The following is a 144,179-nucleotide window of genomic DNA, read 5'->3' on the forward strand; positions in this document are numbered from 1 at the left end:
TTTCCATCCTTCCCTCTCCCCTTTCTGCTAGCTATTAACTACACTAATTATTCCATCTTTCATTTTTCGTCCTCCTTGATCCACCTCTACTTCCCTCCCAGTCTTTTAAACATATATCTGGACTGAAACTTATCAACGTGTTATCCTATACAGTGTGTATATGCCACAGGACAACCTGGAAATCCAGGAAAAATACAGGAATTTTTTCACCAGGGTAAAATCTGGGAAAAACCAGGGAATTTTTTAGAATCCCAGGAATTTTTCGCTGTTTTAGTTTTCTGTTAAATTTTTGTAATTTTGACTCGTAAGAACTGATATTCTGACAAATAATTTTACTTCCGCCCGCTACTGCAGAATAATACTGTACCAATCAAACACAAACAAGATAATAACACCAAAATACAACTTTAGCTGCAAAGAAGCTGCATCATTTACAACAACAAAATACAGTACACAGCGTCTGTTGACAGCAAAATGTGTCAGAGGTTTTAGGTCAAAGACTATGCCATACTTCGTAACAATAAACTGCTTTCAATGACTGACATTACAACTGTTTACAGTTCTAACAGGTCGTGGGAAAATATTGCAAATGATGGTTTGAGAAGTGTTATTTTGAATGTAAATTTCCTTTTACACAAGATGAATTGTGTTATGTGTGAGAATGTGCAATGAATTTCTTACATTACAGAGTGTCTGACTCTCATTAAAAACTTATCACATTTTAAAGACCAGGCACTTAGAAAACTTTGGACCCAGAAGACCATCCATTTATGCCATTATTTAAAATTTTACTGGCACGTGTGTGTGTCTGATGTATCTAAATGGGTAACATGCGCTAAAAGAGACCAAACTTCAAGGTTAGTTTTACATATTTATTTTAGTTCTTTTGTAGATTACAATTTATGCGGTAATGAGAGCAAAAAGCACAATTATCCTTCAAAAAGAAAGTGCGAGGTGAGTTATTGAGCAATTTCACACGTAATTGGCTTTTCTATGGAAAACACATATTCAGCCCGATAACCCACAAAATGTTCACTGCACAGAAATTTATAATTGTGTTTGTCAGAAATATTCAGCTGCTGCAATTTAAGCTGCATTCTTAGGATTCTTCATAGCCACACGCCTCAGAAAAAACAGCAAAACATTTTTGACAACCAATGTTATATGTAAAGCTTAGCGTTTCTTGTAGCTATACTTTATCTACTTTAATTTAAACCAGTAACTTTTCCCACCTGTGTGTTTGCACTGCTTAATAGTGATGTTACTATTGACTGACTCCATCATGTGTCCTGTGCTCTGACTATCTGCTGTCACCGAACTGGCGAGATCACTTGATATGACCTGTGGCTGGCTGACAAAAACACATCGCAATCTCAATTTCTGTGCTTCAGAAGTTAATGTTGTGGAATTTGTATTTACACTTTTTTTTTTTTTACAAAATACGCATTGTATATGTTCCCACGCTTCAAAGATGCATGGCTTTTTTTGTCATGTGTTTCATTTCTTAAAAGTGCCAGAAGTTCTAAGCTGGTGTATAAAACCTTTACCATTCAAAGGACTGATAATTTTTACAGCTCCAAGGGGAAGTGCATTGTCTCTTAACATATGCTTTCACCACACAAAAAGTGTATTTTCACCCAGGAAAAAGTTTATTTTTAACCAGGAAACTTTTTTGTCCCCTTATACACCCTGTTGTACCTCCAACTCTCTCTGACCCCTTCCCCTTCATCTTTATCTCTCATTTTCTTCATGACAGGTGGATTCCTCTCAGCTTGTTATCTGTCATTTGTCTCCCCATCCCAGTATTCCACAACCTATCCTTCTTTCTTCCATGAGGAAGGAACATAGTCTTTATGAAATGTCTATCTTTACAACAACCCACTTACTTTAACATCCTTACATTGAACAAAAGACAACATCAAGTTCCATTCTACCAAAACTCTATCCCCGCACTTTACTTCATTCTTGGACACAAAAGCTATTATTAAATAAAGGAATTTTTTGGCAACAAAAGCATTATCTTTGGAGTATAAGGTCGAAACGTGTGCTGGCAGTTGAAGATTAAAGATTAACTTAGATATTTCATATTATAGATAATGTGTCCAAATTATATTAATTATGTTTAAAATGTTGTAAATCATCATACTACTAAATACACCATTTGTACTTGCTGAGCCACCAATACATTGATTAATGATTTAAATTTGTTTATAATGAAACAATAAAATTCTGATTCACTGGGGGCACTTGAAAGCCGCCCCGCTCCCACCTTCCGCCATCATCAGAATTTTAACTGACTAGTAAACTGCAGACACAGGACAGGTTTTAGTCATAAATTCCAATAATTTGGGTAAAGAATCTTTCTAGTAATACAATGTAACTGATTTCTTACAAAATGTCTATTAGCATCGCATAATTCATTTTTATTTTTTAGAGTATATGGAGGCTGATGGTACTACTATCCAAAATGAACTACTGCTTTTATAATAAAACTTTTTCTTTTTTGTCATATGATTGATTATTATCAAGTTTGTGGGCAAAAATTTCTTTCTGAGAATTTAGGTAACAACTCACAGACCAGTAGAGGTGCCAACAGGCACATAAATAAGACTGAAACTTTGCTAGCTTTCGGACGAATCAGTTCTAAAAAGGATTCGTCGAAAGCTAGCAAAGTTTTCAGTCATGTTTATGTGCCTGAAGATAACTCAACATCTCTAATATTTGGTGAGTGGTTATCTTTATTGCTAAATTATTTAAATTCTTCTATGATTTTCCACTGCCATTTCTGTGAATTTAGTTTGATAATGAGGAGCATAGCAGCATATAATAGTTGTGCTCTCTACTGGATTCTTGAAATTGACTTCCAAATTGGTTTTGTCTGTTCTGAAATTATGGTCTGTTGTATTCCTGAACAGATACAACTATCTGAGCCCCAGCCAGACACCTAGTGCTCATACTGCAACTTCATCACATCTGATAACCATAAGCTTCCAGATTCTGTGAGAAAACTACATTAAACAAATTTTGATATCTCTCTCTGAGTGAGATTTTCACAATGTTTTCTGTGAGAATTTAGATTTGGTTGCGTACCCTATTCAGAAATTGGCTTCTGACTGCCAATGCTGACTGAAATCTGTAATTGAAACAATAATCATCATAATTTTTCAACTGCAAGTGTTACTAAGAGCACACCAAATTAACAGTCATCTCCACTTTGATAGTAACTTTATTTTAGTGAACAAGTAAAAATTTTTCATCAAAGAAAAAAGTTCAAGTTTGCACATTTAATTCTTCCATCAGTCATTTAGTACACTGAACTGCACATTTGAGACCTAAAACAGGTCCATGGGGTTGCAAGACACATCCAGGAAGTCGTCGTCATCGTAGGTGACAGTACAGCGGTTGCTTTCACAACCTCTGTTCTCAAACGATATCTGTGCAGTCCTATCCTCTCCGTCACTGCTGTTATCCCGTCCATCTGTTGCTGGTGATGGGGGAGGAGGAGGATTAGTGGTGTCTTCCTTGTCTGTAGCCTCTGCTTCGCCCTCTTCCTTGTCTGTAGCCTCTGCTTCACCCTCTTCTCGTTCATCATCGTCGTCGTCATCATCATTTGCCTTCGCTGCAGCTAGTTCAGCTCTAGTTAGTAGTGTTGGCAGGTCCACATCTGACAATTTATCTGTAAATAAAGATGAAATCATGTTTTTAAATAGATAAATAATTTGAGGGGGAGGGGGAGGAGGAGGAAACTGGTGAGCGACACAACCACACAAGTTGGAGAAATATCCTTGTCAAGAAATTATCTCAGAGTTATGTGTGTCTAATTTCATTAACTCATGCCTCTTTCACTCCTCCATTCCCACTATTTTCATCTATACCACCATAGCTTACTCTACTGTTAAAATAATCTATTAGTGAGAACGCAATTCAGTTGCTAATGTCACTTTTCCATAGCAGTAATCAACCAATTTCATTAGATCTGTTTAAAAATACAACAATGGATACAACTTGTTGGTGTTACACATAAGGAAGTAAAATAATTTACAATCTATGAAATATTATCTAATGTACAGTAGGGCAAACTATTGCAAAGGCACTTCTTCATCAATGCATTTTTAGCCTCTAGATATGGATGTGTTTAGTATTCACAAAAAGAATACTTGCTGTTATCCTACATGAACAAACGTTTTAATTCACTGGATTAGTCGTAAACACAATGTTTAAAAACAGGAATCTGGAGAGAGAGAGAGAGAGAGAGAGAGAAAAAAAAAAAAAAAAAAAAACCCATATGGAGTTGGCCTTTTTTTCGCTAAGTTAAGGTTCCAGCAATATTTTTATTCAAGCATGAATGTTTCCGGCTATGATGGGATGCAAGTATAAAATCAATCCCATGGTCTTCTGCTTCCTTTTGTCCAACATCTGTGTTGAAAATTGCAATAGAATGAAACAGCATGTGATTTTGAGCACGCCAAAAATTTATTTAAATCCTAAAGTTCAGTTCATGAGCAATTTAGTCAACAAGGATATGTTCCCAAGAGTGTGACCTACTTTTTTTAAGCCGCTTATATGGTGATGTAGGCTGTTGGTTGGTTGGTTGGATTAAGAGAGGGGAAAGGGACCAAACTACGACGTCATCAATCCCTTGTTCTGAATAAAACAATGCCACAAGTGCGAGAATAAAACAAACGAGACTGACAACTCAAAATGGAATGAAAGGAAAAATCACAAGAACAATAAGGGGCAACAAACATGTAAATGGACAAAAGGGGACAAGAAAACCACAGAAACACAAGAAATGGGATGAAGAGATTAGAACAATAAAGCAGATTACCATGGCTGGCTGACCATGAGAACAAAAAAGGAGAAGCCAGTCACTCTGCAACACATTAAAACCTCCACCCCAGAAGCACTAGGGTGGAGGACACTGAGGGACAAAGGACATGCACTAAAACTTAGATCAAATGATAAGACCCTCCCTCACAAATAAAACATAGAACTAAATCAGCTGATGAGGCATTGTCAGATAAAATTAGCAGTGATGAGTCCAGTAACCCAATATTTCGTCGCTGGGCAGTCAAAGTGTGACAGTGCACCAGAATATGGGCCACTGTCAACTGGGTCAGGGTGTATACGTGGACAAAGAAACAAAATTCCTGGATTTCCCGGTTGAAAATACACTTTTTCTGTGTTAAATGACAGTATACTTTTCCTCGGCACTGTAAAACTTATCAATCCTTAATCCTTAGAATGTTTATGGTTTTCTACACAGACGTAGAATTTGCCGGCACTTTAGAAAACGAAACACGGGGGAGGGTTTTACGGAGGTATAAATTCAAATTCCACCAAACACTGCAGGCTACTTTCCGAAGCAATGAAATCGAGATTGCGACGCGCTTTTGTAAGCCAGTCATAGCTCATGTCACGTGATCTCGGCAGCTGATGACAGCACAGGACACGTAGTGTAGTCAACCAATAGCAAGACCACTCTTAAGTAGCGTGAACACACAAAATGAAAAGTTAATGGTTTAAATTAATATACATAGTTTTGCTAGAAGAAAAACAATGCTTTCACAAATAATATTGGTCTCTAAGATTAATAAGCTGCAAGAGAAGCTAAGCTTCCACATATAATGCTGATAATTTGCGCGTGTTACACTTTAAGATACATCACACAAATGTGCTAGTAAAATTTTTAATAACAATGTAAATGTCTGATTATCTGGGCTCGAAATTCTTCTAGAAGGTCGTCCTCATTTATTTTGATTTTTAAATGAGACTCAAACGCTCTGTGATTTAAGAAATTCATCGTGCATTCTCGCTCATAGTTCATCTTACGTAAAAGGAAATTTACTTTGAAAGTAACACTTTTCAAACCACCATTCGCAATATTTTCCTGTGACCTGTTAGAAATCGGTTCGTTTCAGCGGTTGCCAGAGAGCGCCAGGTAACAGGCGTCACTGCGCCTGCGTAGCTACGATGATGCAGGAAGCTCGTATGTTCGTACGTGTAAAATATTAAAAGATCTTGCATTATGTCATAAAAGAAACCAGACATCAAAGGATACTTCAGGAGCATCGGAATTTCATGAACTATACTAAAATGCATAATTCGGCTTAAAGTGCACAATTGTATGTCCAGATTCGGATGTAAATTTTCTTGAGTACAAGTACTGTATTATCTAAGGCCAGCCGGAATGGCCGAGCGGTTCTAAGCACTACAGTCTAGAACCGTGTGACCACTACGGTCGCAGGTTCGAATCCTGCCTCGGGCATTGATGTGTGTGATGTCCTTAGGTTAGTTAGGTTTAAGTAGTTCTAAGTTCTAGGGGACTGATGACATCAGAAGTTAAGTCCCATAGTGTTCAGAGCCATTTGAATTTGTATTATCTCATGTTTGGTTCTTTATTATGGCATAATGCCATACGAGCTAGAAGATGGAAAACATGCACTTGAAATACAGCGAACAGTTGAAACTAGCCATCAGTGTGAAATTAAACACTTCGTTTCAAATAAATTGACTGCCTCAGCACAAAATATTAATAAAAGCCAAATATCTTTAGCAAACCGACAAAAATAACTTCATTGTTCTGCAAGGTGATTAATGCTTGACTGTCAGAAAGGTGGAAATAAAACCTGAAACTAACGACATATTTTAGCCTTCCGTAATTATGCGAACATACACTCCTGGAAATGGAAAAAAGAACACATTGACACCGGTGTGTCAGACCCACCATACTTGCTCCGGACACTGCGAGAGGGCTGTACAAGCAATGATCACACGCACGGCACAGCGGACACACCAGGAACCGCGGTGTTGGTCGTCGAATGGCGCTAGCTGCGCAGCATTTGTGCACCGCCGCCGTCAGTGTCAGCCAGTTTGCCGTGGCATACGGAGGTCCATCGCAGTCTTTAACACTGGTAGCATGCCGCGACAGCGTGGACGTGAACCGTATGTGCAGTTGACGGACTTTGAGCGAGGGCGTATAGTGGGCATGCGGGAGGCCGGGTGGACGTACCGCCGAATTGCTCAACACGTGGGGCGTGAGGTCTCCACAGTACATCGATGTTGTCGCCAGTGGTCGGCGGAAGGTGCACGTGCCCGTCGACCTGGGACCGGACCACAGCGACGCACGGATGCATGCCAAGACCGTAGGATCCTACGCAGTGCCGTAGGGGACCGCACCGCCACTTCCCAGCAAATTAGGGACACTGTTGCTCCTGGGGTATCGGCGAGGACCATTCGCAACCGTCTCCATGAAGCTGGGCTACGGTCCCGCACACCGTTAGGCCGTCTTCCGCTCACGCCCCAACATCGTGCAGCCTGCCTCCAGTGGTGTCGCGACAGGCGTGAATGGAGGGACGAATGGAGACGTGTCGTCTTCAGCGATGAGAGTCGCTTCTGCCTTGGTGCCAATGATGGTCGTATGCGTGTTTGGCGCCGTGCAGGTGAGCGCCACAATCAGGACTGCATACGACCGAGGCACACAGGGCCAACACCCGGCATCATGGTGTGGGGAGCGATCTCCTACACTGGCCGTACACCACTGGTGATCGTCGAGGGGACACTGAATAGTGCACGGTACATCCAAACCGTCATCGAACCCATCGTTCTACCATTCCTAGACCGGCAAGGGAACTTGCTGTTCCAACACGACAATGCACGTCCGCATGTATCCCGTGCCACCCAACGTGCTCTAGAAGGTGTAAGTCAACTACCCTGGCCAGCAAGATCTCCGGATCTGTCCCCCATTGAGCATGTTTGGGACTGGATGAAGCGTCGTCTCACGCGGTCTGCACGTCCAGCACGAACGCTGGTCCAACTGAGGCGCCAGGTGGAAATGGCATGGCAAGCCATTCCACAGGACTACATCCAGCATCTCTACGATCGTCTCCATGGGAGAATAGCAGCCTGCATTGCTGCGAAAGGTGGATATACACTGTAGTAGTGCCGACATTGTGCATGCTCTGTTGCCTGTGTCTATGTGCCTGTGGTTCTGTCAGTGTGATCGTGTGATGTATCTGACCCCAGGAATGTGTCAATAAAGTTTCCCCTTCCTGGGACAATGAATTCACGGTGTTCTTATTTCAATTTCCAGGAGTGTATTTTAATTCATTTGGTAGTTCCCGGCCACAGAAATCCGTTTTGTTTTCATTTAATATGAGAGCAATAAAAGAAGAGGAAACAGCAAAATCACTAAACGTAAACACAGGTCATGTGGAGACTACCCACCTCCCCACAAACTCAGACTGTTCTGTGCATCAGCCCCGGATCTACGATATTTCCAAACCGGAGCAATTTAGGTAGTGGCGCCCAGCCACACATCTGTAGCCAGAAGCGGGAGAATGTACTACTCATAGGCGACTCAACTGCGCATGCACAAGAGCCTGCCCGCAATTGTTCAAACGAATCAAACGTAAACAGCTGTCATGTCACGCTCATCGGATGCAATTTGTTGTTAGGAAGCACTACATATTCTTCCTAAAGCCTTTGACACACTTTGGTTGGCAGACGCTTGTATGAGCACTGTGTTTTGTTGTTGTATATGGCGCATTTCCTTTGCGACGTAAGGTTTGTTTCCCCCCCCCCCCCCCCCTCTCGTTCATGTTTTTTTTGCTGCAGCATTATTCTGCAGAAGCGGGATACAGTAATATCCTTCGTTAGAGTATTGGTTCTTACCTGTCAAAATCACAAAAATTTAACTGGTAACGTTCCCGGAATTCTAAAAAACTTCTGGGTTTTTCCCAGCCGAAAAAATTCCCGGGTTTTTCCCAGATCTCCCGGGTCGTATGCTCCCTGTGGGTGCTCCACTGACACTCAGGCGGGTCTTCACAGTGCAGGAGGTAACCATGGGTCGCCCAAGTGTGGCCAATGCGGAGCTGGCAAGGGACAAATGATTCCCTGCGAGGCCCGCATGGAAGAATTCCACACATTCGTAGTCTCCTTAATGACACGCTGTTTGTTGTGTGTAATGTTATGCCATTCTGTCTCCCACAGCCGAAAAACCCTACGGCATAAGTCGGAATGAAGGTCAGGTTCAGGGATGCCCATCTCTAGAAGCGGTTTCCAAGTAGCCTGTTTGTCAACCTGTTGGCAAGCTCATTGCCTGGGATGCCGATATGTCGTGGGGTCCACACAAACACCACTGAATGATGGGACCAGTCCAGGGTATAGATGGACTCCTGGATGGACACTACCAAAGGATGGTGAGGGTAGCACTGGTCGATAGCTTGTAGGTTGCTCAATGAGTCAGTACATAGAAGAAACAATTCCCCAGGGGATGAACAGATATACTGAAGTGCACAAGAGATGGCCACCAGCTCTGCAGTGAATACACTGCAGCCATCGCGCAAAGAATGCTGTTCAAAGTGGTCTCTGTGGACGTAGGTGAAGCCGACATGACCATCAGCCATCGAGCTGTCGGTGTACACCACTTCAGAGCCCCGGAACACGTCAAGATTCGAGAGGAAGTGACAGCTGAGGCTCAGGTGATAAGTCCAGATGAATCTGCAGCTTAGGTGTACACCATGGAGGTGTATGCGGACGGACCTGGATGGGAAAGGGAAGGACTCCAGTTCAGACAAAAGGGATCGCACTCGAACCGCAATCGTTAGCCGTGACCCGGGCTGCTGATGCGGCGGATGAAGTGCCGCGGGTGGATAAAGGAGACAGTAATTCGGATGCTCAGGAGAACTACAAATGCGTGCAATGTACCTGGCAAGTAGTTGTGCACGTCGGATCTGCAATGGAGGGACTCCGGCCTACACCAGGACACTGATCACAGGACTCTTTCTAAAAGCTCTCGTCGCTAGGCGAACGCCACAGTGGTGCACTGAGTTGGGTAAAAGCAACACTGAGGGTGTCGCCAAACCATAAACCAGACTCCCATAGTCAAGGCGGGACTGAACAAGGGCTGTGTAGAGCTGCAGTAGAGTAGAGTGATCTGCACCCCAGTTGGTGTTGCTCAGGCAGCGGAGAGCATTGAGGTGCTGGCAGCACTTCCGCTTAAGCTGATGAAGGTGAGGTAGCCAAGTCAATTGGGAGTCAAAAACCAGTTCTAAGAATCGATATGTCTCCACTACAGTGAGTGGATTGTCATGGAAGTAAAATTCTGGTTCCAGATGAGCGGTACGACATCAACAGAACTGCTCGACACATGACTTAGCGGCCGAAAACAAACTGGAAGTTGTGGGTGAAAGCCCATGACTGCGTCTTGTGAATGGCTCCCTGTAGGCACCGCTCAGCAACACCACTACTGGTGGATCAGTATGAAATGCAGAAGTCGTCTGCATACAGAGAGGGTGAGACGGACGGGGTACAGCTGCTGCTAGACCGTTAATGGCCACTAAAAATAGTGATACACTAAATACAGAGCCCTGCGGGACCCCATTCTCCTGGATATGGGGGAACTATGGGAGGCAACAACTTGGACACGGAAAGTACGGAGTGACAGGAAATTCTGGATAAAAATCGGGAGTGAACATTCTGTTGGCACCCACCTACATAGGGAGAAATGATCATCACAATAAAATAAGAGAAATCACGGCTTGCTCAGAAAAATTTAAGTGCTCGTTTCTCCCGAGCGCTGTTCGAGAGTGGAACGGTAGAGAGATAACTTGAAGGTGGTTCACTGAACCCTTTGTCACCATTTAATTGTGAATAGCAGTGTAATCACGTAGAGGTAGACATAGCGGGCTTCGGAGACCCCACCTGTATAATGTGGCAAGGATATGAAGTCATCAGGTGGTGTCATACGCTTTGCATAGATCAAAAAAGATGGCAACAAGGTGTTGGCTGTTCAGATGGCAGACTCGAGGGACACAAGATTATCAGTGCCCATGGCAGAAGCCACCCTGACATGGAGCCAGTAGACCACGTGACTCCAGGATCCAATCCAACTGCCGACACACCATACGTTCCAGCAGCTTACAATGTTGGCAAGGCTGAAGGACCAATAGCTATCCACATCAAGCAAGTTTTTACCAGGTCTGAGCACTAGAACGATGGTGCTCTCCCACCAATGTGATGGGAAGACGCCATCGCACCAGATCCGGCTGAAGATGACTAGGAGATGGCGCTTGTAGTCATATGAGAGATGTTTAATCATCTGACTGTGGATCCGATCCGGCCCGGGAGCTGTGTCGGGGCAATGTGCAAGTGCGCTGAGGAGCTCCCACTGGAGCATTCTAGGGTTCACTGTAGCGTATAGTGAAAAAGAGGATTTTCCTTTCCATCCCCCCTTTGAAGGTGCAAAAGGCTGGGCGTGTAGTTCTCAAATGCAGAGGCTTGAGCATAGTGCTCAGCAAAGTACTCGGCAATCCCATTTGCTTCGGTACATAGTGTGCCATTGATGGTAATGCCTGGGACACCTGCTGGGGTCTGGTACCCAAAAAGATATCTGATCTTTATCCAGACTTGGGAAGGTGACGTATGGCACCCAATGGTCGACACGTACCTCTCCTAACACTCCTGTTTCCGTCATTTTATAAGCTGACATACATAGGCATGGAGCCGCTTAAAGGCTATCAGATGCTCTAGGGAAGGGTGTCGCTTATGTCGCTGTAGAGCTCGCTGACGCTCTGTAACTGCCTCAGCGACTTCCAGTGACCACTAAACGACTTATTTTTGCCGGGGTACCATAAAGAGCAAGGGATTGTGTTTTCTGCCGCAGAAACGATTGTGGTAGTCACCTGCTCAACTATCACATCAATGTTACTATGTGGGGGAGAGTCAATGGTGACAGTAGAGGTGAAAGTTTCCCAGTCCGCCTTGTTTAAAGCCCATCTGGGCAGGTGTCCATGGGTCTGACACTGGGGCAGTGACAGGAAGATGGGGGAAGTTGTCACTACCACCAGGTCGCCATGTGCTCTCTTGTGGATAGATGGGATAAGTCTTGGGCTGCAACTTGATAAACTAATGGATGAGTAACTACCTCGAGCCACACTGAAATGTGTGGCGGCCCCAGCATTTAAGAGGCAGAGGTCAAACTGAGACAGTTAAGTTTCGACATATCTGCCTCGGCCAGTAAGCACGGAGTCACCCCACAAGGGGTTATGGGCATTAAAATCTCCCAAAAGGAGTAAAGGTTTAGGGAGTTGATCAATCATTGCAGCTAATATATACATTGCAAACAGTTATTTCATGTGTCGTCTGTATTCTGAGAGCCACAGCTTCAAGAGGGTTTTGAAGGGGCACAGTTTCACTACACACTACAGACTGAGTTTAGGACATAAATGCAAACTCCACCTGATACTTGATTAGTCGCTACGGTTCCTGTAATATCCCTTATAGCTGAGGAGGGCAAGGTTCCACATTGTCAAGAGCCAAGTTTCCTGGAGGGCAATGCAGAAAGCAGGTGTACAGCTTAACAGTTGCCATAGCTCAGCCAGGCGGTGGAAAAAAAAAAAAGGCTACAATTCCACTGGAGGATGATGTCATCGTGAGACTGGGAAGGCATGGAACATTCAATGAGGCAGTTTACGCCTCAGGTTCACCTGCTGCCTCTGACTTTTTGCCTGAACAGTCTATATCCATTGTGTCTGAGGGGGTCCAGCGAATCCAGGTTCTCAGTGGATGCCAGAATCTCCACCCCATCCTCAGATGCAGAGCTTGCAGGTTGCGGTGGTGTGGGTGCCACGTCAAGTTCCTTGTTCTTGGGGGTCTTCTTTTCTGATTTATTGTGCTGTTCTTTGGGTCTCCCTGGCTGGGAGGACTTCACTGAGTCAGTCTCCGGGACTGAGGATGATTGTAAAGCCCTACACCCAGTTGCTTTTGGGTTCTTCACTGGCAGGTGTCATCTTTCCCACTAGCAGAAATCTGAGAAGGGAGCGAAGCAAGAGACCCCTTCCTAGCAAGAGGAGCCGAAGAAGCCTTACGCTTCTCTGGCTCAGAAGTGGGGACTGAAATCCCCGATTGGGGGGGGGGGGGGGGTCGCTCCCAAAGTAGGTGGTATAGGAGCAACAGGGAGGGAAGTGCCCCCCACCACCAAGTGGCCAGGTGCTGTCTCGCACTTCTGAGAGGCGACAGGAATTCGAGGAACTGATGGGGCGACAACTGTTCTCATAGCAACGGCATATGAGGAGGTCACAGCTACAGGATGTAGGCGCCCAAATTTCATCTTAGCCTCATTGTAGGTCAAGTCGATCCAGCGTCTTGTATTCCACGATTTACCTCTCTTTCTGTAAACTCCTGCAGTCTGGCGAGCAAGGTGAATGACGCTCTCCGCAGTTGACACTGGGGAGGCGGGGCACATGGAGTATTGGTAGGCGATGGACGTCCACAATCTTGACAGGTGGGGCTGGAAGTACAGCAGAAGACATATGGCTGAACTTCCAGCTCTTAAAGCACCGCATTGGGGGAGGGATATGTGGCTTGCCGTCACAACGGAAGACCACCACTAGAAACTCCGCTACCACCTCCTGTCCGGTTAGTGGCTGACGCTACAGATCTTTATTTATGGAAATATACTGTACAATCACCAACAAATTTTACATATTCACATACACCTTTACCTTTTATCGAAATAAATACAGATTCATTAGGATTAAGTTTTCTTTTGCTACACGTATACAAGTGGAGAAGTAGAGTCATAAGCTGATTTACCCAAGTCTTTATTAGCAATTTCAAACATATGATAAGTACGATCGGAAATTATATCTCTATCATTAAAACTTTCTAGTCCAGGTACACTTGGAACTCCGCTACCACCTCTTACTATGGCAACGGTGAACCATCTATTCCCATGAGAGAAAGTATCGTTTATGTCCAAACTAAAATTAAGAGAACATCCAAGAAATACACAGGGTCCATCGACGAGGGCGTGGGCTGCAACACTCTTCACTGGAATGCGAATTTTCTTGTCGGCTGCAGTACAAGGTGTGCGCGTCGCCGCTGGCTCGCTGCCAAGGCCAAGCGATAAGTGTGTTTACATAACAAAGCTGTTGCATCATTGAGCCTCCGGTTCTAGATGTACCCTTGTCCAGTTAGTGGCCGACACTACAGATCTTTATTTATGGAAATATACAGTACAATCACCAACAAATTGGTGCAAGCAAAGATACCGACCTCATCTTTGCACAACAGTTTACAAAAATATAGAAAACATCGAACGAACAACATCTGCAGGCGACAAGAAAAAGGTGTGATGGTAACAGAAATATCCCCCAACTTGCCACAAGCAAGTAATGCCCATGACTGGGCAGAGGATGCTGTTTTCATCAAAACTGACCCAGAGCGCATTTTGCACAGGCCCTCTGCCTCCCCAAACTTGTCCTCCAAATGCTCCACAAAAAACTGGGGCTTCATGGACATGAAAGATTCCCCATCAACTCTCATACATATGAGGTACTGGGGCGAATAAGCTTCACTGCCATCCTTAGCCTGGCATTCCTCCCATGGTGTGGCCAGGGAGGGGAATGACTCGGGGTCATATTTCGTAGCATTAAAGTTAGACTTTGCCCACTTAGAGACTGCTGGCAGCGGACCACCAACAAGAGATGACATACTACACGCCCTGATGCCACCAACTCCGACCAGGGGCCCTCCCCACAGGCGCCACCCAGCCACAGCAAAGGCCACTTGGCAGGATGGCCATTGCCGGGAGTCCCAATGCCCCAGGGTGACGGGCATCTACTCCCTGGCATACGTGGGAAGTTAACGGCACAGGCATCAGCAGAACGACCTCTATCTTGTCAGGGGGCTACAAACAACAGGGTACATGGCGGCCCCACCACAACGGACTGGCTACTGTGGTGGATCTCAGGTGCAAAGATGTCCATGGCCATCATTGACACATAAAGCGACACTGCATAGTGCATGGTAGAAAATGCATCCATAAAGGTGTCCTCGACCAAGAGATGCACGATGGACACAATGCACCATGTAAGGCGCCCTGACTCAATTGGCTCGCTCTTTGGGAAAATTTTGAAAAATGGAGGTCAAACCCGACAGGGGACCATACACATAAAGGCTGAAACGTGTGAGACTCCTTTTAGTTGCCTCTTACAACAGGTAGGAATACCTCGGGCCTATTCTAACCCCTGGACCCGCAGGCGGGATGTAGGTTGAGGCTCCAAGTATCACATCCTGTAGACGTTCACCCTAGTGTAGGATGACCAGATTTTCCATGTGATCAAATGGGACAATTGCAAAAAATTGGGATTAAAAAATGGGACAAAACTGGACACTTGAACAAAATGAAAGTATACTGTAGGTATGACTGTGTCGTCTGACTAAAAAAATAAAAATTAACATTTACAAACATAAAAAGGCATATATTTTAACAAGACACTTCACAACATGCTTGTAATGGCACTGCATCATATGAAAATTCATTGTTTTTCTAACAACTGATTATAATTCAAAATACTGAGAAATTGATAGAATGATTTCTAACAAATGAACACTAATGTAGATATCAAAAAGCCCAGAGACCATTTAGCTACTGGTCAGGAACACTGCTAGTAGCTTTGCAACTATTACAAGACCTAGTATCTTTCAAAAGCTTTGAAATGGTTAATAGCAGGTTGTAGAATGTCTTGCAAGTAAGGCCTTGATAATATGTCATAACTATTACAACTGCTTCAATAGTTTCAGTGGTAAAACAGTTTTTCTTATCAAACTAAAGGGAATTCACAACTGAAAATACTCTTTCCACAACTGCATTTGTGTCTGGTACAGCAAGAGCAAAATCCACAAGCATCTCTATATTTTTACATGAAGTACCTGTACTTTTTAAGTGTATGGAACACATCAAATCACCTCTTATCTGTTTCCAAAGTCACTTTTTCTCATTCCTCAAGTTTCTTGGATACCATATTGTGCACACATTCTATCTCATCAAACAATACATCTTTATCTAGCTGAAGAAGGGGAAGAGCAATTTGGATTCTGGAGAAACATAGGAAAACGCAAGGCAATACTGACCCTACAACTTCTCATAGAAGCTAGGTTAAGGAAAGGAAAAACCTACATTTCTAGCATTTGTAGACTTAGAGAAAGCTTATTTCAATGTTAACTGGAATATTCTCTTTCAAATTCTGAAGGTGACAGGGGTAAAATACAGGGAGCAAAAGGCTGTTTACTGTTTGTACAGATACCCGATGACAGTTGAGGGGCATGAAAGGGAAGCGGTAGTTGAGAATGGAGTGAGAGAGCATTATAGCATATCCCTATGTTATTTTTCCTTTTCCAAGTTTGAAGAAATAACTTAAGTTTGAAATTTACTAAATTTCTTTTAACCAGTTTCTTCTTTAAGCAGCTCTAACTCCTAAGCTGATTCTGTAACTGAAATCATGGTTCTTTCCAACTTTTGGATTGAAACTGAAAACATTTTCAACTGGCTTTGAGTGAAATTAAGCCAAAGATGTGACTTTGAGTGCTCAAAAAACAGTCTCAGCAATGTAGGACACCTATCCTGCAAAGGTTTTTTTTATTTACATCTTTATCTAAATATCTCCATTATTTTTATCACATTAGTTGGTTTTAATATGACCTTTTTTCTTAATCTTTGTCATATCTTTTAATAATGCTGTAACTTTTTAAAAAATTCCTCTCAATTTTACTTCATTTTACTCTCTTTTCATTTGGGATCTTCACCCATGTGATTTTTATTTACCTGTCCGGTTATTTAAATATTTGGATATACTGATCTATCAGTTTTTTAAAAAACAAACAATTAGATAATCCTATTCATACTGGCTGTGAAATGGTGTAAAAAAAATTAGTTTTCATTACAAGACAAACACTTTTTGGACAGTCAATGTTGGATAGACAGGTAAATCTCATTATATGTGATAACAGTTACATTCCATGGAATTGCCGCACATACTGAATTTGCGTGAATTGACAGTACTTTTGTACATAAAATACTCACATCAAATAGCAGAGTTTCTTAGTATTTTTACCAAAAATAACCATTATCACATCTCTAGAACACAAATTCAATACAAAATTTATACACTTCAAAATCCATCTATGTCCTAAATAGGCTTTGGATCACTGATAATGGAAGAATCTGATAGTGCTATAGTCAATTTCTGTGACTGATTTCCTTACACACAAAATGCTACAGCTGGAATGTGCTCACTAAGCACCTGACATTCATTAAGTGCCACAACTTTTAGCAAAGAAATGTTTAATTGTCTTCTTTGCCAGTTGATTATACAACCTTTGTAACATTTAAGATAATGTTCCAACTCCTCTTTTCACTACTGCACTCCTCACTTCTTTAGGTGTCATTGCAGTGCCAATTATTTTGAAGGCCTGAGTCGTTTTACTCATTGTCAGATTTCTAACAAGCTGAACTTATTTGACTTCTGTTTCCTCTTTATTACCTGCTCTATCTGAAAACTTTCATATCTTCATTGCTCAGATCCTGAGAATGGGGATTTAGGTCACACACATTCTCTTCATCGACATCAGTGAATCCAGTCTGCCATGCCATTTACAAAATTTCTCTTGTTGCAATGGTGGTTACATTGATCACTTCTATCTTCTAACAATGACACAGCATTTGGCCACAGTTCCCTCCATAAACCATTCAAACATTTTTGGAGTGATGTCATTCCATGCATCTCTAATAACATCAATGGCCATCTTAATAATAAACTGTGGCCAGAAAATTTTGACGGTAAGTTTGTCATTCAAATCACACTTTTCTATGAGACTTGAGAAAGTTTTGTGCAGATTAGAACGCCTATTAGTGTAGAAATAATTCCCTCGTCCATGGATTGCAGGACAGATGTAGAATCCCATGGCAGAAACATGAATTCATTGTTTTTATTTGAATTAATAATGGAAAGTGGGTGGCTGGGAAAGTTCTCGAGCAGGAGAATTCTGGATCAGATTCTTTCTTTTTCACAGTAGGCCTTCAATTTTCTATTCAGTTCATTAGCAAAATAGTCACTGAAAATGGCAGAAGTCAGCAACCCCGCCCCCCCCTTTTTTCTCTTTCTTTCCATCCCAAATGTCCTTCCAAGTGTGCTCTTATCACAACCTTCTAATGTTGTAGGATTTTGAGAGTGTTACATCACAAATGGTCTTACTTTGCAATCCCCTGCAGCACGACCTCTGAAAAAGTTTCATCAGTCCTTGGCAGCCTTAAAGTAAGGTGGCATTTTTTCTCCAATAGAAGTAAATGTGCAGCTAGGCATTTGTTTCCAAAATAATCCGTTTTGTCAAACTTGAAAACCTGCTTCACACTATAGCCTTGTTCAGTCACATTTCTTTAAAACTCTTTTTAAATTCTTCACCTTTAACTGCCTCTCCTGTCGTTTTAATGTTATGTAAGCTGGAATGATGCTCGAAGCGATCAACCCAGTGGGAGCTGGCCTAGAAAGGAGCTAGATTGTCCTATTCTTCCATTAAATCTGCATACTATCTCTTGGCTTTAGCTTGAATAGCAGCTCCAGAGAGAGGCATAGGCTGCTGGTTGTTGTGTTCAGTCCAACGGCTTAGTATTTTTCCATTCTTTCCATGGCCTTCGATCCAGATTTGGTCACTCTAGTCACACTTAACATTAGCTGAATATTCGGCAGTTTTTCAAACTGATTCCACATTGCCTCGCATAGTTCTCACAGTTCCAAAGCACACTAAATGTCAACAATATGATCATCTTTCTCATACCGATCCAAAAATTCTAACTTCGTTTCTAATGAATACAATCTTCGTACATGCTTCTTTCCCTTAACAGGGCACACTTTCTTTCCTCGCACCTGAAGTGCAACTTCACAGCTCTACTGACTTGAACTGACAAGTTATGTCAAAACATGACTGAAGATGCACATTAAGATGCACTAATGCATTACTGCTCCCATGCAACATTAACAGACGGCAGGATTGGACTTAAAACTGAAATTGCACACAAGCGAAAATGCGGATAACGAATCCAAGTACATTTAAAACATAACTTTTGTAAAAACATAGACAAAATAATGCAGTTGAAGATTTGAACAAAAAGTTTTAAAAACAAGATAAAATTCAAGCAAAATGAATAATAGACATAATGACTGTGATGTTGTTGTTGTTGTTGTTGTTGTTGTTGTGGTCTTCAAGTCCTGAGATTGGTTTGATGCAGTTATCTGGATTTCTACTAGCCCTCATCTTTTTACCTACTTGATCCTCTGCTGCCTTCACTACTTCATCCCTCAAAGCTATCCATTCTTCTTCTACTGTATTTCTTTCCCCCATTCTTGTCAATTGTTCCCTTATGCTCTCCCTGAAACACTGTACAACCTCTGGGTTAGTCAGTTTATCCAGGTCCCATCTCCCTAAATTTGCCACCTTTTTGCAGTTTCTTCACTTTTAATCTACAGTTCATAACCAATAGATTGTGGTCAGAGTCCACATCTGCCCCTGGAAATGTCTTACAATTTAAAAGCTGGTTCCTAAATCTCTGTCTTACTATTATATAATCTATCTGAAACCTATAGTATCTCCAGGCTTCTTCCATGTATACGACCTTCTTGTATGGTTCTTGAACCAAGTGATAGCTATGATTAAGTTATGCTCTGTGCAAAATTCTACCAGGCAACTTCCTCTTTCATTTATTACACACAATCCGTATTCACCTACTACGTCTCCTTCTCTTCCTTTTCCTACTATCGAATTCCAGTCACCCATGACTATTAAATTTTCATCTCCCTTCACTATATGAATAATTTATTTTATCTCATCATACATTTCTTCAATTTCTTCGTCATCTGCAGAGCTAGTTGGCATATAAACTTGTACTACTGTAGTAGGCATGGGATTCGTGTCTATCTTGGCCACAATAAGACATTCACTATGCTGTTTGTAGTAGCTTATCCGCACTCCTATTTTTTATTCATTATTAAACCTACTCCTGCATTACCCCTATTTGATTTTATATTTATAACCCTGTATTCACCTGACCAAAAGTCTTGTTCCTCCTGCCACTGAACTTCGTTAATTCCCACTATACCTAACTTTAACCTATCCATTTCGCTTTTTAAATTTTCTAACCTACCTGCCCGATTAAGGGATCTGACATTCCACGCTCCGATCCGTAGAACACCATTTTTCTTTCTCCTGATAATGACGTCCTCTTGAGTAGTCCCCACCCGGAGATCCGAATGGGGGACTATTTTACCTCCAGAATATTTTACCCAAGAGGACGCCATCATCGTTTAACCATGCAGTAAACCTGCATTGTGATAACATGGATGAATATTTGAAATGAAGAAAGGAAGAAATTAAACCAAAGGAAAAGACATAAAAATTATTAAAATCACATTGGAAAGATTTACAGAGAGAGAGAGAGTAGAAGGAAGTAAAAATGGGCAAATAAAGTTAATACAATGATTAAAATGATGCAGCAACAGACAAAATATGAAATATTATACACATCAACTCACCGATCACCAGGGTAAATATCTGCAATGTAAGATACTTGGGACTGTAACTTACATCACCATATAGGTGGTAGCAAAAATATGATCTCACCCCTGGGGATCTCACCTTGTAAACTTGCATGGTTTGCCCTTGTTTGTTAACATCACAGCATGTGGTGGGATCCCTCTAACATCAAGGATTTTCCAGGGCTTGGATGCACCTCAACCACTATTGGTGCACCAAAATTTCAATAGTTTTATTTAATCAGAAGTGGCCCTACTTACCTCTGCACCTTTTAACACAGAATTGTTATGGCGCCATTCCGATTCGGTATTGTAGCTTGCATTACAGATATTCCTAAATTAAAGTCATGAGATTCCCAAATATTACATATCAGCCTATATAAAAATAAAGTGATATCAACGGAGATTAATAGATGTGTTATTACCTTCAAAAGTTCTTGCTTTTAAAGCAAATCCTTTAAAATTGTATTTATCAAATCACAATTTGTCTGGCTGTAAAATGCTTTGTTTTACATAGTTGTTCGGAGATGTCAGAGCTATCGAGTTAAAAAAAATAAAAATAAAAGGAGGAGGAGGAGGAGGAGGAGGAGGAGGAGGAGGAGAAGAAGAAGAAGAAAGAAGTAGTAGTTCCTCTCTAGGCCAATAAAATTAATCATCACTGTGTTATCCACTGTGGCAGGTGTTACCCTGAAGATGCGCTCCTCATACTACCTAGATGCTGTTGACTGAAAAATGTTGAGTTCGAAACTATTTCTAAAAATGAGATACCCCACATCTCTCAATTAAACAATAATTCCTCATTTCAAATAATTGTGCAACTATAACTAGCACAAAAAAAAAAAATAAAAAAAAAAGAAAATTGCACTTTAAAGCCTAACAAAAGAATTTTAAACACAGCTGACAGCAGCAACTGTAAATAAATGTTCGTACACACGGCAAGTCAAGAGTCACAGTATGCCCTGCTACGTCAAAAACCCTGAAGAAATGGAGTAATCTGATATTACAGTAAGCTATGGGTGAGGTGATCTACCTTTTATGGTATGTACCGGACATGGACACCATCTCGAAACAGGTCATCTAGAATCTAAGTCAATTTTTTAAATGGAAAGGGGCTCTTTTGCACGGTGTATACGTGGACGAGGAAAAAAAATTCCTGGATTTTTCCCGGAATTCCCGGTTAAAAGTACACTTCCTCCTGGGTGCAAATACACTTTTTCCGTGTTAAGTGAGGGTATACTTTTCCTCGTAACTGTAAAAGTTATCAGTCTTTTGAATGATTATGGTTTTATACACCGGCGTTGAATTTCCCAGCACTTTACCAAAAGAAACTCAGGTAACAAAACTCGTTTTGGGAAGATGTCTGACATGCAGCAACATGTACAGTGTATTTTCGTATTACGAAAGTATAAATTCGAATTCCACCAAACACCGCATGTTACTTTCCGAAGCATTGAAATCGAGATTGCGATGTGCTTTTGTAAGCTAGTCATAGCTCGTGTCACGTGATCTCACCAGCCGATAACAGTGGATATTCAGATCATAGGACACGTGCTGTAGTCAGCCAATAGCAACATCACTGTTAAGTAGTGTGAACACACAAATAGGAAAAGTTAATGGTTTAAATTAATATACGTAGTGTTGCAGCAAGAAAAGAGAAGCTTTCACATGTACTGTTGCCCCTTTTTGCTCGTGTTACACTTTAAGACACACCACACAAAAGTGCCAGTAAAAATTTTAAGAACAACATAAATGTCAGATCTTCTGGGCTCCAAATTATTATAAATCATCGTACTCAAAGAGCCGATTTTTAAACGAGTGTCAAACGCTCTGTAATTTAAGAAATTCATCATACATTCTCACACATAGTTCATCTTGCGTAAAAGGAAATTTACTTTGAAAGTAAGGGTTTTCAAACCACCATTTGCAATATTTTCCCGCGACCTGTTAGAAATAGGTTCCTTTCAGCAGTTGCCAGAGAGCAACAGATAACAAGCGTCATCGCGCTTGTGCAGCTAGGCAGGAAGCCCGTATGTTTGTACGTGTAAAACATTAAAAGATCTTACATAATGCCATAAAAGAAGAGCACAGGAATTTCGTGAGCCATACTAAAATGCATAATTCGGCTGAAAGAGCACATTCGTATGTCCAGATTCGGATGTAAATTTTCTTGAAGCACCAGTACTGTATTATCTCATGTTTGGTTCTTTATTATGGCATAATGCCATATGTGCTAGAAGATGAAAACGTGCACTTGAAATGCAGCCAACAGTTGAAACTGGCCAATAGTGTGGAACTGAACGCTCCGTTTCAAATAAATTGGCTGGCTCAACGGAAAAGATTAATTAAAACCAAATTTCTTTAGCAAATTGACAAAAATAACTTCATTGTTCTGCAAGGCAATTAATGCTTGACTGTCAGAAAGGGAACATAAAATAAAATCTGAAACTAATAACATATTTTAGCCTTCCGTAATTACGTAAATGTATTTTAATTGACTTGATAGCTCCCGACAACAGAAATTTGTTTTGTTTTCATTTGAGCAATAAACGAAAAGGAAACAGCAAATTCACTAAACGTAAACACGGGTCACGTGAGACTACCCACCTCCCCATTACAACTTAATACTGCTCTCTGGATCAGCGACGGATCTACAGTATTTCCGAACCAGGGCAATATTAGATAGTGGTGCCCCTCCTCCCTAGAGCGTTTGAGGCAGGACGCCAAAAATTTTAAAAATCTACTTTTCAAAAATATGTCCATTTTGTAGCACACATCTTTCTGAAGAGTCTGATACGTAAAACGTATGCGTTTGAGGAAATGTATGGTCTTAAATGTGCCAAAGTGCAGTGCCACGCCTCTTCACACAGCATTCTTCTATCGCACGTCACTGTATTTCACTCTGTGGAACTCAAATGTGTAACATTTTCTAATGGGTGCCATCAAACTGTATTCAGGACAGTGGAAATTAAAATGTCCTGTGGTGCCTCTCCTGCTCCCAGTTGGCCAGTTTGACAATCTGCCCCTGTTTAAAAAAAACTCGCAATAAATACTGGATGGGATTATTTGTAACCGGGAGAGCAGGAACTCTTCAGAAAATTTGCAGTCTTAATTGCCTGTTAGCTAATAACTTGATGTTTTGTGTGAAATAGAATTAAATATAGGATACATAAAACCAGTAAAGACAATAGACAAGCAAGACAGTACATATTTCTTCAATCTTATATCCTAGCATTGCTTTTCTCACTAACCTTAGTACAGCTTTACATGGAGTGCTTTCCTTTTGGGAAAGAATCCATTAGCTCATCAAAGTTTGTTAAAGTTTTTGCTACGTGAAAAAACCAAATGTCGTCGGCTAATACTGAAAAAGCTATTAATACCTTTGAATAGTACCCAAGACTGATGTGCTTTCTCGAGCTGATTACGTGTATTTTGTCACTGTCTGCTAGATAACACGCTGGTGAAGATCAGTGCAGCAGCAGTGCAATAGCGAGTCGCATATTTAGCTTTCATATTTGTTTTGTAGTTTGAGTCTTAATTTCTTTCTGAGTGTTTGTGTGCTTGCATATTTAATTACATAAAATCCTTGCTTATTCCCGTATTTGAGAGGAATAATACTGCTTATTGATAGCCGTAGAGTATAAATTCACGGAGTCGTTAGATATTAGCAGTAGGATGGATAGGGCGTGTGCGTGCTGCGTGGGGGCGCAGGAGGAACTAGCCGCGGTTCGCGAGCAGCTGAGCGTGCTGTTGGCCACGGTCAGCCGCCTTCAGGCTGCTGTCTCGAGGTGCAGCAACGGCGGAGGGTCTGGCGCGTCACTTGAGACACCCCAGGTGTCGCTTGCTGCGTCCGCTGACTCAGCCGCCGAGGCACCTCCTAGTGTACCCGGCGCGTTGGGGCCGCCCTCACCTCAGGATGAGTGGCAGACTGCAACGCGTTCGCGTCGCTCGAGGCAGAGAGCCAATGTGGAGGCTGGCCGGCTGGCATCGCCCGTTCATCCTGTCAGTGGGCAGGTGGCCGCTCCTTCAGCAGGGGCCGAGCAGGCACATGGGGGCAAAGGCTTGCTGGTTATTGGGAGCTCTAACGTTAGGTGGGTGATGGAGTCCCTTAGGGAAATAGCGTACAGGGCTGGAAAGAAATCCAACGTGCACTCGGTTTGTCTGCTGGGGGGCCTCATCCAAGATGTGGAGGCGGCCTTGCCTGCGGCTATCGAGTGTATGGAGTGCAGTCGTCATCAAGTAGTTGCTCACGTCGGCACCAATGATGCCTGTCGCTTGGGTTCTGAGGCGATCCTCAGTTCGTACAGGTGGCTGGCGGATTTGGTGAAGACCGCTGGCCTCGCACGCAGGGTGCAAGCAGAGCTCTCTATTTGCAGCATCGTTCCCAGAGTGGATCGGGGTCCTTTGGTTTGGAGCCGAGTGGAGGGTCTCAACCAGAGGCTTCGTCGACTCTGTGACGGTCCTGGCTGCAGATTTCTAGACTTGCGCTATTGGGTGGGGAATTGTAGGACGCCCCTAGATAGGTCAGGGTTGCACTACACAAAGGAAGTGGCTACTCGGGTAGCTGAGTACTTGTGGCGTGCAGATGTGGTTTTTTTAGGCTAGGCAGTAGTGCGAGGTGTACTGATGAACACTCACCAATCGACGTGCAAGCAGGGAAATCAGGACGCGCTCAGTGTAAAGACACTTCAGCTATCAAGATATTAGCAGTAAATTTTCAGAGTGTTCGGAATAAAGTTCCTGAATTTACTGCCCTCCAGGAAGCGTGTGGCGCACAAATTATTCTCGGGACTGAGACCTGGCTGAACCCTGAGATAGGAAGTTCTGAAATATTTAGTGAGGGTTGGAACGTGTATCGGAAAGACAGATTAGACACCGTAGGAGGTGGTGTCTTCATTGCAGTTGACAAAAATATTGTGTCTACTGAGGTCAAAGTAGAGTGTGATTGTCAAGTTATCTGGACATGTTTAACAGGGCTAGGGGAAATAAAGTTAATTGATGAGTGTTATTACAGGCCACCAGGTTCCACCGTGACAGTTCTAGAATCATTCAACTGGAGTCTGCATTCTGTATCGCAGAAGTACCCGGATCATACTATATTAGTCGGAGGCGACTACAACCTACCTAGTATAGACTGGGATGTCTATGGATTCATTACAGGTGGTACAGACAAGCCGCCGTGTGAATTACTTTTGAACACATTATCCGGAAACTGTCTTGAGCAGCTAAATCGACAGCCAACGTGTAATGGAAATATTTTAGATCTGGTAGCCACGAACAGATCAGACCTCATCGACGGTGTCAGTGTTAAGACAGAGATTAGTGACCATGATGTTGTCATTACGACTATGGTTACGAAAGTTAAAAAGTCGGTCAAGAAGGCTAGGAGAGTATTCTTACTAGAAAGAGCAGATAAGCAGTTGTTAGCATCCCACTTAGTAAATGAATCAACTTCATTTACTTCCGGCACAATGGACGTGGAAGAATTATGGGCAAATTTTAAACACATTGTAAATCACACATTGGACAAGTATGTGCCGAAAAAGTGGGTTACGGACGGAAAAGACCCACCATGGTTTAACAGCGCAATTCGGAGAATGCTCAGGAAGCAAAGACAGTAGCACTCGCGGTACAAGAAAGATAGGGAGAATGAGGACAGGCAAAAGTTATTAGAGATTCGTGCTGCTGTAAAAAGAGTGATGCGCGAAGCATTCAACCACTACCACCGTCATACCTTAGCAACAGATCTTGCTGAAAACCCAAGGAAATTCTGGTCTTCGTAAAATCGGTAAGCGGGTCAAAGGCTTCCATCCAGTCACTCACTGATCAGTCTGGCCTGGCAACGGAAGACAGCAAAACGAAAGCTGAAATTTTAAATTTAGCATTTGAGAAATCTTTCACGCAGGAGGATCGTACAAACATACCACCATTTGAGTCTCGTACAGATTCCCGTATGGAGTACATAGTGATAGACATCCCTGGGATTGTGAAGCAGCTGAATGGGTTGAAAATAAATAAATCGCCAGGTCCTGATGGGATTCCAATTCGGTTTTACAGAGAGTACTTTACTGCATTGGCTACTTACTTAGCTTGCATTTATCGCGAATCTCTTGCCCAACGTAAAGTCCCGAGCGACTGGAAAAAAGCACAGGTGACGCCTGTAAATAAAAGGGTAGAAGGTCGGGATCCTCAAAATTACAGACCAATATCCTTAACATCAGTTTGTTGCAGGATTCTCGAACATAGTCTCAGTTTGAATATAATGAATTTCCTTGAGACAGAGAAGATGCTGTCCATGCACCAGCACGGCTTTAGAAATCATCGCTCCTGCGAAACGCAATTCGCCCTTTTTTCACATGATATCTTGCGAACCATGGATGAAGGGTATCAGACGGACGCCATATTCCTTGACTTCCGGAAAGCGTTTGACTCGGTGCCCCACTGCAGACTCCTAACTAAGGTACAAGCATATGGAATTGGTTCCCAAGTATGTGAGTGGCTCGAAGACTTCTTAAGTAATAGAACCCAGTACGTTGTCCTCGATGGTGAGTGTTCATCGGAGGTGAGGATATTATCTGGAGTGCCCCAGGGAAGTGTGGTAGGTCCGCTGTTGTTTTCTATCTACATAAATGATCTTTTGGATAGGGTGGATAGCAATGTGCGGCTGTTTTCTGATGATGCTGTGGTGTACGGGAACGTGTCGTCGTTGAGTGACTGTAGGAGGATACAAGATAACTTGGACAGGATTTGTGATTGGTGTAAAGAATGGCAGCTAACTCTAAATATAGATAAATGTAAATTAATGCAGATGAATAGGAAAAAGAATCCTGTAATGTTTGATACTCCATTAGTAGTGTAGCACTTGACACAGTCACGTCGATTAAATATTTGGCCGTAACATTGCACAGCGATATGGCCGTAACATTGCAGAGCGATATGAAGTGGGACAAGCATGTAATGGCATTTGTGGGGAAGGCGGATATTTGTCTTCGGTTCATTGGTACAATTTTGGGAAGATGTGGTTCATCTGTAAAGGAGACCGCTTATAAAACACTAATACGACCTATTCTTGAGTACTGCTCGAGCGTTTGGGATCCCTATCAGGTCGGATTGAGGGAGGACATAGAAGCAATTCAGAGGCGGGCTGCTAGATTTGTTAGTGGTAGGTTTGATCATCACTCGAGTGTTACGGAAATGCTTCAGGAACTCGGGTGGGAGTCTCTAGAGGAAAGGAGGCGTTCTTTTCGTGAATCGCTACTGAAGAAATTTAGAGAACCAGCATTTGAGGCTGACTGCAGTACAATTATATACTGCCGCCAACTTACATTTCGCGGAAAGACCACAAAGATAAGATAAGAGAGATTAGGGCTCGTACAGAGGCATATAAGCAGTCATTTTTCCCTCGTTCTGTTTGGAAGTGGAACAGGGAGAGAAGATGCTAGTTGTGGTACGAGGTACCCACCGCGACGCATCGTGTGGTGGATTGCGGAGTATGTATGTGGATGTAGATGTAGATATAGGTCTGTCTAATATTGCAGCAATTGTAACACTCACCGCCACTGTTTTGGCACAAATGCTCATTTTTATAACACGACAGAATATAATCACGAAGTACCAATATCAAATGCCTATTAGGCCTACTACAAGCAAAAAGTTTCATGTTAGGAAATAGTTTCACATTTCATTCATACGCTCTGACTTCTGAAGCATGAGATCGAAAAGTAGTAGTACAAATTTTTTATAGAAATTTGGAATCGTCATATTTTTCCATAATTTGTGTGATGTCCCAGCTTCTTCTCCTTTCTCGTGCTAACAAACAATCTTGTCATCACTAATTCTCTAACTGTTCCTGCCAGGGCTAAAACTTATTCTCCGGTTAACTTGACTAACCCTGCCACAATCACTGGTTTAGTTCCCCCACGTTTATTCTCCGGTTGGGCGTTATTACCGTGTTGGTACAACGTGTTTTGCATGCTACTCCCAGAATAGAACTTTAGCGGCTTCTAGCCGGAGACTGCACAACTGGCCATTACCAGTGTAGCATTCTGGCAAAAAATTTTCTGCCAAAATTTCATTTTCTTGGTTACACTGAGAAGATAGTACGTAATCTTTCTTACCTGTTATTCAACAGCAGGGTGTCTACGTGGACAAGAAAAAAAAAAAAAATTACCGGATTTTTCCCGGATTTCAGGGTTAAAAACACAATTTCTCCCGGATGAAATTACCTATAAAGCGGGTGAAATTCATCTGTGTTAAGTAACAGTATACTTTCCCTCGGAGCTGTAAAACCTATCAGTCCTTTGAATCGTAAACGTCTTATACCGGCGGAGGACGTCCCAGCACTTTAGGAAACGAAATCAAGGAAAAACAATGCGTTTGGAAAGTTGTTTGATGCGAGACAATATGCACAGAGTTTATTTTCGTATTGCGAAAGTATATACACAAATTACAGCACGGTAGCTTCCGAAACTCTAAAATAGAGATTGTGTTGAGCGATGCACTTTTGTCAGCCAGTCACAGCTCATGTCACGTGATCTCGCTAGCGAATGACGGGAATTATTCAGAGCACGAGGCCTACGAGAAAGACAGGCCGCGGCGCGTACGTTTAAAAGATAGGCCGAGCTCGCTCAACTCAGCAAAGTGCATTTCTACACCGGTTAACTAGTCAGTAGAACTGTATGTACAAACAAGAATTGCATCGTCTATTGGCATCCACTGTTATTAGTCCTACAGTGATAGGAAGTCCGTAGGCCTACTAACAGGCTCTAATTTGGCAATTAAAATCGTGCCAAAATGATTATCAGTTGCATAGAAAAGTCAAAGTGTTCTGGCATGAAGAGATTTGTGACATTGCTCAGTAACACATTATGCACATTCTTTTGAAGGTCAATTACACTTTTTGCCATCTATTGCATAATTTTTTATCCATGAAAGAACAACATTAAATATGAAAACTAACTTGAAGCTCGGTCTTTTTTTTAGCGTGTGTTACACATTAAGTCATATCAAATACAAATGTGCCGGTAACATTTTAAATAGTGGCATAAATGACTTATCTTCTGGGCCCGACATTTTAAAATGGCTGATCCTCAAAGTGTTACGTTTTGAATGAGAGTTATAATGCCCTGTGATTTAAGAAATTCACTGCACATTCTCACACGTAACATAAATCATCTTGCGTGGAAATTTACTTTGAAAGTAACGCATCTCAAGCCACTATTCGTAATATTTTCTGGTGATCTGTTAGAAATGTAAACAATTGTGACGTCATGCACATCGAATGCACGTTAGTTGTTACGGACGTACTGCATAATCTTCGACCTAAAGCCTTTGACACTTTTTGGTGTCGGTACTCTGGTCTGTGCATTGTGTAAATTACCCATTTTCTATGCAACTAAACTTTTATTTTGGTGTTATTCTCTGATTTATGTTTCATTGCTGCAGTATTATTCAGCAGTAGTGGACTAAAGTTGTCAGCGTATCAGATCTTACACGTGAAACCTACAAAACTTTAACTAAAATCAAACACAATGAAAAATCCCGGAATTCTAAAAAATTCCTGGGTTTTTCCCGGATGAAAAAATTCCCGGGTTTTTCCCGGATCTCCCGGGCCGTATACACCCTGAACAGGGATGTGTTTCAAAATCATATGAATAATCGATAGACCGACGTGTGCTGGATGCTAGGCGCTTTGTGAAACAAGGTCTTCCCCCCCCCCCACACACACACACACAACTGAAATTGCTGCCCGGGGCAGATATCCTGGTTTGTCCCTCGACCCCTATATCCAGGCCTGTTGCATATGCGTGAATCTGACAGCTTAGGCGCGCCAGTAAAATTTTTTTTCCGGTTAGCATCTGGGTGCTTGCCCCTATTGCTTATACAGCTAACTGCCACACTTCTTTAGCTAGAAGCGGGAGAAGGTACTACTCAAACACGACTCAACTGCGCATGCGCTCGCTCGCAACTGCTCAAACATATCTAATGTATTAAGTTGTGACGTCACGCTCATCGGAGGCAATTTGTTGTTATGAAGCATTGCATAGTCTTCCTACAGCCGCTGACACGTTTTGCTGTTGGCAGACGCATGTGTGAGCACTTTGTTTTGTTGCTGTATATGATGCATTTCCTTGGCAACTTAGTTTTATTTTCATGTTTTCTCTCTTTCATGTTTTATTGCTGCACTAGCTAAATACAGTAATATCCTTTGTTAGAGTATTGGTTCTTACCAGTCAATGTTACAAACTGCAAACTAAAACAAGGAAAAATGCCCGGAATTCTAAAAAATTCCCGGGTTTTTCCCGGTTTTCTCCCGGATGAAAAAATTCCTTTGGTTTTCCCAGATCTCCCGGCTTGTATACACCCTGGTGTGATACATAAAATTACAGAAGCATTTTCTGACAATTTCATTCCTGTAAACAGATTCAAAGTAGCAGTTATGGTTCCAAAGTTACAACATTTGTTTTGTTGCAGGTAACTGAAGATGGCTTTGACCAAGGAGCAGAGAACTGAGCTCATTTTGATGACTGGAGAACAGAGGTTCCTTGTCACAGCAGCAGATTTAACCAATCAGCACCCAGAAAGACCTGCAGTTCCACACAGCACTGTCAGGTACTCAATTTCCAAATTCTGAGAAACTGGGACTGTGGCTGGCAAGGCACAGATTGGCTATCCAAAAAGTGCTACTGACAAGACAACCTCAACAATGGTTTTGGAACCATCACGAAGAGGCCAGACCGCAACCACCGCATATGAAGTTTGTCAGCAGAATATGGAATCAGCCAGTCACTGAGCGTATGAATCATTCATGCTTATCAATGGCATACATTCAAGATTCAGCAACTCTATCACCTACTGGAGGATGACCCACACAGACGTACACAGTTTTCACATAGGCCCTAAAGCAAGTTCAACAAGATCCCTGTTTTGTGCAAAGCATCTTGTTCAGTGATGAGGCAAACTTTTTTGACGGTGGAGAAGTCCATTGTCACAACCACAGATACAGGAGTGACAAGAATCCACCCTGGATGGAAATCTTCCATGGTAGATGGCAATGTAAAGTTTATGGTGTGGAATGTGGGGTACTTGGGTAATTGGACGCATTTTCATTCACAAGAACCTAAATGCTCAACACTACCTGGAAATGTTGCAACAAGAGGTGGTTCCCTTACTTCTAATGAAGATGGCAGCTTTCCCTCTCACTTCAAACAGGATGGGGCTCCACCACACTAGGGAGCAGTTGTTCGTCAGCGGTCAGATGGTCAATTTCCTGGTCATTGGATTGGCCGATGTGGTTCTGTGGAATGGTCTCCCAGACACCTGATCTCATACTATTTGACTTTTATCTGTGAGGTCATTTAAAGTAACTCTGCAGAGAAACTAAGACACAGACATCATCTCGAGCAAACACTGAAGAAGTGTGCGCCAGCATTTTTGCGGAAATCCTTCTCCTTGCGCTTGATGATTAGATTCAGCACTTTCAAATGCGCGTTGACCGACACAATGCTGAACACACAAAAGGACCGTCGTTTAATTGAGAACAGTCCAGCCTGTAATTCCAACCAAAATGTGTTGTAACTTTTGAACCATAACTGCTACTTTGAATTTGTTTACGGGAATGAACTCGTCAGGAAATGCTGATGTTATCTGGTATATCACACGACCCCATTTCCACTCAAAAAATAAATTAATTAATTAAAAAATATAAAAAACACTGAAGATGGCTAATTTCAAGATGGTGGCCATAGCTGGTATGTACCATAAAAGACCGATCACCTCACCCATACCTCACAGGAATATTCAGGTTTCCCCAATTCCTGCAAGGTTTTTGACATAACCTGGTGTACTGTGACTTTTGACTCACCCTGTACAAAGTGTACAGCCAACTGGTTGCAAAAGTTTAATGTAAAAACCTTGACCAGGTTTCAATATCACTAAGGGTATCTGCTTCAGAAGGAAGTTACACAACATTAAAATTGATGATGAGATCATCATATATGTTTATAATTTTAATGTCATGTAATTTATGTGACTTCCTTCTGAAGAAGATACCCTTGGTGATATTGAAGGAAGTCACATAAATTACACCACATTAAAATTGATGATGAGCTCATCATGTATGTTTAAAATTTTGATGTTACGGTGACTTCCTTATGAAGAAGCTACCCTTTGTAGTGTCGAAATCTGGCCAAAGCTTTTATGTTGAACTTATGCAACCAGTTATATACTTTATATATTTTTATCTAACTGAAGAAATAGACAATACACTAGCCATTTTGGTTTCATTTGAATATTTTCATACTGCTATCTCATGATTTTCACCACATGAAACCAGAAAATACCTGATATTATCTATCTGAATATAATTATTTACAACATACCTGATGACAAGGTCTTCTTAATAAACTTCCGTTTCTTCCGAATCTTCTTAAGCTTCTTCCAAGGATCTTTACCATTATCCATGAGAATTTTTTGTTTCTTCTCCTGTGTTACGCCATTGTCCATTTTCAGTAAGAACAAGTAACTTCCACCAGGTGTTCTCCTCCTCTGACCATTCTGAAATTGTTTTTATGATACCATTAATAATAATAATAATAATAATATTCACCATTTAAATTGCTGAATGCCAATTTGCATAAGTGTTTGTTTTGTCAATGACATGCTGGTCTCTGAATCCATGTAGTTAGGGAAGCAGAAAACATTGTGTAGTTAGATTTAGATTTGAAAATTAAATATTCAGGAACGGGTGACAGTGACTCAAAATTGGCCTGCTGTGTGGTTTAATATTTCTGTCAACTTTCAAGAACTCAGTACCATGACATTTTGTAACAGTACAAACGACTGTTAAGTTTTCTGTGACACTTCAAAAATACCCGAGGAAAACATGAGTGTTTCAGGCACAACTAACACCCTGACAAGGACAAAACATTTTCAGAAGTGTCTACTTACTAGGAACAGGAAAATTTCTTGCCTAATCTTCCTTAAATGCTGAAGCAGCCCCAATAATTTGGGAAAATCTGCCAACAGACCTACAGCAGCTATGGAGTTCTTGAAAATGACAAGTGTTGTCACAGGTACAGAACTGTTATTTGTCAAACTGTTACATCACTTGGCAGAGTAGCAGTACCATAGGCATCCTCTTTGCCTGTATGTTTGTAACTGTCTTGAAAAGACTGGAATGTTTGCACCAACCATTTTTAAAAGGCTGCTGGTTTTCTTGATTGGTAAAAGTACCACTTAATTACCAGGAAAGAAAACATCACTAATGTTAAACAGCTATGTTTACTGTATCATTAAGTAATCATCATGTCGTCATGAAGCCCAGTCAATCTGCAGCCCTGCATAAGGAACTCTCAAGAGAAACTCGGGGTCCAAAAGTTCAGACACATTTATGTATGCCTAACACTCAAGTATGGCCAAAGGTTATCTTCACTACTTCAATTGTTTTCTACTCCATCGAATATTATCATTTCACTTGTAACTCCACTATGTGTAGCAACTGAATATCAGAACAATCGAGAAGAGTCACTATGTTTATCTCTGGCTAGTATGCTACCAGCAAGTGAACCACAGAAACTCTAGCTGACAGATCACATGAGACCAGACAGCCAATCAATTTCAGCCTGAGAGGACATGAGCTTCCTCTCACTCTCTGCAAGACAACTGATCCAGTGTTCTGATCGTAACAAATGCTTCCACAGACGATAAAGTTATCTTTATGGACATTTCCAGATAAACAATTGGACAGCTCTTGCTGTTGCGCAAGTCAGCTACACTTCTCTGTGAGATTGCTAGAGTGAATTCACACTTGGGCACCACTACACTGGTATACTCAGGGCATTTTTTTTTTTTATTATTTCTTAATTTTCAAATTCACAGTCATTTCCAGATTAAAATAACGATTTTCCAGGTTGCCAGGTCACATGTTTTTACATAAATGAGGTTAGCAAACATACTGTGCTAGAAATAGCAAGTAACTTATTTTTAAAATATATGTCATAGAAACTGAACCATATCACATTATGATGTACAACACCGAGTTTGAACAGTTGGAGGATACTGCTCATTATAATGTGACACGATCGTATTCGAAGTGCATTCATTTAGACAACTCTGTTCGTTTAAGCTACACTTCTGATGATCATCTGATGGTTTAAACAATCAGTTTGCGACAGAAGCAATAAATGCTGGACACACTACAAAACAGAGTCATTTCTCATGAACTAATGGCTTTAGAATGTTGCATTTAATCATGAAACAATACTTTAAGTTTCATCCAGAACTTTCTCCTTTGAGTTTTTTGAGGCAACAGTAACTTAAATTTGTTTTTGTTAGCAAAAATTATGTCGTCGTATGATTCCAAAACCAATATTTTGCAGCAAATCGTATGTTGCGCATACAGTTTTTCTCAATTTGTCTACATGCCTAGACTATGAAGTGACAGATCAGTGCAGGGGTTATTTTTGAGGAAATGCTGTGGTGAGCCATCAATTATTGTGTGACATATAGCAGTTTGCATATTCATCAAAAAAGCAGAATCCTCACCCCTACAACACACACAAAGAGAGAGAGAGAGAGAGAGAGAGAGAGAGAGAGAGAGAGATGATTGACAATTTATTTCCGAAATTTGAAAACATACTGCATTTCATATGAGACACTGTACTTTCATGAAAAGGGCAGCTACTTTTCCTGTTTCAAATTTTTCCGGTTTTAAAACATCTGTGTAGTTAAAAAAGTTTTGTTCAGCTAAACTCTAGCACCACATCAATGAATTTTAATGCCTCAAGTGTGTGTAAATAATACACAGGCCTAATGGAGAATGTTGGAAGTTATGAGTTCTGGAATTCATATAGAAGATGAAATTGAAAATGGAAAACAACATTTCAGGAACGACGGACATGTAGGATTCAGCCTCCCAGAGTGCCCACCCGTAACAAATGCATTACCAGTACATCCTCAAAAGTGCATTTTAAACGAAAACATTATTTTGTTCTAATTAAGACACTTAATTTTTTTGATCTTACAGTTCCAAAAAGACACCAAAATAAACAGAGATGATCTACAAACCACATAACTGTGAGTTTGCCACACTTGTATGACTTTCTTTTTATCAGTTTTAATACAAGTTGTACAACTTTGCTTCCGCCGTTTGCCGATAAGTGGCGACAACTGTAAGCAGCGGTCGAAAGAAACAGATCACAGACGTCAGGTAGTTAGCTTGGACCTTGGTCAACATAACCTCATTCAAATATTAGTTGATTTGTTTCTGCACCATACAGTTGTTCTTGATTGAAAATGTGTTTGTTTCAGCATGAAGAAAATAGCAGCTGAGTGTCATCAAATGCTCTCAAGTACATATGGTAAGGACACTATCAGTGAAAGAACGTGTTGTGAGGGGTTTCAACGCTTCAAGAACGGTGATTTTAGCATCGTTGACTAGCATAGTGATGCAAGACAGAATGTTTTCGAAGATGCAGAATTGGAGACATTGCTGAGTGAAGACTAACATCAAGCTCAAGAAGAATTGGCATGATTAGTGGGAGTGACACAGAAAGCCATTTCAAAATGTCTCAAGGCTATGGACATGATTCAGCAACAAGAAACTTGGGTCCTGTGTAAGCTGAAACCAAGAGATGTTGAACGGCGTTTGTGTGTTTGTGAACAGTTGCTTCAGAGGCAAAAACAGAAGGGATTTCTGCATCGCACTGTGACCGGGGACGAGAAATGTGTTCATTACGAAAACCATAAACAAAAAACTCATGGTAATATACTGGCCATGCTTCCATGTCGAAGACCAAACCGAATATTCACAGCTCCAAGATCATGTTCTGGATTTGGTGGGACCAGCTTGGCGTTGTGTACTAAGAGGTGTTAAAACCAAGTGAAACAATCACAGGTGCTCGTTATCGAATGCAATTAATGCGTTTGAGCAGAGCATTAAAAGACAAACAGCTGCAATACAGCGAGAGGCACTATAAAGTGATTTTGCAGCATGACAACACTCGACCACACGTTGTAAAAGAGGTCAAAACGTACTTGGAAACGTTAATGGGAAGTCCTACCCCACCCACCGTATTCTCCAGACATTGCTCCTTCTGACTATCACCTGTTGATCAATGGCGCATGGCCTGGCTGACCAATACTTCTGAACTCATGAAGAAGTCACAAATTGGATTGATTCGTGGATCGCTTCAAAAGATGAACAAGTTTTTCGACGCGGGAATCATACACTGCCCGAAAGATGGGAGAAAGTGGTGGCCAGCAATGGAAAATAGTTTGAATGATACCTGTGTAACCAATTTGTTTCATTGAAGCCTCAAATCTTGGGGAAAAAATGGCGGAAGCAAAGTTGTACACTTTGAAACCACTTGAACATGAACATAAGCAAATACTGCTTTTGGCTCTATAAATAACAAGTTTTACAGACAAATAACTTGGAACATCTATAAAGTCTTATAATTTATATTGTATTATGAACAATAGGATCAAAGACCAACAAAAATATTTAGATGAGAACTACTTTTTCAAATGTTCAAATTTAGCCGTAATTTTGGCTGCTTCCGCCAACTTTCTTCTTCTTCTTATTCTTCTTACATTCTAACATCTTAATTTCTGGCAAAATCTTGTACTTGTTGTTTTTTGGTTTCACTTAGTTGTTTCTTTTTATCATCTTTATACAATGAACTTGCATTACGCATAGACAGAATTAAACTTTTGTAATTTTGAAATTATCAACACCACAATCATCATGGATCACAGCATAAATAGGTCTTTGAGCAATAAGACTTTTTTCCATTTGATTCTCAACAATATGCCAAGAATTTATTGAAAAACCTCGGCCCACAACAGCATTTCTACGCGAAAATATTAAAATGATTTTGAGAAAATCTTCAAAGTTATAACATTCTTTTTGTGACAGTTTAATTGCGTTCATCCAAAATTCATCCAAACAAGTTTCCCTTCTTTCGAACATTCTTATTTTGTTTTGAATACAAGACCCGTTACAAATATTGAAAAATTCTTAATTAACACCATCTGCTTTTACGCCAGATAACCTTTCACTATAGGCGAGAATTTCAAGGCACAATGTCAACCTTTTTACAGCCATTTCTTGATTTAATGCTATTCAAGGGTCCAAACATGAAACGGCATGTGGAAGGTTTTATTTCAGTGGTGATCTTTCAAGTAGCTTTTGTATCATGACAACAGCACAAAAACGCATTTCTTCTTTTAAGCCTCAAGATGTCAGTCAGGTCCTTAACTTTCTTTAGGGCATCCTGTGTAGTAAAATCCCACGCAAAGAACTGAGCAATGATCACATTCTTCTTATCCTTCATGTCGATCTGTGTGAGGGATTTTCTGTTTACCAAAATGTCTGGTCTGACAACTTGCTGCATCAAAGAGGTGGTAAGAGTGAACAATTCTTTGTACAAAAAAATAGCCCTTGGAAATCACGTAAATAACCTCTGAATGCACGTGCAGTCACAGAAAAAAAATAATTGGACCTAAGAATTCGTCTTCAACAGCTTCCGATATGGTCTTAAAACTCACAGAATTAGAGAGGTTCTTGGTGTTGCATAAATATATTCATCGCAAAGATTTCTGTTTGTTTGTGGAAAGTTTATGTTTTTGGCTGTTTGCGTGGCTGTCTAAAGCACTTTTCCCCATTGTCGAAATATTTATTGTTGTGTTGAACCAAGAACATAATGCATTCGTTAGTAATTTGGTGTCACGCCTAGCCTATGTACTCTGGTATCAAGTTATACTCTATTTAGGCATGGAGAAAAAACACTGCACTCTGAAAATGTCATAAACTTTTTCAACTGCGCGGACGATTCACACAATCTGTCTCCATTATTTCTGGTTTCTGTTGTGACCTTCCATCTCGGAAAGATGTAGCTAGCACTAGTCTCGGAAGAGTTGTAACAATGGGTTCGTTTAAGCAACTGCCAGACAGCAACTTTCAATCACTAAAAAACCAGTGTTAGTGCGATGACATAAAAACCCATGTTTGGCCTTTGCACTGCTTGAACATTTCTCGTCTCATTTCAAGTTAAGATTATCGCACATAGTGGTGGATAAACAACTGATAGATGGTGATGGAAACCACCAGAATAGCAGTTAATTTGCTTGACTAAATAAGTATACAGGGTGTAAACATGAAATAGCCAAATGCGGGAACTGCAATAGCTTCAAAACGACTGAAAAGTGTACCCCCACTCTTAACTCACACAGTTATGCGCACGTGCGAATCTGGCAGCTTGGGAGTGTCACAAAATTTTTTTCTGGGCAGATTCTGGCTGGTTAGCTGTCACTGTTTATACATCAAACAGCCATACTCCAGGTACCCAGAAGCAGGAGAAGGCACTACATATACGCGATTTCAGCTCTGTGCATGCACAACATGGTGTCTGACAGCATGTCCTGTTTAAAAAATTGCTGCTACATGAATAATTCAGAACTGAAGAAAACCCACCTCCCCACTGAATTCTTATGTTTTCGACGTTATAATCACATCATTTTTGGCTGACAATCAGCATGTTAAATAATTGCTACCAAGACAACACGAAATTGTGTTTACAATCGACATTGCCAATGTAATGTCATCTACAGGAACTATCATTCATTATTACTTACAAAACATCAGTACCAACTCGTAAGAAGTTTTAAGTTTGAATTATCAAAATGCTTGCACCACGTGTTTCCTGGAAGAGATTTTCCGACACAGAATCAGCCAAAAGAAAACTTACTTGTGAGGAACAGATCTCATACTGGGGTGGTGTCTAACATTAGTTTGTGTGGGTTATTTTATTGAAATGCGAGAATTTTAATGTAGATAAATAAAGCCTGTCATTCGAGCTGCGATTTCGCACAAACAGACGCTCCAATAACATCATGTCTCTTGAACAGAGAGCCACGTTGGGAAAGAAATTACATCAAATCATATGAATGCAGAAATGATATAAATTAATAGAGGGAAACATTCCACGTGGGAAAAATATATCCAAAAACAAAGATGATGTGACTTACCAAACGAAAGCGCTGGCACATCGATAGACACACAAACAAATACAAACATACACACAAAATTCAAGCTTTCGCAACAAACTGTTGCCTCATCAGGAAAGAGGGAAGGAGAGGGAAAGACGAAAGGATGTGGGTTTTAAGGGAGAGGGTAAGGAGTCATTCCAATCCCGGGAGCGGAAAGACTTACCTTAGGGGGAAAAAAGGACGGGTATACACTCGCACACACACACATATCCATCCACACATATACAGACACAAGCAGACATATTCAAAGACCAATATGAATATGTCTGCTTGTGTCTGTATATGTGTGGATGGATATGTGTGTGTGTGTGCGCGAGTGTATACCCGTCCTTTTTTCCCCCTAAGGTAAGTCTTTCCGCTCCCGGGATTGGAATGACTCCTTACCCTCTCCCTTAAAACCCACATCCTTTCATCTTTCCCTCTCCTTCCCTCTTTCCTGATGAGGCAACAGTTTGTTGCGAAAGCTTGACTTTTGTGTGTATGTTTGTATTTGTTTGTGTGTCTATCGACGTGCCAGCGCTTTCGTTTGGTAAGTCACATCATCTTTGTTTTTAGATATACATATGAATGAAGACATTGAGATAAAGACAGAAATACTCAGATAATGTCGGACTATGTAGCACAGTATTTGAATACTACTTAAAACAACCATAAATTGATTTAAAAATATTTTTATACACAAAAATGAAATGATGAATATTATTAAAAAGTTGAGGCTTCTTGCGGAAATTCAAGATTTTTTTTTTTTTTCCAAATTCAAGGCTTTCCCCAGTTTTCAAGGTTGCAAGGTTTGGTGGCCACCCTGTATACTTATTCAGTCATGCAAATTAACTACTATTCTGGTGGTTTCCATCACCATCTATCATTACTGTCACATCTTTGTTCCTCTATAGCACTTCAACTGTATCCGGTTTAACCTGCATGCACAATGAGGTAATTGTGTGAATTGCTTTCTTGTGGATCATGTCATTTCTTTTAATGTGAACTTTTGTAGCAAGCTGTAGTGTATTTATGCAAATGTAAAAAGTAACTGCTGCCATAGAAAAGTGAGGCACAAAATCACTAAAATGTCATGCCACAGATGTAAAATAAATGCTATTATAATGATAATGAAGATGACAGGTTGCTACTCATCACATAGAGGTGTTGAGTGGCAGGCAGGCACACAGGAGGATGGAGGGGGGGGGGGGTGTAGAATACTGCTAGATATTTGTATTAAGCCCTTCATCACACGTACACAAAATAAAACACACACACCTTCACACATGCTTAACTCTCACACACGTGACCACTGTTGTCTCCAGGCACAAAGAGCAGACTGCAACTGACAAGGAGAGGTCCCCAGCGGAGTGACATAGGTTGTGATCCCATGTATCACATACTGCAGTCATTCACCCTGGTGGGCCCTTATTTGCGAGTAATGAAAAAAAAAAAAAAAATTTGGAATTTTGTGTGACACTCAATAGTGTTGCGTTACATAGTTTGGTTGCATGGTGTAATCAATAGGATAACAGTTTCACATGCAGGAAGTTGTGGGTTTGAATCTTGTCAGGGGCACTAAATTTTATTTTTAAATCTTTTCTAAATGACGTTGATTATCATTTTTATTCAATTAATTGATATGCATGTAAGTTTTTAATTCCTTTCTTTGTCACACAATTTTAATCATAATATCAACTTCTTTATTTGCTGTCATTTTTCTCCCTATCATTCTTTCTCCACTTGAAATCTTTATTCATGTGCTTTTAATTAATTTTATGTATTATTTTTTATTTTATTTCTATTGTTTCATCACTCTATTCTTTTGCCCACACTATTGTGCTCATTATATCTGTTTCTCATTTTGCTTGAATTTTGTTTTACTTATAAACCTACCTGTCATTTAAATTTCCGTCTGTATTATTTTGTCCACAGTGCAATAGATGTTAAGGTCACGTTTTAAACGTTTGTATGACAATAACCATGCAAAAAAATTGCACAACTCATAACAAAAATATATTTTCACACCATTGCACAAATGTAAATAGATTATTTCATCTTTTGTTGAATGACTGCAGGGCAAATGGCTGCAGTGTATGATACCTGGGATCTTCAAACAATGGAAAATCCAGGATGGAAGGTAACAATATTAGGAAAAGTATACTTGCTATTCACCATATAGCGGAGATGAGTCGCAATTAGGCACATCAAAAAGACTGTCACAATAAGCTTTTGGCCAACAAGCTCTATGTCATTTTTTTTTTTTTTTAATATACAAAGGTCTTGTTGGCTGAAAGCTTACTGTGTGACAGTCTTTTTGACGTGCCTATTCTGTGAGTCAGCATCTCTGTTATATGGTGAGTAGCAACTATCTTTTTCATATCGTTACGTACCTTGGATCTTAACGTACCTCACCACATAGGAAGTGAGGTTACAGAAGAAGTGGATTGGGAGGGGGGGGGGGGAGTGTAGAGGGGGGTAAGAGGGAGGAAGATGCCAGTTGCCTGTGGGAGAATGCAGGAGTGTGGTGGGGCCAGGAGAGTGGGCATATAGGACGAGCATAAGGAGGCTGTGCTGAGAGAGAGTGAGGATGGTAAGAACAAAGTGAAGAGGATAGAAGTAGAAAAGGGTGAAGGACTCCACAGTATGCTAGTAGGATAGAGGGCAAGTGTAGGGGCAGGGGTGGGAGCAGACAAGGGGATAGGTAGGTGGAAGACAGGGACTAGTAAAGGCTGAGGTCAATGGGGTTACAGGAAGGAATTATATGTTGCAGGGCGAGTTCCCACTTATGAAATTAAGAAAAGCTGGAAGAATCCAGATGGCACTGGCTTTGAAGCACTCACTAAAATGATTGACAGATTAGACAAAATAACCACAGAAAGCTTATAATTTCAGGCTACATTTTTAGGTTAGGCTTTACCGTGACTGTTACTGACATTAAATGAAACAATAAGTTCACTGTTACCAGTCCGCAAGAAGCCTCAACTTTTTAATAATATTCATCATTTCATTTTTGTGTATAAAACGGTGACTGGTAACAGTGAACTTATTGTTTCATTTAATTTCAGGCTACTGTTGAGCCTTAAAAAAATGAAAGCTAGATATGCCAGGCATAAATAAACAGTAGGCCAACATTTTATTTGCTTGAAAGACAACAACAAAAAAAATTAAATGATTTATTTTCTTAAATATTGGTAAATGGCACAGGAGTTTTAGAAACAATGTAAGTAACACCTACTCACCATTATCATCAGCCCACCAACTTCTTCTACTTTTCTTGTTTTCTCAAATAGGTCTATGGCTTTCTGTTTTCCTAGGACTTGAACAACTTTCACTGTAAAAAAGGCATAATAATTATTCAGAATTCCACTAACCCTAAGGGAATAACATTCAGACAAATCTTTTTAACAATATTTATGTGCCAGCAGTCCTCTGTCATATCATTAACCAGCATTCTTGTGGCAATTATCACCCCTTCCCCCAACTATCCACACTCATGCTCCTGCAAGCATGTATGTAAAATGAAACAGCTGTTTTACTGTCAAGGTAGAAGAAATGTGTAGATATACTGGATTGTTTTAGTACATCAGATATTTGCCCATGAGTAGTTTCTCGACAGTAAATGCATTATCTCCTGACAATATAATGTAATTAGAGAATCTTAATAAAAATTTCAGCATTCTGAATATATTTACTGCTGAAACTTCCTGGCAGATTAAAACTGTGTGCTGGACAGAGACACAAATTCAGGACCTTTGCCTTTCGCAGGCAAGTGCTCTACCATCTGAGTTACCCAAACATGACTCACGACCCGTCCTCACAGCTTTTAATTCCGCCAGTACCTCATCTCCTACCTTCCAAACTTCACAGAAGCTCTCCTACAGACCTTGAAGAACTAGTGCTCCTGGAAGAAAGAATACTGCAGAGACATGGCTTAGCCACAGCCTGGGGGATGTTTCCAGAATGAAAATTTCACTCTGCACTGTAGTTCCTTCACTAGATTGTCGCACAGATGACACAATGGTAGGTATCGAAATAGATGACAGAGGAATAGAAAAACAATTAAAATCACTCAAAAGAGGAAAGGCCGCTGGACCTGATGGGATACCAGTTTGATTTTACACAGAGTATGCGAAGGAACTTTCCCCCCTTCTTGCAGCGGTGTATTGTAGGTCTCTAAAAGAGCGTAGCGTTCCAAAAGATTGGAAAAGGGCACATGTCATCCCCATTTTCAAGAAGGGACGTCGAACAGATGTGCAGAACTATAGACCTATATCTCTAACGTTGTTCAGTTGTAGAATTTTGGAACATGTATTATGTTCGAGTATAATGACTTTTCTGGAGACTAGGAATCTACTCTGTAGGAATCAGCATGGGTCTCGAAAAAGACGATCATGTGAAGCACAGCTCGCACTATTCGTCCACAAGACTCAGAGGGCCATAGCTACGGGTTCCTATGTAGATGCCGTGTTTCTTGACTTCCGCAAGGCGTTTGATACAGTTCCCCCCCAGTCATTTAATGAACAAAGTAAGAGCATATGGACTATCAGACCAATTGCGTGATTGGATTGAAGAGTTCCTAGATAACAGAACACAGCATGTCATCTCAATGGAGAGGAGTCTTCCGAAGTAAGAGCGATTTCAGGTGTGCCGCAGGGGAGTGTCGTAGGACCATTGCTATTCACAATATATATAAATGACCTTGTGGATAACATCGGAAGTTCACTGAGGTTTTTGCGGATGCTGCTGTAGTGTATCGAGAGGTTGTAACAATGGAAAATTGTACTGAAATGCACAAGGATCTGCAACGAATTGACGCATGGCGCAGGGAATGGCAATTGAATCTCAATATCTGGGAGTAGGCATTAGGAGCGATTTAAAATGGAATGACCATATAAAATTAATCATCGGTAAAGCAGATGTCAGACAGATTCATTGGAAGAATTTTAAGGAAATGCAGTCCGAAAACAAAGGAAGTAGGTTACAGTACACTTGTTCATCCACTGCTTGAATACTGCTCACCGGTGTGGGATCCGTACCAGATAGAGTTGATAGAAGAGGTAGAGAAGATCCAACGGATAGCAGCGCACTTCGTTACAGGATCATTTAGTAATCGTGAAAGCCTTATGGAGATGATAGATAAACTCCAGTGGAAGACTCTGCAAGAGAGATGCTCAGTAGCTCGGTATGGGCTTTTGTTGAAGTTTCGAGAACATACCTTCACCGAGGAGACAAGCAGTACATTGCTCCCTCCTATGTATATTTCGCGAAGAGACCATGAGGATAAAATCAGAGAGATTAGAGCCCACACAGAGGCATACTGACAATCTTTCTTTCCATGAACAATACGAGACTGGAATAGAAGGGAGAACCAATAGAGGTACTCAAGGTTCCCTCCGCCACACACCATCAGGTGGCTTGCGGAGTATGGATGTAGGTGTAGATGTAGATGCAGATGTAGATGTAGTGTGCCTTGATATGAAACTTCCTGGCAGGTTAAAACTGTGTGAAAGACCGAAACATGAATTGGGGACCTCTGCCTTTCACGGGCAAGTGCTTTACCATCTGAGCTACACAAGCATGACTCAGGACCCGTCCAGCCTTGGTCCAACATCCAGTGTTAATCTGCCAGGAAGTTTCACATCAGTGTGCACTCCACTGCAGAGTCAAAATTTCATTCTGGAAACATCCCCCAGGCTGTGACTAAGCCATGTCTCTGCAATATTCTTTCTTCCAGGAACACTAGTTCTTCAAGGTCTGCAGGAGAGCTTCTGTGAAGTTTGGAAGGTAGGAGACACGATACCAGTGGAATTAAAATGGTGAGGACGGGTCGTGAGTCATGCTTGGGTAGCTCAGATGGTGGAGCACTTACCCGCGAAAGGCAAAGGTCCTGAATTTGTGTCTCGGTCCGGCACACAATTTTAATCTACCCGGAAGTTTCATATTGCACAAACTCCGCTGAAGAGTGAAAATTACATTCTGGATATTAACTGCTTTATGAAAACTACCCATCTTGTGCATAATGCAGGTAGGTGGAGTATGGAAGCACTAAAAACAGCAAAAAATTGATTGGCTCAGTGGAACTGGAGTTAGTTTTGAGAAGAATTAAGTTTTAATAAATTGTATGTTTTACAGGAATTCTCACAGGACATATTAACAAAACTCAATAAGCCTCTCACTTGCCTAAAAAGGACTGTGAGAGTTACTTTGGTCACCAATAACGTGACTCATTTCACATCCCTGAAGGCTCTCCTTCAAGATGGGCTAGATGAAACCTGATGTATGAATTAATGAATTTCAAATCTCCCATTCGTAAATGGATAAGTGCCATGTCAAGTGAGATCATAAGAATTCTTCTTATGACTGCTTTAAATTTCCTGGACAAAAACCTCATGAAATAACGGAAATTCGAAAAGTGAAACTCAGGCCCTTGAATAGCATACTGCAATTGTGCGAGATGTTCCACGGTAGTTCAAGATCTTAGAATCTTGCATTGGAAACTGGAAAGAAGATTTCTAGATTCCAAATATCGCTGAATTTGTGCATTAATCATTCTTTCTAATAATTGTCTCAGTTACTTGTTAAGTTGTTTGGTCTGTAGATATTTCTAATTTTTTGGTATTGTCTGGTTTCGGTATAGGTATTGTGATTCTCTCTTCCCACTGAAAGGAAAATTCACTGTCTTGACGTACCTTGTTAAAAATTTATAGGAAAGTTTTACTATTTTCACCAAGATGTTGAAGCATTTTAATATGGACATTGTCTGGTCTTAGAGATGTATCTCTATAATGTTTTAAAGTGTTATTTAGTTTCCAGGATGTAACGTGTACATTGTAGATTGCATATGTCTGACAAGATGAGTAAAATTAGGATAGTAATTCTTAGATGCCAACATTTCTACATAATACACTGCTAAAAGTTCAGCAATATCACAAAAACTGGTGTTACTTTCCCCTTTGTCAAAATTCCTTGGATTCTGTTGGCATCATGAAATCCACAAATCTGCCGTAATTTCGACTCTATCTGCACAGCTGAGGTATGTGCTTTCATACATGAAACATTATCATTCCCAACAATTTTGTTCTTTAGTTTCACTAAGTAATGTGCTTTTGCCCTTAATATTCTGAACACAATTAAGTTTTCAGAAGAGGTGTGTCACCTGTGTTGTCGTAGAGCCCTTCATCATTCTCTGATAACATCTGTGGTCTTTTTGCATTTTGTCTAGGACGACCTGAAGGGAATGGTATTATTGTGTCCACAGCTTGGTTGATTGTGTCTGTTATGTCCTGTACTACTTCATCAATCTTTTTCTATGCATTGTTAGATGCTTACTTCATTATTCATATCAATCATGGCCAAGTTTCTTTCTAAAACCAGCATTGTTGATATAACCATGGCAATCAGACTAATGATAATGCTGCATAGCTTAGTGTGGGCACCTTAATCTCAAGGAACACGCACCTGAAGGGTAAAACGCGGACTTTGTGCCAACCAGTACATGCCCTATCAAAATCACCACACTTGCCATTAAAAATATTCACACCTGGTTCTAATAGATATGAAAAGGATTTCAAAGGAGACAATGACTCCACAGAAGTGATAGGTTTATTGTCTCTAGTACAAGGCACAAACATGTTCCTAATGTTTCTGGGCACATGTACTGACATTCACTCTTATTTCGGCCTGTTAATACTTTTCTGAGGTTATCACTGTTTCTACCAATCTTTGCTGACTGGCTTGACAAGTTCTCCATCTCATCCACAAACACTGCAACATTTAACAGATTTACTGAACTCTCACGGCACACGGTCTTTTATCATCTGACCACACCTGACATTCAGCCGCGACTCCCCACTATTCCTTGCCTCTTGCTTCAGCAGTAATGGCTGGTGCCCAACTGACCATCTCAATCACTGGAGGTTCTCCTGGCAGCAGTGTTGCTGCGCTGGGCCGCCATGTGCCAGTATCAATACTCAAATAGTAACTATATCTGTGACCTTACAGTATTTAGTGCACTCCCCACTTTAGCAGTAGTGGAAATCCAACTGACTCTTCGCAGTGACCCAAATGGTAAATTACTGTCCTGTAAATTTGGGATCAATACAATAATTTGGTAACGATCATTCTCACAAAGGTGGTTGTGAAAGTTCTGGATCGTAAGTGTGAAGTTACGACTGAAAATTGTCATATGTATTGCAGAAAAGCAGTCATAAGAGGTGGTGAAGTGTGATGAGGCTCCAAAATTTATTAGGCAGAGATCAAGGTCTAAGAATAGTCTCCTGCTAGTCGCCCTGTACTAGTTGTTATCCCTTTGCCTAAAATGTGATTGTGGGCATTAAAATCTTCCATAAAAAAGAAATTGGGTCTTCCATTTCTATGTAGGAATTTTCTCGGTCATCAGGAATGTAGATATCACAGATTTTCATTACGCTCAACTGCATTCTAATGGCTATTGCTTTGAGTGCAGTGTACATGGGTATTTTTTTATGGAAGGTGTTTCGAGTTGACTAGTGTGCCAACATCTCTGGCTGTCTGTTTTTTTTTTTTTTTTTATTCCATTTTGAGTACAAACATTATAATCTCCAGAAGCTGGATGATGGTCTTCTAAAATCTGGATTCTTGTATTGCAATACATACTGTGGGACAATTTGTGACTAACTGTCAAATTTATTCCAGGTGGCAATAGCAGCCATTGCAATTTTGCTGTAAAATCATACAAAACATTTATCTTCAGTGTGTTCTTATTCCTCCCATGTGGTTGGAACAGCATCCATTGATGCTTCCAGTGTCAAGGACGGTTCTCCCTCAGTCAGAAATGAGGAATAAGTTCTTTGTATTCTTATTCTCTTATCTTTTTCCCTCCTTTTCTCTTTTTGTTGCTTTCCATCTCGGAATTTTTCAGGCTGTAGGTCTGGGTATGAAGATGACTGTATGTTACTTCGGCCTATGTTTCAGACTCTTTTCACTACTGACTAATAATTAACTGTATGCCAGTTACATTTTGGGAGGAAGATACTGTGGCGTAGGTCTTCCTCTCTTGTGTTGTTGGAGGGATACACAATTTCTCTTGCTGTATCTGCTGGTAGGCTCATGCTGGCTCTGTAAGATAGGAAGCCAAAAGGAATGAAGTTTTCTCTTGCATAAAACTTTTCGTTCTGCCTGCAAGTTCTCGGTTTATAGCAGGTGGCAAATTAGGTGTTGAAAGGGATGAGGTAGGTAGCATAACAGCAACAACTTTTGCACAAATTGTGCATCTTTTAATGTCGACTTAATTAATGCATTAATATTTTTTCCGTGCCTCTGGATATGAAATGCAGACCATTGCTTTATACTCTCGGATTTTATTTTCTGCTTTAAATACTGGGCAAACTGATGATTGTCGCAGGAGGGTGGGGGATATGGTATTCAGTACAGTTTACACGCGAAGGTGTTGTTTGCAAGAACGATCTTCTAAAAGAGATCTTTCACTGTTTCCGAATTTTGGGTCTGCCGTGCAATAAGATAATGTGCCCAAAATGAAAGCATTGAAAACATCTCACATGTGGTGGGATGTAAGGTTGCAAGTCACATGTAGAACGTAAGGTCTCTGTGAAAGAGAACTCTTTGTACCATGTTCAAAGTTTTTACTAACAAGTCATCTGGTTTTTCACATGTCTTAAATGCTGGATACTGTGCAGCAGGGGAGGCTTTAATCAGTAGTGACCAATTTCACATTCTTTCAAATGTGTCTACTTTCATAAATTTATCTTCTATTTGGTCATGAAAAATAACGGCTTGGTGCTGTAAAAGTATCTCCATGTTTTCTAGCAGACACTAGATATTGAATGAATTGTCTCCATTCATCTGGCTTATCCCTTTTCCTACGGGGTAGCCAAGGTAGGAAAAGCAGTTGTCCACACTGAACTTGGATACCTAACAGTTGAGTCCACCAGATCAGTCTAGCTATTATGTTGAAAAAGTCTGATACATTTCATGTGTGAAACGTCCACCTTGATGCCACCTACTCCATTCAAGGGCTCTCCCCATGAGCACCTCCCAGCTGCAGCTAAGGTCATCTGACAAGATAGCCATTGTGGGAAGTCCTGATGCATTAACAACATAGCCACCTACTCTTAGGTATGCAGAGTTTGTTAATTTCCACTGAGTGGCCACAATCACATTGGAAACCTTGTCACACGAATCACCTGAGTACCAAAGACAGCTCTGCCACTGCACGGCCTTTTTATACCTTGTGTACGCAATACTACTGCCATCTGTATACGTGCATATAGGTATCTCATATCTTTTGTCACCTCAGTGTACTAATATGGAACATAAAGCTGCACAAGCTTACCTTTATAAATTTCTTAATTCTTATTCTGGTTATTCATCTTACAATGTTGTACAGTAACACTTAGCTTCCAGACTGGAAAATGTGTACATTTCTGATATTGCACAAAATGTTATTCTTCAATTTATTCCATTCATAAACATTCTTTTGCCTCTATTTTTTCCACTATCATCATTACTAGTTGCTACAATTACCTGACACAGTCAGAGTGGAAATGGCGATCTGTAAATTTGACTGGTGCAGATTCTGTAAAAAACCTTTATTTTGCCAGATTGGAATATAGAGAACACTGATTATTACCTTCAATGGCTTAAACACTCATTTTCAGTTTTGCAAATTGTTAGATGGTTACAAGTCAGAAATATTTCAGAATGCAATAGCACTCACCAGAAATAATTATGCAAAAGCTGTTAAGAGTACATATCGGAATACAAATACGGTGTTTAAATTGAGAGTATAAATAAGACACTGTGTCGCTATCCAAAGCCAATGGCATGGAACTACATGCAACAAATTTACAGCGAGAAACATTCCTCACAGTCTTGTTAACAGTATGTGAATGTGAAACATAGCACAAACACCACTGCTGTATATGACACGAGACACAGTCATCACGCCAAGTCACAATGTCAGTCACTGTTAACTAGATCAATGTAGCAAACGGACTGACTGATACTGTGTACCTGGGTATACAGGTCAATGAAAATGACACTAGATGACAGAACAGTATAATGACGTGGATTAAAATAATTGAAAAGAGAGATATCAAAATTGTAATTTTTTTAAATAGTCAGAGTTTAAAATTTTTCATCTGTATAACAAAAATAAATATAAAACATGATAAAATAAATCTGCATAGAAGCTGTCTTAGATATGGTGTAATATTTTGGCAAAACTAACCTCAGAGAGAGGAAATTAACATTAATAACATTTTATTCTTTACATTTTCGTTATAAAAGTACTATCTATTATATACCCAGAGCTAAATGAAATGAAATAGGACCACACAGCACAATACAAAACCAGAACACACACCAAACCATAAGACTTAGTCTCAGATTATAGTGGAGCAGTGCAACAGGGTACAGCAGAGCTGCGTGTCAGGCAGCTGTTACAGTGCTGTTTTGCACTCAGGTATAGTGGAGCAGGGAGTTGAGCATAGTCGGCAGGCTCGCTTTACTGTGTGGACTGCAAATGTGCAAACTGGCCGATCAGCAATCTTTCTCAAACGATTTTAGAGAAACTACTCTCATAGCTTTACTTGTTAGCTTTATGAAGAACAGTCTATCATTTGGTTAATGGTCATAGTTATTGTGATATTTCAAAATTAACTAACCTACTACACGAATTTCAAAAAGTGCGCATTGAAAAAGAAAGGTCACAGCGAATCTGCATTTGGTGCATGTTAGGTCATATGTTTCTGCATAAGAAATGTAGCTAACATACTGAATTATTCTTCAAACTACAAAGGACATCACTATCTATCACCTATCTCGAGAAAATTGATTGTATCTAAAGTGCTTCATTCCAAACACGAGTGCCAACAAAAAGTCAGAATGAAATATTTGTAACATTCCTTGTATCTCATAAACTGTTTGAGGTATCAACACATGATATGGAAAATGATTAATGGGTGAAACTTCCGTTATCTAATAGAAACCAGAAGGAGTTTTAAAGACATGGCTCTGACATTCACAACTGTTACAAGTACTGTTGAGTAAACTATGAATGTGCTGTGGGATTGCCTCCAGCCCCTCAATATGCGAGCGCTTTTATCTAAATACTGTAAATGATTTATATAACATATAGAACTTTTCAATTGCAGTTGGTGATGTTGACGCAAAACACCGTTATCTAAAATGCCCAGAATATTCTGGAACAATGTTTTATGGTTAAAAAAAGTTTTCACTCAATTGTAATCCTCAGGGGAAATTCATTATAATCAATGTTGGGGGCTACAGAAGGGAAGGGAAGGGAAGGGAGTGTGGTAGATTTTATTCTTCTAGTGTATTTCACTTGATTCAAGAAGGGAGCTTAATATATCGCCAGACTCTCCACTACTGAATATACAAACTGGATAGTCTTTTATATTCATTGGAATCCATTGTTGAAGCATTTTATCAAACATTGCAATCAAAGTGTTTTAGATCCATGGAATGAATACTTTTTCAGACCACAATGATTAACAGAATGTGCTTTTGGAATAATGAGTGTTAAGTGAAGCATATTTTGGGAAAAAAAAAAAAAAAAAAAAAAAAAAAAAAAAAAACTTTCACCACAATTTGCTGACGATATTGTGATATTGTGAAATGTACATGCTCTCCACAACACTGTCACTGATCTACAAGGCCCCCCTCCCCCGAGTGTCAATGAGCTACAGGCACTAGAAACGGAGTGGTCTATGAAAGGCATTTATCAGACAAGATGAAACTTTGACAGAACTTCAAACAAAGCTGTCCAAATGAGATGGTTTTGAAAACTTTTCTCACATAATAAAATACAATTTTCATGTTATTCTCAGTTATGATACTTCAACTTTATTATTGCCTCATTTTAAGATGATGAAAGAAGTATGAGAGTAATGGAATACTTTCTGTACTTATAGTCTGTAATTCGGTTGCCACCTCACCACATAACTTGTCCAAAGTGAATCAGTTGTGATGATAGTTGTTTCAGTGGTCCCATAAACGACACAAAGTAAAAACACCTGCTATCAGAGCTTCCACTAATACCAATTTCTCAACAGTACAACAAAAGAAACACAAGCACCAGCAACAGTACTGATCTGCAACCGCAGCAACAGCTGAACGCTGCCAGCACTGCCCAACCACAGCTGCAGTCACTCAAACGCTCTGGTCGCCGCTCTCAGAAACAAACACTTTTAATTTGCTCAGTGTCTGTATGTGCTGTTCTGCTCCACACCATTCCCCTTGCAGTGCCACTATAATCACACACACTGAACAACAGTGGTTTGTTTTGCCATCACTGCTCCACTCAACATGCTGCACTGGCCATGCTGTGCTGCTCCACAATAACTACAGCCTCAGGCTATGCATAACAAAGGACTTAAGTCGATGGTCAATGCGTGGGACACTTGCCCATCTCGTGCGACTTGTCATGTCTTTGCGCGGGAGCTAAAGTGCGGATCAATTGCAACAGCAGCAATGAGATATAAAAAGTCAACTACAATAAAGTTTGTGTAACGTTCAATTACGTCTTGTAGTATGAAATAAAATTGTCTGAATAAATAGCTGGTAGTGGAAATTATACATGGTCCCGTATATGTGAAACTTTTGCTGAATTCAGGATACATACAGGTTGTTTTCTTACTATCAGTTATATGTGGAGCACATCTATGGTATGGTACATAAAATAGTTTAACAGCCAAAGGAGGAGAAGAAATAACATGAATGTCCCTCTAGTGTTATTGTCCTAGATTGCCTCTGACAGACTAATTACAAAGCATATATAAATATTACCATTAAAATTACATAAGAGGTATCATAACGTATGTGCTCAAAAACACCCTTTGCCAAACTCCATATACAGTTTGAAAAGCAGCAGCAGCAGCAGCAGCAGACACTAGTTGTACATAGTAGTTTCATAAATATAATACTTTGTGAACTAATGTTGCAGTGAAACAATAATGTAATGTAATATGTGCAACATTTTCCAATTTGAAGTGAGAATATAACAGATTATAAGTAGAAATATTAGTTAATATAACCCCATGGTTTCTGGAATGCATTTTACATAGCCCAATGTCTACATTGTGTATGTGCCTCAACTATGCTTAATACAAAGTCAGTGCTATTACACATGTCACCCAAAGGCAGGGACATGACATAATGATATGTGAAATTGTGTAGTACATAAAAGATTTATACAGTTTGTAGTGAGGATATCTAAGATTATAAGCAGGAACAATAATTAATACAGACCGTCTTCATTGCAAACTGACTAAATGTTAAAGTACTGCAAGTCAGCTGCCATAAAACACAGAAAACCATAAAACGGGGAAAGATAAACAACATGGTCACATAGGCTCAAGCAGTCTACTCAGTCACCTACAAATTTAATGAAAATAGCATAAAGCTTATACTGAAGCTAAATGCTTACGTTCAGACAAATTGTTTATTGGTTAACAGATTATATGATACATAGACTTCTGTCTGTGGCACAGACTTGAATAAATCATGATACAATGTCAACTTTATGTAGCAGTTTGTCTACTTTTATTTCTTCATTTGTTGTCCTCAGTGTCGACGTACTGGCTGCTACAATGGCTGAAAACTGGGTTGTGGAAGTACAATTACTGTCTACTGTAAATGATGTAGCTGACAGCTGCATTCCACAGTCTTTTACTTTCACTTTTCACAACCCCCCCCCCCCCCCCCCCCAATATACACATTTATATACTTTCAATAAGCCTCATTTACAGGTTGCAGGCAAACATCCACATACTGCTACAATAGTTTACTGTTGAACATCTACGAGCAATTAAAACCTAACCACAATGTTCACAGTTCTTGAAGAATAAACAGGTACATAGGGAAACAGACAATGTCATTGTAATTCTTCAAGCTTTCCCAGTGAGGTGTTGTCATGTTGCACGATATTTCAACTGCACGACTCGCAGTCACCTTCAGGTGCTGTCTGATACTGATTCCAGTGTGGAACGAGTCTGGTATTTATGCCTATGTTGTGCTAGGCGTTCCCTCAGCGGTCCGCGCCGCATCTGGCGCTCTGTCCGTGGTGTGCGCCAACCAATATCAACAGCTGTAGTATTTTCTTCTAGCCGCAACTGTTCCGAATGCTGTGTGCGTACTTTGTGGTTATTATCCGTTGTCAATATATCTGAATTAAGTTCTGAATGGCGTCCAAGCTGTGCCAGACATTTTATATTCCGATTGTTGTCAATCAGACAGCACCTAAAGAAGACCATGAGTCACGCAGTTGAAATATCGTGTAGGAAAGACGCAAATAACCGGCAGAGACCCGATTAATCAACAAGACAATGTCATTGTTTTTCCACATGGCCTATCGGTGTAACACTTACTTCACTGTTAATTCGATGCATTGTTGTTGTTCTAACCAACACAGGTTCCTCGTCTGAAACTCAGCTGTGGACTGACTATCTTGTGACCAAAAATTTGGCCCTTATATTTCCTCACAATAATAGGTGCTGAAACTACACACTGTTCAAAGTTAAATTTACAGAAATTACAATTAAAGCTTAACTCATTAAATTAACTGAATACATCAAAAAACTGGTTCTTTTTTTAACAATTTCTTGAATTACGAGGGTTAGCCCGAATTATTTGTTTAAATCATGGAATTAACATATATTGTTACACAAACAACACTTTTGACAAAACTTAATTAGTTTGGAATTAATTAAGGGTTGGTTTTGCTAAAGTTTCCGACTAGAACCAAATAGATACTTTAAGAATACTAGCATTTTGTCTTCCAAATGTTTACAATTATTACAGAATTTATATTTGTTTATATATCAACAATATAATTTAAGGAATGAAGCAATTACTGATTTTGCCCTATAACAAAAGTTACTAACTACGCATAACTGAAATAAAATAGAAAATCAATTACATACATAAAACTAAGCACAAAGTTAGATCTGGTGTTATATTCTTTAAAACTAAGGGCCAATCTTTCTCTTTTATGATAATGCAGATTATATTCATGTATGTTAATGGTAATTAGTTAAAAAACGAATGTAAGGAGGCAAATGGCAAAACAAAAGGGTAAGTAAAATCGTCCCAGCTTGCTTCGTCACAATTAATATGATGGATTAGACTTGTTTGTGCAATGTTTCATATACATAAGTTGTAAATATGACTGTAAGGTATGTTTTTCACTGTAAATTTGTTGCACATAGTATCATGACACTGACTTTGGATCTTATCCAGGTACATTTACATTGTTGTAATGGTTAAAACTCCTTAAGGATAGTAACTCCAAACTCTATAAAGACACAATACCTTATTTATTTCATTGATTGAAACACTGCAAGTTTATATTCTGGCATGTACTCTTAACAAGTTTTGTGTAATTATTTCTGGTCAATACTATTCTATTCCGAAACATTTCTACTTTGCAAACTTATAATAAATTTCAAATCTGAAGATGACCATTTCATTGGTTGCAAGTAGTAATCAGTATTCTCTATATTGCGATCTTAGCCAAATTAAGATTTTTAACAGACTGCAACAATCACTAGTTATGAACATTTGGCAAATCAGCCATTCTGCAGCTTCTAGTGTACAATGTGCAAACATGCATCAGGACAGGGTGGGCCCTTCTTCCACTCATATGGAAGGGGGATATTAACACTGCACCCATGGGTGGGGTGGGGGGGGGGGGGTGGGGGGGGAAGAGTTCAACTGCAATCTAGTGCAGATAGATGTAGGAATAAGATTCTGTAAACTGATCAAAGATACAGCCAGGAAACATGCTGTATGCCTAACATACTTTTAATTGTTGGCTGGGATCAGCTCTCCTTCCACTTTTGCACTCAATTGTAGATCCTCTCACTGGCGACAATCTGATCTATCCGTAGCCATCTACAGGTATCTTCTGTCTCAGAGTGCTTGGAAGCAAACTCACACCATTACATAACAGTCAGTATGACGAGCTCAATTTTTTTAATTTTGTGCACCAAACTCCAGATTTATCAGTGCTTGTGAATGGACACAGAATGGCTTCTCCACTGGTAGATGAAAAGTGGTCTCAAATGCAGTTTACTGACATACTGACAAAATGTCATACATATATCTCACTATGAAAAGCTGTTAGTGGTCAGCTTATGGAAGCACAAATTCGATGACACTGTATAATTGTTCCTGGTGACCAGTGATCAACCAGAAATCACACCTGCAGTAATGATGATACATTGCCTGCAGTATCATTCTCACTGCTATGTAAAATACAATGTGTTCTCTTCTGGAATGTCTTGGTATCAAGCACCTCCTCCTTTCACACACTTCCAAAGGTGTAACTTGCATCACTATGGAAGATGTTAATGCACAATGTATCTTTCATGGTTTCCTTGACGCTCGTGTCCCATTAATTTGAAGTGTGTATTAGAATCCATGCCTGCTCACAAAAGATCTCATGATTTAATTCCTTTCTGCCCTGGTGCCTAGCAGAATAATAAAACAGTTTCTCATATTTATAGGAAAGAGAAGGAGTGATTCTTGGGTGGTCTAGACTGGTTTCTCTACTGAATGAGTGCCCTGGATGACTGTGTGTGTTTTAAGTTGGAGAACATAATGAGTTTAATAACTTTAATGTATCTTTTCTGGTCCATTGCCTTCAAAGTAACACGTACCACTAACATCATATATGCTGAGTTCATCCAAAGGAAACTGGAGAGCAGTCAACGTTTGTAATGTTTCAACCTACTAATAATGTATGCCCACCAAAGTTTAACTGTTGCAGGAAGTTCATTGCTTCACTAAATGCTTTTCACAAACAGTAATTTAAAATTTTTTTTTTTCACTTGCAATTATTCAACAATGAAAAAAGTTGGTGGAAGACAGCCTGAAACCCAATATACTAAAACAATTCATACAAAAATATTAATTTGTTGCCAAATGGTTCTTCTACAGGATTGTGGCCTGAGATATTACGAAAGCTTTTCCTTTGACTCAAAAAACTGTGCAAAATAAGATGTCCTAAACATTATTAATAATTATTAACATAAATGTGTAATAACTCTTGTTTCATCAAATTCCATGGTTTTATATTACATACAGTCCAAGTTGGAGTGAATTTGTACAGATATTTCAAAAATTATTTAAATAATCTTCCAGTAAACGCATCAGGAGCAGCAGCAGCAGCAGTTCCTGTTTATACACAGGATTTTGTTTACTTTTTGTCCTCAAGTGCTTCAGTGAAGAGATGAACTGTATATGTATATTTAACTGTGTTGGCTGGTTATACTAACTTATTCTAAATTCCTGTGTACATTTTAGTGCATTTGGATAGTGCGAGCTGCGTTTGTATGTAGTAAAAACCAGAAGTAGTAAGCAGTGCTCAGACTGCATCCAGTGATTGCCTGGGTTACTGTTATATTCCTTGTGACATAAACAAACACCGATTAAAGATGGATAGGGACTATGCCTGTTGTGTACAGGTAGTTGGGGAATTGGCCACTGTCATAACAGTTGGAAACTGTGTTGGCCACGGTCGACAGGCTTCAGGCAGCTGCCAAGGGCTGCAGTTACAGTGGGGCACCAGAGACAAATGCTTTAACACCTCTAGTGTCTGCAGCATTACCTGAATCCCTGATGTCACAGCACTTTCTGATCCACCCATTGTGACTGGTCGACACTTACGTCATATTGAATGGCGTACAGTGGTGAGATTGCGAATTGCGGCGTGGAAAGTGAAAATGGCTACTGGCCACACAGCTGTCACCTTATGCCTTAAAAACAGGTTTGACATATTACCCACATCTGAGTCAGCACAGGACATCTTGTCTTCCTGAAAGGTGTAGATAAGCACAGTGTTGGACTGCTTGTCACTGGAAGCTTCAACACTGGACAGTTGATTCGAGCCCCTTAGGGAAATAGGTATGGAAGGATGGCTGTATCCAAAATGTGGAGAAGCCTGCCAGCAGTGATTAGGCACACTGGTGTAACCAGCTGTAAATTGTGGCTCATAAACTATGCTTACCACCAGGATTCAGACGCCAGCCTCAGTTCCCACAGGCAGCTGGCCGCATTGGTGAAGACAACTGGACATGCACACAAGGTGGAAGCAGAGTTAGCGGTTTGTAGCATTTTTCCTACAACCTATTGCAGTCCTATGGTTTGGAGCCAACTGTACAGCTTAACAGAGGCTCAGATGATTCTGTGACAACCTGGGACCCAGATTTCTTGACCTCTAATATCTGTGAAACTGTGGTCTAGGGACAGTGTCTTTGTATAATAACCAAAACATCCGGGATCCTGGATTCGAACCCAGCCACTGCTTAAATTTTGAATAAAAATAATTAGCAAGTTCAGCAGAAGACTTCACCTTCACTCTGCCAACGGCCTTGTCATGGCAGGCCAAGGAGCCTCTTACCCTTGAGGTGGGAAACTACCCAAAGGGCAAAAGAATCAGCAATGATCAATGGCATGAGGATACAAAAGACAATGGACACAACTGCACTGAAGATACATAAAGCATATCCACAGGACATGTGACCTGTAACTGAAGAAATGACATGATGATCCTTCCATTGGCATTGATTCTGGGTTAGTTCGCCATTCAGATCTACAGGTAGGGACAGCCAAGGAGGAGGCAACCACGAGAAAAAAATGGAATAACCAACAAAAGGATAACAGTCTCCAAGACTGAGCATGAAATGTCAGAGGAAGTTAGAACATAGTAGGAAAGCTAGGAAATCTGGAAATGGAAAAGCAAAGGCTCAACTTAAATATAGTGGTGGTCAGTGAAGTGAAATGGAAAGAAGATACAGATTTCTGGTCAGACACATATAACATAAAATCAAAGGCAGCAGAAAATGGTATACCGGAAGTACAATTTGTTATTAGTAGGAAAGCAAGGCAGTGAGTGAGATACTGGGAACAGTTCAGTGATAGGGTTGTTCTTATCAAATTTGACAGCAAACCAATGCCAGCAATGATAGTTCAGGTGAACATGCTGACATCAAAAGCAGAAGATGAAGAGACAGAGAAAACATATGGGGATACTGGCCAGGTAATTCAGTGTGTAAAGAGAGATGAAAATCTAATAACCATGGGGGATTGGAATGCAGTTGTAGGGGAAGGAAAAGAAGAAGGGGTTATGGGAGAATATGGGCTAGACAGTAGAAATGAGGGAAGAGAAAGGCTAACTGAGTCTTATAATAAATTTCAGATGGTAATAGTGATAATCTGTTAAAAATCGCAAGAGTAGGAGGTATACTTGGAGACAACCTGGAGACACGGGATGATTCCAACTACATTACATCATTATGCTCAAACAGCGATTCTGAAATCAGATATTGGACTGTAAGATACATCCAGGTGCAGATGTACACACAATTAGTATTGATGAGGGGTACACTAAGTTTAAGAGAATCAGAATTGTCTGGAAGAATCAATGTGGACGAAGTGGGATACTGAAGTGTGGAAAGAAGTTGATACTGAAGCATTAAGGAATGACAAGACACATTTGAAGTTCGCTACAGATATGGATACTGCGATAAGGGATATCGCAAGAGAGGAGTGGACCCCTCTAAAAGGGTCAGTCACCAATATTGAACAGAGAGACATAAGGTACAAGGACGGTAACTACGAAGAAACCTTGGATAACAGAAGAAATACTTCAATTGATCAATAAAAGAAGGAAGTACAGAAATGTTCAGGGGAAGACAGGAATACAGCAATATAAATCACTTAGGCATGAAATCAACAGGAAGTTCAGGCAGTCAAGGCGAAATGCCTGTATGAAAAATGTGAAGAAATCAAAAAAGAAATGATCATGGAAAGGACTGACTCAGCATACAGAAAAGTCAAAACAAGTATCAGTGAAATAAAAAGCAAGAGTTGTAACATTATGAGCGCAATAGGAATTAGATTGTTAGCTGCGGAAGAAAGAGCAGGTAGGTGGAAAGAGTACACTGAAGAACTCTACGAGTGGGATGACTTGTCTGATGACTTGAAAGAAGAAACTGGAACTGATAAGGAAGATATAGGGGACCCAATATTAGAGTCAGAATTTGAAAGAGCTCTAGAACATTAATGATCAAATGAAGTAGAACAGATAGATAACATTCATTTGGAATTTATACCATCATTGGTACTAATGGCAACCTTATGACTATCAAGTTGGTGTGTAAATCTTTGAGACTGCCAATGTACCATCAGAGTTTAGAAAAAACGTCATCCACCCAATTCTGTAGGTAGCAGGGGGAAACTACAGCAGGCTGACAAGAATAACATACAGAAGAATAGAAAAGAAAACTGCAACTGTGTTAGATGATGATCAGCTGGGCTTTAGGAAAGGTAAAGGCACCAAGGGCAGTTTTAACTGTGTGCTTCACAACAGACTGACTGGAGAAAAATCAAGATAAGTTCATAGAATTTGTCGATCCAGAGAAAGCATAGAACAATGTGAAATAGTGTGAGATGCTGGAAATTCTGAGGGGGAGACAGGGGGACAAGTAAGCTACAGGGAGAGATGTGTGACATACAGTAAGTAAGAGAACCAAGAGGGGACACAATACGATTGGAAGACCAAGAACGAAGTGCTCAGGTTAAAAATGGTGTATGACACACAAGAAGTCTTTTGCCCCCTACTGTTCTATCTATACACCAAAGAAGCAACGAAAGAAAGGAAAGAAAGGTTCAGCAGTGGGATTAAAATTCAAGGTGATATGATAACATTGCTATACATCCTCAGTGAAAAGTAGCAATAATTACGAGATCTGCTGAATGGAATGAATAGTCTAATGATTGTAGAATACAGATTGTGAATAAACTGATAAAAGACAAAAGTAATGAGAATTAGCAAAAATGAGGATAACAACAAACTCAACATAGAAGTAGCAAAAATGAAGATAACAACAAACTTAACATCAAAACCAGTGGTTACAAAACAGTTGAAGTTAAGGAATTTTGATACATTGGAAGCAAAATAACCCACGATGAACAAATCAAGGATAACATCAAAAACTGACTAACACAGGCAAAGAGGATATTTCTGGCCAAGGGAGTGTAGTGAACAGTGGGAAAACCAAAACAGATAAGAATTGAAGCATTTGAGAATTGGTGCTATAGAAGAATGTTGAAAATCAGGTGGACTAATAAGGGATGAGTAGGTTCTCCACAGAAATGGTGAAGTCTTTGCAATATCACAGTGTTGCATCATTGGTCCAATTTTTTTTTTTTTTTTTTTTTGAGTCTGCTGTGACAAGTGCAGTTTACATTGAAACATTTTGGGAATTTCAGAACCAGTTGGACAATGAACTTTCCTACATAACATTCACCAGGCGCGCAGGCGGAAAAGGAAAGTAATTTCCGTAGTTTTCCCGATTTTCCCAATTAAAAATACTCTCTTTCCTGAGTGAAAATACACTTTTCTTCCATGTTAAGTAACTGTATACTTCCCTCATAACTGTAAACTTATCAATCCTTGGAATGATCAAGGTTTTATACACCAGTGTAGAACTACCTGGCACTTAAAAAGAAAAAGGCATTTTGGAAAGATCTTTGAGGTGCAGCAACATGTACACTGAATATTTTCATGTTACGAAAGTAAAAATTCGGATTCCACCAAAAGACAGCATGTTACTTTCTGAAGCACTGAAATCGAGATTACGATACACTTTTGTAAGCCAATCATAATTTATGTCGTGTGATCTTGCCAGCCAATGACAACAGATATTCAGTGCAGAGGACACATGATGTAGTCAGTCAACAGCAACTTCAGTGTTAAGTAGCGTGAACACACGTATAGGAAAAGTTAATGATTTAAATTAAAATGCATAGTGTAGCTACAAGAAAAACTAAGCTTTCGCATATAATACTGGTCATTTTTAGCAAGAAGCAATGTGTCAGTACAATTTTAAATAAAATGTCTGGTCTTCTGGGCTCGAAATCCTTCTAAGTGACTGGTCCTCAAAGTGTTAAGTTTTAAATGAGAGTCAAAGACTGTGATTTAAGGAATTCATCGTACATTCTCACACATAACCCATCTTGTGTAAAAGGAAATTTGCTTTGAAAGTAATGGTTTTCAAACCACCAATTGCAATATTTTCCCATGACCTGTTAGGAATAGGTCATTTCACCAGTTGCCAGACAGCACCAGGGAACCGGCGTTGCTGCGAATGCAGCTACAATGGCTAGGAAGCCCGTACGTTCATACATATATAAACATTAAGATATCTTCCATTGGCTCGATGAAAAAGGATACTTGGAATTCAGCGAACAGTTGAAACCAGCCAATTGTGTGGAATGAAACACTTCATTTCAAGTAAATTGCTGGCCTCTGCATAAAAGATAAATGAAAACCAAATTTATTTAGCAAACCGACAAAAATAACTTCTTTGTTCTGCAAGACAATTAATGCGACAGCCAAAAATGTGGAAATAAAATGAAATCAGTAAACTGAAACTAGTAACATATTTTAGCCTTCCGTAATTCTGTATTTTATTTCACTTCATGACTCTACTTTGTTTTCATCTGACGTGGAGAGCTGTAAATGAAGCGGCTAGCAAAACCACTAAATGTAAACAAGGTTCACGTGGCGACTACTCCCTCCCACTACAACTCAGACTGCTCTGCGCATACACGAATCCGACAGCTTGGGTGTGCCAGGAAAATTTTTCTGGGTAGCATCAGGCTACTTGTTGCTACTGCTGATACAGCTAACAGCAACACTTCAAATAGCCAGAAGCAGGAGATGGTAATGCTCATACGCGACTCAACTGCGGATGTGCATGAGCCCGCTGGCAACTATCCAAAGGAACCTAACGTGAACAGTTGTGACATCACACTCATCGGAAGCAGTTTGTTGTTATGAAGTATTCCATGTCTTCGCCCTAAAGCCTTTGACAAATTTTTCTATTGGCTGACGCTTGTGTGTGCACTGTGTTTTGTTGTTGTTAATGGTGCATTTCCTTTGGAACTTAAGTTTTATTTGGCGTTTTCCTCTCATTTATGTTTTGTTGTTGCAGTATTATTCTGCAGTGGTGGGATACAGTAAAATTCTTTGTTAGAATATCAGTTCTTACGAGTCTAAATCACAAAAATTTAACTGTAAACTAAAACAATGAAAACTTCCCAGAATTCTAAAAAAAATCCTAGGTTTTTCCCAGATGAAAGAATTCCTGGGTTTTCCCAGATTTCCTGGGGCACTCCTGACGATATCCTTGCCACTGATGAACACTCGTCATCGTGGACAACATACCGGGTTCTCTTATTTAAGAAGTCTTTGAGCCACTCACATCTCTGTGAACTTATTCCATTATGTTCATACCTATGTTAATAGCCTGCAATGGGGCACTGTGTCAAATGCTTTCTGGAAATCTATAAATAGGGAATCTGCCTGTTGCCCTTCATTCATAGTTCTCGGTATATCATCTGAGGAAAGAGCAAACTGAGTTTCACAGGAGCGATGCTTTCTAAAACCATGATGATTCGTGCACATACGCTTCTCAGTCTCAAGAAAGTTTGAATATAATAAACTGAGAATAAGTTCAAGGATTCTGCAGCAAATAGAAGTTAGGGGTACTGGTCAGTAATTTTCCAGGTCCATTCTTTTACCTTTCTTATATACTGGAGTCACCTGTGCTTGGGACTTTGTTTGGGGTAAAAGATTTGTGATAAATGCAAGCTAGGTAAAGAGCCACTGCCATAGAGCATTCTTTTTAAAATCAAACTGGGATTCCATTTGGACCTAGTGATTTATTTGCTTTCAAATCTTCCAGTTTTTTTTCTACACCAGATACGCTTATTACTACGTTGTCCATATGGGTGTCTGTCCAATGATCAAATGATGGTATGTTTGTACGATTCTCCTGTGTGAACGATTTCTTGAACATGAAATTTAAAACTTCAGCTTTCATTTTGCTATCTTCAACTGCCACACCAGACTGGTCAAGGGGCTCAACGAAGTAGACCCTCTTAGCAATTTTACATACAACCATAATTTTCACAAGTCCTCTGCCAGATGTTTTACTAAGGTGTGATGGAGGCAGTTGTATGCTTCACGGATATATCTTTCCACAAACGCACGAATCCTTACTAACCTTCGTTTGTTGTCATTTATGCTTTCCCTTTTGAACCAAGCGTGCGACAGCCTCTGCTTCCTCAGCATCTGCCAAATTTAGTTATTAAACCATGGTGGAACTTTTCGATCCTTTATCTGCTTACCAGACACATAACTCTCCAGACCACATTTTCAATCTGCTTAAACTTTGCCCATAATTCCTCTACACCCATCTTACTGGAAATAAGTGATGCCAATTCACTGTCTAACTGAGGTGTTAATACCTGTTTATATGCTCTATCTAGCAGAAACACTCACCTAGCCCTCTTGACTGATTTTACTGACTTTCATAATCATAGTTGCTTCCCCGTTTTATACTGACACTGTAGATAAGGTCCAGCCTATTTGTAGCTACAACGTCTAAGATATTTCCATTGGATGTGGGCTCCTGAGATACTCAAGAGAATTTTCAGAAAACATGTTCAAAAGCATTTTGCATGATTGTCTGTACCCTCCCCCCCTCCCTGCAATGAATCCACAGACATCCCAGTCTATATTTGGCAGATTAAAGACGCCTCCGACGAGTACTGCATGATCTGGGTATTTACATGCTACTGACCATTGACTTTCTTTGAATGACTCTAGAACTGTCACAGCAGAAACGGGTGACTGGTAAAAACATCCAATAATTAATTTGGTTTCACCTATACCTGTTATATACGACCAGATGACTTCACTGTCACACTCACGCTCAACTTCTACCTCAATAGAGACAATATTTTTGTCAACTGCAATGAACAATCCCCTTTTATGGCCTCTAATCTATCTCCATAACTCACTAAATATTTGAGAGCGTTCCACTTCATGTTTCGGCCAGCTGTCAGTCCCAAAAATAATTTGAGTGCAAGAACTCTCCTAGAGGGGAGTAGTTTTGGGAACTTTATCATGAGTACTTTGGACAGTTCACTAATAAAACTGTGACAGTTGAAGTGTCTTTATTCTGAAGGCTGTTTGATTTCCCTTGCTGTGAATCAAATGGCGAGAGTTCATCAGAGCCCCTCAAACTACTGCCTAGCCTAAAAAACCCTCACGTGCACTTCACAGGTACTCTGCTACCCATATAGCTGTTTCCTTTGTGTAGTGCACCCCTGACCTATCAAGAGGAGTCCTACAAATCCCTACATGATAACGCAGATCCAGAAATCTGCAGCCGAGACTGGCACAGAGAAGACGAAGCCTTTGGTTGAAACCCTCCATTTGGCTCCAAACTAAAGGACCCTGATCAACTTTGGGAATGACACTGCAAACTGCGAGCTCTGCTTGCATCCTGTGTGCGAGGCCAGCAGTCTTCACCACCTCCGCCAGCTGCCTGTACAAACCAAGGATTACCCGGTGTTGACGTGAGCCACAACATGCAGATGACTGTTCGAGATACCTCATTATGTTTGGGATCAGAACATGTTCTAAGGTTCTACAACAAATCACTGTCAAGTTTATTACAATATTTTTATTCAAATTGTTAGTGATGGCTTGGTGGCTCAATGGTCAACTGCCAGTCTACAAATCCAAAGGTCTCAGGTTTGACCTGTGGTCAATCCTAGGATTTTTACCTATGACTTATTGCTTTTTTCATCTCTGGCAATATCTGTTGATGCGAAAAATGTGAGCTGCACTGAGATTCAGAATCCACAAACTGAACTGTAGGTTCCCCCATAACTAGTTCAAAGGTCAGAGAAAGGCAACAACGTACCACCTCCAACAGGACCATGACTAGTAAAGCACACTGTGGTGTTCAAAATCATCTTCAGTTTGATGACTGCTTCACTCTTTACTATTTCTACTCCTCATTTTGCTTGAATTTCATTTTATTTATATCTTCATTTACATCATTTTCTCCTGGGTTTGAGAAGAACTTGTATTGTAAATGTATGTACAATTACCATACGAAAAATGTACCTCTTGTTGTAGCCGCAGAAAAAAGCCAAGTCTAATTACAGTTGTTCTCACGCAGTACGCCAGAAATAGTATGTAGTAAGTGAACTAAAAATGTAGCGCTGGACGCAAGGTGTGGCAGAGGGGTCATACGAGGTGCATTCAAGTTCTAAGGCCTCCGATTTTTTTTCTAATTAACTACTCACCCGAAATCGATGAAACTGGCGTTACTTCTCGACGTAATCGCCCTGCAGACGTACACATTTTTCACAACGCTGACGCCATGATTCCATGGCGGCGGCGAAGGCTTCTTTAGGAGTCTGTTTTGACCACTGGAAAATCGCTGAGGCAATAGCAGCACAGCTGGTGAATGTGCGGCCACAGAGTGTGTCTTTCATTGTTGGAAAAAGCCAAAAGTCACTAGGAGCCAGGTCAGGTGAGTAGGGAGCATGAGGAATCACTTCAAAGTTGTTATCACGAAGAAACTGTTGCGTAACATTAGCTCGATGTGCAGGTGCGTTGTCTTGGTGAAACAGCACACGCGCAGCCCTTCCTGGACGTTTTTGTTGCAGTGCAGGAAGGAATTTGTTCTTCAAAACATTTTTGTAGGATGCACCTGTTACCGTAGTGCCCTTTGGAACGCAATGGGTAAGGATTACGCCCTCGCTGTCCCAGAACATGGACACCATCATTTTTTTACCACTGGCGGTTATCCGAAATTTTTTTGGTCGCGGTGAATCTGTGTGCTTCCATTGAGCTGACTGGCGCTTTGTTTCTGGATTGAAAAATGGCATCCACGTCTCATCCATTGTCACAACCGACGAAAATAAGGTCCCATTCATGCTGTCGTTGCGCGTCAACATTGCTTGGCAACATGCCACACGGGCAGCCATGTGGTCGTCCGTCAGCATTCGTGGCACCCACCTGGATGACACTTTTCACATTTTCAGGTTGTCATGCAGGATTGTGTGCACTGAACCCACAGAAATGCCAACTCTGGAGGCGATCTGTTCAACAGTCATTCGGCGATCCCCCAAAACAATTCTCTCCACTTTCTCAATCATGTCGTCAGACCGGCTTGTGCGAGCCCGAGGTTGTTTCGGTTTGTTGTCACACGATGTTCTGCCTTCATTAAACTGTCACACCCACGAACGCACTTTCGACACATCCATAACTCCGTCACCACATGTCTCCTTCAACTGTCGATGAATTTCAATTGGTTTCACACCACGCAAATTCAGAAAACGAATGATTGCACGCTGTTCAAGTAAGGAAAACGTCGCCATTTTAAGTATTTAAAACAGTTCTCATTCTCGCCGCTGGCGGTAAAATTCCATCTGCCGTACGGTGCTGCCATCTCTGGGACGTATTGACAATGAACGCGGCCTCATTTTAAAACAATGCACATGTTTCTATCTCTTTCCAGTCCGGAGAAAAAGAATCGGAGGCCTTAGAACTTGAATGCACCTCGTAAAAGAAACACAACGCAGCTGGAGAGCTGGGGCAGCAGTCCGAACTGCCTGCCGGGCAGCTGTGCATGATAAGAAAGCAGCTGTGCGTGATAAGAAAGCAAACAGCCACCAAGTTATAAAGATACAAAGAAGCTCCGTGCAGGGACCTGTAATAAGCACTCACTTAGAGTATCAACAGAAAGCACTTCTGGTAGCACTTCTGGTTAGAGAGAGAAGTTTGGGAGTGGAGAGAGAAAGAAGGAGGGCCCCTGGTGGGGACTGCACTACTCATGAGGAGTCAATGAAGAGCTCAGGACACAGTGCATGACCATATAGGAAGAGGCCTCTCTATCCCTCCACCCAGCTTCTGAAGAAAAGTAATGAAATTAATACTTAAAGAATACCCAATAAGGACAAGTTGCACTTGACGCTATGTCATGCCAAGCGCTGGCGGGATCGAAGGGGAAAAGTTAACAAAACTCGGGAGCACGCTGCTCTGGGTCTCTCTCTCTCGAGGTTAGGCTCCCGGAACGACAACAGTCAGTGTGGATAGCAGCAGCCGACTTGGGCTGAGGAACGGGCTGTAGGCAGGCAGCTGGAGATAGACGCCGATGAACGTTTACGCAGTGGTCGCGGGACTCTGATGTAGGGTGCTAGTGTGGGCAGAAGGTACTGAAGAGCTTCTATCAGGCAGTCGGAATGGTGGAAGTTAGTCACAGTCTCTGTAACAGACTCGGTCATCCTGTAGGTACAATCACTATGCAGTTAGGGCAATCTGTATTATTTCTGAACAAACTAGAACTTGTGTACCATTTGGGAGAGTTTACTTCTACCCACTTCCTAGCCTTGTACCTTCACACCGGGGTTTCAACATCTTAACCAGATCAAAAGTCTCCCTCTCACTAAGGTCAACCGGCTAAATCCCTTTCACAAACTGTGTCGCTTAATCCCTTGCAAAACCCACGCTTGGGACGCGACAACCTTATAACAAAGAACAAATTTTCGATAAGCTTGCACAGACAGAACAAATAACTCATTTTATCTTTTATTGGTATTTTCAAATATTTAAATTATTATTACAATACATAAACAAAAATATTTAAAAGCGCATGGACAAAATTTGAATGCAAAAAGAATAAAAGGACGTAAGAAAATGAACAGAAATTTTTAAAAAAATGTACGATGATTAAAATGATGTGGCAAAGAATTAGAAATGAAACAAATGATATTGTAACCAATAAAAATAACATTCGAAGTTTTTCCAATATATATAAGTTTATTCAAACCCCACAACAGCGTGTGAACCCACGAACTTCTGCATACCAGCCAAGTGATTTCACTGCCAGGCCACAGCACCATTTTGAAGTCTACTTTATTTGTAATATTCTAGCAAATCACAAGGAATTCTGAATTCATTTATTTTGCCGAGTTCTTGTAAAGGCGGGTCCACCAAGGTGACTGGCAGCAGGATGTGATACCTATGAGCCTAATCTACACTATTATATAGGTTGCTTTAAAAGGCCGATCTCACCCTTGGGGACATCTCCTTATCAATCAGCAGCATATTCAGTACCCAACATGAGCACAAACTTCTGGTAGTTTAAAACTACAAATGCAGAATTGACCCAATTGACACTTCTGAAATTTTGTTACTCATGCACTAACTGCATTCACAAATTACTTAACTGTATTATACTCATTGCTTTTATTTCTCACTGTACACCTAGAATTTTCTTTATGCAACTGCACATGAATGATGTGATGCTAAAATATATGCTGAATCCTCTGAGGTGATTACTTCAACTCAGTATACATGAAGTGCTTTGTTGTGTGTTAGTTATTAGACACATATTGAAAACGGCTGATAAGTTGTCAGACAATGAAGTAATGGAATATTTAGAACATCTGCAGTGAGTTTCAGAGCAAGAGTCCAAAGGAAGTGAAATTGAAAGTCAAGCAGAAACTGTTACTGATGATTATAATCCAGGCACCACTAGAGTAAGTGAAATTAGTTGTTATGTGCCCTGAAAAATTACACCGATGGCTGTTACAGCGATAAGACAAACTCCTCCATCAAAACAAATGTATCGGTCAGGATGGGATGACACTTGGTACAACACAGAAAGACAGGGAGGAAGATGAAGGTGTCAGTTACCTTCACCATTTTTTGGGGGAGCATTCAGAAATTGCAAAGGATGGAACATGATGGGATATTCTTGATTGTATCTTGAATGCAGCTGGTGGACTACACAAGCAAAATGTTTCCTATTAGACAGCAGAACCAATGCTACTGGTGAAGAAACAGGAAAATTCATAGTACTGCTAGTTTTTGGCAGCTGTTCATAGATGACACAATTCTAAAACATACAAAACTGTGTTTGGAGACAGAAGGCCACAGGCAACTTCAACAGTTGGTATTGTTCTCTTATGAGCTAAGTGCATTCATTGTAGTTTTGTATGGCAGTGGGTTTTATTGCATCACAGGTATCAAAATTGATAGCTTGTAGTCAGAAAATCTGAGATCACAGTTCTTTCAAAATACAATGTTAAGAGGTAGAGTTAAGAGATCTTATGAAAATTCTTACGTTTTGATATCAGGGGACAAAGATCAGCAACACTCAAAATAGACAACTGCTGTGCTATTAGAAGCTTGGAATCATTAACAGAAAATTGTTCCATGCTTTACAGTCCAAGACAAAACATCACACAGCTCTTTCCCATCAGGCCAGACATTGATTTAAACAATCCATGTCCAGTAAGCCAGATAAATTTGGCATCAAATTTTGGTTATCAGTGGATGTAGGTACCAAATGCCTCTAAACGGATTTCCGTACCTGGGAAAATATGGATATCGATCAAAGAAGAGAGAGAGGAAAAAAGTTCTCAGTGTTTGGAAGTTGAGAATCATTGTATGTGGAAGCTGAGAATGATTCAAACACAAATATGGATAAATGCTCCCGTTATGGCTCCTGTGAATAGCCAACAGCTGCATGCACATATCATTTATCACAGCACTGCAACAGCTTTATTAAAAATGATACTTGCTTAAAAAGCATCCCATAGTATACTGCCGTGAGGTGCAGACAATGCTGTGAGGTGCAGACAATGCTGAATCCGGTTACAGTAGTTCACTGTTGTTAAAATATTTAGGTTCTCCTCTCAGTACTGGGTGTGCAGATATGGAGGGCTGGACCACAATGGGTGAATGACTTATCTCCAGCAAATGTAACATCCCTATCTGAGCTACATGTGTAGGTCTAGTCTCAAATTATCGACTTCAAATTACAGCTGTGGATGACTTCATAAAGCCAGGCTATTTATTGTATGGTGAAGCTCCCAGGACATGTATCTCTGATGGAACTGTCATTGTAGTAACATCTCTAAATGTTCACTTACTACAATTTTATACAGGTTTGTTAATATTTTTTGTGTTACTTTTCTGTTTTATGTTGGTCTCACTTTTTCTTTAGTTTTGCAATATGCTAAATAAAATAACAACAGTCACTGGGAAAAGTTTCCAGCCACTGGATTGGTCTGTTTTGCACATAGGTCTTGCCACTTTCCTCTATCATCATTGCTGCTTAGCCACCATCCTATTCCAGTCCTCTCATTTTCTCCCAATACTCTACACCACTCCTCTCGGCCAAACAAAACTAGGCATATAAAATGCAAAGCATGCCTCTATAAACAGGAAATTGTACCAAGCCTAGAACATTATCATCACAAAATATATAAAAATGCCAAAATCGAGGATCTTCGTTTTTCTTTATCTCACTACTGCAAGAAATTGCAATTACTTTAAAAAATTTGGTGGCTCCCTCAAATAGAATGAGTCGTCATTTGATTAAGACCATTGTAACTAAATGGGACAGCTTTCACTTTATACTTTCACACAATATTGCTCTCTATTAATTGCACAGCTTCTGAAGACAGGGTTGAAATTATATCATGAATTGTGCCCTATTCTTGTCTTTGTCTGCCTACTTGAAGATGCACAGATTTGTGTCATTTTTATCTTTTGCTACGTATCTTTGAAATATGTATGTATTTGGTGATGAAGTACTTTAAGGTATCTGTAAATTTCCAGTACTTGTAAGTGTTTTGAATTCTGATATAGTCCGACTAGGAAGGTTCACAACTGATGCAAATGACTAAAATTTTGGGGATTTTTTGGGCATCATTCTCTCTTTGGCTTAGAGGTTGGTGTATGGCATATGAAACTTGACCTTTTAATTATTTTTCTCCTGAATGAAGACTCTATTCTACTCTGAAATGGATGGCTTCCTACTATTGTCATTCTATAAACACTATTTGTCCCTTAGATTGCATCTGGTATTACAACACTAAAGTTGTAGGTGTACTGTTCCTTCTGTAGATAATTTGAGATGACAATGAGGTCAAAGCTGATTATAGCTTGATGAATGTGTGGTGTCACCGCTAGACACCACACTTGCTAGGTGGTAACTTAAATCGGCCGCGGTCCTGTAGTACATGTCGGACCCGCGTGTCGCCACTGTGTATTCGCAAACGTAGCGCCACCACAGGGCAGGTCACAAGACACGGACATGACCTCGCCCCAGTTGTACGGACGACATAGCTTGCGACAAGACGTATCACGTCTTCCTCTCATTTGCCGAGAGACAGATTAAATAGCCTTCAGCTAGTCCATCGCTACTACCTAGCAAGGCGCCATGTGTATCATTGCTAATTGCTTACTACTATGCAAGAGATGTATTTCAACAAGAAGAACATCATTAAAAGTTAAGTAGATGACAATCTCTCTTCTTTTCTTTATAGTTTTTCATCCAGTCTCCTGTTTCAGAATTTACGCCCGTCTGCGTTAGTTTCGCGTGCACCTAGCCACTCATTGTGTCGAGACCTTAGGGAATCGACACAACAGAATGTCATTAGATTGTGACGGTGAAATTCACTTTGCAATAACTGACAATTATTGTTTCTACCCATCCTAAAGCAAATGTACATACATAATGATCAATAGTAACTAAAGAAGTGCGAGACAAAAATGATGAAAACTGGCTGAGCAATTACATAATGTCGCATGTATTTGCAGACTAAAAATTATTTTAAATGCTTTCTGTTTGGTGGTAAGAAAATCACTTACATGTAGTGTGTTTTCTGCTGAAGAAAAACAGGATCCACAATAATAATAGCAAACTACTTGAGTAACATAACTTACATATAAGCTCCTCCTTCTGCTCCCACAACTTGTCAGCAATGTCTTTCGCAAGCTCCTCTTCAGAATCATCTGGGCTGCAATTCAATGCAAGTAAATGCCTTGGTGCACAATGTTCATTATCATTATTGCTCCCACTCTCTCGTCGTCCTAACCGTTGTTTGATACTGCCTCTCTCATCAAATCTACGCTTGTTGCTGTACGTTGGTTCCAAGTGACCAGTGAGAACAGCTGAATCTTCAGTTGTATCTACAGTGGTATCACTGTGGTGTCTGAATGCCAGCCTGTAGTCGTATGACTCTACATTCCTAAAAAAATAATATACACAATATAAAAAGGACAAAAATATCTGAAGGACACAATCTTCAACGTGTTACATACTTAAAACAAAAGTCAATATAGTGTAAAACAGAAGAAGGGTGCCTATTTATCAATTTAACAACCAAGAAAATCTGCAACAGAATGACAGACACTCACATGAAAAACATTTTTCAAATCTCTAGCATTCTCAACATTTAAGCAGGCCATTTGTTGGGAAAGAAAGAAAGGCCAAGTTAACGGAAAATATAAAATGACACAGATCATGAATATTATAGAATAAGAAAGAAATTTAAAATGGTCAATTAGAAGGTAGTTCATAATAAATAAATACATAAGTAAATTGAGAGTGAATGCACACTTAAGAGAACACAAATATGCTTGCAAAAAATCACAGCAACAGTCCTGTACAACTCTGATCAGAATGAAACGGAACATAGAGTTTTCGATTTACATACGGAACAGCTGCAAGAAAACAATAGCAAATGATGTTACACACAGCAGTTTAAACCAGCAATAAAGAACATCACTTCTCACAAAGACAAACAGATCCACAATGAATCCTAACAAGGTTCAATACTAGGATAAATTCTTTTTCTTCTTTTATGTAAATGACTCATCTGTCAATGTAATTCACATTCAATACTAGTGAAAGTCCTAACTGAAACAAACAGCATTGAGCAAATTCCACTCAATGTTGAAGTCTTTAAAAAAGATTATATACTTGGTTCCACCTAAATGACTTAAAATTAAACATCAACAAATGGCTAATTATACTGTTTAATGCTGCTAAGCATTCAAGAGCACATGAACTCAGGGAACAGTACATAGAAAATTCTAACGGAAGTGACTTGAGAAAAATCTATCATGGGCCACACAAACAATTTAATACAGAATGTAATAGTTTAACACCTGCACTTTCTGTACATTGCACCTCAACAAACATGTCTTCAAGAATTAGGTTATCTATATCTTTATATGGTTGCAATATGCATTGTGTGTGTGTGTGTGTTTTTTAGAAACATGAATAATGAAAAAGCAAGACACTCATGTTGTCCATTATTAAAAGATGAGAAGATACAAAGCATTCTCCATTTTATGTTTTTGAGCTAATTTGTTTCATGCATAAAATGTGCAATTGTTGTTGTTGTTGTGGTCTTCAGTCCTCAGACTGGTTTGATGCAGCTCTCCATGCTACTCTATCCTGTGCGAGCTTCTTCACCTCCCAGTACCTCCTGCAACCTACACTCCTGGAAATGGAAAAAAGAACACATTGACACTGGTGTGTCAGACCCACCATACTTGCTCCGGACACTGCGAGAGGGCTGTACAAGCAATGATCACACGCACGGCACAGTGGACACACCAGGAACCGCGGTGTTGGCCGTCGAATGGTGCTAGCTGCGCAGCATTTGTGCACTGCCGCCGTCAGTGTCAGCCAGTTTGCCGTGGCATACGGAGCTCCATCGCAGTCTTTAACACTGGTAGCATGCCGCGACAGCGTGGACGTGAACCGTATGTGCAATTGACGGACTTTGAGCGAGGGCGTATAGTGGGCATGCGGGAGGCCGGGTGGACGTACTGCCGAATTGCTCAACACGTGGGGCGTGAGGTCTCCACAGTACATCGATGTTGTCGCCAGTGGTCGGCGGAAGGTGCACGTGCCCGTCGACCTGGGACCGGACCGCAGCGACGCACGGATGCACGCCAAGACCGTAGGATCCTACGCAGTGCCGTAGGGGACCGCACCGCCACTTCCCAGCAAATTAGGGACACTGTTGCTCCTGGGGTATCGGCGAGGACCATTCGCAACCGTCTCCATGAAGCTGGGCTACGGTCCTGCACACCGTTAGGCCGCCTTCCGCTCACGCCCCAACATCGGGCAGCCCGCCTCCAGTGGTGTCGCGACAGGCGTGAATGGAGGGACGAATGGAGACGTGTCGTCTTCAGCGATGAGAGTCGCTTCTGCCTTGGTGCCAATGATGGTCGTATGCGTGTTTGGCGCCGTGCAGGTGAGCGCCACAATCAGGACTGCATACGACCGAGGCACACAGGGCCAACACCCGGCATCATGGTGTGGGGAGCGATCTCCTACACTGGCCGTACACCACTGGTGATCGTCGAGGGGACACTGAATAGTGCACGGTACATCCAAACCGTCATCGAACCCATCGTTCTACCATTCCTAGACCGGCAAGGGAACTTGCTGTTCCAACAGGACAATGCACGTCCGCATGTATCCCGTGCCACCCAACGTGCTCTAGAAGGTGTAAGTCAACTACCCTGGCCAGCAAGATCTCCGGATCTGTCCCCCATTGAGCATGTTTGGGACTGGATGAAGCGTCGTCTCACGCGGTCTGCACGTCCAGCACGAACGCTGGTCCAACTGAGGCGCCAGGTGGAAATGGCATGGCACGCCGTTCCACAGGACTACATCCAGCATCTCTACGATCGTCTCCATGGGAGAATAGCAGCCTGCATTGCTGCGAAAGGTGGATATACACTGTACTAGTGCCGACATTGTGCATGCTCTGTTGCCTGTGTCGATGTGCCTGTGGTTCTGTCAGTGTGATCATGTGATGTATCTGACCCCAGGAATGTGTCAATAAAGTTTCCCCTTCCTGGGACAATGAATTCACGGTGTTCTTATTTCAATTTCCAGGAGTGTACATCCTTCTGAATCTGTTTAGTGTATTCATCTCTTGGTCTCCCTCTACGATTTTTACCCTCCACGCTGCCCTCCAATACTAAATTGGTGATCCCTTGACGCCTCAGAACATGTCCTACCAACCTATCCATTCTTCTAGTTAAGTTGTGCCACAAACTTCTCTTCTCCGCAATCCTATTCAATACCTCCTCATTAGTTATATGATCTACCCATCTAATCTTCAGCATTCTTCTGTAGCACCACATTTTGAAAGCTTCTATTCTCTTCTTATCGAAACTGTTAGCGTCCATGTTTCACTTCCATACATGGCTACGCTCCATACAAATACTTTCAGAAACGACTTCCTGACACTTAAATCAATACATCTACATCTACATGACTACTCTGCAATTCACATTTAAGTGCTTGGCAGAGGGTTCGTCGAACCACAATCATACTATCTCTCTACCATTCCACTCCCGAACAGTGCGCGCGGGAAATACGAACACCTAAACCTTTCTGTTCAAGCTCTGATTTCTCTTATTTTATTTTGATGATCATTCCTACCTATGTAGGTTGGGCTCAACAAAATATTTTCGCATTCGGAAGAGAAAGTTGGTGACTGAAATTTCGTAAATAGATCTCGCCGCGACGAAAAACGTCTTTGCTGTAATGACTTCCATCGCAATTCGCGTATCATATCTGCCACACTCTCTCCCCTACTACGTGATAATACAAAACGAGCTGCCCTTTTTTGCACCCTTTCGATGTCCTCCGTCAATCCCACCTGGTAAGGATCCCACACCGCGCAGCAGTATTCTAACAGAGGACGAATGAGTGTAGTGTAAGCTGTCTCTTTAGTGGACTTGTTGCATCTTCTAAGTGTCCTGCCAATGAAACGCAACCTTTGGCTCGCCTTCCCCACAATATTATCTATGTGGTCTTTCCAACTGAAGTTGTTCGTAATTTTAACACCCAGGTACTTAGTTGAATTGACAGCCTTGAGAATTGTACTATTTATTGAGTAATCGAATTCCAACGGATTTCTTTTGGGACTCATGTGGATCAACTCACACTTTTCGTTATTTAGCGTCAACTGCCACCTGCCACACCATACATCAATCTTTTCTAAATCGCTTTGCAACTGATACTGGTCTTCGGATGACCTTACTAGACGGTAAGTTACAGCATCATCTGTGAACAACCTAAGAGAACTGCTCAGATTGTCACCCACGTCATTTATATAGATCAGGAACAGCGGAGGTCCCAGGGCGCTTCCCTGCGGAACACCTGATATCACTTCAGTTTTACTCGATGATTGCCGTCTATTACTACGAACTGCGACCTTCCTGACAGGAAATCACAAATCCAGTCGCACAACTGAGACGATACCCCATAGGCCCACAGCTTGATTAGAAGTCGCTTGTGAGGAACGGTGTCAAAAGCTTTCCGGAAATCTAGAAATACGGAATCAACTTGAGACCTCCTGTCGATAGCGGCTATTACTTCGTGCGAATAAAGAGCTAGCTGTGTTGCACAAGAACGATGTTTTCTGAAACCATGCTGATTACGTATCAATAGATCATTCCCTTTGAGGTGATTCATAATGTTTGAATACAGTATATGCTCCAAAACCCTACTGCAAACCGACGTCAATGATATAGGTCTGTAGTTAGATGGATTACTTCTACTACCCTTCTTAAACACTCGATGTTAACAAATTTCTCTTCTTCAGAAATGCTTTCCTTGCGATTGCCAGTCTAAATTTGATATCCTCTCTACTTCGACCATCATCAGTTATTTTGCTCCCCAAATAGAAAACTCCTTTACTACTTTAAGTGTCTCATTTCCTAATCTAATTCCCTCAGCATCACCTGACTTAATTCGACTACATTCCATTATCCTTGTTTTGCTTTTGTTGATGTTCATATTATACCCTCCTTTCAAGACACTGTCCATTCCGTTCAACTGCTCTTCCAAGTCCTTTGTTGTCTCTGACAGAATTACAACGTCATCGGTGAACCTCTAAAGTTTTTATTTCTTCTCCATGGATTTTAATACCTACTCCGAATTTTTCTTTTGTTTCCTTCACTGCTTGCTCAATATACAGATTGAACAACATAGGGGAAAGGCTACAACCCTGTCTCACTCCCTTCCCAACCATTGCTTCCCTCTCTCTCCCCTCGACTCTTATAATTGCCATCTGGTTTCTGTACAAATTGTAAATAGCCTTTCGCTCCCTGTATTTTACCTCTGCCACCTTCAGAATTTGAAAGAGAGTATTCCAGTCAACATTGTCAAAAGCTTTCTCTAAGTCTACAAATGCTAGAAACGTAGGTTTGCCTTTCCTTAATCTAGCTTCTAAGGTAAGTCGTAGGGTCAATATTGCCTCACGTGTTCCAATATTTCTACGGAATCCAAACTGCTCTCCCTGAAACTCTGTACAACCTCTGGTTCTTTCAGTTTATCCAGGTCCCATCTCCTTAAATTCCTACCTTTTTGCAGTTTCTTCAGTTTTAATCTACAGTTCATAACCAATAGATTGTGGTCAGAGTCCACATCTGCCCCTGGAATTGTCTTACAATTTAAAACTTGGTTCCTAAATCTCTGTCTTACCATTACGTAATCTATCTGAAACCTGTCAGTATCTCCAGGCTTCTTCCACATATACAACCTTCTTTTATGATTCTTGAACCAAGTGTTAGCTATGATTAAGTTGTGCTCTGTGCAAAATTCTATCAGGCGGCTTCCTCTTGCATTTCTTAGCCCCAATCCATATTCACCTACTACGTTTCCTTCTCTTCCTTTTCCTACTACCGAATTCCAGTCACCCATGACTATTAAATTTTCGTCTCCCTTCAGTATCTGATTAATTTCTTTTATTTCATCATACATTTCTTCAATTTCTTCGTCATCTGCAGAGCTAGTTGGCATATAAACTTGTACTACTGTAGTAGGCGTGGGTTTCGTGTCTATCTTGGCCACAATAATGCGTTCACTATGCTGTTTGTAGTAGCTAACCCGCACTCCTATTTTTTTATTCATTATTAAACCGACTCCTGCATTACCCCTATTTGATTTAGTATTTAAACCCTGTATTCACCTGACCAGAAGTCTTGTTCCTCCTGCCACCGAACTTCACTAATTCCCACTATATTTAACTTTAACCTATCCACTTCCCTTTTTAAATTTTCTAACCTACCTGCCCGATTAATGGATCTGACATTCCACGCTCCGATCTGTAGAACGCCAGTTTTCTTTCTCCTGATAACGACGTCCTCAAGAGTAGTCCCCGCCCGGAGATCCAAATGGGGTGACTATTTTACCTCCGGAATATTTTACCCAAGAGGACGCCATCATCATTTAATCATACAGTAAAGCTGCATGCCCTTGGGAAAAATTACGGCTGTAGTTTCCCCTTGCTTTCAGCCGTTCGCAGTACCACAACAGCAAGGCTGTTTTGGTTAGTGTTACAAGGCCAGATCAGTCAATCATCCAGACTGTTGCCCCTGCAACTACTGAAAAGGCTGCTGCCCCTCTTCAGGAACCACACGTTTGTCTGGACTCTCAACAGATACCCCTCTGTTGTGATTGCACTTACGGTACGGCTATCTGTATCGCTGAGGCACGCAAGCCTCCCCACCAACGGCAAGGTCCATGGTTCTTGGGGGAACTTGTAATTACTTCAAGAAAAAATATTTCTACGATTCACATGCAACCTCGAATAACAATAGTTTCATGTTCTTTGGTTGGTCGGTTGATTTGGGGGTGGGGACCAAATAGCGAGGTCATCGGTCCCATCGGATTAGGAAGCATAGGAAGGGAAGTTGGCTGTGATCTTTCAAGGAAACCACCCTGGCATTTGCCTGAAGTGATTTAGGGAAATCATGGAAAACCTAAATCAGGATGGCCGGACAAGGGTTTGAACTGTCGTCCTCTTGAATGAGAGTCCAGTGTGCTAATAGATATCAGAGTTCCATGCTTAGACTCCAGAATTTTAAACACACATTCTAGGTGCGTGCGTGTGTGTGTACTTTACACTCACCCCCCCCCCCCCCCCAAAAAAAAAAAATCAAATTTTGTTGAATTTTATTACCAACATACTTTTTGAAGAGGTACTAATATGTAAGAAGCGTCCAGAACCTGAAATTACCTTTTAGCACTCTCTTAGCAATAACAATGCACTTTCAAAAACGTGTACTACTGACTTTATGACCACCACACACCACAAACAATTTAAGAAATGTAAATTTTGTTCATTGTTGTTGTTACTCTCAACATACTTTTTAAATAGATATTGATGTGTAAGTAAGGAAGTATAAATATAATAGAGGGAAACATTCCACGTGGGAAAAATTAATCTAAAAACAAAGATGATGTGACTTACTGAACGAAAGTGCTGACAGGTCGATAGACACACAAACAAACACAAACATACACACGAAATTCAAACTTTCGCAACAAACTGTTGCTTCATCAGGAAAGAGGGAAGGAGAGGGAAAGACGAAAGGATGTGGGTTTTAAGGGAGAGGGTAAGGAGTCATTCCAATCCCAGGAGCGGAAAGACTTACATTTGGGGGAAAAAAGGACAGGTATACACTCGCACACACACACATATCCATCCGCACATACACAGACACAAGCAGACATTTGTAAAGGCAAAGAGTTTGGGCAGAGATGCCTCTACTTCCACCTCGACTGACATCTCTGCCCAAACTCTTTGCCTTTACAAATGTCTGATTGTGTCTGTGTATGTGCGGATGGATATGTGTGTGTGTGTGTGTGCGCGCGAATGTATACCTGTCCTTTTTTCCCCCAAGGTAAGTCTTTCCGCTCCCGGGATTGGAATGACTCCTTACCCTCTCCCTTAAAACCCACATCCTTTCGTCTTTCCCTCTCCTTCCCTCTTTCCTGATGAAGCAACAGTTTGTTGCGAAAGCTTGAATTTCGTGTGCATGTTTGTGTGTCTATCGACCTGCCAGCACTTTCGTTCGGTAAGTCACATTGTTTTTAAGGAAGTATAAAGCATGACATTTATTGGGGAAAGTGACATCTACTATTGAGAATTGAATTTTTGTGTTAACTGTAACTGAAAAATTTAAGACAGTAAAAACAACAAATACTTTTCAAAATTTAAAAATATAATTTAAATGACTATATTATAATATTTTTAAAAGATTGGCAATGAGTACCCCCCCCTCCCCCCCCCCCCCCCCCCAGTACTGCGAGGATTAATACAAAAATGCTGCTGGAACTTGTAGCAATTTCTGGATAATAATATAACATTAAACAGCAAGTAATATATTCATATCATACGCTGCAAATCGCCACTTTCATATAAACTGCAACAAGTGTTTCCAACAGATGGAATAGTTCCATAACATGATTACAAATTCTTGAAGCCCCGTGTATTGTTATCAACAATTTCATCTGTATGTGATGGGATTCTGAAGTAATATAACTTTCAATACTCTGCAAAAACATCTATTTTAAGATTCTAGACTGTTTAATCACTTTAGACATGAAGTCTCTTTCTAGACTATTCTAAGACGAGAAAGAAACTATTCTGTAAATAAAATTTGGAGTCATTGTCTGTAGAAGCATTACACAGTAAACAAATGCTTGAAAATGGACAAGCAAGGCAATTTTTCTGATGAGTTTCTATAAGGGTAATCGCAAAAGTAAGGTCTCCAAATTGCTGGGGCACAGGGAAACTGTTTGTGTGGCTGTTGGCCACACTGTTTTCTTCCTTGCTCCCTCCACTGCCTTCAGAAACCACAGCACATCCACTGGAGCTTTCAATCTTGGCTCAGCAGCCAGTTGTAATGGAGCTCCCATTAGTCACTACTGCCAGCTGTGAAGTTTGCTCAGTTATTCGGTTCGGGTTTTGAGTGCAAAAGGTGTTAAACCAATTTACATCCATCAACAGTTGATGGACGTGTATGGGTGTCAAAAATGCCTACAATTCCAGAACAATCACAAACGTTGAACAAACTGTGCTTCAAAATCAGTGGACCACTGTCAATGACCTCTGCAATGTTGTTCCTGAGGTTTCTCAAAGCATCATCCACCAGACTCTGACTGAAGTGTTGAAATTTCAGAAGATGTGTGCAGGATGCGCCTCAAGAATGCCGACAGAAGGCCACAAAAGGGCAACCAATGCGTTGAAACTTCCCACCAATTTCTTCAACACTATGCAGATGAAAATAACAACTTTTTGGATTCAATGGTCATGAGTGATGAAACCAGTGCTTCCTACTTCACCCCTGAGACGAAACAACAATCACATGAGTGGTGAAATTCTAATTCAACCAAACTGCGAAAATTCGTTGTTAGACATTAAAAAAACTCTGAAGGACGATTCATAACTGAAGAAGGGGAATGTTGAGCAAGGGCATAAGCCTTCTCCATGACAGTTCTCACCCCCACATCGTCCATCGAACTGTGGATCTTTTGCACCGGTTTGGATGGGACTTCTTCACCCACCTACAGTCCGCATTTAGCACCCAGTGACTACCACTTGCTTTCCATGTTGAAAGAACATTGGCAGGAAGGCGTTCAATGATGATAACAAGGTGAAAGATGAGGTCAGGTGCTTTTACAATAGAATGGTAACGGGCCAGTATCGTATGGATGCACAAAAACTGCAACAGCATTTTCAAAAATGCATCCATCGAAATGGTGATATTATGCAAAAATAGAAAAATGTTAAAGCTTTAAAACTATGTGCAAGTGATTGTATCTTTATTTATTTTTTTAAATTGGAGACATTACCTTTGGGAGCACGCTTTTAAATAACCAAATGTGCAATGTTAAAGATTTTCCCTCTATGCTCCCTTTTAGATGTGTACACTTTACAACATGAAACAAACTTCTCAATTATGATGATGCATAAATAATTTCCCACAGTAGATGTTTCAGTCAGAAACAAACCACAACCACTTCAAAGTGGCAGATACAGCAAAACTGAAGGTAGCCCAAAAATTCTTCCCCGTAGTTTCTATGTCACTGTTTAACAGTATAAATATTCATAATGAAATAGCACATGAAACTTTTCCATTTGATACCAATATTATGAAATTATTCATTGCGTTATTACACTATGTTTCCCCTTAACAAAAATGTTCTATAATCACATGAATTGCATAATAGCAAATACATTCCACTCCACTGCCACATCCAAGGATCTATGCACTGCTGTGTCACCTTCTGAATGGACAGAGAGAGAGAGAGAGAGAGAGAGAGAGAGAGAGAGAGACAGAGAGAGATTTTGGATTGGCATATTCTGTTCCAGGTTAATAATTGCTGCTTTGCAAACTGGAGCCATTAATTCTTCTTCAATGAGCTCCCCATGAGCAGCACAGTTAATGAGCAATGAGAAGTTTTCTCTCTCTCTCTCTCTCTCTCTCTCTGGAGATGCAGATGTAATATTTTTATATTACAGAAATATAAATACGAATTCCACAAATACAGCCCCCCCCCCCCCAAGAACCATGGACCTTGCTGTTGGTGGGGAGGCTTGTGTGCCTCTCAACGATACAGATAGCCGTACTGTAGGTGCAACCACAACAGAGGGGTATCTGTTGAGAGGCCAGACAAACGTATGGTTCCTGAAGAGGGGCAGCAGCCTTTTCAGTAGTTGCAGGGGCAACAGTCTGGATGACTGACTGATCTGGCCTTGTGACACTAACCCAAAACGACCTTGCTGTTGTCGTACTGCGAACGGCTGAAAGCAAGGGGAAACTACAGCCGTAATTTTTCCCGATGGCATGCACCTTTACTGTATGATTAAATGATGATGGTATCCTCTTGGGTAAAATATTCCGGAGGTAAAATAGTCCCCCATTCGGATCTCCGGGCGGGGACTACTCAAGAGGACGTCGTTATCAGGAGAAAGAAAACTGGCGTTCTACGGATCGGAGCGTGCAGGTAGGTTAAAAAATTTAAAAAGGGAAATGGATAGGTTAAAGTTAGATATAGTGGGAATTAGTGAAGTTCGGTGGCAGGAGGAACAAGACTTTTGGTCAGGTGAATACAGGGTTATAAATACAAATTCAAATAGGGGTAATGCAGGAGTAGCTTTAATAATCAATAGGAAAATAGGAGTGTGGGTAAGCTACTACAAACAGCATAGTGAATGCATTATTGTGGTCAAGATAGACACGAAGCCCACACCTTCTACAGTAGTACAAGTTTATATGCCAACTAGCTCTGCAGATGATGAAGAAATTGATGAAATGTATGATGAGATAAAAGAAATTATTCAGGTAGTGAAGGGAGACGAAAATTTAATAGTCATGGATGACTGGAATTCGACAGTAGGAAAAGGAAGAGAAGGAAACATAGTAGGTGAATATGGATTGCGGGGAAGAAATGAAAGTGGAAGCCGCCTTGTAGAATTTTGCACAGAGCACAACTTAATCATAGCTAACACTTGGTTCAAGAATCATAAAAGAAGGTTGTATATGTGGAAGAACCCTGGAGATACTAGAAGGTTTCAGATAGATTATATAATGGTAACACAGAGATTTAGGAACCAAGTTTTAAATTGTAAGACATTTCCAGGGGCAGATGTGCACTCTGACCACAATCTATTGGTTATGAACTGTAGATTAAAACTGAAGAAACTGCAAAAAGGTGGGAATTTAAGAAGATGTGACCTGGATAAACTGAAAGAACCAGAGGTTGTAGAGAGTTTCAGGGAGAGCAAAAGGGAACAATTGACAAGAATGGGGGAAAGAAATACAGTAGAAGAAGAATGGGTAGCTTTGAGAGATGAAGTAGTGAAGGCAGCAGAGGACCTAGTAGGTAAAAAGACGAGGGCTAGTAGAAATCCATGGGTAACATAAGAGATACTGAAATTAATTGATGAAAGGAGAAAATACAAAAATGCAGTAAATGAAGCAGGCAAAAAGGAATACAAACGTCTCAAAAACGAGATCGACAGGAAGTGCAAAATGGCTAAGCAGGGATGGCTAGAGGACAAATGTAAGGATGTAGAGGCTTATCTCACGAGGGGTAAGATGGATACTGCCTACAGGAAAATTATAGAGACCTTTGGAGAAAAGAGAAACACTTGTATGAATATCAAGAGCTCAGATGGAAACCCAGTTCTAAGCAAAGAAGGGAAAGCAGAAAGGTGGAAGGAATATATAGAGGGTCTATACAGGGGCGATGTTCTTGAGGACAATATTATGGAAATGGAAGAGGATGTAGATGAAGATGAAATGGGAGATACGATACTGCGTGAGGAGTTCGACAGAGCACTGAAAGACCTGAGTCGAAACAAGGCCCCGGGAGTAGACAACATTCCATTAGAACTACTGATAGCTTTGGGAGAGCCAGTCCTGACAAAACTCTACCATCTGGTGAGCAAGATGTATGAGACAGGCGATATTCCCTCAAATTTCAAGAAGAATATAATAATTCCAATCCCAAAGAAAGCCAATGCTGACAGATGTGAAAATTACCGAACTATCACTTTAATAAGTCACGGATGCAAAATACGAACACGGATTCTTTACAGACGAATGGAAAAACTGGTAGAAGCCGACCTCGGGGAAGATAAGTTTGGATTACGTAGAAATGTTGGAACACGTGAGGCAATACTGACCCTAGGACTTATCTTAGAAGCTAGATTAAGGAAAGGCAAACCTACGTTTCTAGCATTTGTAGACTTAGAGAAAGCTTTTGACAATGTTGACTGGAATACTCTCTTTCAAATTCTGAAGGTGGCAGGGGTAAAGTACAGGGAGCGAAAGGCTATTTACAATTTGTACAGAAACCAGATGGCAGTTATAAGAGTCAAGGGACATGAAAGTGAAGCAGTGGTTGGGAAGGGAGTGAGACAGGGCTGTAGCCTCTCCCCGATGCTATTCAATCTGTATATTGATCTCCCCGATGCTATTCAATCTGTATATTGAGCAAGCAGTAAAGGAAACAAAAGAAAAGTTTGGAGTAGGTATTAAAATCCATGGAGAAGAAATAAAAACTTTGAGGTTCGCTGATGACATTGTAATTCTGTCAGAGACAGAAAAGGACTTGGAAGAGCAGTTGAACGGAATGGACAGTGTCTTGAAAGGAGGGTATAAGATGAACATCAACAAAAGCAAAATGAGGATAATGGAATGTAGTCGAATTACGGTAAATCGGGTGATGCTAAGGGAATTAGATTAGGAAATGAGACACTTAAAGTAGTAAAGGAGTTTTGCTATTTGGGGAGCAAAATAACTGATGATGGTCGAAGTAGAGAGGATATAAAATGCAGACTGGCAATGGCAAGGAAAGCGTTTCTGAAGAAGAGAAATTTGTTAACATCGAGTATTGATTTAAGTGTCAGGAAGACATTTCTGAAAGTATTTGTATGGAGTGTAGCCATGTATGGAAGTGAAACATGGACGATAAATTGTTTGGACAAGAAGAGAATAGAAGCTTTCGAAATGTGGTGCTACAGAAGAATGCTGAAGATTAGATGGGTAGATCACATAACTAATGAGGAGGTATTGAATAGAATTGGGGAAAGGAGGAGTTTGTGGCACAACTTGACTAGAAGAAGGGATCGGTTGGTAGGACATGTTCTGAGGCATCAAGGGATCACCAATTTAGTACTGGAGGGCAGCGTAGAGGGAGACCAAGAGATGAATACACTAAGCAGATTCAGAAGGATGTAGGCTGCAGTTGGTACTGGGAGATGAAGCTTGCACAGGATAGAGTAGCATGGAGAGCTGCATCAAACCAGTCTCAGGACTGAAGACCACAACAACAACAGCTACTGAAGCATTTAAATCAAGACTGCAATACACTTCTGTTTGCTATCATGTCACGTGCTCTCGTCAGCCAATGACAGTAGATATTCAGAGCACAGGATATGATGTAATCAGCCAATCACTGTTAAGTAGCGCAAACACACAAATTTCAGACACGAAGTGGCCAGTGAAATAGAAAGGAAAAAGCACCAAACTGACCCATGGCACTTAATGTATAACCACAGTTGCAACTCGTCTCTAGTCAAGGAAAAGTTTTGTCCAATGGATAGTACCACTAGAAGGCCGACGTGAGACGCGCTGGCTATCTATATGGTTGGACACACTGCAAAATACAAACCCGCACCCCAAAGAGGAAATTACAAAAGGGTAGCAAATACTGGATAGTACATGGAGAGCACTGAATAGATTAGGAACAGGTGTCGCAAAATGCAAAGTAAATATGGTTAAACGAGGCCACTCTGAAGATGACGTGTGTGTGTGTGTGTGTGTGTGTGTGTAGAAACACAGACAATGGGATATTTGCTCATGAGCCCACAGACGGAGTTCGTTTGCACAGCAGAAGATGTATTTTTGTGCAGTGACAAGGTCATTAAAGCTGCAAAGTTCTGAAAGAAAACAATTTAGATGTTCCTTCCCAGACATGTAAAGTAAAGTAAGTAAGTACACGAACAGGAAAAGTTAATGGTTTAAATTAATATACATGGAGTATAGTTACAACAAAAACCTAAGCTTTCACATATAATATTGGTCATCATCATATCCCCCCCTCCCCCCCCCTGAGGGTTTGGTTAAGCAGGATTCTAAGAGCACAATTTAAATCGCAGCAGCTCAATATTTCTGACAAGAAAAATTGTATATTTCACTCGTGTGCACCGAGCGTTTCGTAGGTTACCTGGCTTTATCAATGTACCGTTGAGCACTTCGACTTGTCCATTAAAAAGGCAATTACATGCTAAAATAGCTCAAAAACTCACTAAGCATTTTTTTCTGATGGATATTATATATTTTGCCATCTTTATTGCATAATTTGTAATCTTTGAAAGAACTAAAATAAATATAAAAAACTAACCTAGAAGCTTGGCCTTTTTTTTTACATGTTACCCCTTTTAGATGTATCATACACAAATGAGCTAGTAAAATTTTAAATAACGGCATCAATGGCTTGTCTTCTGGGCCCAAAATTTTTCTAAGTGGCTGGCCCTCAAAGTGTTACATTTTGAATGAGATTCAGGCACTCCACGATTTAAAAAATTCATCGCAGATTCTCACAAGTAACATAATTCACTTTGCATAAAAGGAAATTTACTTTGAAAATAACGTTTCTCAAATCACCATTCACAATGCTTTCCCATGCATGACATCATGCTCATTGAAAACTGTTTGTTGTTGTAAAGTACTGCATAGTCTTTGTCCTAAAGCCTTTGGCACATTTCACTGTCGGTACACAGTTATGTGTGCACCATGTTTTGTTGTTGTAAATGTTACATTTTCATTGCAATTGAAGTGTTATTTTGGTGTTATTCTCTTGTTTATGTTACACTGCTGCAGTATTATTCTGCAGTAGCGGGCTGAAGCAAAATTCTTAGTTGGAGTATCTGTTCTTACCAAAATCACAAAAATTTAACTGAAAACTGAAACAATGAAAAATTCACAAAATTCCAAGTAGTTACTGAGTTTTTTCCTGGACTTTCCAGTTGCCCCTGGGTGTATACACCCTGTTCACTTCAATGACAGCTTCACAGCCTGCACCATCTGGATGCTTCCCACCAGCACCAACTTTTCTGAAATGTGCAAGTGGAAACTATCCCTGCGATATATGTTCCCACAGTCCGGCCTCGGCAGCCAAAGACAGTGATTGTATGTGTGTGTTAGTTGTGCTTGTGTGAATGTGTGTTGTCTACTTTAGAAGAAGGCCTTTTGGCCGAAAGCTCACTTGATTAGCAGTCTTTCTGTTGTGCCTATTGGTAACTCAACATCTCCACTATGTGGTGAGTAACAATTTATCCATTGCACAATATTGGCATTGTTTTATATATAGAGAGATATTTACTTCAACTTATTGACAGTGATGGGATAGTTAATGCAAACCGAAACAAGGAAAAAGACTTCTGAATATTTTAAAATTTTGTCACTTCAATACAATTTTAATTATTTCTGTACAAATATCCGATTTAATACTTATTACACTTACTCAGCTCTCCAGCTTTCACAAAACATGAATGAAGCTTATAAAACATCAAGTAAAAGCGAAATGTAGGTTTTCAGCCCTTGAGACACGGTGGACTTTTTTCTGCCACCTTAGTGACTGCCTCAGCTTCCATAGTAGAGAACTTGCACTGCTTTACTGTACCTCAAAATCCACACTGCTACATACTAGTGAAGCAAGTGCGTGAAATTTTGGCAGAATATAACAAGGAACGAAGTTGCCAAAACTCTATAAGAACACATAGAAAGGTCCAATCTTCATAAACATTATGTGAAGATTCTTTTAATAAAATACCGTATTGACTCGAATCGAAGGCGCACTTTTTTTCTGGTTTTTGTAATCCAAAAAACCGCCTGCAGCCTAGAATCGAGTGCAAAGCAAGCGGAAGTTCTGAAAAATGTTGGTGGGTGCCGCCACATCTAACTTCTGCCGTCGAATATATGTAGCGCTACACAGGCATGCTTTGTAGGCACAAAGATTAATACTGGCACCAAAGCCTCTGCGTCAGTAAATAAATTTTAAAAAAAAGGTGGAAGACGAGCTTTTTTCCTCCGCCCCGAGTTTCGACCACTGCATTTTGGTACATTATCCAACAAAGTAAATACAAATTCCATATTGTTCATCTTCGAATGTAGCAGCATTTCAATGTTCTACGAAAATCCGACTGGCAAGACTGTTTGGGACGTTTGGCAATATGGCCAACTCTACATTCTGAATTTTTTCCTACCTGTGAGAAGAGATGGTTGCTAATAGGAACATTTATGAATTGTGAATCACATGCAGTATTCTCTTCACCATAAGAATAACACGAATATGAACATTTTGCCATGTATTGTTTCGTGTTTGCTACTATCTCATTTAAATCCTGCCTGCCTAATAAACTATGAAGCTAGAGTGAGATAACAGCAAACGCGGAAGAATATACATATTATGTCATGTTTATATTCGTATTATTCTTATGCCTAATAGTGATACAGTCAGAAATGAAGCGCAATTGACTAGCTTTTTAAATCTAAGATGTCTCTAATTTCTGTGCAGAATGTAATGTACTAAAGAGGCTCCTGCAAAGATTTTCAAACGGAGAAAAATTTTTGCTAACTCTCGTTCAGAACATCATCTATCATATGCAGTCTATTATTTGGTTCTTGTTGATCATTATCAAAGAAAGCAGCAGTGTAAAGTAACAACAAATACCAGTCTCTTGCCACTGTTTCGCTAATGAGACAATTCCTCTCTCTCTCTCTCTCTCTTTTTTTTTTTAATAAGCGGCTGTAGCGCGCACAAAAGCAAGCCATGCCGTGAGCGGCGTCAGGCCGTAAACACGCACTATCAGAATGCAACAAACAATGCATGACACAGTACAGTAATGCATTTTCAGCTTAGAGTGACGTAAACACCTATAACAAAGAAAATGGCGCTTATCAGATCAAAGAAAAATAAGCAATCAATTCAAACCAGACGAAGCACGTGAAAAAGGAAGGGTACCCGTATAAATACGGACGCAGTGCCTGACGCATAGCAATGGCTACCTGGTAAACCTTGACTGCTAAGCTTACAACTCGAACCCAACTACTGTAGCTGTATCGTCATTAATTCGACCTAAATTGTGTCTCATATTACAATGGGCCAACTTTGTTTCGATTTGGAGATGCGGCCTAAAACTTTTCTCCCCCCTTTAATTTCGAGTCTCAAATTTCAGGTGCGGCTTAGATTCGGGAATTTTTTTTTTCCTTGATTTTGAGTCTCATTTTTCAGATGCGGCTATGATTCGAGTAAATACGGTATTAATCAACAGAAGTTCCTGTTGCAGTAATATAAGCTTGAACAAGTTGGAAATTTGGAACCAATACTCTAGGACTGGATGTGTGTTGGATACTTCAACTGACTTTATGCCATACCTGAGCATGTGTAAAATGGATTTAGGAACAGTAATTTGATATGAAATCTGCTACACCACATGAACTATACAGTACGTTACGAAATAAAGTTAAAAAAAAAATAAATAAATAAAAAGAGTTGATTTGACAGATATTTGAACCGTGTGCATTTATACTTAACTGTTGTAATTAATTACGTTACTTCCTTATGGAAGAATTGGCTTGACAGACGACAGAACGACATGTCCTCGGTGGGAGTTACCACTTAAGAGACTCTGAAGAATGTGCAAGGTGAAGTTAATGTGCAAATGATTGGATGCTGATTGAAGGGAGGTGAATAGAAGAAAGTATACTCATAGAAATTTAATATTTGACTGAAGATAAAAATTTAATACACCACAATATATTTTTTCTCTAAAAATAATCACAGAAACAATTCAACATAGCTTTGTGTGGAGACAGATGAACACCTGGCCTTGAGATGCTTCCCCATTCACTGATTCACCAGTCTAAACATGGCTACACTGCCAATAGTAGGGCAATCCAGTGGTTGTTTCTTTCCACTGCATGTGTCTATCTGTGCTATGCTACAGACTATGAAGTACAGTGCACTGTAAATGAACATACTGTAATATCTATAACTGTAATTGTAACTTTTATAAAGAACATTACTGTAGTAGGTATTAGATGTTCGTGGCATACCTGAAAAAACTGTTATTTGAAATGGCTTCCCTTCTTTCAGTTTGGTTAACCGGGTGGTAACTGCTGTATCCTGTTACTAGGGCGTGTGCGTGTGAGTGTGCCGAGTGTAGTGTCGTCATGCATGTATACTTAAACCAAATGGCAACTGTATTAGCACTGCTGGCCACTAGAGACCGCCAGTACGAAACGTGTACACGGCACGGTCTCCACCTCACTAACTACCGTTGACTTGCACCTGTATACGTGTGGAGCAGTGCTGACTCACACTCACTGTGTTCTTTTAGTTCGTACCAGTCATATCAGTGTATTTGTGTATCGTTTATGTAGCACCTGCTGTATAATTCTTCTCTCTTATTACGTGTGGAGTCACAAGAGGCTTATTTCCGTTACTGTTCAGAGGTTTATGAATAAAGCCGTACTCACGTTACTTGGACTGATTCTGTGTATTACTTGGTTACTACACGATTCACAACGAGATTGGAACACTTTCACACGTGCAGTCTTTAAGTGCAGTTTCATCTGGTTTAGCCATTACAGATGTGCTGTAGCCAAGATTGAACAGCTTAATTTGGCAGTGACCACTTGTAAGGTTCTATTAAAAGATAGGGTACAGTTCCGCTGGTCTATCTGTCCATTTTTACTCCATATGATGATTCGGCCGAGTATTGAGAAGTTGCCAAGAAAAGATTTAGGCAGTGTTTTTTGGCTTTCAGTGTGATAGATTCAAATTTGTGAAAAGGCTTATTCCTCTCATTGATTCCAATTATGATGTATCAATTACTGTGCCAGCTTGCCCCTCTGCAAGAACCAGCAGCTCTTACTTTTGATCAAATGTGCAGTTTATTAATTAAACACCACTGCAAACGAATTCATCTAATAGCTTTGCAAGTTGAATTTTACCGATGCCGCAAGAAACCAAATCTGTCTGTCACACAGGGTCTGGGCAGCTGAACTTCACAGCCTTTGCCGTAAGTGTAAATTCATTACTGATGCCTACAATGACTCTTCACAGACTCTACAGTGCACAACACAATTATCTGTTTAGTTCTGGACAAGGAAGTGTGCCAGCAGGGTTTACTCTGTCAAAACCCCCGCTGGTAGAAGTTTTGCAAAAAGCACAATCTTTTGAAGTTTCTCAGGCAGTGTGTGACCAAATTGAAGCATAGGACGATGTGGAAGTAGTGTCACAAGATGCACCCACTAGGACGACAGATAGCTTGCATGAGGAAGTGGCAGTGTTGGTGGTAAGCTTGTGGGCCCAGCATCGAACACACCAAGGCCGGCACAAGCAGCCGTGTTCACACTGTGTCATTGTCAATGTTCCTTGTTTCCATCTTGTCCTTTCTGTTTTGTCCAGCAAAAACATTTGGCCTGGCCTCATACTGCGCTACCTGTAATGCTTGTCAGAGGAAAGGCCACACTGCCTCCAGGTGTCATTTGCCGAAGATTGCTCAGAAAATGGCCAAGGACATTAACTGTGTGACTCCAATGCTTGTCACTTCTCCCAAGTTGTTTATCAAGTTAAGTGTGCTCTGGCTACAGGTCCACACTGGTGCTGCTGTGACGCTATTGAATACTGAAACCTATGTGAGTTTTGGTTCACCACTGTTGACACCGGTCAGCAGAAGTGGTCAGTTATAACACTGTGCTGTTGGGACAACAACTGCCTCTTGCAATTCGTTCCCTCACATTTATAGTGGTTGCTGATGCTGGTGTTAAGAACTTGTTTGGGATGGACACATTTCAGGAATTTGGATTTTCTATCACCGACGCAGTTCACCTTGCGTCCGATCAGGTACCGTATTCTCAATTGGAAACACTGTGTTAGGAGTTTTTGGACTTGTTATAGAAGGTATAGGGCATGCTGTGACATTTCTGCTCATACTTCTTCGAAAGCCACGACTTGACCTTGTTTTTATCGAGTGTATCCTGTTCCTGTCACCCTGAGAGATTAAGTCAAAGTACAACTGGACAGACTTCAATCTCTACAGGTGGTGCAACATGTTATGGCTAGTGAATGGTTGTCCCTGCTGGTTGTATTTCGGAAGCTGTTTGGAAAACTTCACCTCTGTGTACTACTGTCAGCACGTGGTTGACTGCATATACGTGTCCTATCCTATGCCAGAAGGAACTGTTGGCAAAAATACTGAGTGGCCAGTAAGTTTCTAAAATTGATTCTTATGAAGTAAATCTGCAGATGCCTGTGGACAAAGAGTTCTGGTTTTGAACACTCCTTTTGATCTCTATCAATATTTGCACCTTCCTTTCGGTGTATCCAGCGCCTCTGCTATTTTCCAACAATTTTTAGAGAAATTGACTACACCTATCCAGGGTTTCATTAATTACCTCGATGATATTGTTGTCACGGGCTCCTCCACGGCCAATCACTTGAAAAATCTGTGTAATTTGTTTTCTGTCTTCCAATTTGCAGGCTCATGTTCCAAACTTGCAAAATCTCATTTTTCTGAACCTTCCATTTTTTATTTGGGGTTCGAGGTCTCGTGGGATGGGGTTCACCCTATGCCAGGCCGTATCTCCACTGTTACGTCTATGCATTGCCCCTCGTCTACGAAGAAGCATTCCTTGTTGCAGAAGAACATATCTGTTTGCTGGATCCCATATTGTGAACACGCTTTCTAAATGTTGAAATCCAAACTACCCTCAGCCCCTTGTTTAGCTGCATTCTGTCTGGGTCAGCACACAGTTTTGGCGAATGATGCCTCACAGTACGGCCTTGCCACAGTCCCAGTGCACTGATATGCCATGGCTGTGAATGATCTGTTGTTTTCACCTCTAAATCTCTTCTCTCACACTGGCCCAGCAGTGTTACTCTCAAGTGGAAAAAAGAGACTCTTGCCATAATCTGCACTCTCCAAAAATTTCATATTTATTGTATGGCTCCAAGTTTCATCTTATTACTGACTGTAAAGCCTTGGGTTCCTTGTTTAACCCTCACACTTCTTTGCCTTACAAGGCAGCACACCACCTAAAACACTGGGCACTATTCTTGTCTTGCTACAATTACGAAAACCGTTTTTGACCTACACCTAAACATGCCAATCAGACGTCTTGCCCCACCTTCCTGTGGATCCTGATCCCGATTTTGATCGTGAAGAACTGCTTTGCTTCCATCTTTATACTGAAATTTAGGCTGCTGTTGCTGCTGAGCCGGTTCTTCCCCAAGTGGTTTGGTTTGTTCAACAGCGCAGGTCAGACAAAACGCTGGGTCGGGTTTTGGATGCCCTGCGCAACTACTTTTCCTTACTGTATCCTCTCTCTGTTTTTGACGGTGTTTTTCTGTTGTTCATGGAAGACCTCTCTCTCAGAGTAGCCATTCTCACAGCGTTATGGCATGAGGTTCTATTCCTTTTCCACCAGAGCCATTGGGGAGTTTCATTCACTAAACTGTTAGCTAGGAGGCGTGTTTTGGCCAGGGATTGATGGTGAAACCATTAATTTTGTCGCAACTTGTGATCAGTTTGCCCAACAACAAGCAGCTCCCAGAGTGTCTCTCTGTCCCCCTGGACTGCCCCACACCAGTCATGGGTACGCATTCATGTAGACTTTGAGCTCCCAGGGTCTCTCTCTGTCCCCCTGGACTGCCCCACACCAGTCATGGGTACGCATTCATGTAGACTTTGCAGGTCAATTCTTAAGTTACTACTGGCTCTTGGTTGTGGATGCATTTTCCTTTTCTTTCCATGCTCTGGCGTGCATTGACATTGGATGAGGTTACATTACATACACTTTTGAGGGTCTTTTTATAATGAGCTGTTGCCTTGAGCCTTAGCTTCTGATAATGGGCCCCAGTTCATTTCTCACACATTTCAATTGTTTTGTTACAGTCATAGAGTTTGTCATGTTATGGCTCCGCCATTCCACCCTCAATCAAATAACGAGGCGGAACGACTAGTGTGTATATTCAAGTCCCAAATGAAGAAGTTTGTTGTGGATTCTTCACTGAATGAAGCCTTTCTCCGTTTTCTGAGCACCTATCGCTTCATGCCTATGGGGGAGCAGAGTGTTGGTTCACAGCTGGCTGCCACACACACTCCTCTTCCTTCTGCAGCCTGCGCTACATCTTCCGCGGTCAGGCAAGTGTGGACGTGAGGGTTTGGAAACCGGACCAAGTGCATACTGACCACTCTTGTCCACCGCCAGGGACACCATCTTTGTGACGTCCATACGGCCGATGGGCTGGTGGCACACCACCTTGACCAGCTGCACCCTCGCTCGTCACTGAAAGCAACCTGAGGGTACGGCCCCTGCTGATGCAGTCTGCCCCACCACCCTCTGCCTTGCATCCATCGTTGCCTGCTTTGGAAGTGTCCCCATCCCATTGGCTGCCTCGTTCATGTGCAAATGTATTAGTGACTTACTTGCCACACATTAATTACTGTGAATCTGCATTAATGTTAGGTTATTGCACTCAGAACAATCATCACTGTTATAGCACATCAATCAAGTGCAGTATGTGGCTTACCCATTATCTGTGCATAAATAATAGTAAATGAGACGTTATATGTCCATAAACAGTAGGTTATTGAATATCATACTGCAATTAAAGTGTTTTGGACTGTAAACCTGGTCTGGACTGCATCATTTGAAATTGCCCACTTTTGATAATCACTTTTCAGCAAGATTCAATGGAGGTGTATTAGCACAGGTAAACATGGTAATGTTACAGACTAAGTAAAAATTGTTTAAAGTAGAACAATGGCAGTAAATTACCGATATACTTTTTATCAGCTTCCTGTCTTTGTAAATGTACAACTTCATTTGCTCCACATCCCCGTAAATTCTCCTTCATTATGCAATCTACATGGTGAATGTATGTGTGAAAACTCAGTATTTTATGTATTTCAGGATCTTTAGTTTTGCAACATATTGAAATCTGACCCTGATAAATGTGAAACTGAAGTTTCTGTCTTCAGAGAATACAATTCCTTTATCTGTTAATCTTTAATTAATATTTACAATGGTTACTTTTTATCACTCTTCCAAAATAATATTTTAGTTTTCACCATTAGAACAATGCCAACATTTCATGCAAAATAATAATATACACGATTATACAGTAAACTTTTGACTCACATCACACACGAGGAAACAAAGCCTTAGGAAACTTAATACTTGTCCTTACTGAACAATATGATTTACATGATTTAGGCACTGAAAATCACTTGCGCAATTCACAATCACTGAAACTTGTGTTGAAAAAAAAAAACTACCAATAATACAAAATGTATCTGAAACATACCTGCTGCGGTCTATAATCTTGTTGGCAACATCAATATTTACAAGATCATCCGTAAGTGTCGACTCTTGCAACTCTGCACACCAAATATCATACTTCTTCTTTTTAATTCCTGGTTTCAGACGTGTATCAACAGAAGTAGTGCGTTCAGTTTGCATTTTATGTCTTTTTGCACTGAAGCACGGGGAGTCACTGTCTTCACTTCCACTGTCTGAACCATCACCAGCACCATCATCACTGTTTGCATCGTCCACATGGACATTAGGAGCAGCAGAGTAGCTTACTGGCCTCTCGAGCGGTGTGTACTCCACGATCTGTGCAATTACAGGAAATTGTATTATATGAAATCTATTTCTAAAAATTTAGAGCAGCTCATATGCAAGAATTAACAACTGCACGAAAGTATCGTAAACAGTACCACAAAATTTTCTAAAAGCAACATTTTACGATTTAAAAATTTCATTTATCTCTCAATAAATGGAGACGTACTTGAACTTCTTTAAACACAAATATTCCAGTTAAGGCTTAACCACAACCATTATGAACATCATTAAAAATAAAAATTACTCTGAAGGATTAACCTCCATGACCTGGTAGATGTTTTTTTTATTAACTGAAGCATTTGATACTGCTTCGTCAACTCACAGCCAAACCATCAACTTCAACCTAACCCACATCTCAGACTACAGTACAGATTAGACAGTCACCACAACCTACATTCTAAAACTAACACAGATGCTGGGTTGGGGTGGGTGGACAAAACTACTATCGGTGATCTAATCTCTTTTGGTATGTGCATGTATGACATCACACACCGAAAGATCATTACATTACAGGATGAAGCTGACAGGTTCACTTTACCCAATTTCTTTCAGTTAATAAAGGATCAGTGATTTATAGGTATGAATTCTTGTGGGCAATTGTGGCACACTCCTTCAATGGTCACATGCTGCTTTTCCAGTCACACACTTTTTATACATAGTAATACTGTAGGACTATGGACACCAAGTATGATGATGCAGAACACAATGGAAACTACTGCATTAAAGACACCACAAAGACACAAAGCGCATTTACAGGATGCCCTCTCTATGATAGTCATTTCATTTGCAAAAACTTCCAGGTGAAAGTAGTCCTCCCCCCCCCCCCTCCACAGGTCATAGGCCTGCTTTGGATGTGGATGAAGAATAAAGGGTTAACATTCTACTAATCATAATACAGGATGTTAAAATCCTGAATATTAAGGGAAACTGGAGACTCTAAAAAGAAGACTGTGTGCAGGCTTAAGTGAAAGATGGTACGGATTAGTGAAATGAAGTGGAGAGATGCCAGACATTTTTGGTCAGATAACAAAAGATGCTAACCACAGAATCAGTGAATAGTGTAATAGAAGTTGGCAACATTATGAGCAGTGTAATGGCACAGATATGTCTCTTAATTTTTCCAGGGTTTTGTGAAACACCTGTACTCTTAGCAGTTGGTATAACTGAATAACTTTTCATAACTGACATTCAGAAAAGCTTAAGCAGCATTATTATTGTTAGCTAAGGTTCTGAGATGATTCTGGGTTTGCCTGGATTGAATTTTTATGTTTCAGGTGCTCCAGGGGTGCCGTTTGGCAGCGAAAGACACTCTTTTGAAGAGTTTCGATCTTCACAAATAGTCCCTCACAGTCTGAAGTGTTGTGCATTGCAACGTGGAGCTCCTCCCTGGCGAAGTCCCATTGTTTTTATAAACACAGATCTGAGAATGTATAACGAAGAAAAGAGAAGAGTCCGATGACATAAATTTGCCAAATGAGGTGTTCTTGTGAAACGAATTAAGTGTAATCTGAGTTGTAGACTGCGAGTCGTAGTGTGGCCAATAAACCAAACTGTATCCAGAGTACATAGCCTGTTCTTCTTCGCAAGAAAAGTAGCATTAATGGAAAACAGCTAGAAGAACTGGAAGTTTCGTCTGGTATAAGATAAAAGCACACTTAAAGATTGGGAAACCTTCACAACAGCCAGGCAGGAAATAGAGTCAGTTATTATGAGCAACACAGCAATTAGACTATTCATCTGAAGATTGATACTATGCCAACACCAACCATCATTGTACAAGTTTGCATAGGCACACCACAAGCTTATGACAAGGAAACAGAATATATATAAGAAAATACAGAGACTGAAGAATATGTGAATGGCAATGAAAATTTGATATTCTTAGGTGACTAGAACACCACCGAAGGGAAGGGAATGGAAGTGTTACTGCGAGTTACAGACGCTGATCGGCAGCAAATGGATATGCTTACACATGCACTGACTGTGGCGATGGCATTCAGCCATTCAATTCACTTATCGATGTACATTCGGCGGTGATGACACCATGAAGACTTCTCTGCAGTTTAATTATCCCAAGAGCCAGATTCCATGCTTTGTCCATATTAAAACCATTATCTCTATTTATTAAATTGTTAGCTAATCCAATCTCTACAGCTTGAAGACAGAATCCCAAAAGGAAGAGGTGGATGTTAGAATCTTCACATCACTGTAGTCCACGGAATGCCCTGTATCCATGCAATGTTCGGCCACAGCTAACTTGTCTGGTTGTGATAAGTGTACGTATCTTCAATGTTCCATGCATCTCTCATGAACGGAGTGTGACTTCTCACAATTTCCTCAAGGAATCTGATACACACCCGCCTTATGAAGCAATAAATCGTCCTTTACAGGGACAAGTAAAGCTGCAGTTTTCGTGGGAGGCCAGAAGATCACCTTAACACAGTGTTTCTCGAGAATTCAGCCTATCTTCGATGAAAGAGTAGCCACACTGTGTGACCTTCCAGCCTACCATGAAAATTGCAGTGGAAGAAATTTTATTTGCACAGCTGCATGCCCGAAATTTAATGGACTATTAATTGCACCACAAAAGGTTGAAAATGCACACTGTCTTCCACAATTACAAGGAAAAAGGTATATTGGGAAAGACCAGAAGTCACAGGGAGATAACTAACTGGACTATATCGTGTTCCGACAATGATTTACAAATCAAATTTGGGATTACAATGAGGTGACCAAAGTCATGGGATACCTCCTAATATTGTGTCAAACTTCCTTTTGATCAGCATAGTGCAATGACTCGACACGGCATGGATTCAACAAGCTGCTGGAAGTCTCCTACAGAAAAACTGAGCCATACAACTTCTACAGCCATCCATAACTGTGAAAGTGTTGCTGATACAGGATTTTGTGCATGACCTGACCTCTCGATTATGCCTACAGATGTTCGGTAGGATTCATGTTGAGTGATCTAGGTGGCCAAATCATTCACTTGAATTGTCCAGAATGTTCTTCAAACCAAACGCGAACAACTGTGGCTAGGTGACAAGACACTGTTTGGGAATGTGAAATCCACGTAGCCAAACATAAGCACTTCTAGTCAATGATCAGATCAGTTGAGTTGGATTGGTTGGTTAGTTGGTCTGAGGAGTGAGCACGCCAAGTTTCTGTTAAAAGCAACTTGCCATCATTGAATTTCTCACTGCAGAGAAAGAACCTGTGGAAAACATTCACAAACACTTGTGCAAAGTCTATGGAGCACCTGCTGTCGACATAAGTACAGCTAGTCACTCGGCATGGAAGATGAGGTTATCGGTATGCAGTTCGGCAGAGCTCCATGATTTGCAGAGACCATCCACAGCTGTCACTCCTGTCCTAACCCCCTTGGACATCCGCTTGTTTGGACTAATTAAAGGACACCATTCGTGGAAGACATTTTGAGGATGATGAGGAGGTGATTCACACAGTGAAGCACTGGCTCCACCACCAGGACAAGGATTGGTACCAACAGGGCATACACACCATTGTTTCGCACTGGAGGAAGGCCATGGAACGGGATGCAGATTATGTGGAAAAATAGGGTGTGTAAATAAAACACCATTCTTTTGTGTGTGTAATTCTCTGTTCACTAAAGAATTGTTGAAGAAAAAAATGTGGTGAATTACTTTCGAGGCAACCCTCACAAGTCAGCCACTGAGTTATCATCCCCTAACACTAGGAGTAGTGAGTCATGGAGATTAACAGTCCTTCGCAGGGTGTCTAGGATGAGACAGTCCAGCAAAATGTGGATCACCATGAAATGGGAACCACAACAACAAAATGGTGGGTCCCCATGTCACTGGAGATGACCATGAGTCAGCCAAGTATGGTCGATGCGGGGGTCGGCAAAGGAAAGTGGAGGCCTTGCAAGAGACCTGCATGGAGAACCTCCACAGATCTGTAATCTCCTTTGTCAGTCATAGTTTCTTTGGTGAAGTCCGAGTTAGCCATTCCGTATTCCAGAGACCTAAAACTTTAGAGCATAACACCGATTGAAAGTCTGTTTCTGGAATATTGATCTCAAGAGCGAGTTCATTCCTCGGGATCCTGACGTGGCCTGGGATCCAGACAAAGGTCACTGAGCATCCCCACTGTCTGAGGGCGTACAGGGAATCCTGAATAGCAATGGTCAAGGGATGATGGAGGTAACACTGGTCGAGAGCTCGCAAGAACCCACCGGTGCAGGAATGGATAAGTCCAAGAGCACAAAGGGTGGTACCAACTTCACAGTGAAAACACAACAGCCATCTGGCAAAGGGCACAGTTCAGTATGTCCCATGTGAGTGTAAGCAAAGCCCATGTGACCAGCAACCATCAAGCCATCAGTATAGACTACTGACGAACCACAGGAAGTGACAAGGATGGAGAAAAATTGGTGAGAGAGGGCCTCGGAGGGACTGAGCCTTTTGGACCGTGTGACAGATAAAGACAAAACTGTGGCCGAGGGATGCACCATGGAGGTGTACGTGAGTGGGCCAGGAGGAGATGTGGCAGAGGAATCACCTGGAGGTCACAGAGGTCGGACCGGACGCATATGACAATCGCAATCCCTGATCTGGGCCACCTTCACTGGAGATGGATATCCCGTGTTTGGAAAGAGAAGATGGTAGTTTGGATGTTTAGGGGAGCTGTGAACATATGTAGCATAACTGACAAGCCGTTGTTGGCGTCTGATCCAAAATAGAGGGACCTCAGCCTCAATGAGTAAGCTGTTTGAAAAGCTAGTTCGAACAGGGCTAGTTTGATAAGCTCCTATCGCAAGTCGAACCCTGCAGTGGTGTCCACTACCCACAACACTGAGGGTGATGCTGAATTGTATGCCACACTCTCATAATCAAGATCAGATTACATCAGGGTTTTGTACAGCTGCAGAAGAGTAGTGTGATCTGCACCCCAGCTAGTGTGACTCAGGCAGCAAAGTATATGAAGGTGCAACAAGCACTTATGCTTAAGGTGGGGAAGATGAGGAATCCATGTTAACCGAGGGATGAAGACCAGTCCTAAAAAGCAATACGTCTCCACCACATTGAGTAGTTGGTCATTGAGGTAACGTTCTGGTTGTGGACAAATGGTATGACACCAACAAAAGTGCGTGATCCGAGTCTTGACGGCTGAAAACCGAAAGCTATGGATGATTGCCCATGCCTGCACTTTTCATATGAGACCTTGCAGTCAACATTCAGTGACACCCACACTCTAGGATCAATAGTAGAGGCAAAAGTCATCAGCATACTAGGAGGGTGATACTGAGCACCCCACAGCTGCTGTTAGACCATTGATGGCTACTAGAAAGAGAGGGACACTCACCACAGAGCCCTGCGGGACCCCATTCTCTTGGGTATGGGGGGGGGGGGGGTGTACTGTGGGAAGCACTGACTCGAACCCGCAAAGTACGGTGCAACAGGAAGTTCTCGATAAAAATCGGGAGCGGATCCCAGAGACCCCACTCGTGTAAGGTAGCAAGGATGTGGTGTCATAAGCCTTTTGCAAGTCGAAGAAGGTGTTGGTGTCGGGAAAAAGCTGTTTGCATAGCAGAATACAGGTAAACCAGATTATCAGTAGTGGAACGGCCTTGGCAAAAACCACCCTGGGATGGAGCCAGAAGACTCCAAGACACAAGGAGCCAACACAGCCGCCTGCTCATCACACGTTAAAGTAACTTACAAAGAACATTGGTGATGGTTGGTTGATTGTTTTGGGGAAGGAGACCAGACAGCGAGGTCATCGGTCTCATCGGATTAGGGAAGGACGGGGAAGGAAGTCGTCCGTGCCCTTTGAAAGGAACCATCCCGGCATTTGCCTGGAGTGATTTAGGGAAATCACGGAAAACCTAAATCAGGATGGCCGGATGTGGGATTGAACCGTCGTCCTCCCGAATGCAAGTCCAGTGTCGAACCACTGCGCCACCTCGCTCGGTGAACATTGGTGAGACTTATTGGGCAATAACTGTTCATCGCTAGAGGGTGCTTACCCAGTTTCAGCCATTGTGATGGGAACTCGTCTTCGCTCCAGATGTAGTTAAAGATGGCAAGTATACGACACTGACAATCCACCAGGGGGTGCTTGATCATTTGGTTGTAGATGCTGTCCGGCCCAGGTACTGTATCAGGGCAGCAGGCTAGGAGACTGATGAATTCCCACTCGCTGAATGGAGTATTATATGGATCCATGTGGCATGTAATAAAAGATAATTGCTTTCGCTACACCCGCTGGTTTAGGACACAAAAGCCTGTTTGATAATTCTCAGACACCGAGGCTCAAGCACAAAGCACAGCAAAATGTTCGCAAAGGTGTCTGTGTCAGTGTAGACAGTGCCATTCTACCAGGTACTCCTACAGGTGTCTGGAATCTGTAGAGACATTTGATATTCACCCAAACCTGCAAAACAGAGGTATGTGGTCCGATGGTTGAAACATACGTTCCCAGCATGCTTGCTTCCACCGTTTCATTAGGTGGTGGACCCTTCCATGGAGCCATTAAAAGGCAATGAGGTGCTCCATTGATGGGTCCCACTTAAAGTGCTGGGAAGCCTGCCTACAATCTCTAATGGCCTCTGTGACTTTTGGTAACCACCAACGTAAAGTCTTCCATTGGGGCGGGCCTGAGGAACAAGGGATCACTAAATCAGCTGCCGAAAGAATGGCTGTAGTTGTATTTTGGACTGTCTCCACCATGTGGTGGAGAACCAACAGCAACAACAGAGGAAAAAGCACCCCAGACAACACTGTTGAGAGCCCATCTGGGCAGGCATCCAGGGGAGATATGCTGAGGCAGGGACAGGAAGATCTGGAAGTGGTCAATAGCATGCAGGTCATTGCGAACTCTTCAGTGGGTGGATGGGAGAACAAAAGGGCTGCAAATAAAACGTCAGTGGCCGTGCACCACACTGAAGTGTGTAATATCCTGAAACGCCCTTACCCACACAGTCAAGGCCTCCAAATGTGTATCACCTGCCTTGACATGACTGGGTGTTTGGGTTGTTCTCATCATTTCGTCATCATTCATTAAAGGGCGAGATTGGACTGAGCAAAGGTTGGGAATTTGTATGGGTGCTGATAACCGCGCAGTTGAGTGCCCCACAAACCAAACATCATCATCATCCAAATGTGTATTAAGAGGCACAAGATCACTATATAAAGTGTCCAGAACATATGTGCAAACTCCACCCAAACACCCTGTCATAGGTAGCACGATTATTATAACAACCCCAGTATTCATGAAGGGCTGGGGTCCATGTCTTGTGAAAGGATGCAGAAAATACGGGAAGTGTTTAAAAGCTGTCATAGCTCAGAAAGGTGGTGGAAAAACCGGTACAATTACACCGGATAATAATGCTGTCGATGTACTGTGAGGCCATGAAGGGATCAAGGAGGTAGGTTATGGCCTAGGGTTATCTGCTGATGCAGGTTGAGAGGTTATGGCATCAATATACATAGGTTCTTGGATCAGTTGTGCAGTGTAAATTGGGGCCTCAGGACCACCGGAATCTCCACATCAGCCACAGGGATGGAAGAGGTGGGTCTGATGGTTTGGGGGCCACCGTAATGTCTGTCTTCTAGGAGGACTTTTTCTTGTCTTTTCTCTCCTTAGAGGACTTTCGACGATTGCAAGGGCTTCTCTGAATCAGTTTTAGGCAAAGATAATCATAAGCCCTGTGACCGGCAGGCCAATGGCTCATGTTTGGTTGTAGACCAGTGGAAAGCTTGGAAGAAAGTGTCCTGAGGGACCCCTCCCTGCCAAGAGAAGCTGAAAGAAGGTGATTCGTCTCCGGCTGAGAGGTGGGGACCAATGTCCCTGGTTAGTGGGAAGTCACTAATGCCAAAGTAGATGTAGGGCAAGCAGCAAGAGGGGAGTCCGCTAACCATCAGGGAGGCAGACATGGTTGAGCGGCCCTGAGGGACCACCGTAGGAGGTGTAACACGCAGGAGTACCATCACCTAAGTGGGCGTTGTCATAGCTGTCGCATATGACACTGTTTCACTTGCTGGTTGCAACTGTTCATAATATTTCCTGGCCTACTGGTTAGTTCAGTTTGTCCAGAGTCTTGTATTTCTATATTTTCTTTTCTCTCTAGAAAACAGTGCAGTCTAGTGAGCAGCGAGAATGGTGGAACGGTGATTTCCACAGCTGACACAGATAGGGGATGAAGCACAAGGAGTGTTGCATGCAGCACTCATTCACAATCTCTACAAATGGGGCTAGCATTGCAATGCAAAAACACGTGCCCAAATTTCAAACACTTGAAGCATGGCAGAAGGGGGAGGGAAATATATGGTTTCACATCGCATCAGTATACAATCACCATGACCTTTTCAGGCGATGAATCACCCTCAAAGGCAAAGATGAAAGCACCAGTAACAACCCTATTGTCCTTTGGCTCTCTATGTACACAACGGACAAAGTGTACAGCCCGTCACTACTCCAAGCTGATTCATAGCTCTTCATCGAACTGCAAGAGCAGGTCTCGGTGGAAAATGATTCCCTGAACAAGATTTAGACTATAATGGGGAGAGACAGCTTGTTACAAGCGAGCAGCGCCCATGATGGGCAGGGGATCAATAACAGAACCAAGTATGTAGTCCTCGACAACAAGTGTCTTATCAGGACTGCTCGTCAGGAATGCCCCAGGGAAGTGTGATAGGACCACTTTTGTGCTCAATATAAATAAATGTTTTTTTCGGACTGGATGGGTAGCAATCTGGGGTTGTTTGCTAATGATGCCATGGTGTATGGTAAGGCGTCAAAGTTGAGTGACTGAAGGAAGATACATGACTTACACAAAATTTACAATTAATGTAATGAATGGCAACTAGATCTAAATATTAAAAATGCAAGTTAATGTGGATGAGTAGCAAGAGCAAACATGTAATGTTTGGATACGGTATTACTACTGTCCTGTTTGACACAGTCAAGTCGTTTAAATATTTGAGTGTAACGTTGCAAAGCAATTTGAGGTAGAATGAGCATGTGAGAACTGTGGTAGGGAAGGCAAATGGTCAACTTCGGTTTACTGGGAGAATTTTAGGAAAGTGTAATTCACCTGTAAAGGAGACCGCTTATAGGGACACTGATGTGCCCTATTCTTGGGTGCTGCTCGAGCGTACAGGATCTGTACCAGGTCAGATTGAAGGAAGACATCATCAAAGCAATTCATAAGCAGGCTGCAAGATTTATTACTCGTAGGTTCAAACAACACATACACTCCTGGAAATGGAAAAAAGAACACATTGACACCGGTGTGTCAGACCCACCATACTTGCTCCGGACACTGCGAGAGGGCTGTACAAGCAATGATCACACGCACGGCACAGCGGACACACCAGGAACCGCGGTGTTGGCCGTCGAATGGCGCAGGCTGCGCAGCATTTGTGCACCGCCGCCGTCAGTGTCAGCCAGTTTGCCGTGGCATACGGAGCTCCATCGCAGTCTTTAACACTGGTAGCATGCCGCGACAGCGTGGACGTGAACCGTATGTGCAGTTGACGGACTTTGAGCGAGGGCGTATAGTGGGCATGCGGGAGGCCGGGTGGACGTACCGCCGAATTGCTCAACACGTGGGGCGTGAGGTCTCCACAGTACATCGATGTTGTCGCCAGTGGTCGGCGGAAGGTGCACGTGCCCGTCGACCTGGGACCGGACCGCAACGACGCACGGATGCACGCCAAGACCGTAGGATCCTACGCAGTGCCGTAGGGGACCGCACCGCCACTTCCCAGCAAATTAGGGACACTGTTGCTCCTGGGGTATCGGCGAGGACCATTCGCAACCGTCTCCATGAAGCTGGGCTACGGTCCCGCACACCGTTAGGCCGTCTTCCGCTCACGCCCCAACATCGTGCAGCCCGCCTCCAGTGGTGTCGCGACAGGCGTGAATGGAGGGACGAATGGAGACGTGTCGTCTTCAGCGATGAGAGTCGCTTCTGCCTTGGTGCCAATGATGGTCGTATGCGTGTTTGGCGCCGTGCAGGTGAGCGCCACAATCAGGACTGCATACGACCGAGGCACACAGGGCCAACACCCGGCATCATGGTGTGGGGAGCGATCTCCTACACTGGCCGTACACCACTGGTGATCGTCGAGGGGACACTGAATAGTGCACGGTACATCCAAACCGTCATCGAACCCATCGTTCTACCATTCCTAGACCGGCAAGGGAACTTGCTGTTCCAACAGGACAATGCACGTCCGCATGTATCCCGTGCCACCCAACGTGCTCTAGGAGGTGTAAGTCAACTACCCTGGCCAGCATGATCTCCGGATCTGTCCCCCATTGAGCATGTTTGGGACTGGATGAAGCGTCGTCTCACGCGGTCTGCACGTCCAGCACGAACGCTGGTCCAACTGAGGCGCCAGGTGGAAATGGCATGGCAAGCCGTTCCACAGGACTACATCCAGCATCTCTACGATCGTCTCCATGGGAGAATAGCAGCCTGCATTGCTGCAAAAGGTGGATATACACTGTACTAGTGCCGACATTGTGCATGCTCTGTTGCCTGTGTCTATGTGCCTGTGGTTCTGTCAGTGTGATCATGTGATGTACCTGACCCCAGGAATGTGTCAATAAAGTTTCCCCTTCCTGGGACAATGAATTCACGGTGTTCTTATTTCAATTTCCAGGAGTGTAAGTGTTACGGAGATGCTTCAGTAACTCAAATGGAAATCCCTGTAGGGAAGGCAACGTTCTTTTTGAGAAACACTATTGAGAAAATTTAGAGAACCGGCATTTGAAGCTAACTGCTGAACAATTTTACTGCCGCCAACATACATTGCACATAAGGACCATGAAGGTAAGGTACAAGAAATCAGGGCTAATATGGAGGTATAGAGACAACTGTTTTTCCCACACTCTACTTGCCAGTGGAACAGGAAAGGAAATGACTAGCAGCGGTACAGGGTATCCTCTGCTATGCACTGTACGGTGTCTTGTGGACTATCTATGAAGATGTAGATATAGAGATGGTTGAAACTTTCTCAAACTTATCTTCTAAATTCTCCATAAAGAATAAGGGCTTTGCGGCCACAAAAGAATCACCATTACTCCTCATGCAAAGCAAGCATTGCGGCAAGCATTTCTCTGCATGCTGCTTAGCCCTACATCCCTCCCACAGCAATGTAAAAGAAAGGAACATTTTAGGGTTGCATCTCTCTGCAATAAAAGATGACTTTCCTTCCATGGAGACTGCTGGAGCTGTATGGCCACCAGCGGGAGATAAATTCATCCGCTTCATTTGCAGCTCATCCACCATGGTGCCATCCACTCCTAAATCGGGCTCTCCAAACGGATACTGCCCAGCCTCATCACAGCTACCTGGCCAGTAATCTGTTGATTAGAGTCCCCATGCCCCAATCATGATGTTCACATATACCTTGGCACACATGGGGAGTTTTCAGCTCAAGTACTAACATTGCAATCCCTGTGTGATCAGGAGGCTACCACCATGCAGGTACTTGATGAGCCCCCCCCCCCCCCCCCCCTCACACACACACAAGTAGATGGCTACCATGCTCAGTTTTGGGTGTTCTGCTTTATTAAAGCAAAGGGTGCAAAGACAGAAAGGTGCAAAGGTAGGGCATACACCACACTGGGCAACCTTGCCTGCACAATCTGCATTTCTGATGAATTTTGAAAATGGAGGCAGGTCAAACCTAACAATGGGGACCAATGTGTTTATTGAATGAAAAGTTGTAGTAAATGCCGGAAAAGGAAACTCAAATCCCAGTCATAAACCAGGTCCAAGCAGGGTAACCAGAGGAGAGGCACAGGGGGAAAGGGATAATGGAAACATAAGCTCACAGCACAGAAAGCAAGTAGTGCTGCAAAGGCTGGGGCCTGCGGTAGCCAAGCAAATATTGACAAAAGAGTTGTCAGCCCATTGGGGGTATAATGACATGCAATCAAAGACCTGATGAAGGATGTGATTCAGTTGGTCCAGTCTGCGATGTTACTGGGTGACGAAGAGAGCATTTCTTTATAGAGGGTTCTTGGGGATGGGGAGAGGGTTGGCGATGCACTGAGAAATGGCACGGGAGATCTGCTTGCAGACTAAGTCTGGGGATAGTGCCTATCTGTGAAGGCCTTGATACCTTCAGCATACTGGGCAAGGAGGGAGTTCTTGTCACTGCAGATATGCTGTCTGTGGGTGGCCACACTGTATTGGCGGGGATGGATTTTTTGTTGTGGGTAGTTGTTGAAATGCAGGTACTGGTTAGTGGCTGGTGGGTTTAAAGTGGACAGGTGTGTGGATGGAGCTATCAGAGGAGGACGTCAACGACCCTTAAGGTGGCGCACTGGGTTGAGGAAGACCAAGCAAAGCAGATGGGAAAGTAGGTGTTGAGGTTCTGAAGGAAGGAAAATAGGGTGTCTTTGCCCCGAGTCCAATGAACCTGAAACAGACTATAGGTTTGCCATTTTAGGAAGCTAAGAAGGTGTCCTCTAGACAGCCCATAAACAGATTGGCATATGAATGTGCCACGCAAGTAAATTTCACACAATTTGCATACTTAGCTGGCCTGCAGATAATGAAGAAATTGATGAAATGTATGACGAGATAAAAGAAATTATTCAGGTAGTGAAGGGAGACGAAAATTTAATAGTCATGGGTGACTGGAATTCGTCAGTAGGAAAAGGGAGAGAAGGAAACATAGTAGGTGAATATGGATTGCGGGGAAGAAATGAAAGAGGAAGCCACCTTGTAGAATTTTGCACAGAGCATAACTTAATCACAGCTAACACTTGGTTCAAGAATCGTAAAAGAAGGTTGTATACCTGGAAGAATCCTGGAGATACTAAAAGGTATCAGATAGATTATATAATGGTAAGACAGAGATTTAGGAACCAGGTTTTAAATTGTAAGACATTTCCAGGGGCAGATATGGATTCTGACCACAATCTCTTGGTTATGAACTGCAGATTGAAACTGAAGAAACTGCAAAAAGGTGGGAATTTAAGGAGATGGGACCTGGATAAACTGAAAGAACGAGAGGTTGTAGAGAGTTTCAGGGAGAGCATAAGGGAACAATTGACAGGAATGGGGGAAAGAAATACAGTAGAAGAAGAATGGGTAGCTCTGAGGGATGAAGTAGTGAAAGCAGCCGACGATCAAGTAGGTAAAAAGACGAGGGCTAATAGAAATCCTTGGGTAACAGAAAAAATATTGAATTTAATTGATGAAAGGAGAAAATATAAAAATGCAGTAAATGAAGCAGGCAAAAAGGAATACAAACGTCTCAAAAATGAGATCGACAGGAAGTGTAAAATGGCTAAGCAGGGATGGCTAGAGGACAAATGTAAGGATGTAGAGGCTTGTCTCACTAGGGGTAAGATAGATCCTGCCTACAGGAAAATTAAAGAGACCTTTGGAGAGAAGAGAACCACTTGTATGAATATCAAGAGCTCAGATGGAAACCCAGTTCTAAGCAAAGAAGGGAAGGCAGAAAGGTGGAAGGAGTATATAGAGGGTTTATACAAGGGCGATGTACTTGAGGACAATATTATGGAAATGGAAGAGGATGTAGATGAAGATGAAATGGGAGGTACGATACTGCGTGAAGAATTTGACAGAGCACTGAAAGACCTGAGTCGAAACAAGTCCCCGGGAGTAGACAACATTCCATTAGAACTACTGACGGCCTTGGGAGAGCCAGTCCTGACAAAACTCTACCATCTGGTGAGAAAGATGTATGAGACAGGTGAAATACCCTCAGACTTCAAGAAGAATATAATAATTCCAATCCCAAAGAAAGCAGGTGTTGACAGATGTGAAAATTACCGAACTATCAGTTTAATAAGTCACAGCTGCAAAATACTAACGCGAATTCTTTACAGACGAATGGAGAAACTGGTAGAGGCGGACCTCGGGGAAGATCAGTTTGGATTCCGTAAAAATGTTGGAACACGTGAGGCAATACTAACCTTAAGACTTATCTTAGAAGAAAGATTAAGAAAAGGCAAACCTACGTTTCTAGCATTTGTAGACTTAGAGAAAGCTTTTGACAATGTTGACTGGAATACTCTCTTTCACAGTCTAAAGGTGGCAGGGGTAAAATACAGGGAGAGAAAGGCTATTTACAATTTGTACAGAAACCAGATGGCAGTTATAAGAGTCGAGGGGCATGAAAGGGAAGCCGTGGTTGGGAAGGGAGTGAGACAGGGTTGTAGCCTCTCCCCGATGTTATTCAATCTGTATATTGAGCAAGAAGTAAAGGAAACAAAAGAAAAAATCGGAGTAGGTATTAAAATTCATGGAGAAGAAGTAAAAACTTTGAGGTTCGCTGATGACATTGTAATTCTGTCAGAGACAGCAAAGGACTTGGAAGAGCAGTTGAACGGAATGGACAGTGTCTTGAAAGGAGGATATAAGATGAACATCAACAAAAGCAAAACGAGGATAATGGAATGTAGTCGAATTAAGTCAGGTGATGCTGAGGGAATTAGATTAGGAAATGAGACACTTAAAGTAGTAAAGGAGTTTTGCTATTTAGGGAGTAAAATAACTGATGATGGTCGAAGTAGAGAGGATATAAAATGTAGACTGGCAATGGCAAGGAAAGTGTTTCTGAAGAAGAGAAATTTGTTAACATTGAGTATAGATTTTAGTGTCAGGAAGTCGTTTCTGAAAGTATTTGTATGGAGTGTAGCCATGTATGGAAGTGAAACATGGACGATAACTAGTATGGACAAGAAGAGAATAGAAGCTTTCGAAATGTGGTGCTTCAGAAGAATGCTGAAGATAAGGTGGGTAGATCACGTAACTAATGAGGAGGTATTGAATAGGATTGGGGAGAAGAGAAGTTTGTGGCACAACTTGACTAGAAGAAGGGATCGGTTGGTAGGACATGTTTTGAGGCATCAAGGGATCACAAATTTAGCATTGGAGGGCAGCGTGGAGGGTAAAAATCATAGAGGGAGACCAAGAGATGCATACACTAAGCAGATTCAGAAGGATGTAGGTTGCAGTAGGTACTGGGAGATGAAGAAGCTTGCACAGGATAGAGTAGCATGGAGAGCTGCATCAAACCAGTCTCAGGACTGAAGACCACAACAACAACAACAGCTGGCCTGTAATTTTTTTCAACATTGCCTTGCACCTCTGGAAATTGGTAGTTTTACCAGCTTTTATTTGGGTCATTGGATGCATCAAAAGAAAGAAATCTTAGACAATCCAATTAAAATGCTACTTTTCTGTGTTAAACTGACAAGGAATTACCCCTAACAAAACATGAGCCATACACATTATATACACTAAAATTTATTAGTCTACATAATGTGTTTTAAATGACATTCTGAACAATGATATGAAATACTTAAATATATAAATGGAAATCCAATTCCATCAAAGTCCATGCAGTTTTTTGTTTGCAATCATATCTTAGTCTTAATTTTTTAATATCAGCCTGCTACCAGCTCTGCCTGAAAGTATTTTGCATATTTAGGAACTCAGTATTTGAAGCATAAAAATTTAAGTTGCTTTTCTGTATTCTTAAAGGTCAAGCAGAGTTATTAAATTTTTCCCATAAAAGTGTAGCCTTTATCTGGTATGAGGAAAAATATGACTGGTGTGCTGAAAATAAACTAAATTACACCTTTTTTCTGAAGTAAAGCAGTCTGAACATTGGGAAGTTTCATCAAAAGCATTTATGTACGCTTTTTGAAAACTTTGCCATATTTTCCTCCAATAACTTTATGAAATATGTGAAAGAAATAATTTTACACTGATTATTACCATGGTTAAAATAACAAGTAAAAAACAGTTTCATTCAAATCTGAGGCAGTGGTTGTTGGGCCTGGATGAACTTACTTGAAATGACCATTATTTCGTCACATAAGACATTTGTTGATTTTCAGTTCATTTCTGTGTCCATTGATAGAAAACACATTAAAATTTTTATTTCATTAGAAAAGCCTAGAATATTGGGAATTATTTCAGACCAAAATAAGGTTCCCAACAGTCTGGAGAAATGTGATATAAACAAGTTTCAATGCCCGGGTAATTTTCTCAGAAAGTGGAAAGCGACATACATTAAGACCAAAGTTAAAAGAATATTGCTGTATATAAGCAGCATTTTGCGTGTACGTCTTACAGAGGCCAGTTATCAGAACATCACTACATTGAAAATTCAATATAAAAAGAAGTTTTATTGCTAGATCAATAAAAATCTGCAGAAGTTGTTGTTGTTGTTGTTGTTGTCTTCAGTCCTGAGACTGGTGTGATGCAGCTCTCCATGCTACTCTATCCTGTGCAAGCTTCTTCATCTCCCAGTACTTACTGCAACCTACATCCTTCTGAATCTGCTTAGTGTATTCATCTCTTGGTCTCCCTCTACGATTTTTACCCTCCACGCTGCCCTCCAATACTAAATTTGTGATCCCTTGATGCCTCAGAACATGTCCTACCAACCGGTCCCTTCTTGTCAAGTTGTGCCACAAACTTCTCTTCTCTCCAATCCTATTCAATACCTCCTCATTAGTTATGTGATCTACCCATATAATCTTCAGCATTCTTCTCAAGCACCACATTTCGAAAGCTTCTATTCTCTTCTTGTCCAAACTATTTATCGTGCATGTTTCACTTCCATACATGGCTACACTCCATACAAATACTTTCAGAAACGACTTCCTGACACTTAAATCTATACTTGATGTTAACAAATTTCTCTTCTTCAGAAACGCTTTCCTTGCCATTGCCAGTCTACATTTTATATCGTCTGTACTTCGACCATCATCAGTTATTTTGCTCCTCAAATAGCAAAATTCCTTTACTACTTTAAGTGTCTCATTTCCTAATCTAATTTCCTAAGCATCACCCGACTTAATTCGACTACACTCCATTATCCTCGTTTTGCTTTTGTTGATGTTCATCTTATATCCTCCTTTCAAGACACTGCAGAAGTTAATATTTTAAGTACAAGCAAATGTACAAAGTTTCACGAGAATCTGAAACAGCGGGTGACATGATCCTGGTGATTTGATTTGGGATGACCCATCCATTACTAATAAAAACAACAAGTAAAATGAAATCGCCATCCACAAACAACACACCACACCAACAATTCCAAACCTGAAACCAATCTACTGCCCACAGCTATCAACATCAATATAACCCACTACCAAACTGCCACAAACTCTTCCCATATTATTATCACAAAGAATGCTCAAGGAGTCCAGCATCTTTAACACCACTCACAAACAATTTACAAACTAATGCATAGTCACACAACCCAACACAGTAGGTCAAAGCAGGTAAATAAGTTAAAAGTAGACCTAAATTTGGAATAAAGCAAGGAAAAAAGACATAAAAAAGAAGAAAAATCCCCAATAATCATATTTTCCATGTGATAGGTCATTCTTTGAGGATGATTTTGGAAAAAAGATTTTGGCGATTATCACATTCACTTTAAGTGATATTCAATGCAATGCTGATATTTTTCTTGCCTTGATGTGACTGCTTATAGGTATTATGTAACAACAATCTTTATGGTTCAAATGGCTCTGAGCACTATGGGACTTAACATCTATGGTCATCAGTCCCCTAGAACTTAGAACTACTTAAACCTAACTAACCTAAGGACAGCACACAACACCCAGCCATCACGAGGCAGAGAAAATCCCTGACCCCGCCGGGAATCGAACCCGGGAACCCGGGCGTGGGAAGCGAGAACGCTACCGCACGACCACGAGATGCGGGCAACAATCTTTATGCTTTAGAGTATGTAACCACCAAGCTTCACAGATTGAGTGATAAATGAAACATTATAATTTATTTTCAAAACTTCAGTAAATGTCATTTTGCATAATCACAGTGTCAAAAATGTCAAACTACTCAAATCAGAAAATGGGGAGTGATACAAATTTCATACGGGTAGGCCTGCTTATCTCTGTTGGAAGAACAAACAAATCAAGATTAATCAAAATCTTAAATGGTGGGTGTTCTGACTTGAAATATAAAATTGTTAATGTTTGATTAAGGCATGTCTTTGATGGTTGGCTAAGAAGATACAAGTCGCTTGTTATTTTTCCACATACAAAATCAAAGTGGTTCACACAATGAAGATCTTCACTCGTATACACGCCAACAAGGGAAACTCCCCATCGCACCCCCCTCAGATTTAGTTATAAGTTGGCACAGTGGATAGGCTTTGAAAAACTGAACACAGATCAATCGAGAACACAGGAAGAAGTTGTGTGGAACTATGAAAAAAATAAGCAAAATATACAAACTGAGTAGTCGATGCGCAAGATAGGCAACATCAAGGACAGTGAGAGCTCAGGAGTGCTGTAGTCCCACAGTTAGCGTGAGCAGCTGCGGAACGAGAGGTCCTTGGTTCAAGTCTACCCTCAAGTGAAAAGTTTAATTTCTTTATTTTCGCAAAGTTATGATATGTCCATTCGTTCATTGACGTCTCTGTTCACTGTAATAAGTTTAGTGTCTGTGTTTTGCAACTGCACCGCAAAACCGTGCGATTAGTAGACGAAAGGACGTGCCTCTCCAATGGGAACCGAAAACATTTGATCGTGAGGTCATAGGTCAACCGATTCCTCCACAGGAAAACATGTCTGATATATTCTATATGACACCGGTGACGATATGTGCGTCACATGACAGGAATATGTTGTCGACCCACCTAACTTCTACAGTTGGCGAATGGGTAAAAAGATTCTTCTACCTTGCCCGACTTGGGTTTTCTTGTGGATGTGATAATCACTCCCAAAAATGTGATGAAAACATAGAACTGCGTGTGCGTGCATATGCAGCATGTACATGAGCAATTGTTCGTACCTGTTTACAGCAGTCGGTGGACAGCACAGCTTAGCCGCTTATAGATATCTCTCTCTCCAAAGTTGACACATACAGACGTACACTAAGTTCAGTGATGAAATAAAGAACAATACAAACATTAATATTTTGTCCAAGAGTTTGTCACATAAACTGCAACAAATGAATGCACCAGTTTCACAGTCGCACAGTTTTCCCTGTGCTCTGTCAAAACGTATGTTTTTAACGTTTTCAAATTGTTCCGTGTGTAGACCGTCAAATCCTGCATATGTCCAAGCAAATGTGAACATGTCCTGGAATTTTGGAGAGCGAAGTTGATTATGTGTGAGTGCCTGAACTTTGATAATTGTCTGAAAATAAAAAATTAAACTTTTCTCTCCAGGGAAGACTTGAACCAAGGACCTCTCATTCCGCAGCTGCTCACGCTGACCACGGCGCTCCCGAGGTCACACTATCCTTGATATTGCCTATCTTGCGCATGGACTACTCAGTTTGTATGTTTTGCTTATTTTTTTTCATAGTTCCACACAACTTCTTCCTGTTTTCTCGACTGATCTGTGTTCAGTTTTTCAAGGCCTATCCACTGTGCTAACTTATAACTAAATCTGAGGGGGGTGCGATGGGGTGGTTCCCTTGTAAGAAATTACTGAACATCACTCTATGTTACTTTAGTCATTACACCCCCATACATTTGTATTGCTGTGGTATTAACAACCACTTTCAAAAGTCCACTCATCTACAGCCCATACCAGGTCCTACAAACAGGCCACTAAAACCACAAACAGAAAAGGAAGTGATCCCAGAAATGAGCTGCAGTTTGTTCCTATAATTCTGATGACAAACTTGCAGTGGCTCAAAAACTGGCTAATGGGAAAATAAAAATATATGAAAGAGTGATAGGTATTCTGTTCCGTATTACCATAATGACTATGACACAATAGCCACATTATTTGAGTCAATACTACTGTAATGGTGAGTAAAATAAGGCATCTTTGTGTTCAACTACTGTACCAGTGCAGTCTACACATCATGGTTCAATGCTAACATGTCGACAATTTGAATAAACCAAATTACAGAAAAATTTGGAAAATGAATTAAATCCATGACCTTAAACCCTTAAGATTGAGAATCAGTAAGATTACAAACTACAAATTTAACTATAAAATCATACCAAGACTTGCATACCACGTAATGAAATGTTCATAGTGACTCAATTCAACATGTTTCGCTCTGACAGCCATTTCAAAAATTTGATTCATAAAAGGTATTAAGACTGGCATATTTTGGAAAATTCCACTCCCTCGAAACCAATGGAAAAATTTCCAGGGCATAACTGACAGCCACCATAAAAGAAACTTGTTATTATACAGAAAATACCTACAGTATTTGAAATACATCACACAGCTCTACAAGCACGCACTGCAAAGTTCACTTTAAAAAAACTGTGAATACTGACAGCATAAAAACAATGTGCATGATGATTATGAGCTTTAAGCTCTAAAAACCTACAGTGACTTACCACAATAACAACTATGTCTCCCTCCATGAAAAGCAAATATGGTCTCATGCTCAGAGACATGAGCTGCATTGGTGTCTTACTTTACAATACACTGTTGGCTTACATCCATGGAAATGGAAGAGGGAGTGGTTTTGGAGCAGAACCAATAGCAACTCTGCTTGTGGAACTTATTTTAAATGGATATGCCATCTTATACAAATGCTAAATACTTATTATATTAAGTATATTTTTAGAATGATAACAGGGGTATGTCTGTGTGTATTTAAAAATGAATGTTCCTAGTACTAGTTTTCAGTTTTCTTTCTAATAGGCATAACTGTATATGCATCAGTTTCAAAATATGAATCCTTGACAAGGAAATTAATGAAGTAATTCAGGGCAGATATTCTTTTGTTATTATTTGGAACTGTCACAGAAAGTTTCCATGTACCGGTAATGTAATTGCTTATAGTTTTTGTGCATAATTTAAGATTCTAATTCTAGTCTCCAAAAATATACGTCATTAGGTCTTTTACAACAAGGCTAAGTGGAAGAGGAGCTGGGTTCAAACCCTCAGCTGATTATCCACACTTTGGTTTCTCTTGGGTGAAGGTTGTGATAGTTTTATTTAAAAATTCACCATCGATTTTCTTTTTCGTCCTGTTCAAAACGGTTAGTTACTTTACCTACATATTAATTTGACGAGTAAATATCTCTATGCCGTACTTGGTACGTCGTGTAGCAATGATCTTATAGACTGAATCACTTGGATTATAGGGAACTTGGTTGTTTGATGTGTTAATACAACGAATGACGCATAATGTAGCATCTATCACTACAGTGGAGAATATAATACTGTGGCACCGCCGAAAGTACTTTTGCCATAAAGTGAAAGTTCTTCTAAATAAATTCATCAAGTTTAGTACCCCACGGAAGAAATGATAAAACAACGATAATATTTTTGATATGTAACAACTCTGATGTGTAACAACTATGTGTTTAACTGATTAAGAACATAGAAAATCAACACATGTAACAACTGATCAACGACTGTAATATTTTTGTTACGTTAATACTGTAAACGCTTCTTACCTCGCCATCTTCCAGCTCACTGCCATCAGTATTGTCCATTTTCTAGCGTTGTCTACTATACCAGCTTCAGTTCATAAAACATTACGCGTACATGCATTGCAATCCTACGCCAGTGGAAAATCCAATTGACAGTAAGCTCTTACAATTACTGTAAGTTCAACTACAGCTTCCAGTAGCAAAACTCACTGACTATATAATACTACCCACGAAAATAGGCTCAAGCAAAACTCATTACATGCAACAATGCATACTGTCAATTCTTCGTAACAACAATCATTACACCAAGTTAAACTTCCTTCCCTCACAGACCACACAACACACCAAGCATAGAGCACAGTGATGTGAATGATAAGCTTTGAACATCGATACTCGAATCCTTTTGTAATACCACAGTTAACGATTTCTTTTTCCTCATGTTAACTGCCAGTTTGATTCAGTTTTCTCCAGTCAACGACTAATTACTCATAACGTAACAGTTGCATTACAATGAGGCATATGGAAGGTAGCTCGTTTCACACGAATAAATTGATTTGACTTTTTTATACATCCTTCGACAAATTACACATAATTATTTCATCTATTAATATGTCCAAATTAGAAACACAAAATTACATCACAAAACATAAGAGTTAGATTTAAGCGTAGATTGAAAGTGGGAAACTGGAATCATGTTATAGTCCCTGTAGGCTTCCAAATGTTTTGAACATGCCTTAGGCACATTTACCAGCATTCTCTTTGAAAATTTTGAAGTCTCCTGCACAAAAATTACAAAACGTAATAAAACTAACCCAAGGAGACAGGGTTATAAACTTTACACAAGTGTTTCACATCTCACTTGCAGAAATTAAGATTTTTAGTTGTGTTATAACATAATTTAGAGATATACAGTCAATAAACAGCTTGTATTAGTCTCATGAAACAATAAGGAACAAAGAATATATGATGTTGCTCACTGAAACGGGGCAGTTTTCCGGATAGACTGAAATATACTATTGTTAAACCATTGCATAAAATAGGGGATAAGGCTGATGCTAACAACTATTGTCCAATCTCACTTCTGACAGTTTTATCAAAAATTCTTGAAAAAGTAATATATTCAAAAGTAGTTTCATATATCTGGAAAAATGATGTACTGATAAAATCTCAATTTGGCTTTCAGTAAGGCTTTTTAACGGAAAATGCTGTATATACTTCCACTAACCAAATATTAAATGCCCTGAATTGTCGAACATCACTCATTGCTATTTTTTGTGATCTCTCTAGGACTTTTGACTGTGTGAATCATAAAATTCTTCTAGATAAGCTTAAGTATTGTGGTATGAGTGGGACAGTGCACGAATGGTTTAATTCATATTAAACTGGAAGAATGCAGAAGGTTGAAAATGACAGTGCAGACAATCTGCAAAAATCAGCAGAGTCCTCTCACTGGTGAAATATCAAGAATAGTGCCCACAGGGTTAAGTCCTGGGTCCCTCATTGTTCTTAATACATATTAATGACTTGCCACTCTATATTCATGAAGATGCGAAGCTAGTTCTTTTTGGTGATGATACCAATATAGTAATCACACCCAAAGAACAATATTTAGCTGAGGAAATTGTAAATAATGTATTTCAGAAAATTATTAAGCGGCTCTTTGTAAATGGACTCTCACTAAAGTTTGAGAAAACACAGTGTATAGAGTTCTGTACAGTAAATGACATAATACCATTAATAAATATAGACTCTGAAAAGAAGTCTGTTGCTAAGGCAGAATATTCCAAATTTCTGTGTGCATACACTGATGATAAATTGAATTGGTAGAAACACATAGATGACCTACTGAAACGTTTAGGTTCAGCTTCTTATGCTATTAGGATTATTGGAAATTTTGATGATAAGCATATCAGTAAATTCGCCTACTATGACTGTTTTCATCCGCTGCTTTCGAAAGAGAATAAGTATTCATTGCCTAAAGCATGTAATAAGAAAAATACCTGAAGCCCATCCAAAATCACCTTGCAGACATTTATTTAAAGAACTCTGGGTATTCACAGTACCTTCGCAATAGATATATTCACAGAGGAAATTTGTTATTTTAACTCATCCCAATACAAAAATAATAGCAAGTTCTGTAGCCACAACACTAGAAGAAAGGATGATCGACAATATTCTCGATTACATCTGATTTTAGCACAGAACACAGTGCATCAGGCTGCCACAAAAGTCATTGGTCACTGACTAAATAGCACTAAAAGTCTGACAGATAGCTGTCTAGCATTTAAAAGCAAATGAAAAGAATTTATGAATGAGAACTCCTTCTACTCAATAGGCGAATTTTTAGATATGAAGTAGTAACTGTAAAAAAACTGTGTAGAGAAAACTCATATTCAACTGAAACTTTCTACATCATTACAAAATGTCGTATCCATGATCTATGGAACAAGTATTAATGTAATGTAATGATTAGCCCAATGTAGGGCAAATAATGAGTACACTGAAAACTCTTGTAATAAATGTAGGCACCAAGGATACTTTCAGTTTCTTTAATGTAGAATTAGGTTGTAGACGAAACTGGAACAAACTGCAAAACATATTGATATTATGGCAAGCGGATTCAATCACTTTGATTAACGTTACAATTTACAAAGGACATTTCCCAAACTTCTGGTTGTCAGAAGCCCACTTTTTACTTTTACTCTGCTTCAGCCAATTATTTTCCACAAAGTTTTACAAATAGAGGGGCAGCTTGTACCTGTATAGATGCAGAAGTGCACATTTCAATCTATTCATTCACCTGTTAAATCTTTACTGGGCGCAAGGGATCATTTATGTCCACATGGATGATCCAACTTTTCATATGCTGACGGACGCCACCTACCGTTGTTTACATTTTCAATACCTTCCCACACTTCACTGCAGTAGGCCATCAATGAACTCAAGAACATCCTGCAGAAGCCTGTTTAGGGAACTAGGGATACTAACTACTGCTTCCCAGTATATTTATTCCTTAATGAATTTGTCATTAAAAATATATAACTTTTTCAAACCAACATCTCAGTTCATGGAATCAATACTAGAAATAAGAATAATCTTCACAAGGATTTAAAGTCACTTAGTCTTGAACAAAAAGGTGTGCATTATTCAGGAATACACATTTTCAATAACTTGGCAGCAGCCATAAAAAGCTTAACAACCAATGAAATTTAGTTTAAGAGAGGCCTAAAGGATTTATTGGTGGCCAACTCCTTCTACTCCGTTGATGAATTTCTCAGTAAAACCAACTGATTTGTATATATATATATATATATATATATATATATATATATATATATAAGTACAATATAACTTCTGCACAATTTCAGTGCAGTAATGTGTTCATCGTAAATAAGTATTATAGTAATTGTATTACATGTTTATTACCTTATAAATAAATAAAAAAACTTTTTTATTTTAAATTCAGTGCATTAGTATTTGTAAAATGACTCTTTCATATAGTGTTCGTTAAAAAATGATGATCAATCCATTTGGGACCTGTGGAATGGTACATTAGCTTATTTGTTTTAGTAGTAAATATTTGTCATGTATTGTTGTTTTTCTGACATGTTCTACATGCTGTAGGACCTCCTCAGTACGGATCAATTGGAATGAAAGTAAAACTAAAGTAAACTAAACTAAGTGTGTTTCTATCGCCCTGCCAGTAACTGTCTAGTTGTTGTGAGCCTCACAAGATATTTCTGACACCATGTGCCTGGGATTGCACCAATTGGTATGGAGGTAAGTTGCTTTTTGAACTGAAATTCTCCATGAATATTGGTATAAATGATACATTTATTAAGGAAATACAATCAAATAAGTATTATATATATTCTTTTCAATCTTTTACACATATTTAGTCGCATTGACAGCCTTGGAGACGCTTCATTATCACTTTTGCCAATGTACCATTTCCAGTATTTTCCGATGACTTCATCCCACATAAATGAAGAAATATGGGAGAAATTTAGTTGGTAGGAGAGGGGTGGTGCAGATGTAGATGTAGGAGGAATGGATACAGAACATGAGGACCATGAGGATGAGAGTGACCATGCCTTTAACAGAGAAGAAGAAGGAAGTGAATCCAAGGTAGAGTTCTAGGAGGGCAGATTTCTTTGTATGCAAAGACAAGTCTACAAAATCATCATCATCATCATCATCATCATTTAAGACTGATTATGCCTTTCAGCGTTCAGTCTGGAGCATAGCCCCCCTTATAAAATTCCTCCATGATCCCCTATTCAGTGCTAACATTGGTGCCTCTTCGAGTCTCTTGGGTAACCTTGCTTCTCCCATGCATGTAACATGGCCCCACCATCTAAGCCTGTTCGCCCTGACTGCTAAGTCTATAGTGTTCATTCCCAGTTTTTCTTTGATTTCCTCATTGTGGACACCCTCCTGCCACTGTTCCCATCTACTAGAACCTGCAATCATCCTAGCTACTTTCATATCCGTAACCTCAATCTTGTTGATAAGGTAACCTGCATCCACCCAGCTTTCGCTCCCATACAACAAAGTTGGTCGAAAGATTGAATGGTGCACAAATAACTTAGTCTTGGTACTGACTTCCTTCTTGCAGAAGAGAGTAGATCAGAGCTGAGCGCTCACTGCATTAGCTTTGCTACACCTCGCTTCCAGTTCTTTCACTATGTTGCCATCCTGTGAGAATATGCATCCTAAGTACTTGAAACCGTCCACCTGTTCTAACTTTGTTCCTCCTATTTGGCACTCAATCGGTTTATATTTCTTTCCCACTGACATTACTTTCGTTTTGGAGATGCTAATCTTCATACCATAGTCCTTACATTTCTGATCTAGCTTTGAAATATTACTTTGCAAACTTTCAATCGAATCTGCCATCACAACTAAGTCATCCGCATATGCAAGACTGCTTATTTTGTGTTCACATATCTTAATCTCACCCAGCCAGTCTATTGTTTTCAACATATGATCCATAAATAATATGAACAACAGTGGAGACAGGTTGCAGCCTTGTCTTACCCCTGAAACTACTCTCAACCATGAACTCAATTTACCGTCAACTCTAACTGCTGCCTGACTATCCATGTAAAGACCTTTAATTGCTTGCAAAAGTTTGCCTCCTATTCCATAATCTCGTAGAACAGACAATAACTTCCTCCTAGGAACCCAGTCGTATGCCTTTTCTAGATCTATAAAGCATAGATACAATTCCCTGTTCCACTCATAACACTTCTCCATTATTTGCCGTAAGCTAAAGATCTGGTCCTAACAACCTCTAAGAGGCCTAAACCCACACTGATTTTCATCCAATTGGTCCTCAACTAATACTCACACTTTCCTTTCAACAATACCTGAGAAGATTTTACCCACAATGCTGATTAAAGAAATACCTCTGTAGTTGTTACAATCTTTTCTGTTTCCATGTTTAAAGATTGGTATGATTACTGCTTTTGTCCAGTCTGGTGGAACCTGTCCTGACTCCCAGGCCATTTCAAATATCCTGTGTAGCCATTTAAGACCTGACATTCCACTGTATTTGATGAGTTCCGACTTAATTTCATCCACCCCAGCTGCTTTATTGCACTGCAATCTATTTACCATTTTCTCCACTTCCTCAAATGTGATCCTGTTTCCATCATCATTCGTATCCCATTGTACCTCGAAATCTGAAACATTACTGATCGTATTTTCACCTACATTGAGCAACTCTTCAAAATATTCCCTCCATCTGCCCAAGGCATTAACAGGATTCACCAGCAGTTTTCCTGACCTGTCCAAAATACTTGTCATTTCTTTCTTACCTCCCTTTCGAAGACTGCTAATTACACTCCAGAATGGTTTTCCAGCAACTTGACCCATGGTCTCCAACCTGTTTTCAAAGTCTTCCCAAGATTTCTTCTTGCATGCTGCAATGATCTGTTTGGCTTTGTTTCTTTCTTCAACATAACTTTCTCTGCCTACCTGAGTTCTAGTATGTAGCCATTTTTGATATGCCTTCTTTTTCCTTTTACAGGCTGCCTTGACTGTGTCATTCCACCAAGCTGTTTGCTTCATCTTCTTTTACACACCACTGTTCCAAGACATTCTTTAGCCACTTCTAGTACTGTGTCCCTGTACCTTGTCGATTCCTTTTCCAATTACTGTAATTGACTACATTCAACTAACTGGTACCTTTCTGAGATCGCTTTTATGTTTTTGTGCCTGATTTCCTTATCCTGAAGTTTCTCCACTCTTATCCTCCTACATATGGACCTGACCTCCTGCGCTTTCGGCCTCACAATCCTAATTTCACTGCAGATTAAATAATGATCAGTGTCATCAAAGAATCCCCTGAATACACGTGTGTCCCTCACAGCCTTCCCAAATTCCTGATCTGTTATTATATAGTCAATGACAGATCTGGTTCCCCTGCTTTCCCAAGTATACCGGTGAATGTTCTTATGTTTAAAAAAGGAGTTTGTGATTACTAAGCCCATACTGGCACAGAAATCCAAGAGTGGTTTCCCGTTCCTGTTGGCCTCCATATCCTCTCCAAATTTACCCATAACCTTTTCATACCCTTCTGTTCGATTTCCAATCCTGGCGTTAAAATCACCCATGAGCAGAACATTGTCCTTGTTCTTTACTCTAACAACTACATCACTGAGTGCCTCATAAAAACTATCCATCTTATCTTGATCTGTCCCTTCACAATGCGAATATACTGACACAGTCCTAATTTTCTTGCTAGACACTGTCAAATCTATTCACATCAGTCGTTCGTTTACATACCTTATTGCAACTACGCTGGGTTCCATTTCTTTCCTGATGTAAAGTCCTACACCCCATTATGCTATTCCTGCTTTGACTCCTGACAGGTAGACCTTGTATTCTCCCACTTCCTCCTCTTTCTCACCCCTTACCCGAATGTCACTAACAGCTAAAACGTCCAGCCCCACCTTACTTGCAGCCTCTGCCAGCTCTACCTTCTTCCCACAGTAGCCCCCATTGATATTAATAGCTCCCCATCTCATTACCATTTGTTTGCCAAGTCGTATCTTACGAGTCCCTGGTTTGTCAGTTAGAGGTGGGACTCCGTCACCTCCAAAGGTCCGAGGCATTTTGCTCTGATTGTTGCCAGCATCATATTTAAAGTACCAGGGAAGCAGGTTGCTAGCCTTACTTGTCCCGAGTCCCATTGGGTTTTACCCCTAATGGCTGAGGGTCTAACCGGTGGATTTGGTAGTCTTTGCCGTATGAGCACAAAGGTGACCACGACTCAGAATATGTCCGAGATGCCCAGCCTTATTCCAAAGTAACTGGTATCCCGACTGTCGGGACCACTTACTTGGGCACTCATACATTTCCCTTGGTTCATGAACTAGGACATGACTACAGGAACCCACCCACTACAAAATGGAAAAAGGAAAAATCAGTCAGAACAATGAGAACCCAGAAGAAAGGAGTACTCCAAAAGTGTGGTGTCTGTCATCGATCTTTTTGGATTTTGTTTGATGAACATATAGTGATCTCAGTTGTAAATTGCACCAATATATACATAGAGTCGGTAAAAAATAAATATTCCAAAAAGTAGGATGCCAAACATATGACAAGAGAAGAATTACTAGCGCTTTTTGGGCTATTTTGTTTGCCTGGGATTCACAAAGCCGTTCATATGAATTATGAGGATTTATGGTAACACATATAACTCTTTAGTCTCACAATGTCATGCAAACGATTTTTGTTTGTACTTAGGGTCACCATAGTTAACGACATATACATCCATGAAACTATAAGAAAAAATGAAAAATTTGCACTACTTAGGGACTTTCTCACTGCTATAATTAATAGTTGTAAAAATGCATTTAGCCCAAGTGAATATTGTACAATTGATGAACAGCTTATACCTTCAGGAGAAATGCCCATTTAAGCAATTTTTGCTGAAAAAACCTAAAAGATATGGAATAAAGGTTTTCACAGTAGTAGATGCCAGAATGAATTATTTAGTAAACTTTGAAATTTGTACAGGCACACAACTGGAGGGAGCTTTTCGTCAAGACAGTGCTGTATTGTCAGTTGTGAGTAGGCTGACTGAAGCTGTTGCAGATACCAAGAGGAGTGTAACTTGTAACAGTGAGCATACGAGTTACCAACTAGCTCAGCTTCTCCTTACGAAAAAGTTAACAGTTGTGGGTAACTCACGAAAAAATAAGCGAGAAATTTCACCAGAATTTTAGCCTAGTACCATAAAACAATGTATAGCAGTGTTTTTGGCTTCACCAAAAATGCGACTTCACTAACGGTATGACTACGTTACTTCCAAATGTAAGACATTAATATTATCATCAACAATACATCATGATACTGCCATTGACACATAAACTGGTGTGAAAATGAAGCCCCAAATAACACCTTTTATGATGGTACCAGAGAAGGTGGTCAATGCATGTGATCAGTTGTCTGCAAATTTTAATGTTGGTAGACGAACAAGAAGGTGGCCACTAGCCACATTTTTCCATTTTCTGAATGTAATAGATATGAATGCAGATTTGCTATATAACATTGGCCCAAAAGCTAATTACTTACTATGACGAAAATTAATGAGGAATTTGGGAGAATCATTCGTTGAAAAGCACATCAGAATGCGGCAATGTATAAGTAATATTCCCAAGCCCTTAAGAAAAAATAAAACTACAATTAGGAGAGGATATAAAATGGTCAGGAGTGGTTCCTAATGCTCCTGGACCTTCTCATTCGAGGTGTAAAATGTACCTCAGAAAAGATGACAAAAAACCTTCACACAAATGCTCAAGATGCAAGTCCTTTCTTTGCATAGCTCATGCAAACGTAATATGTGGAGACTGTATCAATTATTTACACTAAACTGTATTAGGAGTATTAATAGGAATTCTCCATATTACGTTTGTGTTACTGTTATTTCGTACTGTATTCAACAAAATCGTTCATGTTTGTTGTTTTCTAAATGAGTTATTTGTTTTCCCTCCTGGAAGAATATTTCAAAGACCATACAGCAAAGATTATCATTACTAAAAGCACCTAAAGTACATATTGTATATGGAGACATAAATAACCCAAGGCACCCGTAATTGCACTTCCACCCGGCGCACCTACCTAAGACTTAGAAATATACACTGTAAGGATATAGTCTATTCATAGTCAGGGCTAGTTACAACTAAATTTCTCATATTTAAGTTGATAACAAACTTACATATAAATTCAACCATCTCACATCAGTATGCATAAATAATTTTACTGTTTCTTATTAAGATATTCTTCAATGTTATAAAAGCTATTCGTTAATAAAATTTTTGTACCTTTACTTTGAATTTATGAAATTCTTTAATTTTTTTATTGCAGTGGAAATAAATTAAAAAGTATTTTGGATTGATAATGTACACTGTTTTTGTAAAAGGATTTTTTGTGGATGTGTCTATGAAAATTATCTCTGTGTCTTGTTTTATAATTATAAACATGATTCCCCAACATTGAAAATTCCTGGCGAGATTTCAGAAAGCACTCACATTCATACATGTATAAGCTAGGAAGTATCATTATTTTAAAGTCTTTAAATACAGAGGGGTCCAAAAAATGTATCCACTGTTTAAAAGTCCATAACTGGCAAACTAATTGACGTAGTTGGCTCATCTTTGGTAGTGTAACAGTCCGCAGTTCCGGCAATCGCCACACAAGCGTCGTATTGCGTTGTTTTGTTTTGTCAGATGACAGTCGCCAAATAGTCAGTGTTTTGTTCTTAGTTGCACGTAATTACTCGAGTAAACATGGCTGGCGCAAGGCAATGAAAGGAAATCAGTTTTGAAGTGGTATTTTAAGTACGAAAACAATAATGAGGTTCAACGGCAATGACGAAATGAGTATCAAACAGAGCCACCGACACGTTTAACGATTCGTCGCATTCGAGACAAATTTGAAGCTGAAGGCTGTGTTAAAGATGTACACAAACAACGATCTGGCCGACCTGTAACAGTAACAAGTCCAGCTAACTCCCGTCATGTGTTACAACAATTCACTCGCTCACACAGAAGTCTGTGAGACAGTGTGCCTGTGAAACTGGAGTGAGTCGCTCAAGTTTTCGTCGAATTTTGAAGACAACAAAGTGGAAGTGCTACATCCCACGATTGCTACACGCAATGAACGAGGACGACCCAGGTCATAGAATGGAGTACTGCGAGTGGTTTACTAACATGGTGCGCAATGGCGAAGAGTTTGCAGACATGATTGTGTGGTCTGATAGGGCACAGTTCAAACTCAATGGTACAGTAAATCGCCACATTTGCATCTACTGGGCCGCCGAAAATCCGAACGTCCATGTAGACAAAGCCGTGAATTTGCCAGGAGTAAATGTGTGGTGTGGGTTGTCTTACCGGGGCTTGATTGGGCCATTCTTCTTTGACAGCGCAGTTACCGGTGAGGTGCACCTTCACAAGCTTCAGACATCCATTTTACCTGCCATCTGAGACTTGTATGGAAATGGAAGACTTTACTTTCAAGAAGATGGAGCCCCAGCCCACTACCAAAATCGTGTTAGGGTGAGTATCGACGAAAATCTACCAGGAAGATGGATAGGCTGTAGGAATGCTGTGGAGTATCCACCACGTTCCCCAGACCTAACTCCTCTGGACTTTTACCTGTGGGGAACACTAAAGGACGTCGTTTATCGACAAAATCCACGCAAATTGGATGAACTTCGAGAATCCATCGTACATTCATGTGCAAATATCCAACTGAACACGTTGCAGTCAGTAGTTCGTGCTGCAGTTCGGAGGCATCGTTTGTGTGTGGATGTTAATGGTGACCATTTCGAACACCTAAAGTGATATCTTTAAGTTGGGCTTTAAGCTACACTTTCACCAAAAATGAGACAACTCCGTCACTTAGTTTGCAAGTAATGGACTTTTAAACAGTGGATACATTTTTTTGGACCCCTCTGTATTTCACAGCATGGCTATCAATGGGGAACTCCTTTCATTATTCTGATAGCCTTTGAAGCTTGAACGTTTGTTTTACCTTATCTGTACTTCCCCTGAAGATCTCACAATATCTTAGCAAGTTGTTGACATGAGTATAATAGTCACACAATGGCACTTGACCTGTATATAAGCTGCTTCGAATCCTGGTGGTGGAATAAATTTTCTCTGCCAGTATTTTGCTGATAAGGGGGAACAGGTGGTGGCATAAAGTTCCTGATCACCAGAGTTTGAACTACTGTTCTGATTTAAATACCAGCCCTTTACACAGTGTGTCATGAAGTGAGGGGATGTGATACTGTTGATGGTGATCCATCCATTGGATGGGGGCGTTATGCATGGCGGCCTCCATGGTGCTACTTGCAAAGAATAGGCTATGTGCCAGCACTAGGTTTCGCTCTCTCCTTCTCACATCATCATCATAACAACATAAACATTACACACACACACAAAATACATATAGTATATAGAATTACAAATATTGTGCTATAGCATTTTGTAACTAAATAAACACACACCATAATGATTCAGTGCCGTAATGGTTCAAAAACATTCTTCGGACATAATATCATTGACTTATATTCTTCTTTAAAACTTGTAATTTAATTACTTCTACCACCTCTAGTACTCATTCATCCACATGCCTAGAAATTTTGAGCATGGAGCTTGTGCAATAGCACAGTTTCCTAACTCAGCTTCTATGCTGCTTCTTGGTTTACTTCTAATATTACTGAAGTTCATCCATAGAGTTTTTCCCTTATTTATGATTAAAGCGCTATCCCTAAACCATTTTCTTGCCTAATTTATTGTCTTAGAGACAGTCTACAGTAGATCACCATCAAGTGCATCTTTATATAAAAATGCTTGCATCATTGGCAAACATCACTGTATCTACAACCCTTGGACGATTTGGCAAATTAAGCATATATATGTGTGGAGACTCGATTAACAAGACTAATTGTTGTTGTAAGTCATTCAGATAATCGAAAATCTGGATAACTGAATGTATGAAGAAAAGCGATTTTTGTCTTTTTAACTCTAGAAAAATAACCTGCATCATCCATGTATAATTATCTTACAGGTCCTTGGTAACACTGTCATATTTTTAAATAAATACATAATGTTAGGTGTTCTTTCAAACAACAAAAACAATTTAAACTTATTAAAATCCACAAAAATCATCATTTATTAACACATTGGAGCCCAACAGCTCGCCAATCCAGTTAATACCCAGATCCTGAGGAAATTTGTTACAATTTACAATTTTTATATATTTACTAATCCACTTACCTCTTTAGGCAGTATATCAGCTTATCTTTCCATCCTTCCTCTTTGTGAATATGTATACGTTTAGCACAAATAAATCATACACTTCTTTGTAGAAATTACTCTAAAGACACCATTTTTCAGCATTTTTATTTTTCCCCAAAGTGGTCAAAATTTTCGTCAGTCATAGGGAATGGTAGGCTATTGATTTAATATCACTGTCAGCAGGAAATACTAAATGCTTCATTTATGGGTAAAGTGTTTTATTGTGAAATGTTTTTTTCTCACTTTTATAAATTAGAGGACTTTACTCAGGTATGAAATCTTTCAAAACACTCAAGAACACAAAGACCTCTGTTACATGGCCTACAGTAGTATCTGGTCTCTTTTCTCACTATCTTTCCTGTAGCTTTCCCTTATTACCAACAAATCTTGCATATTCTAGCTGGGTTTGTTTTCCTTTCTGTGGGTGGCAGTTTCTCAGGAAAATGACGTGTTATGAGTCTGTTTGCACTTGCAACTTCAGATGCTGAATGTATGTCTATTTAGTTCTGCTCCTCCTTTTTGAACCAATTACTTTGCTAATTTACAGATAAAATCTGCTAATGCACACTTTTTTATATTTTGATGTGAATAATGTTAGCATTCACAACTACCCTCATAAAAATATGTAAGAAAATATTTTTCAATCATTTTACAGTCTTTCACTGGAAGGGATAGTAAGTCATCAACTGGTCTCGTCTTTCAACACCTGTTTTAGACAAGTTGTAGTCTAGTACAACGTCTGGCTTTACTACCTCAACGTATCCACTCCTGGATTTTACACTGAAATGCGAAGCAGTCACCTTATGCTGTGTTCACAACATGTGTACATCACGTTTGCCTTTCCATTTCAAGCAGAAGAGGTGTCCTTTGTCATGAAATGTCATTTCTCCTTTCTTTAGTTTTTGATTTATTAGGTCTACATCTACATCTACATCTACATCTACATTTATACTCCGCAAGCCACCCAACGGTGTGTGGCGGAGGGCACTTTACGTGCCACTGTCATTACCTCCCTTTCCTGTTCCAGTCGCGTATGGTTCGCGGGAAGAACGACTGTCTGAAAGCCTCCGTGCGCGCTCTAATCTCTCTAATTTTACATTCGTGATCTCCTCGGGAGGTATAAGTAGGGGGAAGCAATATATTCGATACCTCATCCAGAAACGCACCCTCTCGAAACCTGGACAGCAAGCTACACCGCGATGCAGAGCGCCTCTCTTGCAGAGTCTGCCACTTGAGTGTATTAAACATCTCCGTAACGCTACCACGGTTACCAAATAACCCTGTGACGAAACGCGCCGCTCTTCTTTGGATCTTCTCTATCTCCTCCGTCAACCCGATCTGGTACGGATCCCACACTGATGAGCAATACTCAAGTATAGGTCGAACGAGTGTTTTGTAAGCCACCTCCTTTGTTGATGGACTACATTTTCTAAGCACTCTCCCAATGAATCTCAACCTGGTACCCGCCTTACCAACAATTAATTTTATATGATCATTCCACTTCAAATCGTTCCGCACGCATACTCCCAGATATTTTACAGAAGTAACTCTCGGTAAACCTATCTTGTTCTTCGTCACAGTTCTAACTACCAATGTATTTCTTTCCCAAAGTTCTTCAAGGACTGCAGGACTTGTATTAAATCTGTCCACGTATACCACATGTCATTTCCCAAAGCAAGAGGAACATAGCCTCAGCAGCGGGATTTGACAGAATTGTCAACATTTCCTTTTCCTCCAGTATAAACTTCAGCACTGCACATGTAACCTATTTGAGCATCACTTACAACATACTGTTTTATACCACATTTCTCTGGTTTGTCTTTCATATAAACACGGAATCCAATTCTTCCTTGAAAAGGACATATTGCTTCATCCACAGTCAGATTTCGTAATGGTTAAAAGACTTTTCTTCATCTTTCTGTGAAAAGTGCCAAACAGATCGTATTTTATGCAGAGGGTTATGGCCTGGTTCCTGTTACTCTAGCAGATAGGTTCGAAAAAGGTGATTCGTTTCGAAATATGAGCGTGCCATGAATATGATTCACTAATGTCTGTAAATCATAAAAAGACATCTCCATAGGTTCCAACACAGGTGTGTGGTTGAATGGAAAGACCTGATTCCAAATTGCAGACAGGATTTCTACCAGAAAGTGTACCACTATAGTGCTGAAAAGCCAGAGTATTGGTTATAGGATTCTGTACATTTCTTATGACCTCAATCTAGCTTTGCATTCGTCGGATAGCACATCACCTATTGTATGTGGTCATTCTCAATCAAACATCGTCCTCAGTCGCCTATAGCCCAGTGGATATATTGCAGAACCTGTGGCACGGCATCGAAGTAGAATGAATTACAAATACTGGAGAAAAACCTAGCAGCGGCACGAGAGAGTTGCAAATACCGGCTTAATAGCACGTTCCTTAGCCGAATCACTTTTTTAAATTCGGCGTTTTTATTACGAGCTTATATTACCCGTGACGTGCACCCACGTTTTCGGCCTGTTAATACACATCCTGCGATCGCGGTCTATATTCGATGTCGCGGTATTTGTCTGAAGGACCACTTCATTCGGAAGCAATACCAAATCTCGATTTATAAAGCTTGGGTAGTTTTTAACATGGATATCGTTAGCGATACTTATTTGCGCCAGTAGAACCAAGATCGCTTTTTATGCACGGTGACAGTAACATAGCCATTGCGATTGTGTTTTTTAATAGTTGGCCGCTTATAAGACGAATACGTCTCTTTTCCTGAGACACACTGGTACCACTCGCAAGAAAAAACAATTGGGGCATGTTCATCCGTCACGGATTATCGCTCAATAAGGATAAGGCATTCAGTTATTGGGGAGGTATTATACTTAGTTGGAGATGAGTGGCAGATTCGCTGTGATCAGCAGGCTTATAAGGTATGTGTACTGTTGTCAGCGTTCTGACAGGTTAAAAGCAGTGCCTTGTTTGTTTTAAATACTTTCCTATGGGAATTTGGGAAAGATCCCTCTACAAATAAATTTAGTGAACAGGCTATATTTATTTAATTCAAACTCGCTATCACCTATTCAGGATAAGGCAACCAACTTTCACCACATCAAGTGGAACTTGTTCATGACTCACAGTGAGCCATGACTTTTCCTTTATTCAGAGCGTAAGACCTTGATTTAGTTATCAGCAGTTCCACAAGTGCAGTGGTCGCAAAAGGACTGTGAGAACAAACTCGGCACCAACAGAGTAAAGCGTGAGATCCGCACGACTTTCTGGAGAACGATTAGGCAAAGCATTTACTGATTACTTAATTTGTTACTCAAAGGGTTAATAGGGGTTGCAAGCTGCTCTTACGTGGGAGGAGAGTTTCATTGAATTGATGAAAGCAAATAGACATTAGTATGACATCTTTATTACAAAAAGGGTGTAAACGAAAACTTACATAAATACAAAGAAAATAATGTCATTATTTCCGCTCGTACGGATACTAGTGAACTTAATTTTACACGGAGGAAGAAAAGATCGATTCAGTAGTCGGCCCTCTCCACAATGGCGAAGAACAGAAGTGGCAGGAAGCGGAATAAGGGTTCTGATCGTTCTAACTAAAAGAATACGCTACCATTTCTACAAGAGAATGGATTAGCCATCATGCACTCGCCATTACCGTAAACTAAACAGAGTAAGGGATAAAAACCAGAATAAGAAAGTGCTAAAGTGGCCTTCCCTCCGAAAAGCAGGTAACTCACGTGAATATCTGTTTGGACTCTGCTACTCACTCCAACTGCCATCTAGTGGCAGCTTCAAACTGGCCAGGTCAGACTGTCCAGTATAGTCTGCTCCCTGTCGGAAGAATTTGCAACCTATCTGCGGAAGTGGACCTCCCAGGTCCTTTGTGCGCGCAGGTAGGATTAGCCGTTGTAACGGCCGAACAGGTAGCTGCGAGACCCCGTAGCGGACGGGCGTGTATGTCTTCCAGCTAAGCCAGGAGCCGCAGTTGGCGCGCTGCCTGTGCAAGTTGTAACGTTTAATGTAATAAACAATTATACCAGACAACTTGTTCCGTCTAGTTATTGTGAGTGGAAACAAGGGGAGGACAGTAAGTTCTCTCGCACTATACATTCACACTCCAATGTGCCACCACGGGAGGAAGAGCCCGCGCGCACATTTTTTGGTCCTCCGGGCCGGATTAGTGACCACGCGGAATTTACGTTCGCGCGGATTTGTTTTCCGGTATTTGTGAACTTCTAAAAAACCACGTGTGAACTGCGCACGTTATCGGTTTCGTTGTTGACTGCTATCGAGTCCCAAGGCCTGTTCGGTACTTCGACAATAACAGCCTTAACAACGGCGATCGGGGACATATTTGTGAACATTTGATGTGTCTCTAATTCAAACGCGAGAGGCACAGAAACGTGTCGGTGCCAGCATCATGGGTGACGTCACCTCCTGCTCCCGCCGAAACTTCGCGCCGCCGGAGACTGCAGCGCTACCACGCCAGCTGCCAGTGCCCGTGACGCCGCTGCTGTTCCAGTCCGTACTGCCTCGTACTGCCTCTGCAGCCTGGTAAGTGCAACTGTTGGCTTCCTGCTATCATCTTCCTGGTCCTAAAATGGAGCCCTCAGAGAAAACAAAAATAGTCAAGCAGAGAGGTGTAGCAAAGGCCGCTCTCGCGCGCTTAGCGAGCTTTGTGCAGTCTGCAGAAATGTTGGAATCAAAATTAAATCGATTGACTCGGATTCGGACTGATTTTGAGTCGTCTCAAACACGGCTGGAAATTGAAGACGAATCAGCAGATCACAGTAAGGACAGGGCAGAATTCGAGGATTTGTGGGACTTTGTTGAATCCACTCTCAAGGGTTCAATGAAGAGGTTACACCCAGCTTCCGCAGCCTTTGGGCTCGAATCCATCAGGCAGTGTCCGTTCTTTGAAACTACCCGCTATTAACTTGCCAAATTTTGAAGGTGACTACCTTAAGTGGTCATCATACAGGGATACGTTTTTGAGCCTCATTATGAATAACAATTCAATTGATGACGTTCAAAAACTTCACTACCTTAATTCGTCCTTGCGAGGTGAAGCTAAAGAACTTTTGAAACATATGCCTGTCACAGCAGGAAATCTAGCGATAGCCTGGGGACTTATTACGCAGAGGTATAATAACCCAAAAATAATTGCAGCCAGACATGCTAAGGCTTTGTTGGCCTTGCCTACAGTCGGCCACGGCGCAGCGAGCGATTATAGGCAACTAATTAATCACGTATGCAGCCATTTGAAGGCCTTAGAAGCTCTCAAACCTGATGTTCCACTTCATGAAGTTATTCTTTCGAAAGAGATTCTGTCCAGTATGCGACCCACAGATCGTCATGAGTGGGAGGTAAAGATGTCTGGGTCTACATTCACCACATTAAATCAACTGATAGATTTTTTGGAAACAAAATGTCAGGCCTTTGAGTTGATCAGGTTCAGGGATAACACCTCAAGGGATTTGCAAGGAAATGTTAATAATTTAAATCAAACGAGACATGTGAGGAGGGCTCATCTCGCTAATGCTGATGCTGAGGAATCATGTAATTTTTGTAGTGAACCTCATACTATCACTAAATGCAAAGGGTTTCAAGCACTAAATGTCGATGAGCGGCTGGCATATGTCACAAAAAATAAGCTTTGTTTTTTGTGCATCCGCTCTGGTCATTTCTCGACTAAATGCGGGATTTCTCCTTGTAAGACCTGTAAAGGAAGGCACAACATACTGCTCCACAAGCCTGCTGAACCAAGGAATGGGCAGAATAGTGAACCAGGAGGCCATTCCCTGGCCCATCAAACTACGAACGGGAAGGCAAACATCCATTGTAATGTTTTGTTAGCAACATCTGTTGTCAACATTAAAGACAGCAGGTTTGCAGAGCTCCTCTAGATAGTGCGAGTCAGCTATCCTTTATATCTAAGGGCATGGCAGAGAAATTAAAACTGAAACGAAGTAAACATTCGTTTCCTGTGAAGGGTATAAACAATGCCTTTGCAGCCTCGGTGTCTTACACTTGTGATGTTGAACTGTCGTATAGGGTCAACGACTTTCATATCAGAACCACTTGTGCTGTCATAGATCATGTCACCAGTGACCTACCATCGAGCAAGATAGACACAAGGTCCTGGAGTGTCCCATGTAATCTTCCGCTCGCTGATCCAGAATTCAACAAGCCTGCCACAGTAGATTTAATTCTTGGTGCTGAGGTTTTGTTTGACGTTGTTTGTAAAGAAAGGCTGGTGAAACCAAGTCATCCCTCACTGGTCGAAACAAAATTTGGCTGGATTTTGTCTGGTAGGATGCCTTCAGCTTCATGCAACATGCCTCGTTCTACAGTGACCTCGTGCTTTGTTAGAGGTGACAATTTAGACGCCAAACTGCAAAGATTTTGGGAGTTAGAGGAACTGTCTACGAAAACAATTAGTAAGCAGGATAAAATATGTGAGGCTCACTTTCAGCGCCACACGGCACGAAATGAATAAGGGAGATTTGTGGTTCGACTACCAGTGAAACCTGACTGTAAATCCTTAGGCGAATCAGGACAACAAGCATTTCGGAGACTGGCGCATCTTGAGAGGAGGTTTAAAAGGCAACTGAATCTGCTGAAGGAATACGCTGCATTCATGCATGAATATGGTAATGAGATCACTTTGCTGATGGCCAGTTCCCCTATTCCACATAATAGCAAATTAAGGGATTTGCACCCATTTGTTGATGCCTAAGGTATTTTACGAGTGGGAGGGAGATTAATGAATGCTGATCCTATTATCCATCCTATTATCGTTCCGCCTAAGCATCATTTGACAAAAATTCTCATTATAGATGAACATGAAAATCTGTTGCACGCTGGGTCACAACTTTTGTTGGCTATGTTGCGTAGGAGGTTCTGGATCCCCAATGGGCGTAACACAGTCAAGGGAGTTATCAGAAAATGTATAAAATGCTTTAGGCTTAAGTCCAAGAAAGCAGTTCAACTCACGGGTCAGCTACCTGCAGCTAGAGTAAACCAGTCTCATCCATTCCAGCACTGTGGAGCAGATTATGCAGTCCCTATTGCTGTAAAGCATGGTGGAAGGCGGAGTAAAGTTACCACCAAGGCTTATATTGCTTTATTCATTTGCATGGCAACCAAGGCCATCCACTTAGAATTAGTTAGTGACTTGGTAACAAGTTCATTTTTGGCCGCACTCAGGAGATTCATTGCAAGAAGAGGGAAACCTTCTCACATGTACAGTGACAGTGGCATCACATTTGTAGGTGCAGACAATGAGCTTAAGCGTTTTCTCTCCAACGATGTTACTGTTGAAGGTGTGGTGAATTATTCGACCTCAGAGGGAATCAGTTTTAGGTTCACTCCACCTCGTGCCCCTCACTTTGGTGGACTCTGGGAGGCAGGAATCAAATGCATGAAGTCGCATCTCAAACGTGTCGTCGGCAATGCAGTGCTGACATCTGAAGAACTGACTACTGTGTTAATTCAGATAGAAGCATGCTTGAATTAAAGGCCATTGTGTCTTCTCTCTGATAACCTAGATTCTCCTGCTGCTCTCACTCCCGGTCATTTCCTAATCGTACAGCCCCTTTGTGCTCATCCTGAAACCTCTGTCCTTGAGGTTCCCGCCAACAGGTTGCACAGATGGCAACTTGTGCAGCAGTTGCATCAGTCCTTTTGGAAGAGGTGGTCCACAGAATATATACATGATCTGCAGCAACGCAAAAAATGGACATTGGAAGGAGCATGGTAACCGCAGATCGGCGATCATGTGCTGGTCAAGGAGGATAATTTGCCTCCCTTGGTGTGGAGGCTGGGTGTCATTGACCAGCTGTTTCCCGGTCCTGATAAGTGTGTGCGTGTAGTAATGGTAAAAACTGCTAATGGGCATATTAAGCAGTGAATCAGTTAAGTGTTCCCTCAGATCTGTGTAGTGGTATATGATACAGAGCCACTGCCAAATTGCCATTTACTGGAATAACCTCATAATTCATAAAATCAGCTTGGGAGGCTGTGGATGTTTCTTGTGGACTAACTGCTGTTAGTATTGATTTCATGTTTTTATGCAGTATAATATTAATACTTTATTGTTTTGTGTCCCGCATGTTAGTACCCATCGTGTTTCACATGCAGCATGACAGTGGTGTTTGGTGATGTGGGCATCCCAAATGTTAGTATATTCATGTTTTATGTGCATTGATATTGTGTCTAGTTATATTTTTATTATTTACGTGTTTTGGTGTTGTTATTTGTTAAAATGTTGGTTATTTGTAAAAAAATGTTAGTGTATTCATGTTTTATGTGCATTGATCTTGTACCTAGTTATATTTTTTATTGTTTACTTGTTTTGGTTTTGTTGTTTATCAAAATTTTGGTATTTCTAAAATGAGAACTCTCATTTTAGAGTGGGAGTATGTTTGGACTCTGCTACTCACTCCAACTGCCATCTAGTGGCAGCTTCAAACTGGCTAGGTCAGACTGTCCAGTATAGTCTCCTCCCTGTCGGAAGAATTTGCAACCTATGTGCGGAAGTGGACCTTCCAGGTCCTTTGTGCGCGCAGGTAGGATTAGCCGTTGTAACGGTCGAACAGGTAGCTACGAGACCCCGTAGCGGACGGGCGTGTATGTCTTCCAGCTAAGCCAGGAGCCGCAGTTGGCGCGCTGCCTGTGCAAGTTGTAACGTTTAATGTAATAAACAATTATACCAGACAACTTGTTCTGTCTAGTTATTGTGAGTGGAAACAAGGGGAGGACAATAAGTTCTCTCGCACTATACATTCACACTCCAATGTGCTACCACGGGAGGAAGAGCCCGCGCGCACAATATCCTTCATTCGTTTAATAGTTGAAAATAAAATCACTGCAAGAATAAGAAGTGGCTATGGAATTAGCAGTTCACAAGACCAACCGCTCGCCACATGATCTCTTGTTCTAGCACAATGGAGCATGAGTCCATTTCGCAAAGTTACACCTTAGAAACTTAAATTCATACGCTTATCCCAATAAAAAGACTAAAGAAGAGATGCTTAAAGCGATACTGCAACTTTAAGGACTAGAATCCTCATACTGATATGGCCCGTAGTTGACCTCGCGCTCATAATGGACAAAGGTCAGACGCGAAGTCCAGCATTACTCACGAATTATCGAATTTACGAAACAAAATTTATGGAGAAACGAAAAGAAAATAGTGCTCTCTCACCAACGAATCCCTGGTGCTATTGTATCCAACTAAGGTGGCATTCACTGAGTACACACATGCATACCGATATCAGCATCGCTACCTCAAACCTCCTCCAGCGAGCAGAAACAGGACACAACTGACTGAGGTTCCACGTCTCCATAGGATAGCTGGGTGCGTTTGGTCGTGAGAAATGGTGCGCTCCTAACCTGGCCAATGAGAGGCCATGGGACTGCCGCGAAATACGATACTATTATGGGTAGCTGCCCAAACACAAGAAAATGGCTCATGATGCAGCATTAAAAGGAAGTGAGAAGTTAAGCTCCAGTGTTGGTACCACAACTTGCGAGACTAGGAAGGGGGACAACTTTGGCCACTGCATAGGATTCAAACTGGTCCCACATCATCCATACAACAACGATCAAAAAGGGAAAAGGGAAGCCATCAAAATGGTTAAAATGGCTCTGAGCACTATGGGACTTAACATCAGAGGTCATTAGTCCCCTAGAACTTAGAACTACTTAAACCTAACCAACCTAAGGACATCACACACATCCATGCCTGAGGCAGTATTCGAACCTGCGGCCATAGCAGTCGCACAGTTCTGAACTGAAGAGCCTAGAACTGCTCGGCCACAGCGGCCGGTGGAAGCCATCATGACCACTCCACAAAGACTGGTAAATTGTGATTGAAGAATATCCTCTGCCCATCCTCTCTCACTGGCCAGCATAATATTGCTATAGAAAATTGTCTGGCCGTGTAGACATCTCGTTGTAATTACAAAATGATGAAAGAATTGCGAAACGAATGAAACATGAAAGATGTGCACGGTGAATGAGAATGACATGTAAGTCTTTCAGTGCGCAAAGAAAATGGCATTGTCCTGTCATGAGAAAGGTATGGATTTGAAATGGAAACTTGTGATAGCCGTAAGGAAAATAAAAGACTTTTTTTACATGGAAAATTATGTCCAGACATAAGAAGGATACTTATTTAAATATTTCCAGAGCTACTGTTGTCAGAAGAGGTATTTACGAAACTTCACTCATTGTCGAGTATCATCAGACTGAGACTACAGTCGTTATATTTAGTTGTAAGTACAGTGATAAAATAATGTGGCTGTTTTCTTAGGACGATTCTGCGTGAGTACGGGGCGTGTGATGGCGGTGGCATGTGGTTGGAACAATTGACTTTTCTGGCTTACGGCAGGAGTCGTCCGAACTGGAGAGGCTTGCTGAGATACAGGATCGAAGCTGACCTAACCGTGTTGCCCTCTAGACGGCTGAATAGCAAACTAATACTCAGTTCGTGTTGGGCAGCCTTTGTGATTGCGTGTGTTCTCCTTGGAAATTTGAGAAGATTCAATATGGGCTTGTGTTTATGCTGGACAATTATTCCGTCCTGTGTAAATAGTCCGGTTGACTGCTTCTACATATTTCCTGTCTTTATTTGGTTGAGAGAACAAGGATTGTGGCGTGTGTTGTGTGCTTCTAGATGGTGAAAGATAGGTGGAAGAGATGTTTACTGGTTCTCTAGACATTAGAAACATTTTAATTGACTTTGTAAAGTAAAGGACGATTTGGAATCTGTTACGTCATTGACATCCGTATTCTTTTAAAAAATTCCAGTGGAACTACCAGTTTCCTCTATTTTCAAGTTTTTATGCAAAGATCATCACAGACAATGTAAGCTTCTACTTAGTGGTTTGCAGCACATTCCACTTTCTTGCAACTCTCCAAAGTTCCGGGTTCCTGGAGATATAATTTCCACTCTTTATCCTCGGAATTATACTGTGGAAGCGATCGGTAAATACAGCTATGTCCTTGATATCGAGAACTTCGAGTAAATGTTATGACATTCTGGCAGACCGTGTGAAAATACATATGTTCTTGTAATCCCAGAGCCTGGAGATGACTGTAGAAAGCACCACAGGAAGCAAGCATGTTGGGGCCAGGAGCTGTAACGCCTTTGTGCTGAGGCAACCAGCCCTGCATTTTTACACCAGTTCGCAGAGTGACCACAGTCCGCTTGTAACGCCGGAAATGCATATCCTCCTATTTCCATCTATTGTACTATAATTTTTCCTTGTTTTGTTACCTCAAGATATGACATTTCTGTGCCTTTGTATATTGTAATTGTTTTACTATTTGTATATATATGCATTTATGTCGATGTATAATTGGTTTGTTTTGTGAATATTATTTGTATTTATACGCTGGGTCTGGCCTAGGGAAAACTATACTATCGAACGAATACATCGATAGGTCGTGTGGAGAACGAAAGTGTTTAGGATCTTTGGTATAGTGTTAACTCTGCCGCGTGGAGCGCGGGCTGAGCATAGAGAGTCTGGCTGGAGTAGCGAGTGGAGCAGGTGTGTGGTGTGAAGCTCCCGCGAGTTGCCGCGCTTTCGGGGTTTGGCAGCATGTAATTGCGCTCGACTTGCGATGATAGTTTCTGACATGGTGTCGCGGACGGGAAGCATTAGCTGGCGCACATCAAGAGCCCGTGTCGTCTGGTGACCGTGTCGAGAAGAAGGCGCGCCAACATCCAGCTTCTGCAACAGCGACGGCTGACAATGAGTGACTGTCGCCACATCCTCGATCGACGGCTTCAAACCTTCAATCAACCAACAAGGAAGACTGGAAGCACGTAAAGTTTTAGAACTGTATGGCAGACCTCAGCTTTTCAAACTTTTAAAATTGTTGCATCACAAAATTACAGCTACTTAGCATGAACCTTTGTTGCTCATTGTCCCAATTGCATTACCAAGCAGGGTCCCAATTGCATTACCAAGCAGGGTCCCTTCCTTTTCCGAAATGAACCCGAGTGTCGTTGAAATTCAAACGCCAGCATAATTCCATTTCACTGCTTTAATTTCAAAGTTCAGTTAAAGTATTCATAGCTGGCTACAATACTTAGATTACACAAGCACAAATTAAGAGTGCTAGTTTTGTTACCATATTTTAGCTTACCTGTGACTGCAGCTCAGCTTGGTACGTACTAAATTTTACTATTGTTAATTGTTCAGAATCGTTTAATTCAAGTTCAAAGTTAAATCTCTTATTTCTAAATTGCATAGATTCAAGTAGCTTTTGAAATGATTGTTGAGGTAGTCCAAGACTAACCGTATTTTACTGAATTTCGATGTGCTTGAGAAAGAAAGCTCACTATTAACTTCAGTCACTAAATTAACTTTCGATTTTCCGTTTTTATTAATTCTTTTGCTAAATTAAGTGTAGTGAAATTTATTACTTCTGACAAACTTTCAGTTTTCACACTACACTTGTCAACCTTCAGTTGCCACGCTTCTAGTGCTAATTATATGTGTAATAATCTTTCTTTTTCAGTTACTATAGTAATTGTCCTTAGGACTGGCGACCGTAATTTCCCCCAAATCTCAAATATCTAATTACCGCTAGTTGATTGTTAACATAACGGCCGCACATTTACTTTCTTTATTAACTTTATCCCTATTTCAAAATTAATTTCCACCAGTTTCATTAGCATTTTTCCTTTCATTTAGATGTAACCCTTTCCTCCCTCTTTACCGACAAATTAACCTCGGTGACGATTGCTTTTCCCAAATTTCCATTAGGTACACGCGGTTTAATTTTTCACTGTCATTAAGGTCGATAAGTGAGGGGGAGGTTACACGCTGAGGGAGCTCTGATCGCACATCGAAGGAGCGTGTTTTGGGGCAGTTGATTTATGACCGATGGCCATGGTGGATGACCGACTAACCTCACAGGAAATATCTAGTGCTGCGAGGACTATATACGGTACATGTGCTTATGTTCTTCTGGGATAAGGTTGTCTTTGCGGTATCGGTGCCTTTATGCAGCTATACGATTTTGTATGGTACAGGATAAAAATTTCGTTTACGACATCAATGTGGTACATGGTGACATAGCCGAATTGGAGATCGGTTTCAGGCTGAAAAATTCAAGCTTTCCTCGACAGTAGCAGAGCAGTGTAAGTGAGGAAAGGTCTTTCTCGATAGTTTCCATATTTCACGATCTGTAGGCCACTTTTTCAGAGTTTAACTCTCAGTGCAATATGACTGCTGTATGTTTTTTTTCGGTCTGTGCAGAACAGTTTTGCCACTGAAAGTCTCTTAATTCGTCCATGTGCACAAAATGGCAGACAGTGTTCCTACAGCAGCAGCGATTTGGCAGGTAAATTCAG

The 144,179-nt window shown here is 40.9% G+C and overlaps 1 protein-coding gene across 1 annotated transcript; it reads right to left on the minus strand.

The window, feature by feature from the left end:
- Positions 1-3,210: 3,210 nt before the first annotated feature.
- On the minus strand, positions 3,211-118,843 carry LOC126262887 (phosphorylated adapter RNA export protein). Its single transcript, XM_049959768.1, has 6 exons — positions 118,524-118,843; positions 96,806-97,116; positions 73,033-73,337; positions 42,638-42,729; positions 32,747-32,921; positions 3,211-3,676 (listed from the first exon to the last, which is right to left on the minus strand). Exons 1-6 carry the CDS (start codon positions 118,560-118,562, stop codon positions 3,333-3,335), a joined length of 1,266 nt encoding a protein of 421 aa, XP_049815725.1. The 5' UTR covers positions 118,563-118,843; the 3' UTR covers positions 3,211-3,332.
- Positions 118,844-144,179: the final 25,336 nt, after the last annotated feature.

The sequence above is a fragment of the Schistocerca nitens genome, chromosome 6 (genome assembly GCF_023898315.1).
Source record: "Schistocerca nitens isolate TAMUIC-IGC-003100 chromosome 6, iqSchNite1.1, whole genome shotgun sequence".
NCBI classification, from domain to species: domain Eukaryota; kingdom Metazoa; phylum Arthropoda; class Insecta; order Orthoptera; family Acrididae; genus Schistocerca; species Schistocerca nitens.

Bases quoted from the DNA above. Each gene is read 5' to 3' on its own strand.
- LOC126262887 (XM_049959768.1), bottom strand. From the start codon at position 118,562: ATGGACAATACTGATGGCAGTGAGCTGGAAGATGGCGAG. The intron at 32,922-42,637 runs GTGAGTAGGTGT...AAACAATTTCAG, and splicing joins TTGGTGGGCTGATGATAATG to AATGGTCAGAGGAGGAGAAC. The intron at 3,677-32,746 runs GTATGTTGTAAA...CTTTATTTACAG, and splicing joins TAAGAAGACCTTGTCATCAG to ATAAATTGTCAGATGTGGAC.